General features: G+C 41.5%; 4 protein-coding genes across 5 annotated transcripts in view; 3 read left to right on the top strand and 1 right to left on the bottom strand.

Moving 5' to 3' along the window:
* Positions 1 to 4,380: 4,380 nt before the first annotated feature.
* RCOR3 (REST corepressor 3) lies at positions 4,381 to 42,892 on the top strand. 2 transcript variants are annotated; one of them, XM_054982111.1, is made up of 12 exons: positions 4,381 to 4,672; positions 5,599 to 5,655; positions 12,422 to 12,499; positions 17,320 to 17,372; positions 19,095 to 19,256; positions 22,144 to 22,268; positions 30,813 to 30,891; positions 33,024 to 33,242; positions 36,058 to 36,135; positions 36,796 to 36,853; positions 39,530 to 39,768; positions 40,247 to 42,892. In XM_054982111.1, the coding sequence occupies exons 1-12, from the start codon at positions 4,507 to 4,509 to the stop codon at positions 40,589 to 40,591; spliced, it is 1,659 nt and encodes a 552-aa protein (XP_054838086.1). In that variant the 5' UTR covers positions 4,381 to 4,506; the 3' UTR covers positions 40,592 to 42,892. The 2 variants fall into 2 exon arrangements, with proteins under 2 accessions (XP_054838086.1, XP_054838094.1); XM_054982119.1 differs by lacking the exon at positions 39,530 to 39,768 and having other exon boundaries at positions 40,247 to 40,632.
* Positions 42,893 to 48,721: 5,829 nt separating this feature from the next.
* TRAF5 (TNF receptor associated factor 5) lies at positions 48,722 to 99,580 on the top strand. Its single transcript, XM_054982079.1, has 11 exons — positions 48,722 to 48,881; positions 72,153 to 72,380; positions 74,077 to 74,134; positions 81,964 to 82,065; positions 83,919 to 84,083; positions 86,813 to 86,890; positions 87,749 to 87,823; positions 88,109 to 88,201; positions 94,228 to 94,368; positions 95,629 to 95,797; positions 97,026 to 99,580. Exons 2-11 carry the CDS (start codon positions 72,163 to 72,165, stop codon positions 97,601 to 97,603), a joined length of 1,677 nt encoding a protein of 558 aa, XP_054838054.1. The 5' UTR covers positions 48,722 to 48,881; positions 72,153 to 72,162; the 3' UTR covers positions 97,604 to 99,580.
* A 1,758-nt stretch (positions 99,581 to 101,338) lies between these two features.
* Positions 101,339 to 109,296, top strand: LOC129324954 (protein FAM133-like). Its single transcript, XM_054972431.1, has 7 exons — positions 101,339 to 101,621; positions 102,517 to 102,588; positions 103,134 to 103,274; positions 104,569 to 104,621; positions 106,055 to 106,135; positions 108,016 to 108,108; positions 108,737 to 109,296. The coding sequence occupies exons 1-7, from the start codon at positions 101,339 to 101,341 to the stop codon at positions 108,785 to 108,787; spliced, it is 774 nt and encodes a 257-aa protein (XP_054828406.1). The 3' UTR covers positions 108,788 to 109,296.
* A 3,527-nt stretch (positions 109,297 to 112,823) lies between these two features.
* RD3 (RD3 regulator of GUCY2D) overlaps positions 112,824 to 121,896 on the bottom strand; it is a 12,061-nt gene continuing 2,988 nt past the window's right edge. Inside the window, exons 2-4 of the mRNA XM_054993096.1 lie at positions 119,072 to 119,372; positions 115,261 to 115,576; positions 112,824 to 113,109 (exon numbers count right to left, since the gene is read on the bottom strand). Coding sequence (XP_054849071.1) covers positions 115,279 to 115,576; positions 119,072 to 119,367 — 594 coding nt within the window. The 5' untranslated portion in view covers positions 119,368 to 119,372 and the 3' untranslated portion in view covers positions 112,824 to 113,109; positions 115,261 to 115,278. The remainder of the gene's footprint in view (positions 113,110 to 115,260; positions 115,577 to 119,071; positions 119,373 to 121,896) is intronic.

The raw sequence follows: 121,896 nt of genomic DNA, 5'->3' as shown, positions 1-121,896 counted from the left end.
TGCCCTCAAAGTCAACTCAGAGACACCAGATGGCGCAGAACGCTACAACTATTTTATTATTTCCCGTATGTCCCCCTATGCGCCACTTCACTTAGCTGAACAGGGCCTTCTGCAGATATCAACCTGCAAAGAGGCAAAATTAACAGCTACCCATACACACTCATTCTCTCTGGTGGCCCCCACCTTATGGAATGACATGCCTGAAAAGGTCAGGAAAGCTCCCACTCTCTTGGTTTTCCACAAACTAAATAAAACTGAATTATTCAGGAAGGCCCTTTTACTCAGGAAAAAGGGCTGTGCTGTAATGAAATGGTTCAGAAATACTTTGGACACAGGAGCGTAGAATCTACTACTACTATTTGTTGATGCAGATAAGCTCTTACTGGGTAGTTTCTGTGTGGTTTGTCACATCAAATCACTTAGCCAGTTTGGTTTGGTGGTTAAGAGGGCAGGACTCTAATCTGGAGAGCCGGGTTTGATTCCCCACTCCTCTACTTGAAGCCAGCCGGGTGACCTTGGATTAGTCACAGCTTCTAGGAGCTCTCTCAGCCCCACCCACCTCACAGGGTGATTGTTGTGGGGATAATGACATACTTTGTAAACTGCTGTGAGTGGGCATTAAGTTGTCCTGAAGGGCGGTATATAAATCGAATGTTATTGTTTTGTTTCAGCAATGTTTCATCTCTGTATTCTTGTATTTGAATTTTATGCTTCTTTTTCAAGTTTCTACAATGCATACCCTGTTGTATTGTTTACTGAATGTCCCAGTTGTTGATTGAATTGTCTTACACTGTGTAATTGACCTTGACTTTCAGTGAGAAAGAATTATAAATAAATATCCTAAAAGAGCAATCCTAAGTACATCTACTCAGAATCCCGCTCAGGTCTATTCAATGGGGCTTACTCCCAGGAAAGTGTTCTTATGAGTGCACCGTAAGTATCCAATGCTTCCCCTCTCTTCCAAGGGATCCAGCTCAGGTGAATACTGGCCCTGGAACTTCTCACATCTGGTGGGGAAAGTAGAACAACATAGATTTCTCTACCTTGAATTGTAGCAGGTTCCAGAGGGTTCTTTCTTGTCGTTCTTTTCCCTCATCCCTTCATTGCTTAGTGTTCTATATACAAACCTGGTTGACACATGCAAGGAATGAGGTGGTAGAAACCTGAGATGGTAGAATGGACCACTTTATACTGCAAGTGTTCCATTTTTGGGACATTCTTATTAAAAACTTCCTACAGGTGGAGGAAACAAACTTTTCTGTCCATCTGTTCTAATTTTCTATTTGCATGGAGTTTTTATGCAAAGGAACAGTCAGTGCTGGAATCCACTCCCTGCATTCTGAAATGGTGCAGTCCATTCTACCATCTCATCACATCTCTCCGTTCTCCTATAGGTATGTGTGTCTTAATTCCTGAGAAGGCAAATCTAGCACTAGAGGAAATGCAGCCACTTATGGGCTCCCTTTGCTAAAGTTCCGGTTTTTGTTTCTATCATCACCTATAGTTTTCCTAAGGAAGAGAAGGAAGAGTTTTATTCAGAATCATTGCTCCCCCTGCCAAAAAATAGTGACTAAAGAGATACTTTCTGAAAAGGAGAAGTTAAAATGTGGGGGGGAAATCTTAAATATGTGCAACTCTGGGAAAATGGTGAATAAATGACTAAAAATACATTTTAGACAGAACGCTTCAGATCATAGGTAACACACACACACACACACACACACACAAAATGTCACAAGGTTGAATTTGTATAACAGTAAATCTGATTTCTGACAGGTCATCAGTTTAAATACCTCACACAGGAGGATTTCAAATTGCATTTCTATCTTTCACACGCATACACCAACAATAGCATTTTAAGTGATATATGGAAACAGGCCCTTCTTGTTGTGAGAACATTTCAAGTTTATTCATACAAAAGTAAACAGCATAGTACAGCAGTATCTTGGGAACACTTCTATCCAGTATATGGGTAGGGGGAAACTCAGCTGTCCTGTGTATATAATAGTGATTAAATAAAACCAAATCTCTACCAAAGATATTTTTAACGTTATGTTGTTGCTTATATATACTTAAATTCAGCTCTGCAACTTTTTTTGCATTTTATTCTGTATTTATGGTAATTCCTGTTGTCTAGGTTTTTCACTCTACCAAAGATGACCTTATGCTAACTTTCCCTTATGCTCACTTTCATGGCTAATATTTCTATTCTCTGTGAAGAGCTTTTGTTATCTGCAATGTAATTGTTATTGTTTTATTCTTTAAAACAATTGCAGGGCTCAGGAGTGGGTAAGTGATGAAGACTCAACCTGTTAAGCGAACCCATTAAATACTATATGTAAATGCAATGGGACACAGGAGCAAATCTCAGACTAGGATACATACACTATATAAACATTGTTTATTGCATCCATGTATAACCTTTGTGAACTTCTGGTCACCTGTTTTTGGGCAGCAGCAGGATATGTATATAGTGTGTGAGCAAGCCTTCCAGATCATTTGCACACAATGATCGTTTACATTCAACAGTCAATCAGAGGAAGGCTATTTGGTTTGGACCTCAAGCTCAAAGGTGACCTGTTTGAGACACTTAATGTTTTGGCATTCAATAAATGTAACAATTCATTTTTATGCACATCCCTATCAGATAAATATGTGACACGCGTTCTCAGCTTAGTCACAATCTTAAGCAAGATACGTGCTTTGGGTAAAAGTCACATTTTTTTGTTAACTGATATAGATTCTCTTTGATGCCTTTTTGTGTGATGTCATTTTTATTTGTATTATGGATGGGGGCCTCTAAAGCTGGAAATAGGTTGGGCCTTTCTGACCTCAGAAGGGGCCTATGTGGATGTGTGTGTGTAAAGTGCCATCAAGTCATAGCTGATTTATGGTGACCTTGCTGGTCTTTTCAAGCCAAAGATGTTCAGAAGTGATTTGCCATTGTTTGCTTCTGTTTAGTGGCCCTGGTATTCCTTAGTAGTTTCTAATCTAAGTACTACCAGTGCCAACCCTATTTAGCTTCCAAGATATGACAAGATCAGACTAGCCTGGGCCATCCAGGTCAAGGTGTGGGTGTGCATGCCAATCTGAAATTTGTTTATGGGCCGTGCATATGCAAGCCTTGTCCATGCCAGTCTGCTTCCATGCCTCTCTACATACATGTTGATAACAATGCTTTTTCTTCACACATATTGGAGCCACAGTACAATAATCGGGATGCAAGGCTTCTAGTCTATTAGGCATAGCTTCCAGAATCTCCTCATATGGATGCATACACAGAGGCAACCTATAGGACATATGCTGTGTGCAGGGGAAAGGAGGTGACTTGCTTTCATCCTCCACTATGTATAGAACTTAAGCGATAAGAGCACTGCATGTACAGGAACGGTATCTCAGCTAAATGAACTGGTCGCTTTTACTGAAAAGTATGCTTGAGACAACGTGCATTACGTTTCCTACGCAGGCGTATCTTGGTACCCAGGTCATCTTGTGGGCCTGTTGCCATCTAGGGGCTGAAGGTTTCCTGCTCATCATACAGTGAATTCCTCTGTGGGTTGCTCATAACTTAACCACTTCCCCAAACAGTGAAATATGGACAACAGCACATGCAGGTATGTCAGGAAAGGTGAAAACTGTTGTCACTTGTAGTTTGATCCGCAATGTCCATTTTACAAGTTTTCTAAAGATGTCAATGCTTGCATTTATTGGGCTATGAAAATGCATGCCTGAAAAGGCTGTTTCTTGTACGATGAATCACTCTACACTGCAGGGGCTTCCGTGTAATAATTAGAATGACCCCCTCCCCCGGACAGGTAATGAGAAACACTGCTATGTACGTCCTTTCAAGAGCTGAATATTCAACAAATATTATCGACGCACTCTTTTGAGACTTTTCTTTCGGAAAAGGAGCTCCGCTTCTTCCTCACAGAAATCCCCCGCGGGGGAGGGGACTACACTCTTTCCCATGGAATCCACGCCCCCGCCCCCACCCCAGAAAACAGCTATCAGCTTAAGCCTCAACTAATCTTAACATGCCTACGAGGAACGGCGGATTCTTTTCCTCCCTCCCTGAAAAAAAAAGGGTCCCGAAGCGAGGAATGAGGCCCCCACACAATTCTCAGCCATCCTTCCGCTACCACTAGCGGTGCAATAGTCCCCCTTCGACCCGCGACAACCGCGCGCGCTCTCGCCAGCAGCCAAAGACTGACCTAAGTCAGACAAGGCGCGGCACGAGAGAGAGAGAGCTCCACCACAGCGGCCCGCACGGGCCAACACGCGAGAGACTAGATCCGGCAAGGCAGCCGCGGAGGGATTCCTGGCCCGTGGGCGGAGGAGGGGAGCCGAGCGGGGTGGGGGAGACGGGAGGAGGCGCCGGCGCCGCGGCGGCCTGAGCCGCGGGGGGGCGGGGGAAAGGGGCACCAAACATGGCGGCTCCATATTAACTTCCCCCCCCGTTCGGCAGCCGCTGCCACCGCTCGCCGCCCCCTCGCCCTGGTTGCCGTCATGCCGGGCATGATGGAGAAGGGAGCCGAGCTCCTGGGGGGCGGCAAGAGCAGGGCGGCCCCCAACGGCACCAAGAACGGCAGCAGCCCCGGTTCCAACGGGCATTTTTCCGAGGCGGAGAGCAGCGGCGGCGGCGGCGGTGGCGGCGACAGCGGTGACGAGCACGGTGCGAGCTTTCTGTCGTCTCGCCGAAAGGGTGGCGTTGGGCCTAGCCTCGCCACTGCGCGCTGGCTGACTGGCTGCGACGGCATGGGGCGCGCGTGCAAAAACTGGCGAGAGGGAGCGCGCGAGAGAGACTGGGAGGAGGGCGGGGGCGTGTGAACGTGTATATGTGTGTATGTCTGAGTGTAATTGTATGTATGTGCGTGTGAGGGCGCGTGCGCGAGATTGTGTGCACGCCTGTCCGTCCCTCTGTCTGCCTGCCTGCCTGTCCCGAGGGAAGGGGGTGTGCGTTTTCACAATGGGCACGTGTGTAATGCAACCGCAGCCCCGGCAAGACATTGCTTTGCGTTCTAGGGTGTATGTAGGTGGAGGACGTACAGAGAAGCCTTGCAAATGATTACGTTGTGTGTATCTAAATATGCAGAGACTGCCACGAGCAGCTGTGTGCAGGTCTAGATCTTGCCTATGTTGAGTCTGTCTGAGTGTGAAAGTACGCTCCTGAGAGTTCACCCACGCAACACAGTGCAACATCCGCACAATAAAGCATAGGAAATCTTTTTGTGGAGCCGGGCGGATTTCTCCCATTTAATTTTCTTTTAAAATAATATGTCACTCCTTGGAAATTATTGCCTACCTAAATCTGTGAAGAGGAAGTCGATTTTTCTTTTCCGGTGTGTGTGGGGAGGGGGAGGTCATCTTTTTTTTCACATTTGTTTAAGGTGTGATGGTTTGAGACTATGGAAATGACCAGCCTGGCATGCGGTTTTTACATTGGTTGATCTTGTCTTGGATTTATTGTAGTGATCCAACCTAGATCACTGAATATACACTGTTATATTGTTTAAAGATCCCACTTCCATCATTGAAAAGAGAGGCGTCTTCTCCTCACCGCCCCTCTAAAAGATGCATTTCTTTTTTCTTCCATTGCAGATGTAGGAATGAGGGTCGGAGCAGACTATCAAGCACGCATTCCTGACTTTGATCCTGGTAAATACCTTGATTATTATTATAATAACCTCACCCCTTGTTCTTTTGAAAAGTGGTTTGTTGCATTTGGTGATTATGCTAGGGTGAATGAGCTTGCACTTAGTTAAGATAGTGTGTGACTTGCATTTGTGAAGGTTAAAAGTGTGGGATTTTCTTTCATTTCTTTCCCTTAAGGCTTTGTGCTTCATATTTGTGGTCACTGAAGCGCTGCACATCAGGTTTTGCTGTCTAAAAGCTGATGGGGAAAGGCCCCAGATATATGGGGAAGAGGGTGGGGAAGAAATGGGATCCTGCAAAGAATTTTTTAAAAACTTGTGCTGAATCTGCAGGACAGTGGGGAGGATATTTTATATTGGGCTATACTGTATTCTTTGACAGTTTATATAGGCTTCTGATTTTTCCTTGCATTCAGATGTGAGGCTCTGACGTTCTAGTGTATAGATAATGCTTTTATTAAGTATATAGTTTGTATACAGAGTGACTTGCACTCCTTAAGAATGACTTGTCAATCTTGATTTGAATTTTCACAGCAGAGCAGTATTTTCTGAACATCTTCACACTTATTACAGTGGCCACAAGGAAGCACTGTTGGCTCTCTTGTTCTGAGACCTGTTCCCCGTATGTCAGTTGATTCTTGCTGCTGTTGTGTGCCCTTCTGGCTCTCCTCAAGTTAGAGCATCTTGCAGCAGGGATCCTGTCCCTGTTATGATTTTCTTATATTGAACAGTGATTTGAAGAAACGCTTCTCTTGAAGGGGTTATCACATTTTAATAACACGAGTTTTAAGTTAGCAGTAGTATATTACTGTTTTTGGAAAGGATTTTATTCATATTACAGTCCTCTGTTGAGCATAAATGTGGTTTATACAAGACCATAAGGATCAGCCTGTACAACAAAACATGTTAATTCTAGGTTTGTTCCATTGCACATGTCATAAGTTAATACTCTGTTGTGGTTTTTATCTTTATGGACTGAATTTAAAACCATGTGATTAGATTGACATTGCCCATCTAAAACCCCCGATTAACTTCTAGGATTCCCCCCAAAATATTTTGAAACCTATTGTCAGGATTTTAACTCAGCCCATAGTTTCAGAGCTTTCTAGGATACAGTGACCCATGACCACTAGGAAAACATAGTCATCTCATAGTGCCTTATGTTAATAATCATGTGAATTGACCATGACATTGTTGTGGCGATATACAAAGGGCTTCTGTTTGAAAGTAGATTTGGCTAGCATTTGAAAAAAAAATGTGTTGGATAGCTTTTAGTGCTGAAATATAAGCCCCTTTGTTCTTTAAAAAAACGTACTGTTTTTCCTGTATTTAAACAGAGAACTTTAAGGAAAAAAATATATACTTCAACCACGGAATTGGACAGACTAAGGATCCAGCTGTGGTAGCACAGAGGTTTGTTCTACTGCAGCCAGAGCAGTACCCTACATTGGACAAGTAGACCAGAACCATCTATTAAAACACAGGCACAGTTAGTACTTGGGCCATGCACTTGGGGTTGCTCAAGGGTTGCCAGCACAAGACTGGCAAATGGCAGGAGAGTTTCCAGTGGGGAGGGGCCTTCTGGTGACATTGTGACATCACCAGTGATACGGTACAGTCAGTTCTAGTATAACTCAGAAGTGACATCATCACATGTGGGTGATGATGTGGCATTAACCCAAAATTATAGAGTTTGAGGTGAATGCTAGAGCACCATCTGTATGGGGTAATGTCATGTCCAGGTTACACCACTCCTACCCACTCCTACCCTCCTACCTTATACTGAATAAGACCATCATTCCTTTGGAGTCAGTACTCAGATTGGCAGCAGCTCTCCAATGTCTCAGGTAGTGGTCTATTGCCTTGTCCTTTTAACTGGAGATGCCAGAGAGAGAACCTGGGATCTTCTGCATGCCATGCAAAGTTTATTCCACTGAGTCATAGTCAAAGAGATGGCACCAGAAGTGATGGTACTGTGTAGCCAGCGATTCCCCCCCCCCCCGAGTGGTGGCTGGGGAAGAGAGCTGCTGTCTCTTTAATCCAGGAGAACTGGCAGGCCTAGGTTGCTCTAATGCTCTGTAAAATGCCACATAAAGATCTTACCCTACCAGATTTATGTAAACCAGCATGAAATAAGATTTATAGAGATAGTTGCCTAGTCCTTGATCTGATTACATGCCACTTCCGGCCAGTACCTCCTAGGCCATTTCCAAATAGAGGCAGAACTTAATTTACAATGCATGCTGATCCCTGCACAGAGAACAAAGTATAAAGAACAATATCCTGGTGTTACCACTTGGTATGAATCTGCTAGACTCTTGGATTTAAGGCAAGCAACACTGATAGGTCCACATGTATAGACTGTTCTCCACTTTTTTGCAGTAAGCTGAGCCAAGTGTCAAATTATGTACCACCAACACCATTTGTCTTAGACATAGAGGGAAGATTGGCTTTTTCTTTGGTTAATCCCAGCATTATTTTCCACTTGGGATCAGAGAAGGCTAGGCAGTCACTGCACTTCCAGCAAGCCGTCAGTTTCTTTCTTACATTGATAACTCTGGGGGTCCAGTTACTGATGACTGAACTTAAATTCTTTTTGATTATGCTAGGGAAGTGCATGTGGTGGAGAGTGCCACCAAGTCATAGCTGACTTACAGTGGCACTTGCTGGGCTTGTCAAGGCATGAGACTAACAAAGGTGATTTGCCATTGTCTGCCTCTACATAGAGGCCCTGGTCTTCTTTGAAGTTCTCCCATCTAGTTACTAACCAGGGCTTCTGAGATCTGGCTTGTCTGGGCTACCCAGATCAGGACTGGAGGCATAAGAGGCTCTATTTTAATTTCTCTTCTACTTGTTGAGTTATGACTTCTTTTAAAGTTGAAGTATTACCATTTCTACTTGTGTTTATGAGTGAGAGGTTATAGTCTACCAGGGAGACCCAGTTGTCACCTGGGCAGAATGGGTATTGAGCAAGAGCTCTGTCCCTTTGATAGCCATGTGCCATTTACTATTGTTACTCATTTGTCAAGCAGGAGTATGGTCTTTCACAGATCTTTCAAAAGTCTGAAATCCTTCTGGGCTCATTTGGAGGCACAAATACAGGGGAGGTATTACCCACTTTAATATGCAATTTGCTGGATAGAGGAAAGATGTCAAAGATGAATGGCTGCAGGGTTATCACCATCTCATAATTACCTAATTTTGATTTTTCATTTTGTGGAAACCCTTGAGAGGCAAATAATCTGAGAGAACTGTCTGTGTGTAAGGTAATAAGAGCAAATGCCAATAATCAGTCTAATAGCTGTTGCTTTGCTTTCAGTAGTTGACTATTTGGCTCAGGCCAAAAGCTTTGGCTGTTTACTCAGGAACATGGTGAGATATTCACTGTCTTGAAACTGCTGAAAGAGTCCTATTCTGATTCCTTCCAATCAGGCTCTGATTTTCAGTTACGTTAGGTACTAACTCAAACAGGGATATACGACACTACCACCAAAGGTTTCCTTCATCCTTCATAACCTGACTTACAGAATGCTATTTGAGTTGTCTACTCTAGAACACTTTTCCTGAGTAATACTATGAATGATATGGAAAGGTAGGTGAGGCATTGCTCCTGCTTTGAATGCCAATACTGTGCTAAATCATAAAAATTTACTTTCTGGATCAGCCCTAAATTAATTAAACCATTTTTAGAAGTGGCCAACCTGACCTCTAGTCAGCTCTAGATTTGATGCACCATACAAAATAAAGAAGATGCAGTCCGCAACCTGAAAATTCTCTGTCTGGCATCCCAAATCAAACTGAGCCATTTATGAACTGCCATACTTTTTCTTAGCATTGGGGATGTCCAAACGTTTGTATAATCTATTATTTCTGCCAAATTTGGCCTTCTAGCCCCTGACAGATTTTGGATATTTTTTTCTCTCTCTACCAACATTTCTTAAGATTGTATCTTAGTATAAGTAAAATTAAAACTTTAAACAACTGCAGCCTGAAGGGAATATATAAAGCAGCTCAGTTAGGTTTACTGATAACAAATAATACTGATAATTCATTAGCCAGCCTGGTGTATCTGTTGTGTAGTGGCACAGAATGAGGAGTGTTTAGATGCAAATTGCATTTTGAACAAGATAGGTAGAAAAAGAGCAAGAGTCCAGTAGCACCTATAAGAAAAACAAAATTTGTGTATGTATCTGAAGAAGTGAGCTGTGACTCAGGAAAGCTCAAACCCTACCGCAAATTTTGTTAGTGGTTTCCTAGCAATGGTCACTGATGGCATTTGTTTTTTAAAGATACAGGCACTGCTTCTATCATTTTGAATGGTTTTAACCCCTCAATTTTTTTTTAAGATTTCAGAGTTTTCTGCAAACCTGGGACTTTTCTCAGGCTTGTAGAAAGCTCGTTCTGTCCGGGACTCCATTTTCTGGATTTAAGTATCCACAGATGGAGCTATGTTGTAAATAAGATATATCGATGCTTATATTTTATTACGGATAGGGTTTTTAAGGATGTCCAATATTGAAGCTTCAGATTTGGAATCTCTCACATTCTGTATTATAGAAAGTAAAGTGTTTCTTCCTTGATAAACTCCAAAATTCATTCATTCATCAGAAATGCTTTAGCTCTTCTAACTTCGTTTGTTCCGAGCTTATGGAAAGTCATTTGAAAAGAAGCTCAGGATTGGCCTCTGATGTTCTGGTTGGGCTGACTGCAATGAATCCATGTCCTGTCTCAAGAAAGCCAAGGCTGCTTTCTCCTAATATTTACCTGCAATTGTAATGAAAGATCCTACCACTATATTTCTTTTGTAAGCAAGTCAGTTGTCAAGGTAGAACAAGATTTGGGTCCAGTAGCACCTTAAAGTACAAATAGATTTTCAGGGTATGAGTTTTTGAGAGTCAGAGCGCTTTTCGTCAGGTAGGAGGAGTAGAAAAAGGAAGTAGTCATTATAATCCAGGCAAAGGATGAGAGGGGTGTTGTAAAAGAGTGTCAGGAAGCTAGCTATAATACATATTGTGGCTAGCTTGATAGAACCTGGGTGCGAAGTGTGTAAAATTAGCATTTGTAATGTGAGAAAAATCCTGTGTCTCAATTCAACCCTGGGGGATCCATTGTTCTAAATTTGCAAATAGTTTCAGCGATCTCACATTGTAATTTTCCTTTGAAATTTCTCTACTTGAGAACTGTTACTCTTAAATCAACAATGGTATGCCCTGACAGATTGAAATATTCTCCCACTGGTTTTTGAATGTTATGATTTTTGATGTCTGATTTATGTCCATTTATTCTTTTGCGAAGGGACTGACCTGTTTGTCCAATATAGAGAGCTGAAGAGCATTGCTGACATTTGGTGGCATATATAATGTTGGAAGATGAACAGGTGAATGAGCCTGAGATGGTATAGCTGGTTCTGTTAGGTTCAGTGACATAATCACTTTTGTCACTGAAGTACTACATCTCATCTGCTTCTCTTCATTCAGCTCACTAACTTGACTTGCCACCCAGAAATAGAACTGGTGATGTGATGCAAATGATGCATCCTATTTAAATCTATCAGTTTGTCAGTGTGTTGCAGTATTACAGATCCCTGTCAAGTCCCCCATGGATGGGGGCTTGTTGCCTCTTTAGCATATTATTATCATTTACAGTGAAATTCTAAACAGCGTTACTCCAGTCTAAACCCATTTAGACTGGAGTAAGTCTGCTTAGAATTTAACTGTTAGAGTATTAATTGTGAACAAAATTGACCATCTGAAAAACAAGTATATTCCTGAAAAGATTATATATGTCTGCACTGCAGTATATGCAGGAATTATCATTGTCTAATGCTGTAGATCATCCTATTGGTGCCCAAAATTTCTGATTGCTGGAAAAATGGTATGGGGTGGGTGGGAGAGATCTGGGCCTTCACATACCTATATGTGCCTCATAAGCCGAGTCGGTTTGGCTTTCAAGGGAGTCTTCTCATAACATCTGACTGATTGTCTGTGATTCTCAGCCTTTCTTTCCGGACTTACTTTTCCTTACTTGTACCAGAAGCCCTCCCATACAGTAGATAGTGGTATGAAAACAATTTTTTTATTCATATAAGTTATCCGAGGTGTGACCAATTAACATCAAAAGAAGATATGTAAAGTGTGTAATAGTCTCCAAGATTCAAGACATTTCTGTTTCAGCATATTTGATTGTTACTTGCATTTGTGTGGATTGACTTGCAGTACATTCAGTAACAGAGCAACGCTTTTCTAAGAGCTTCACTGAGACTAGTAGGGTCAACTTAAGAATAAGCCAGTTGTAACATTTAACAGTATCCAGCATGTGCACAATTAATACTCTTTTTAATGTATAGTTAGCTGGCTTTCCCAAAAATGACAGAAGGATTTATCCCAAGTGGTTTCTTTCCTGGTGCGGGTGGAACTAACTGCACTTTCCATTTAAGTGGCATGTGGGATTGTTCTACTTGTACCAAAGCCTTCTCTTTGGAAAGCAAAACTGTTACTGTGACGATATTCGACAATTCTGTTTCAAACAGAATTTAGGATAAATCTGGGACTCTACTACATGAACCAAAGTTTAGCTAATGTTTTACTGTCTCATAATCCTCAATCTTCTGTTCCAACAAGAACAGAGGGATTTATGTTAATTTAATACTGTCAGAAAACTAGAGATTAGTGTGCAGTATGTTACCCAGTTATATGTAACTGAATTGCTTTTACTGTCTGTGGATTAAATGCTGTCTGCAATGTTGATCAGCTTGTTTTTTTTTCTTCCAGGAGCTACAAAATACACAGATAAAGACAATGGAGGGATGCTTGTGTGGTCTCCATATCATAGTATTTCAGATACCAAGTGTAAGTTCTATGCATTAATCAGTTTCTAGTAATTGTCAGGTATGAGTGTCACTTCATATGCTACAAAAATACTACACAGAAAGTACTTCCTGGTAAGAATTAATCTGAAACCGATATGATTATCATAAGATGCTTCTGTATGCAGCCTTTTTGCTCTGAGTATCTATAGTATAAGTGTTATGTGCAGAGATGTTAGTTGGAAAATTCTCTGAAAAATGTTGAAGTGCTTTATTTTTCCTTGGAAATTTTTCTATTGTTAAAGACTAATTGTTTCATGAATGTTTCCTTCCACATGGTGGAAGGGATACTGTAATCACCTCTCTGATGGCGAGCTAACAAGCAGTGCAAGTAATGCTGCAGAGAGTGGTAGAAACTGAGGTGCCTCATAGTGCAATCCTAAACAGAGTTAAGTCAATTGAAGTCCATTTAATGCTTTCCCAAGTTAGATGAGTTGCCACTGGATATTCCTAAAATTTTCTGAAGCACTCTTTACTAAAGCATTATAAAACTGAAGTGCTGAAGTGTTATTAATATTGTGAGTGCTTGATTTTTAACTGTTTTCTACTGCTTTGTTTTTAAATGAAGAAATATATATATATCTTAAGGATATAGTCAGCATTTAGCAGTGTATCATCAAGCCTGGCAAGATAATATGTGGATTCCTGCATTTTAACACGGGAATTCATTTTCCAGATCAGGGGCTTACTGTGGCATCTCCCATTAGCTTGAAGGGCCAACGGTGACATTGTGTTTATATGACATCTACAATGTTGGTAGAGAAGAGAACTATTTCTTTAGGATTCAAAAGAATGTAGAGCTAATTAACATACCCTGGGCTCTTCCACCTCACCAGCTCCTATCCTAAGTAAAATTTAGCTCTTACTGAGGCCAAGCAGATTCAGTGAATGTAGGAGGAGAGGGGCTTTGTGGATGCACTACACTCTTTGGCTTCAGTAAGTTAATCCTTGCTCAAAGTAAGGGCAGGCTGGGCAGAGGAATCACTGTGTGAGGATATTATAATCCTAAAATATTGTATAAATATATATTCATAAACTGTAGGGGGGGGAGTCAGTAATTCAGTTGGGAGCCCACTTCCTAACGTTTTCAGATCTCAGTTCCTGCATAATTTGCCATCACTCTCAAAATTCTGTGGAATGGTTGGGATTTTTTCCAGTCTGAAGACAAGCACAAATTCTTGAATTAATTCTTTATAATAATATTTTGTCTTTTAATATAAGGGCACTCATAAATTGGAAGAAAAATTAAATGAATGGTGGTGTACAGAAACAGAGATATGTGCCAAAAGCTATTGTTATTATTATTATTTATTACATTTCTAACCCGCCCTTCCCACAAGTGGGCTCAGGGCGAGGTACAACAGTTTAAAAATACAATAAAATATTAAACAACAATTCATAGAACAACAGTTCGTATTATAAAATCAACAAACAGATAATAACTGTCCCAAGACGGGGTCAATTCCAGATTCCTCCCCATCAACATACAGGGGGAGGGAAGTGGACAGATAACATACTGCAACTCATGCATGGGTCAGCTAACGAATGGGCACTACATAGTCCCATGCTGTACCCATACATCAGGCAGCCAGCCAGTGGACACTGTATAACCCCACACTTAGTGGGAGACCAGTGGGAGGCTCAGTAAGGATCTCATGCTGGCCTCAACCATACACTGGGCGGAACATCTCCGTCTTACAGGCCCACTGAAATGATAGAAGATCCTGACGGGCCCGGGTGTTCTCAGACAGAGAGTTCCACCAGGTTGGGGCCAGGACTGAAAAGGCCCTGGCCCTGGTCAAGGCCATCCAAGCCTTCCTGGGGCCAGGGGCCACCAGCAGATGTTTTCCAGCTGATCGGAGCATTCTCCGGGGCACATATGGGTAGAGGCGGTCCCCCAGGTATGCTGGTCCCAGTCCGTTTAGGGCTTTATAAGTCAAAACCAGCACCTTGAACTGAATCCAGAATTCCACAGGGAGCCTGTGGAGCTGCTACAGAATTGGTGTAATATGTGTTCTATAAGGAACACCCGTCAAAACACGTGCAGTAGCATTCTGGACCCACTGTAGTCTCCAGATCATACCCAAGGACAGCTCTGTGTAGAGCGAGTTACAGGAATCCAACCTGGAGGTGACCATTGTATGGATCGCTGTTGTTAGGTCCTGGGCTGAGAGATAGGGGGCTAGCTGCCTGGTCTGCCAAAGATGGAAAAAAGCAGCCTGGGCAACCGTCGCGATCTGGGTTTCCATAGATAAGGAGGAATCCAGGATCACGCCCAAACTCCTGACTGATGATATGGGCACAAGTGGTGCCCCCCCCCCCCCAAAGGCTGGGAGATGGATCCCCTCCTCCGACAGCCCACGGTCCAAGTACAGGACCTCCTCCTTCGCGGGATTTAACTTCTGCTACTAGCAAAGCTACTAGCAAATGAAGCTAACAAGTGCTATAAATGAATAGGCATGCTAAGTCAAAAAGCAGAATCGAATGACAGACAAAGATGAAGCTGTATATCCACTACATCATTTGATTTGGATAAAGAATCTGAATGAGATCAGACACCACAGTGTAGCAAACACACTCTTGTAGATGAGAGTCTTGTTTGCTTTCTTGTTTCAAACATTGGTATACCACCTCCCTACAAATACATGTCCAAGGCAACTTTGAATGATAACTACGTAGTAATGAACCAGTAAGCAGCAGCTCCGACCTTGCCTTAACTAAATACCATTTTAAAGCATCACATACAACCATAGATGAAAGGAAAAAGATTTCTGCAAATTGCAATATTCCAGTGTCCATGCAAGGTTTTTTGTTTTTTTTCCTCACACCAGCCACAAAACAACCAAATTTTAGTATTTCCTCTCTGTAAAACATATTTTAGAAAAGCTGGAGTGAAGAGATTTTGGTTACCATATTCCTGACGGTACATTGCTGTGTTCTGTGGTATATATGGGGATCAGAACACTATCTCTCTGTGTGCGGTCATCTATGAGTGGAAGGAGTGCTAGTGGTTTTGTGCATCTTTCTTGTATTCGGTATCAAATTAAGCATCTGCCTGATTTTTGCATTTTGAATATGTGTGGTTATGGCAGAGAGAATCTGATTGTGTAAGATTTTGCCTGTATTATGCTTGGTTTACCTCACTTCCTTCAGATACCCTGTTGGGTTTTTCCTGTGTCTTAAGTTGTAGTCTGGAGTGGAACAGGAGGTTAACCTCTCCTGTTCTGTTATCTGGAGAATATTCTCATACTGCCAGCAGGAGTTTAAGAATCAGTTGGAATTGTCATGTGCGTTTTATGCCACCATATAATATAGCTGCTTCTCCAAGTTCTTTCCTTATACCCACTCACAGTTCAGTTGAAGGAGAGTATTAAGTGTAATGTCACTAGAAAACCAAAGTAGTAGAAGGGAGTTTGTGAATGACAAATATTTTGTTAAATTCAGAGAGCCAAATGCCAGGAATCTTCTGGATTCAAGATTCCTGTTTTGTGGTACTTAGGAGTATTAGTGACAAGTATGGGAAGTGTTTGATTTGCTTGGGATTAAGTTACAACTCCTTGTAATTGAAATTGGTAGATTTATTCCAAGACAGATGATTTTGGCAAGAACAGTGTTTCCTACCCACCAATCTGTCACTTGTGTGCAATTCTTTACAAAATGTAGATTCGTGGCATTAAAAGGATTACAAAAAGGAGCAGGTGGGTTGGGGTTTTTTTCTGTAGGTAGATGGCACCAAAAGCCCCTAGCTGGCATTACTGTGACAACTGGGAGGAGGTTTTGAGAGTGTGGCTGCATGGGATTTGCTCAACTACAATTTCAAGTGAGCAGCATATTAAAACAAGTGCAACATTTAAGTGATCAGACATATATTGGGTGGGCTGAAAAGTGTTTTCTATTAGGCTTAAGTATCTGTCTCTTTTATCAATACCAGAATTGGTACTGATCTCATCTTCATGTTATATGTGTATACCTTCAAGTTGCAATCCCATCAAGGAGCTTTTAAGATGAGTGAAGAGAAGAGGTGGTTTGCCATTGCCTTCCTTCGGAGGGCAACCACAGTCTTTCTTGGCAGTCTCTCATCCAAGTACTGACCAGGGCCACAAAATGTGAATTAAATACATCCTCCTTATAAATGGTGTTAAGCTTGCTCTCTTCCAGATGCTTCTGAGTCAGTTGCCATCCCATAAACTTGCTTAGTGCTTGCTTCATGTCTTTTTCAGACTCTGTATGTGGTTCTGCTAGTCCTTCAGTTATTCCCCATCTTTATATGTGATCTGTGCTCTTTTTCTAATGCAGCAGAGGTAGTGCAAGGCTGTACAAGGCCCCGCAGTATCAGAATTGAATTTGCCTGGATAATTGGGAGAGAAGCAGGATATAAAAAAATTAATAAATTATTAGAGATGCAGCCCTGTTTCTTTTATTAAAAGTATTTGAGCTATAATCCTGTACATAGTTAGGCTGCTTCAAAAGAATTTAAGTAATTTACAATGCCATTCTAAACACTGTTATACTGTGCTAAGCCCCCTGAAGTGAATAGATTTAGAAGGGTAACTCCCTTTAGGATGACACTTAATTGGTGCAGATTGCAGACTTGTTCAGCAGCTCCCAGTTAAGAAACAGTAACTGTTTTAAGACGGGTACAGAATATATTTTAGTGGATGCATTTATGTGTTGGAGGCAATGAAGAGGATGAATTTTAGAAAGATGCTAGAAGTTTTTATCTGCTGCTGAATATCAGTTACCCTAAAATGTTCCTGTAGTCTACTATCTGGGAAAAATAATTCTGGCATTGCTTTGTTATAGTGGATGAATATATTGCAATAGCAAAGGAAAAACATGGCTACAATGTGGAACAGGTAAGATTAATGAATATATTGGTATAATATGGTTTGTTTATTTAAAATGTATATTCTACCGTTTCTGCCCAAAGTTGCTCAGAATACACATAAAACAGTTTTTAAAAACACAATAAAATACACAGTGGAAAAATGGGAGTGCAAAGTTGGCTTAGTTCCTCTCCCCCAAAAGCAGTTTTAACCTGTATGGAGCAAAAAGTGAGAGAGGGACAGTTGAGCCTCACTAAAGATAAAGTTAATAACCAGCTGCCACCAGTGAAAAGGCCCTTCTTTTGGTGGTTGCTAACTAGGTCTTCATCTGGGGTTTAGTAAGAAGCACAGCCTTAGATGGTGAACAAGCATGCAAGCTTGTTCATTTTGAAATTGGCAGTCTTTCAGTACCTTGGTCCCAGTCCATTTAAAAACTTAACAACACTTTCAATTTTTATTGTACAGTACTTTCGTATCTGTATGCTGCCTTCCTACATTCATTAAAAAGTAAATTACAGTAGTTACAACAATAAGTTAATGTACTCTGGAATACATGGCTTGTATGGCGATAGAGCACTTGCCCAAGTGTGGGATGGGGTGTTTGCATGTGTATATAAGACCAATTATCAAAAGTATGAATAGACAAGTTTTGTTCAGTACCTAAAGCAGATGTTTCTTGGGAAGGAATTCCATAAACCTGGCATAACCACAAAAAGCCCTTTCTCTGGCTCACCTCCAAAAGTGGGAGAATGTAGAGAAAGGGATCTGTTGATGTTGGGAGCAGCTGTGGGTCAGTGGTGGAGCAACTCCTTGGCATGCAGACGGTCCCAGCTTGAATCCCTGGCATCTCCAGTTAAGATGACAGGAAGGAGGTGATGTGAAAGACCTCTGCTTGTATCACTGGACAGTGGCTGCCAATCCAAATACATAAGAACATAAGAGAATCCATGTTGGATCAGGCCAGTGGCCCATCCAGTCCAACACTCTGTGTCACACAGTGGCCAATGTAAATTAATACAGTATTGAACCAGTCTAATACATAGTATTGAACCAGTCTAATTATGTCAACATAGGTAATATATGTGTTGTTTGCCAATTACTAGCTAGCAGTCTGACTGCCATATTCTGAACCACTTGCAGTTTCAGGAATCTAGTTGCTAAGTAAGAGCAAAATCACCACAGAACAATACCTGTAAATTCCAGTCTAGATGGGTGTCCAGAAGCTATTGATTGCTGCTGAGAGACCAAGGAGAATCATCAAGGTTGCACTGTACCTGTCTGACTTCTAGTGCAGATCGTTCCCCGGGTGATAAAGAATTTGAAACCCAGGGCTGAAATTGGACTGATAGAGATCCAGATTATCTGTTTCATTTGTGAGAGTCAGGAGCTGAATTGCTATAACACATCTTGAATCAGTGATGAAGGTGACAGCCTGATGCTTAGTAGAGTTACTTTTATACTCAACTTCTGCACAAGACCTATTGAAAACATTGAGTTGTTAAATAATTCAACATCTTTTGTTTTTTGTTTTTTTGCTCCTGATTATTATAATATACATATGATCATATTCTGAGATACTGAATTTTGAAATGTACTCTATAAATACAGTGGAAGAATAACTTAAAAAGATTATTCCATATCCCTCCAGAGACAGGTTAAAACTGCTATTACTTTAGAACATCAAGATGACAAATCTGTAAGAAATGAGTAAGGCATATCTGTTAACAATTAAGGGTCCCTTTTTTATTTAAGGCACTTGGCATGTTGTTCTGGCATAAACACAACATTGAGAAGTCCCTTGCAGATCTCCCGAATTTTACTCCTTTTCCTGATGAGTGGACAGTTGAAGATAAAGTCCTGTTTGAACAAGCTTTCAGTTTCCATGGGAAAAGCTTTCACAGAATCCAACAAATGGTAAGATAATCATTGGCTAGCTGAGACAAAGCAACAATGAACTATCAATATTGGCTGCTTTGTAAAACAAAAAAATATATAAGTTTCAAAATGTTCTTATATCAAAAGGGTTTAGCACAAAAGAGGTCCCATCTTTTGGGGCAGGAGTAATAACATCTGTTGTGGTCCTGAATTAGATCACTGGCTTCCTTCACTTCGTTCTGCCTCTGAAAACTAGAGCAGACGAAGACCAGGCAGCTGTTCAGTTTATTATTGGTGGTGTGCCAAATAATCCCAGCACAGAAGAGGAATTGCTTCACAGTCTACCTGTATGCAGAAGGAAGCCTCTGAGTTGTAGCATCTGTCCCATCATCTCCTTTGCTATCCTAGAGTGTTCTTCAGCCACTGAAGGACAGTTGCCAGGACCCTGGCTTCCTTCCACGCTTGTAGTGAGTATGTTGGATTCCAGTATACTGAATAGAGAAGGGGCTGTCTGATTGAGACCAAATGGTGACAGTCTTCTGTCAGAGCTAAAGAGCAGTGCACCATGATCTTATGTGGTTGCTCAAACATGTTCCTGTGTGTTTAATGGGGCTTATTTCCAAGTAAATGGACAGAGAATTGCAGCCTTAATTTTCCACTTGATAAAGAGGAAAATAGCTGGTGGGTTTTCCAAAGAGAACTTTTAAAGTGCACAGATCTGAAGGACTTTTACCAATTGGGTGGAAAAATAAAACTTCACCGAGTTATTTCTATAACTAAAACAGATACTTAAAACTAAAGCAAACAAGACTGAAAGGTTCACATATTTCTTAAAAAGTAGTAATTCATACAGTCCTGCCTCTTTAAGATATATGAATGTTTATGAAGTATCGGGCATATTTCATTGACTGTAAGCGATACAAATATTTTAAATAAGCAAAACATTTAAAAAATGTCCACAGTTCTATAAAACATCCACAACCCGAATTTTAAAATCCTACAATTAATGTGGCATTTAAAGAATTAAAAGCATACTTTTTTTGGTCTTTTTATAGCTGATATGCTTTACTTGCAAATATAGTAAAGTAATTGTATGTTTAGTGAGTCACAGTGAGTGAGCTCAGCACCATATATGAATAATTAATATTAATTATTATTATTATAATTCATATATGATAATATGTCAAAGTAAGGCACAAGGGATATATTATGTGACTAGCAACCAAGCCCGTTGTGTAAACAACAGGCTTGGTTTCTAGTCACATAATATATCCCTTGTGCCTTACTTTATGCACTTGTGAAGCACTGTGCAAAACAAAATATCTGTGTAAACAATAGGCTCTAGAAAATGGCTTGTGTAAACAACGGGCTCTAGAAAACGGCCTCCAGAGGGCCATGTAAATGGGCCCGTGTAAACAACAGGCTCTAGAAAACAGCTGCCATGCTTCCATGCAGGGCCTTCCCACGGCCACACCAGACCTTCCTGGGCCTCCAGAGGGCCATGCTACTGCACCAAGGCAGCCTCCTTGGGGCCTCCGAAGCAAGCCATGTTGCTGACAACTCACTTTTTATCCCTGCAGAGGGGCCTACTTCCGTGCATTCCTGTAACATCTCCAGGGCACAGGGGAGACATCATACCTTTGGTTCTCCATCCCAGGAAGCAGGCACAGCCAAACAAGATCGGGGCAAACTTCTCTTTATTTTGTACAGTCTCATGTATGCCCTTAGTTACAGAACTAGGTCCAGTGACGGTCTTCACCTTTGGTTGCCTTGCTGGCACCAGCATAGTGACTAAGAACTGCCAAGAGACACAGAGAGCTAGGACATTTGGGGATTTGGCCAGTCATTCTCCCTTTGCCCCTACCTTTGGTAATTTTGGGGGCTTTATATCCTGTGGACCTCCACCCCAGACTTTGTGGCCATTCAGGAGCCAGGATGAGGTAATAGCGGTTCAGTTTGTGCTGGAAGCAAAAGAGACATCTCCAAGGCCAGAAGGGATTGGGTCCAGGGGGCCAGTAGATGGACACAAACAGCCTTTAGCAGAAGACAAATTGGAATAGGACTTGAAGCCCCAACTTCAAGCCCACAGTTATCTTACTTTCTTTAAGCGAAGTTTAATGTCTCTACCTCATAACACTTCTCAGGATAACATGTATGACATTTGATTTCAGAATGTCAAGTTTTGTCAGCATTTCTACTTATAAAGCTGTTTTTAATATTAATGATTTATTTTACATACATGTGTATATGTTGTGAAGTCACAACCAAATTCTGGCAACCTCAGCAAGGGGCTTTCAAGGCAAGTAAGAAGCAGAGATGGTTTGCCATTGTCTTCCTATGCAGTCTTCCTTGGTGGTCTTTCATCCAAGTACCAATCCTGCTTAGCTTCCAAGATCTGACAAGATTGGGCTGTACAATACTGTCTTTCCTCCCAGTGTTGTATTTTACAACATTGTTATTGCTGTCAATCAAATGTTTCATAAATCTTAGAGGCTATATGAAATAGTACTCATTAAGTAGTACAGGAACATGTATGTATTACTTTTTATGTTTTGGAGCAGATATCCAACATTGCTTAATGTTTGTGCACATTGGACTATTTAAAGTTCATTGAAGTTGTTTTGCATCCGTGAACGGATTTTTTTTCCCTTGGGGTGGGGTGGGGGGTTTACTGGATGCTTCTGTGTGAATGATGTTCTTCATATATCTTTCCAATAATGAGAAAATGCTCTTACAACGAATTAAATGCTTTTTTGGGGGGGTAGCGTAAACTCTTATTCATGCTTAGCATACCCATTTATATTCAGTCAGTTTTTGCTTTATAACGTTTAAATTTATAAACATTGGAAGACCATGGGATTTTAATGTATAAAAAGTGCTACAGAGAATACCTGGTGTCTCGCTTCTTGTGTTGGCCTGTGTTTAGCTTCCAGATAAGACTATTGCAAGCCTTGTAAAATACTACTACTCCTGGAAGAAAACACGTTCTAGGACAAGTTTAATGGATCGTCAGGCTAGAAAGCTAGCAAACAGAAATAATCAAGGTGACAGGTAAGCAGTACAATAGATTTTTAAAATTACTTTTACATATAGAGTGAGAAAGAAACAGACTTCTTTGTGTTTTTGAATTATGCAAAGTACCTTGTTCTATATTACTGTTCCTCTGTTATAGTGTGGCACTCCTGCATAAATAATAAGCCTCTTTTACTGCATCATAGTCATATGTACCAAAGACATTTAAAAAGGAAGAATTGTAAAAGGGCCTTATAGGAAGCAGCATATAAGTCTAAAAATTAGATATCAGTACCCCCAACTCTACTATTAAAAATGGATAGATTTAAGATATTTAAATTATGCAAGAGCAAAAAAAAAACCCTTTAAATTGTAGTGACTGAAGACTGTTTCACGCACAGGAAGCACTTCTGTGTAAATATGTGTTTAGATCAGGGTCCTCAACATGGTGCCCACGGGCCCCATGGCACCTATGGACACTTTCTGGTGCCTGCCAAATATTTCTAGAAAATGGGTGAGGCCAGGTCAGGCTTTTTCCACAGTTGGGCTTCTGATTGGCTGTACAGATTTTTTAAAAATCTTGCTTCATCAGCAGCTGCAGGCACAGCAAAAGGGTTGCCTCTGTATGACTGCCATTTTGGAGTAGTGGTTAAGAGCGTGGGACGCTAATCTGGAGAGCTGGGTTTGATTCCCCATTCCTCCACTTGAAGCCAGCTGGGTGACCTTGGGCTAGTCACAGTTCTCTGGAGCTTTCTCAGCCCCATCCACCTCACAGGGTGTTTTGTTGAGGGGATAATAATGACATACTTTGTAAACCGCTCTGACTGAGCATTAAGTTGTTCTGAAGGGCAGTATATAAAACGAATGTTGTTGTTGTTGTTGTTGTTGTTGTTGTTGTTGTTGTTAAAGTAAACTGCTGCCCACCTGGGACATAAGCCCCATTCCTTGCCCATTCAGGCCTGGGGAAGGGGAGAGAAAAGCCCTTCACTGTACAAGTTAGAGGGGATGCTCTCGTCCCCAGTACTGCAGCAGCCCAGCACCAGCTCACTGCATGAACTGGAGATGGAGAGAAAAGTCCTTTTTCTGCCCAGGCCTGTGAGCTTTCTTGTCCCAAGTCCTGCTACCTCAGCCTGGTGTGAGAACACGGTAGGTTGTGTGAATGGAGAAGGGAAAAACTCTTCGCTTCCAGTGCAGCTGCTGGCTTGCTCTTGTACCAAGTGCTACTGCAGCCCAGGAAGGCAAGCTGGCTTGCCTGAATGAGAGGGGAGAGAAAAGCCTTCTTTCCCCACCCCAAGCAGTGCTTGGGACTAGAAGAAGAAAATAATGGAAGGAAAGAAAAACCTTTCCAAACAAATCTGCTGGCTTTCTCTTGTCTGCTTCAGCCCCAGTTCAAAGCAAGCTGGCTGGTTTGAACAGGCAAAGAGAAAAACGCCCTTCTTTCCCCACATCTGCCTGCTTCTCCCCCTGGATGCTGTTGTCACAGCACAAGACCAAAGCAAACTGGCTGTCCTGAGGTGGGGGAGAGAAAAGGAAGGTGGAGGAGAGCACTTGAGAGCACTAAGGTGACTATAGAATGCTGCTTGTGGCTGAACAGTCTCGTTTTTTCTTCTCTTCTTCATGCCTTGAAATCACCTTTCTTCTCCCCTCACTACTCAGGCTTCCTATTTTGTGTTTGGTTTTATTCTCTCTTTCACCTCCTCTTTTTCTGTGTAATTCCTCCTCTTCTCCCTACTCTTTTTGTGTGTGTGGGGTGTGTGTGTGTGTGTGTGTGAGAGAGAGAGAGAGAGAGTTCATTTCTTTCCCCACCATTTTGGCTTCTTCTGTATGTGTTTTAAACACACCCCACACGCACGCACACAGGTTTCTTGTATTTTTTTAAATCCCCTTTTTATCCCCCACTATATACTATTGTTCCCCATTACATGCCAGTATCAACTACATTTGTGGGGTTTTATTGTATTCTCTTGTACTATATCATGGTGCAGATTTGGCTTTTTAATATTTATCAGTGCTTAACAGTGGCTTACGTAGTTTACCTGTGCAAGTAGTAGAGTAAAATACTGAAACATACTGAAAATACTGACTAAACATGATTGGAGAGCATGGCCAATTTAGTGGAATTTTATAATTCAGTTGAAAGTAGACTTTATTATCAAATGTTGTTCACTTTTATAAAATAATTTATGTTCCTAGAAAAATCTGGCCAGGATCTCTTTCTTATTGCAAGGACTTCTCACTCGCCAGCCCCTTATCACCAGCTGTCATGGTTGCAAGTAATAGTGTAGGATAAAAATGGCTAGACTCATGAGAGAAGGGCTCATGTAAAGGATAATAAGTGTTATATAAGTAATTCTTGTGTCTATTCAAGAAAATATTTTCGAACAAACAATATTCACTTTAAAATAATGCATATATAAACAACAATCCTAACAAAATAATTGGCTATGCCTCCTGTGGCAGCCATTTTGCAGTTGCACACAACAGACAACACTTTGTATCAGAATTCCAAAAGTGCTGGCAGGCTCAGAAAGATTGGAGTCTCTAGTTTAGATAACCTTTTGTGTTTAAATGAATACCTGTATACATGTATACATGGAAAAAGCTGTGTGTGATCGTGATATATAATATACACCTGTTGCTATACTTCAGTGTTTTATTTGAACAAGGGTTCAACTAAGCAATGGCTGCAAGTATATCCATAGCACATTCTTAGTGCTGGTTGGACATGATTTTAGTATAGCTGCAAATCAAGGAAAACCAGAGAGAAGAATCTTGTTTTCCTTTCCCATAATGTCTGTTCTCCCTCTGAGGCGGAGGACATCTTGGGTGATTCCCACCATCCAATCAGGGAGGCAGGAACTAACTTTCTTCCTCTTCCTGTCTAGCCTGTGGGACCACCCTCTCTTCAGTTCTGTTCTGTTCCTGCCTCCAGGGAGAGCAGTTCTGCAGCAGACGAGCTCTGCTGCCTTTTTTCTCTCTATCTCTTATTTATCTTTCTTCTTCCTCAAATCATTCTTTACCTTATTCCTTAACTTACTTCATTACCTTACTCTCCTCCCATTTCCTCTTCTTTTACTCCTCTTGCCAAAGAAGAGGACAAGATGGTCTCTAGAGAGTCATCGGACTCTGAGGAAAGCTTCATGGAGAAGAATTTGGGCTGTTCCCACAGAGCCGTCCTACCGGCGGTGGGAACAGGCCCAGCCAGCACCAGCATGCCTCTGAGGCTGTATGGGTTCCCTGGCAAGGAGAATATGGGCTGTTCCCATGGAGTGCCATCCTACCGATGGCGGGAACAGGCCCAGCCGGCACCAGCGTGCCTCTGAGGCTGTATGGGTTCCCCGGCAAGAAAATGGCCTTGGAAGAGACGCAGGCCTCTCAACAGCTCCATCTTCCACAGAGGGAGCTTGTTAAAACAGCGTGCCTCAGCCAGCCAGCTGAGAACAGCACCACCCGCTGGAGCTCAATTTTGGCGGGAAACAACGCAATGCACTTGCCAATCTACTGGCAGGAGAAACATGGCTGAAACATAATCCAGACACCCAGAGCTCCAGCCGACAAGCCCAGGAGGGCCACGTAAGTGTTCCCCTGAGTGTGTTATACCTTCAGAATTCCTGTCAGCAATTAGACTGACTGTGAGGGAGGAAATCCTGTTACTTTACCAGTCAGAAGCACCTTGGCCCTATAAAGATTCCAGGAATCTCCTCAGCCCTGGCACCATGTGAATGTGCCCATGCCAATCTCCTGGCTGGAGATTTTACAGCAGGCCTTTCCCCTTTGGATTTAGCCCTCCTTGTACAACAGGATCTAGCCCTGCCTTTCCCTGTCAGATGGGTAATGTATAAAGGGCGCAATTTTGCCTGTGTCTTTGAACCTTTTAACTCTTAAGACTAACCAGGAGAGAAGAAATAGTGGTGTGGTGTCTACCTCCTCCTCCCTCCATGAGTAAGGCTGTAGCTCTGTGGAAGAGCTTCTGCTTTGTATGCCAAAGATCCAGGCTTGTTCCCCATTAACTCGTTTAAGAGATTAGGTAGATGAGGAGAAAAACCTCTTCCTGAGACCCTGGTGACCTGCTGCCAGTCTGAGGAGATAACACTGACCGATGGTCTGAGTCAGAATAAGGCAGTTTGTAACGTTTATCAGTCAGGGATCCCCACGGAGCAGGGGGATTGCCCTCAGATAGAGTTTGTAATGACAGGGAGAAGGATGAATTCCTTCAGATGTGGAAAAGGAAGAAATATCCCTACCAGAACAGTCAGTCCAGCTGTCAGAATCTGAGGTCTACCAGTATTTACACCTAAGACATTCTCAGCCTTAGAGCTGTAAAAATTAGCCTTGGGGGAGTAGGACCCTTAGACTGGGAATACCAAATCCAACCCAGGGAAACGAGTCGCTTCCTAGTGAAGGTTCCTCAGAAAAGGTCCTCCCATTTCCAGAATATTTGTGGAGAAGGTTCAAGGCTGAGTGTTCTAAACCATAAGCCAATTAATAATCCCCAAACATGGCCCCCCCCCCCAAAAAACCCCCTATACTCACTACCTTTCTTTGTTATGAGTTGTTGCAGGTACCTGCGATGGAACCTCCAGTGGCTACTCTTCAGTCATCTGGGCTCTGGTCAGAAGATGGGTAAGGATCAGTCAGAGACCACTTAGACAAGAGGAGAAAGGCCATGCTAACAAGAGCTCACGAGGCCATGACCATGGCTATTAAGGCTACAGCTATTGTCTCTATTGCCTCAAGAGTGTCAGGAGTATGGATCTGGAAGCTGATCCAACTCCTCCTGTACAACAATAGCTGCCCCCATTGAAGGGGCAAACAGAAATGTAAGGGCCAATATCTTCAAGACAGACATCATCCTGGATACATTTACCTTTTTCTTCTAGGATTATGGTCTTGACAGCAGTGACAAGCTGGCACGCTTGAGTAAGAGCATGGCCAGCAGATTCAAACTCTAAAAATATCATCCTGGCTTACCTCTTTCAGAGAGACAAGCTATTTGGGGGTGCCCTGGGAAAGATCTAGATTGAGACCTAGGACAGAAGAATGTGTTGCCAAAAACACTCAAACAATCTGAGAGGAGATCCATTGGCCCTCAGCCTTTTATTCACAACACACACTACTAAGGTCCAGACAAGATTCCAAATGGCCATCCTGAGGTTAATCTAGGCAGCCCTTTAATAAGGGGGGTCTTTTCAAGACCGCACTTGTAGTATAGTGGTTAAATAACTGAACAGTGATGCAGTACTCTGCAGGTTCAATTCTCACTGCTGCCATGAACTTGCCACATGGCCTTGGGTAAACCAGTCCTCTCAGTCCCAGCTCTCCAGCTGTATTATGGGGCTAATGCTTACCTTTTCCCAAGATCAAACAGACAGTTCTTCACACGGGGAAAGAGATCAACCTTAATACCCAGATCTCTAAGACAGAACTTGCTAGCTGTCCCGTGAGAGGCCAACTACTCTTTAACATCAAGCTTAGGTTGACAAGCAGGCAGGCCTTACACATAGTCTCACAAGGCTATTCCATACAATTTGAAAGCTGCCCTCCAGAAAGGGGTCTACTCAATCTTCTCAGTCCCTAAAAAGAATAGGGACTGAAGGGTGTTATTAGACCTCAAGTTTTTTGAACAAGTTTATCAAATTATATCACTTCTGAATGGAGACTCTGTGCTCAGTCGCAGTGACTAATCAATCAGAAGAACACATGACATCTACAGATCTCACAGAGACATACCTCCATGTACCAATTCTGACAGCCCATCAAAATTATCTAAGATTTTATGTTTAAAAAAAAAATTAAAAAATTAAAAATTGCCAGTTCTGAGCCATCCTGTTTTGGCCTGTCTATCACATCAAGAGTATTCACAAAATTCATGATCAACCCCATCATACGTTTCAGAGACGGGGTATTCATGTTCACTTGTACCCAGATGATCTCCTGATTGGTTCAAGAGAAAATCTCACCACAACACTCAATTCACCATTCAGTTCCTACAAGCTTGAACACCTGGGTTAGATCACAGTCACCAAAAGGTTTTTTTTCCTATCCCTCACCAAAGAAAAGGTCAGGAAGACCAAACCGCTGACTGAGACTGTCATCAGAGTGCAAAATCACTTCTCACAACACTACTGAAACTGATGGGTTTGCTAGTTGCTACCTACAATGCAATACCTTTGGGGTCGTCTATAGGCAAGACCACTTCAGACCTTTCTTAGATCTCATTAACAACAGATCATGGAGAAGACAGATCTTCCCATTCAGATACCACTTCAGATCAAAACCCATCTGAGCTAAGGTCACCAACCCAATGCAAAGCAAAAGATTCATGATCCCTCGAGAACAACAAATATTTACAGGTGTAAGAATCAGGTTAGGCATGTCTTCCTATCAATGACGTAGAAAGGGGAGCAATTTGTCTGGCCCTGTTCCAGTTCAGAGCTCTGTATGGACAAGGTTGCAGACAAAATATATATAAACAAGCAGGGGGGATTCAAGACCTTGAAGTGACACAGGTGGCAGCAAGGATACTTACCTGGGAGGATGGTCACCTAGCTTCAATCAGAACTGTACACGTCAAAGGCATATCCAATGCCCAGGCAGACTGGCTGAGGGGACAACGGGATTAGTCCCTTAAGAAACATCTCATAATACTGCACTTCACAACACCTCATGAACCTGTGTGCGCCCCAACACAGCCATCAACTACCAGGGTACATGACAAGATTTGTTCTACTCACAAGCAGATGCCCTGACATTGCAGTGGCCATTAGGCCTCCTCTATGTATTACTACCCTTACCAGTAACAGACCATGCCTTTCCATCCTCCAACAGATGGTGATATTTCCACCTTTCACCCTACTGACCTCTCCGGTCAAGTAACAGCAGGGACCAATTTGGCTCCCTCATTTAGACTTACTCTGCTTAACTGTGTTGAAATAGAAAGGAACACCTCCCTAAGATGGGGATATTTCTGAGAGGTGGCCAACACTCTCCTAGCATTCAGAAAACAGTTTATGCTCAGAATTTACAACTCTTATTGGGAAGCCCTCACTCAGTAGACATTTTACACAGCCCTGACCCAAGCATCCATTTGAACCAGCCAAGGATGTTCCCCTGAGAAGGCCGAGAATGAAGACTATCTTCCTTATTACGTTCGCGTCTGCCAGAAGATTTAGTCAGACCTGAACTCTGTATCTTTCCCAATAGTAAGGTGATGCCTCGTACTGTCTTCCAAAACTGTATTCCAGACTGCATAGTTTGCAAGAGAGAAGGCTACCGTATTTATACCTGTACCCTAAATAGACGAGGGAGAGGCTCTGACACAACCTAGATGTCAGAAGGAGGCTTAAGGCCTCTGCTCCGAATAGTGCAAATTAGAAAGTCAGTCTTACTGTTCTTAAATATATCTCATCTCAGTTTAGGGAAGAAAATGTCTTCAGCAGCAGTAGGTGCCAATAGCAAAACATACACTATCGAAACTCCTAAAAACTCTCCTTGCAGAGGTTCCTTGTGGAATACCAGCTCACTCTGAGGAATGCTACTACCAGTGCAGCGTTACACAGGAACACTTTTGAAGAAGAAGGCTGCAAGTTTGTCAGTCTTGACCTTATTAAGATGCTACAAATCGAATCTATATGATTCAGCAGACACTGACTGTAGTAGAAAAGTACTGCAGTGCATGATCATGGACGAAGACCACATCCCACCCAGAAACTGGAAACTGCTTTGGGAGCACCCAAGATGTCCTCCGCCTCAGAGGGAGAACGGACCTTTGGACACTTACCGTGAAGGGTCCTTCTCCTCTGAGGAAAGGAGGACATCTTGCCCTCCCCGGGTCTCCGTCCTTCTCTACCCTGCTGCCTCATTCTTCTACCTCCTCCGGCTTATGCTTTATTTACAGTACATGTTAATGCAACAGGTGTTTTTTCTCTCAGTATTAACAGTTGCTGAATGATAAATTCAATGTTACTGCTTTGTGGAGTCACCTGAACTGAAGAGAGGGTGGTCCCACAGGCTAGACAGGAAGAGGAAGAAAGTTAGTTCCTGCCTCCTTGATTGGATGGTGGGAATCACCCAAGATGTCCTCCTTTCCTCAGAGGAGAAGGACCCTTCACGGTAAGTGTCCAAAGGTCCGTTTTCTGTGCAGTAGTGGCAGAGGCAAGCATCCCAACCCTATCAGAGTTTTTGGTTGTATCTTTTCTTGTAGAAATAGTATATTCATTTGTATAGAATAAGGAGAGTTTGCCATGATCTTCCCCACCCCCACAAGCCCTTTTATTCTCTTGAGCTGACTCTGGTTTCATACAAGACTATGTATTCCATTGAGTGGGACAATAGGAAAGGGCTAGGTGCCCACCTAAAGTTCATGATTACAGAACAGACATTTTAATTACAAATCTCTGTAAAGACATAAAATACCTGATTAGTTTAGATTGAGCAGTTCTGTTTAATAAAGCTATTACGTTGTAGCTATGTGACTTTTAAGTATGTAAAATACAAATATCTACAAAAAACAACCTTTGCATATAGTGCAAAATAGAAGAGAGAGACAAGGAAGGAAGTTTACTAATGTATTTCTGTTCTCAGTGATGATGATGTGGAAGAAACTCACCCAATGGATGGGAATGATAGTGATTATGATCCCAAAAAAGAAACTAAAAAAGAGGTAATAAACTTTTATTTTTTATATTTTTAAAATATTAACTATACTACTTACATAAAGCATAATCATGGTTATGCAACTTGGTACTGGTCAACACTAAACCAGCACTGGTGATACCTTTTACTTTTATCTAGGGTTGCCAGCCTCCTGGAGGTGGCTGGAGATCTGGAATTACAACTGATCTCCAGATGAGAGATCAGTTATCCTGGAGAAAATGGCTGCTTTGGAGGGTGAACTTTATGGTGATATATGGTGTCATATCCCATTAAGGTCGCCCCAAACCCTGCTCTCTCCATGCTCCATTCCCAGAATCTCCAGGAATATCTCAACCCAGAGCTGGCAACCCTACTTTTATCATTTGCTAGCAAGTAATTGGAATTTTTCTACCACTAATGTACAGTTGCTTTGGCTGAAGGTACTTGCATCAATTGGAAATTTTAGCATTGCCTGTAAAATTAGGGAGAAAGTTAGGCCACAGTCTTACTTTCCCTCATGGAACAAGGTGCACACTAGGACAGTTGCACCCTGTGCCTGGAGATGTCTTACAGTAATTCAAAGGTGTTGTAGGGAAGGCCCTTCAGTCATCCTAAGGTGTGAATGGGGATGAAACACCATGAAATGATTATTGTGATCCACAGAGCAAGCTACAGTAGCTTCAGCAGTCATTGTGGCCATAAACTATCAAGCCATAATGATTCTGGGACCACTGCAGGGTTCCCAGCTGCTGCTGTGTAGTTCCCCGTAAGTGAATGACCTTCTTTGGACTTAATTAGCTACCATGGTTTTTACAGGTGTACCATATTAGCTAGGTTTCAATGTGTAGACTTGGGTTGGATCCAACAGCATTTCCACAAAGAAGCATTTGGGGTGGAGGTTATTTGGGGCTGCAGCAGGAAGTGAGAAAGGATGAAAATCTTTCTTTCTGTGACAGTGCTCTGTTGGATCCAAGTGCATGTGTGGAAGAGGAGTAGGGCCTGGCTTCTAGGTGCCCTGCTGGGTGGCAAGGGGTCCTTGAGTTGTCATTCCCTTCTGGAAGCTGCATGGGGCTACCAGAGATAGCCTGTCTACCTGCTCACTGTATAGTTGTGCCTCTGCACCTTGTTTTCACCTATATTGTGGTGCAGACAGGTCTTATTCATTCTCTCCCTCCCAATTAACTTATTGATAGATTAAGGAGGTGTTTGCTTATTTATGTAATTATTTGTATCTCACTTTTCTCTCCAGCAGGAATGCAAAGTGACACAAAATTCAAAAGAGAAAATACAGTAGAAGTAAAAGAAAGGTGTAAAGAGCAGGTCTCTGACAGACCTTCCTGCTAGCTTAAGGCTGAAAACCTCAGGCTAAGAGCCAAAGGACAAAATTCCCTTTGTCTCAGCCTCTGGCAGCTTAACTACCTGTAGAGCAAGAGGAGAACTGAGTCAGCTGTATGTTAGGCAGCTGCTGCTAGGCATCTAGCAGGCTCTTCCCCATTTCCTCTTCTTCCTAAGTAAAATGTAGAAATTGTTGGCTGGCAAGTAAATGAAAAAGGAGAAAAAACTTGAGAGAATTGAGACAGTACTGTATAGTGTGCAGACTAGACAGTTGAGCAGCTTTTTGTTGCATTTCTGAATTAATAAAATCCTTTACAATTTAGATTAGCTAAGCAACTCCCCCCCCAAGCATTGTGGCTACAAAGGAATTTGAACCCAGGTATCCCATATCCGTGCACAGTGGTTACTGCTGCATCCAGGATAAACCACTAAGTAAGAAAGTATGGGTTTGGCTACATACCATTTAGGCCACTAAAAGTGCGATCCTATGTAGTTATTCCAGGCTAAGCTAACCAAAGTCATTGTACTTAAATTGCAATAATTCTGCAAAGGATTGCACTGTAAATTCAGTGTCAAACCACATGCATTCTTTGAGCCTAATAAAATGCAAAAAATGTATTTGGATGTACTTGTCTTGCATGTGAGGTTTTGACAAGTGTTGTCGTAGTGGAGAATAAATCAGGAGGAACTTTGAGGCAACTATATGTTGCATGAAATTTTGTCCTGCCACTTTTCTGGCTTTAGAACCTATTCAAGAAGGTAGAAAAACGGAAAGTGAATAAAGTCTGTGTGGCATTTAATTTTTTAACTTTTTGAATATTAAAGGGAAATAATGAGCAGCCTGTTCAGTCCAGCAAAATAGGATTGGGTAGAAGAGAATATCAAAGTTTACAACATCGTCACCACTCCCAGCGTTCCAAATGCCGTCCTCCTAAAGGCATGTACTTAACTCAAGAAGATGTAGTAGCGGTTTCCTGTAGCCCCAATGCAGCCAATACACTTCTTAGGCAGTTGGATATGGAGCTGATCTCGCTGAAGCGACAGGTAATCTGCAGCACATTTTACTTATTTTTTTATTATTTGAATCGCTTTTGCCATTTTTTTAGTGTTTGACAAACCAGCAATAAGGAGCCACAATGAAATGTATAACAAAGTACAAATCAATTTAGTCGTGTATACTATGTACAATAATAAAGTATGTTCATACAAAAATGACAGTACAATCAAACATTCTTAACAATGTGACTAATTGCTTCACAATAGACCATAAACCCTCAATGAGTTCCACCAGTGAACAGCACTTGTAAATGATTTTTCATGCAGTACATTCCAGGTGCATTCCCCTAGTTCACTGGAGTATCTAGCCACAGATGGCAAAGCATTGAGGGTCCCCAAGAAAAACTCCGAGTTGGGGTGGGTCGCACTGTAGATGTGAAGTACCCTATGGGGAATCCAGTCACATTGGGTTGATGGCTGCACCGCCCTACAAGCGTCCAGATTAAACAGCTTGTTTCAAGATGACCGCTTCCTCAGGGACGGTGTGGAAACGACCCTGGTGTGTAGTCCCAACTGTCGACGGAGAACCACTCTTTAATGCATAGATTCAGCGCACCAGAAAAGGACAGTCGCATTTTGAGTGTTTGGGCAGATAATGCTGTTTAACAAAGAGATTCCCATTAAAGTGAGATTTTAGATTATATTTATTATTTACGGACTTAATCCTGGCTGTGAGCTATGCCTTCTGGAAAGTCCAGAGTTTGTGTTCTGACAGATTGGTTAGTTTTCCAGGTAGCGTATCAGCTGTACTTGTTCACATGATAGGCTAATTGATGTTTGATAGGATAATTTCTGGCTCATTTAAACTATGGAAAAAGTGTCCTATATAAAGACAACATTGGAGTCAAAGTTTTGTGAACAGGAGTTTGCAGAAGCAGCTGTTTCTGTCCCTACAGCGGTCCCCTGCAAACCACTGCTAAGAGTTGAAGGCCCCTCTTGAACAAAATACCATGCAGCATCCTGGGGGGGAGGAGCTGCAGAAAGTGGTAATCTAATGGAATCATCTATTAGACACAAGTTACACAAGCTTGCTTTGCTTGTACAAGAAGGAGGATGGGTAATTTCAGTGAATTCCCTTTCTTCCTGCAAATTCTACCCCTTCCATGCTATTTTTATAGTATTTTGCTCAGAGGAGCCCTTGACCCTCAGAAGATGGATTTGGGGTGGGGTTCAGTGGTCTGCTGGAAGGTGAAGAAAATCCACTTCCACAAACTGATTTAGATTGCAGAAGTTTAGATCCAACCGTTAATGTATTTATTTTGGGCTTGAATGGCACTAACTGTAAACTACTCTTATTTCTATATTTCTACCACTTTCTGTGTGGAAAGTTAAGGATATAAATGCAGCCATGCTGTGTCAGATCAATTGTTCATCTAATTTAGAATTGTGATTCATACAACAGCCAACCAGGTGTCCTTGGAAAGCCTACAAGCCTCCTCTTTTTGCTATCTCCCTCTAGCTCTGGTATTCAGAGGATCTTGCTTCAGAACATTGAATCAGTGTGGCTATTAACCATTGATAAAGCTATCCACCATGATGCCCTACTGTCAATGTACATTTGTTTTCCCAGAATCTATACTGCTTCTTGTTCATGTTTTTTTGGGCAAGACATCCACTTTTTAAAGGAAGGCTTTTTGCCTTTTAGAGTGTCTGTGAGATTGCTTGTTAACTATACTGGCATCCTCTTAGGTTTAGTGGTTACTTTCACATAAATGCTAAACCTAATAATACTGTGATAACTGTTCCTGGTCAGTGCATTAAAACTGAAATCTTGCAGCAGATCCTCAACATCACTCATAACCAAGTCCCAGGTTGCCTCCCCTCAATGACCAATTGCTCAAAAGCACAGTAATTTGTGGTATCTAGAAATGTTTCTTTTTCATGAGCTCAGCACACATCTGCCTAATCATTGTGAATGTAGCTGAATTCACTTATTGCATAGCTTTCACCTCTGATTGTCTTCCATATTCCTTTGTTTATCTCAAGATCTTTCTCAGAGTTTGAGTCAGGTGGGCTGTCATGTGTCTCTAATATTAAGCTTTCTTTCAGGGTTGGTATTTCTACCCCAGAGATTCTGTGCTGGAGTCTCTTCCTGTCTTAGTGTATTGGACTGTATGCCTTCTCTGACATAAAGAGCAATTCTACTGTGTATTTTTCAATTCAGGCCATGTTTCAGAATTTTTATTAACTGTTAACATTGTAGGTTGGTCAAGATGGCAGAGGCATGCCAAAAGAGGCAGTGTGTTGTAGAGGCTAGGGTGACAGACTAGGATCTTGGCAACCCAGGATTGATTACCAGCCTGCCATGGAAGCTAGCTGGGTGAACTTGGGCCGGTCACATACTCTCAGCCTAACCTAACTCAAGGGGTTGTTACAAGGGGGGAAAATGGAGAAAAATAATGATGTAAGCTGCTTTGGGTCCCATTGGGGAGAAAGGCAAGATGTAAATAAAGTAAAATAAATATAAATTAAATAAATCATCGCAAAGCAATGGAGGAAGGAGATCCTGTTTTCCTGGCTCTTACGCAGCCTTACCAGTCTAGGCAGGTTGCTCAGGGTCTCAGCTGCATATGAGCAGAATGAGGTGCTGCTTTCAGTTCCTGATCCAGAGTCAAAGTCACCTGTCACCAACTATGATTGTGCCTGCCTGTGGGAACATAAGAGAGTTCAGTGCTCACAAATAGGTCTCTTGTCTGCTCAGTGAGCTTGACGACCCCAGCTGTCCTTGTCACTTAGCAACAAGTATGCATCTCATTTTGTGTAAACTAATTTCCATTCCTGGTTTTGTTCTTTGTTGGAAAAGGTTCAGAATGCCAAGCAAGTAAACAGTGCACTTAAGCAGAAAATTGAAGGTGGAATAGAAGAATTCAAACCTCCTGAGGTGAGTCATTATGAAATGCAGATGAATGTTCAATGCTGCATCGTTGCTTTGTTAACTGAATAACTTGTGGCTTATACCATTTGCATACATTTCAAGAATATTTTCACGTGATATTTAGATCAGTTTTTGTTTAAATGGTCAGTTAGGTTAATGTGGAACCTTTGTGGACTCGAAGGCATTTTTTACTGATACATTGCTCTTGCAGACATTCTTTCACACATGGCTCCAGGTAGTGAGAGAAACTCAAAAGCACGTCTTGGTGTCACACAAGCTAACATTACAGTAGAGGGATGCTTCAGGACTATTTCAAAGGGATTTGCTCCAAATTATTCTGCTTTGGATTACAGGAACTAGCTGCGAGTCAGAGTTCCATGGTCTCCAGTACACGTGCAGATCTCTGTGATAAAGGAGCTGTCTTATTTGCCTCAGATGTGGGATGCATCAAACTTGAATCTGAAATGTACATATAGAGCTGTACTCCTGTATTTGAAAAGGACTGCATGTATTGGACTCTGAGAACTCTTATAGAGCCTCTGTCAACTGGAGTGACTAAACAATGGTTTATTGTGTGAAGAAGGGTGTTTGTAGCTGCTGTTAGTTTTATGCTTTTTGAATGTGCTGTAGCTGTTTTGACTTGTATAATTTCTCTCTCTGTAACAGTCAAATCAAAAAATTAATGCCCGTTGGACAACAGAAGAGCAACTCCTTGCAGTACAAGGTATGTTAGTGTTACTGCTGTCTTTTCTTTACTGATTTTTCTTTTGTCCTGGAAAAGGCCTCTCTAATATGTAGCTTCTCTCCCTTTGGAAGAATATATGTGCAGTGAGTGGTATGAAAGCTTTACAGTGTGATAAAAGAGGTTTTGTCCTGTTAATTAGCAGAAATGATTTTAAAAATAAGTTGGCACGCATAGAAGAAAAACAATGGCATTAACGGTCACTGCACATATAATTTCTTACAGAAAACAGGTCATATTTTTACCCTATAGGCTTGCAGAGCAATCCTATGCCTATTTACTCAGAAATAAGTACTGCTTTATTCAGTAGGGCTTACTCCCAAGTAAATGCATAGTATTGCAACCTGTATCTAGCAAACTATTCTACTGAGATTTGTTCCTTCAATCCTAATTTTTTTCACATCGGTAAAGAAGCTTACTATCATACCTCTTTTGTGGTGTGCACTGTGCCCACAATTTTTTTTTTTGCCCAGCTGTTGGGTGCAAGTGTACCACCATCAAGACTATCAGCATGTCCCCCCCCCCCCCCCGAACAGCTAAAATTTACAATAATTTTGGCAGCATATTCAGACTAAATCTATGGTTGCACTACAGTCTTTTATTTTAAGATGAGCTAGGATGTAGCAATTAAATAAAATAGTATTTTGTGAAATTAAAAGCTACAGTTTATATGTCCTGCATTTGAACTAAAGCGTCCTTCTTTAGATCCTTACATTTAATAATTTGATGCTGCTATAGAATTTAGTACATCTTCAGTGCAAACAAGAGCAAAAGCATTATCTTGGTCTGACTAGTATAAGGCATTGTCATGTGGACATAATACTCTCTGAAAATGTATTAGTAAACCACAACACAGATTCATTTGTATTTCTGAAAATGAGCATTGTCCTATTAGGGGTAAAAAAGGAAGAATTTTATAGGGTACTTTAAAGATGAGTTTAGAGACTCCCATTCTCTTGAAAATGAGCTAGCCATTGCATTTTCTATCACATACAGATCCAAGTCTGCCACTTGGAGATTCTGATTCAAGCTTCTATTGTGTATACACACTTAACTGAGACTAACCCCAATTGAAGCCTTGTAGATAATTTCATGGGGAAAGTGGCATATATATATATTTTAATCAGTAAATATTAGGAATTTACTTCTAAGTAAGCAGAGAAATTGCTGGATATTTAAATGTTATGAATTTCCTGTTTAAGCTGTTTCTGGGCACTTTGGAAATGTTCATATATTCTGTACCCAAAGAAACGGCTTAATTCTAATATTTCTGGTTTGTATAATAATTTCTAATTAATGAATACATTATCATTTTCTAAGTGAACTAGAATTGAAAATTTGGAGCTCAGGAACAGTATTTTGAGTGCACCTCAAATAAAACAAATTATTGACAATCTGAAATTAGAGGCTAAAGTGTGCATCCAGCCAACATTCCTTGAAAGTCTAATTTTCCCTGGCTTCTTTCTTCATCACTGAAGATGGAGGAGGGGAGGATTTCACCCCTTTTCTCCTGCTCTGCACACTCATATCCTGTAGCTATTTGTCAGCAGGGGTCTGGCAATCCCAGGAATAATTTTTTCAGAGATCAGAAGAGCCTGAAGGGGTGGGTAACAGAATGTGGGGGAAAGCCAAGTACCTTCCATCTACAGTTGGTTGAATACAATCCAAAGAAAATAGATTCAGAAGCTGCATAATAATATTTAAACAATTAACAAACTGGTTTCTGCAACAATAGAGTCCTTTCATGCTTCATTGTTTTGCCTTTCAGAGAGCTCAGATTTTTAAAGTTATTGTTACCCCCAACTATCATACCTGAAATTCCAATTCACAGTCATATTGGCTGGCCTGTTACCCAAATAATGTGCCAAATTCTTGGCTGTTCTGTAAATTGTTAGTTGAGAAGTTGCTTACAGATGCTAAAATTGGTAGGTGTTGCCAGTCACAAAACCTACTCTCTGTTTAAATCAGTGAAGATAGACTATGGAGTCATGGTGTTTCAGGCCTAGTAGTAGTAGCAGCAGCAGCAGCAGCAGCAGCAGCAGCAGTAGTAGTAGTAGTAAAATATAGAAAAATAGAAAAATATTAAATAGAAACATTTATTTTACTTATATTTGTTTGCTTAATGTAGCTGTCAACTAGAAAAACAGAGGCCTGTATCTTACCTTAGGCTGAATGAGTGGTAGGATACACTCCAATGTTAATATATAAAAATATATATCAGGATCCAGCTTGTTACTTTAGGAACAAGTGTTGAATGCTCACAGTAGAATGTTTGACATTTTTTTTAACAGCAGACATTCCTCGCCATATCACAAACATGTCATATTTGTTAGTTCCCTCTGTTTCAAAGGTTGTTTGCCTTGTGACATGGAATGCTGTTCAATATACTAAAGCTCTGTTGAGCATATCAAACTAGTTACATGGTTCTCTCACTCTGGGCCATAGTTAATAAATTACTAATAACCATGATATTGAAACACCAACCAGTAACAGTTGCTAACCATGCAGTGGTCTTCTTATTAGCTTACTTAATCACTACTTGGTATTTTTCAGAATTAGTCTGTGTAATCCGAAGGGGACTTTTCTGCATATATACATCATACAGGCTTTGCTTATCACCTTGAACCATCTTAGGTGTATTTACTTTGCCTTTTTTAGGTGTCCGCAAGTATGGTAAAGATTTTCAAGCTATTGCTGATGTAATTGGCAACAAGACTGTTGGTCAAGTGAAGAACTTCTTTGTAAACTACAGGCGTCGGTTTAACTTAGAGGAGGTATTGCAGGAGTGGGAAGCAGAACAAGGAACCCTGGCTTCTAATGGTGATGCTTCTGCTTTAGGGGAGGACACAAAAAATACTAATGTGCCGTCAGGAAAGAGCACTGATGAAGAAGATGAGGTGTGTTTTTGTGTACCGGATCTTAAATAAGCATGAGTATAGGAATAGCATTAAACTTCATGTTATAAAATGTAATATTTAGCTTGAAGTGGAATGCTGAACCACCATTTGTGAAAGCCATCACATCCTGATAGTTAGAGCAGTCTATAGGTCAGACCCCATTCAATTCAGTGGGACTTTTGTTAACAGAACAATTAACGAACTAGGCTACCTGTCTCTCTTCCCAACCTTTTTGTAATTGTGCTATTATGGAAAGATGTATAGCCGACTAATCTTGAATTTTAAGAGGTTTTTTCCCTTAAAATTTGGTCTCTTTTACTGTTAAATTGCTTAGAAATCGTTAAGTTCAAAGCAAGGTTCCATAGTTACCAGAATGAATAAACTAATTGTGTTACCCATATTCTGGAGACAGTGGCAACCTAAACTGCATGTATAACAGAATGGCTGCTTTTACTTATCTCTATCACTTTGTTCATAGGCCCAGATCCCACAGACCACTCAATGTGTAGGGTCTTCTCCACCTGCCCAGGCATCTACTCCAGCACCAGCAACCCCCATAACAACTCTGAACCAGCCTCCTCCATTACTTCGTCCAACCCTTCCGGCTGCTCCTGCTCTCCATCGTCAGCCTCCACCACTTCAGCAGCAGGCTCGATTTATTCAGCCAAGGCCAACCTTGAACCAGCCCCCTCCACCACTCATCCGCCCAGCTAATTCAATGCCTCCTCGTCTAAACCCGAGACCAGCATTATCCTCAACTGGCGGCCCACAGCCACCATCACTTATTGGAATCCAGACAGAATCACAGTCCCCACTGCATTAAAATAGGGCCGAACTATGGTAACTAACAAATAAAATTGTATCAGTGTCTATTTTTCTCAGATAGAGAAGGGGGAAGAGAACTTTCCACAATATTGAAGCAGTCTTATGCAAAAAGGCAAGCAGCAGAAATATGTGAGTATCCATCTGTATAAGAGAAACTTCATTGCAGTAGATTGTTACAGCAAGACAGTGTCTATGAAATCAGTCTTCTTACACAGCTAACTTCTTTAAAAGAAGAAGTTCAAAGCACTAGGACCTCAACTGGTTTTTACTCTATTTATTTTATGAAAATCTTTATATTCAACCGCATTAGTACATGGAAACAAAGTATCTGACTAGTGTAGGAGTTTCAACTACTGCTGTGAAGCTGGTGGTAAACCTGATGTATTTGGGGAATTCCTTTTTACATTTTCCTATGTTAGGAGCACAAGCATTAAGAAAAAGCCTACCATTTAGACTTTGACAGATACACAGCCACCATATGTTTTTAGTCTTTTCTAGATTTCTTTAAAAATGCTTTTCTGCAGAAAAAGTTTACAGTGTGCCTGTTGGAAAAGTTGTCTTGAAGGTTTGCAAAGCTTAAGGTACAAAATAAGTTAAACCTAACTGTGTGGTCTTTTGATACTGAAGTATGACTTGCTAGTTCAAATTCTGTGGTAGGCAGTGGATGAGCCAGCTTTTTTGCTTTACATTAAAAATAGAAAATTAACACAATTAACAGCTGCTGTTGCCATGTGGCTACTAAAGTTGTTGTCTTTTTAAAATTATCTTTGTAGTACTGCTTTTTACCTGAGATTTTATCCCATTGTCTACGCTTTGGCAGTAAGTTAATAAAGAGTGCCCTCCCGAAATGCATAGGTACTGGGGCAGTATGAAACAATTAAACATTAAAAATATCTGTACCTACCACTGCTTCCTTCTCAGACTACCCATGTCTGTTTTTTGTAGTTCTTGCCAATGCATTTTTTTTCATTTTAACTTGATATTAAAGCAGATACTAAATCATGCTTTACTAATTCATTGGGTAAGGATAGTGCAGCTCTGTGTTGATTTGCTTCTAATATTTTTAGGCAAGAAACATTGAGCAAGTGAAGTCTTCTGGTTTGCATTTTTTCTTAACTGTCCCACCTGACTTTCCCCACTTCTCACTGAAACAATGGTATTTAATGTTCCAAGTTTAAGAAGGTTTAAGATAATATCTGTGCAGAAAAGTTGTACCAGCCTCTTACATACAGCATATTACAGCTCGTGTCAAAACTTTTAGATGTATTCATTCGCTTTGTTTTCTCAGTTTTTCTAAGACTTATTTAAATATATTTTCCTTTTATTTGTAGTATATTAAGTCCATCCTATATATCTGTACTCCCAGCCACACTGCTGGGTTTTAAATACCAGCTTTCCAATTTCCAGAATTCTTGGTACTTTGTGATATTGGAATGTTAACCCTCAATCTGAGGTTCTTCCAACTATCAAACCCTTGTGTGTACATTTGGGCATAAATACCAAAACAATGATTTTTCAGTATTTAAATATTTATATCAGGTCTCCCAGTGACTTTCTTGTTCTTTTTTGCTGATTTTTTGTGTTGTCGATTGTTGCTAGAACGTCAGTATACTGAAGGTCAGGTTGTGCCATGCAGATGGCAGTTTAGACTATCGAAGCTGTAACTGGGCACTTGTGCATTTTGAGTGAAATAGGTATGTAGTGTAATACTGCTTTACACACACTATACCACACAGTAATGAAATGTCTAGCATTTGTAGTACTGAACATGTACATAGCAAAATGTTGTCCTTTTTAAAATTGTGTGCTTTCCAGATTATGTGCATACAGCTTGCACGTCCTGTTTTGGGTAGGGGGTTGTGTTAAGCAGTGTTTTTGCCTGGAAGAGTGATATGCTTGCTGCTTAATCAAAAAATTAAAGTTTCCAAGGAATCTGTGTCTATTTTTATGTACCTTGTAATGGTTTAAAATGTTTAGGGCCCTTATACTGTGATTCTCTTCTAAATTCATTTATATTTTTTTAAAAATTAGAAATAAAACTATATGATTTTTCATTTGAAAGGGGTTTTCTTTGTTGCCATATTTTAAAAAAACCCAGCTTGACTATGTACTGTTGCTACAAAACAAAAACTATTCATTTTAGGTTTACTTTTTGTCACTTTATGAAATGTAAAATGTTTGCACTCCCTTTAAGTTGGGCAGATAAAATATTTCTTACATTGGTTTTGACAAATGTAACTTCACACCTCCTTTTTATGTACAGTTTTTCAGTTACAATAAAAAATATAAAAATTTTAAATGGATAGATATTTTAAAGGCCTAGGTGTATATTTGCACAAAGTATTTAACAGGCAGGAAGAATTGACTCAAGGTGGAAAGGTGGTTATGACCAAGGCTTGTTAATTTATTCGTTTGATTATATTTATATTCTGCCTTTATCGCATTTGTGAAATCTACGTTTACATTAAAATTTCCAAAGGTCCTGCACAGATCGCAGCCACACCTACTTAGCTTCAGCAGTGATACTAGATTAATACAACTTCAGTAATTCTGGACATACTAACCTTCTTTTTTACTTTATGTATTACACAAACCAGTGGCATCTTGCCCCTTGCTTGTTTGATTAAAACAAACAGAAAAAGATAATAGGCTGGATCCATTGAAAATATTTTTGTCCAGTGAGCATGTCTTCCTTACCTCACACTGCATCCCTAAATGCTCCTTGAAATGCTTTTCCAGGAGGATGGGACAGTATTGGGAAAGGAGCATTTTGGAATGCAGCTATAGTTGCTCGTGATCTAGAGAAAATGTCCTGTCCATTTCATAGAAGCTCAGTGTGTGGAAATGGGCAGCTGACACTTTTTCTTGGCTTGGAGGAAAATTATATCTCTTGGTAAATAACCTATTAAGCTTCCTTTTTTTCCTTCAAGTAGTTGGCAACCTAACAGGAGGGTCAGGCAAGAAAGTCTCACTCTATGGAGAGAAATCTATTTGTAGAATCCTCCAGGGGATTTAAGCCCATGTGCTACATGAGTACACAGTAGTTGATAATAAACTTTAGCAGCTACCTGGGTCTTGTGTTTTGCAAGGAGGACTTGTTTATCTTTTTAAAAACAATTTGATGCTGGAGAAAGGAGAATCCTCATGTAAGTAATCTGACACATGCAATAGCAATCTAGGCAAACAGCCACTTTAAACATTCCCACCAAAAACAGCACTGCAAAGAAGGTAAGGATCTGATTTTGCCACCCACAGTCATGTCATTTTAACTGTGAAGCAGCACACGTCTGTTTACCTGATTAGTTAGTGTATTGGCTGGCTGGCTGCCTTGTGGAATCTTCAGTAGACACAAGAAGCTGCCCTGTACCAAATCAAACCATTGTTCTATCAAGTCAAAAGTATTTCTATCCTGCCTTTGTTCTTGGGCTTTACAAGGAAATGCTGAAAATAATTTAGACAAGCCAACCAAAAAAGGTACCAATTTCTCAACTGGTTCTGGATCCACTGGTATGGATTACGGTCGGGGCTCTTGCCGAAAGGCTTGTGCTTCTAGTCTCACCCAGGTTTAAATATCTGTTACGAAAGGGGTAGATGGCAGGCTCAGCCTAGCTCTTATTCAGCTGGTTGGTGTGTTCCCAAGATCCTCCTGTGCCTCTCCCTGGAATTATGTAAGGAACTCCTCCATATCCAGCTATACTCTACAGATCAAAGTGAAGAGTGGACCGCTCCTCAGTTGCTCTGCCACCTTGCTATAGGTAAAAAGAGGACTGCCTTGTCCTCTTGGCCCTAGCAAAAGTTACTTTATACCGTAATGGTTAATCAGTGGGCAGCTACTACTTTACATGTAATCAGGTGACAGTGACGGTCCTTCACTCTCCCCTTAAAAGCAGTGCAAGAGAAAAGAGAAGGCTGGCAAGAACTTAAAGCTTTTCCCAGTCTCCTCCAGGATGCAAGGTGTGTGAGAAGCTTAGATGTGCTTATCTGTTAAAGGCATAATATGCAAACCAGCCCAAAGCCCCAGACTGAAGTCAAGGCCATGTGCATCTCCTACAGCCAAATGGTACAATATTTTGTCAAAGGCTTAGTTAACTTGACTAAATTTTGGACAGCAAATTTATTTTTCCCAAAACTTATGTCTGGGACTTGATACTGCTTTCACTCTTAATCAGTCTGCTACTGACAGGAGGGACCAGAAAGGGATTTTCCCCTAGATCAGGTTCTTTCTCACTTCCTAAGCCCTTTTAGTTTTTGACATTGTTATCTGAATTAGTCTTCTGGTTATATTTCCCTGAGCTTATTCCCTGCACCTCTGAAACCTTACATTGTGAATTATCCAGAGGAGCCGTGTTAGTCTGTAGTAGCAAAATCAAAAAGAGTCCAGTAGCACCTTTAAGACTAACCAATTTTATTGTAGCATAAGCTTTCGAGAATCAAGTTCTCTTCATCAGATGCATGGTACAGAAACTGGTTAAATATAGAAGAGGAGGGGAGGAGAGAGAAGATGCAGTTAGGGGGGGAGAGAGGGAGGGTGCAATCAAAACATTCCTTTGCTAGTAAATGTAAACATCTCCTTTTGGTGTCCTTTTGGGGTCAGTTGGCTTGAGTGAGGCTTCAAGGGAGTTTGCCCTGTTAGTTTGCAGCAGTAAAACAGCTAGACCATCCAATTCCTATGTAGTTTAAGCCTTCGATAACCACAGCTCTCCCCGCCAGATGCATCTGACAAAGAGAACTGTGGTCCCCAAAAGCCCACGCCAGGCGCCACTGGGCTCCCCCAGACCCCGCCTCTATAAAGGAAATCTGTTACCTGTGATAATGTGATAACCATTCATAGTCCCTATTCAGTCCTAGCTTGACGGAGTCAAATTTGCATATGAATTCCAATTCAGCAGCCTCCCGTTGGATTTTGTTTTTGAAAGGTTTCTGTTGAACTACAGCGACCTTTAAGTCTTTGATGGAATGTCCTGGTAGATTGAAGTGTTCTCCCACTGGTTTTTGGATGTTTCCATTTCTAATGTCAGATTTGTGTCCATTTATTCTTTTGCGTAGAGGTTGGCTGGTTTGTCCAATGTACAGAGCAGAAGGACATTGTTGGCACATGAGGGCATATATCAGATTGGAGGATGAGCAGCTGTAAGAGCCAGAGACAGTGTAGTTGATGCCATTGGGTCCTGTAATTGTATTCCCTGGGTACATAGAGGGGCAGAGCTGGCATCTGGGTCTGTTGCAGGGCCTGGTATCTGTGCTGGTGACTCTGCTGGCCGATTCATGATTGTGGGTGAGAAGTCGTTTAAGGTTGGGGGGCTGTTTGTAGGCAAGGAAAGGTCTTCCACCCAGGGCTTCGAGAGAGGTATCATTTTCCAGGATGGGTTGTAGCTCACTGATGATACATTGGATGGGTTTAAGCTGGGAGCTATAGGCGACAACCAGTGGTGTTCTGTTGTTAGTTCCTTTAGGTTTGTCCTGGAGCAGACTGTTTCTGGGTACTAGTCTGGCCCTGTTGATTTGTTTCTTCACTTCATTTGGTGGGTACTGTAGTCTCAAAAATGCTTGTTGTAAATCTCTTAAGTGTGAGTCTTGGTCGAGAGCATTGGAGCAGATACGGTTGTAACGTAAGGCTTGGCTGTAGACAATAGACCGAGTGGTATGTTTAGGGTGGTAGCTGGAGGCATGTAGATATGAGTATCGGTGGTTGAAATGAGTAGGGGGGAAAATAGAGAAGGGGTTGGAAAACTGTTGGAAGTCAACAAAAGGGGGGGAAAGGGAGGGGGTTAGAACTGGAATATTTAAAGGAAATTGATTGTAATGAGTATAATATTGATTTCTAATCCAATAAAAAATTTTATAAAAAAAAATAGATATGAGTATCGGTCTGTTGGTTTCTGGTATAAGGTGGTATTTATTCGTCCATTATGTAGTTGTACAGTGGTGTCCAGGAAGTGAATTGTCACTCAGTTGATTGAGACAAGCTGCAGTAGCAGGTGTGGTTCTAGTTTCTATCTTTGCAGTGCCATCATTTAAGAGCATTCATGGGCTGATTCTGCACACGTTGGATAATGCACTTCCAATCCTCTTTAGAGATAATTTGGAACTGAATTTTTCATGTGTGAAACAAAAAATCCACTTCCAAACGATTGCTAAAGTGCATTGAAAGTGCATTATCTAACGTGTGCGGAATCAGCCACGTTCATTTGAAAACTTTGAGTTAACTTACCTTGCTTTTCCTCTGATTTAATGGATACAGCGTAGTGTACTCACTACGTATTCCACTATCACCTACCAAATTTTCATTATCACAGAAAGAAGCGTAGTTCAGTAGCGGGTGTATTTTAAGCCAATGTGTTTAAAGATGGGCATCTGTTGTTCTCTGCTGTAGGAAGCTGATATAGGCTGATTCCGCACACGTTGGATAATGCACTTTCAATGCACTTTATCAATCGTTTGAGGTGGATTTTTTGTTCCGCACACAAAAAAATCCGTTCCAAATGATCTATAAAGAGGATTGGAAATGCATTATCCAACGTATGCGGAATCACTCATATTCTCAGTCATTGTTCACCATATACAGGTGCAGCAGCCTTCCTAGCCCAATGTTTAGGTAACTTCTAAATATTCTGAAAGGAAAAGCTACAATTTATACATGTATGGGTCCTTCATAACTTATTTATGCACGCATGTATTGTGCTTTTGATGTGGCTCCTGAATACACTTAGAAAGAGGTCCCATGCTCTATTTTCTATATGAATGCTATATAGAAGTGCCTTGGTGGAGGGTTTTTTAATATGTAGAGGGCCATATTCGCGCTGTCAAAGTATAAGTGAGCATCCTACTATATAAAAGGCTAAGCGTACTCAAGGTAACTCACTTATTACCCTGGTGTGCCTCCAGAGGGTGCTGCTGTGGAGGGAAGCCCAGATGAGACAGCCATACCTCCAGAGAGCAAGCCATGGTGGGAAGCCCAGGCCAGGATCAGGAGTGGAGCAGGTGGCAATGCCCATCCCTTGCTTTCACCCAGCAGGAATCGGGAGCGGAGCAGGTGGTAATGCCTGACCCCCCCCCCAATCACCAAGCTGAGTGGCGGGAAGCAGGTGGCAATGCCCACTCCCCACATTCACCCAGCTGGGATCAGGAGTGGAGCAGGTAGCAATGCCCACCCCCTTCCTCACCAAGCTGGGATCAGGTGTGAAGCAGGAGGCAATGCCCTCCCCCATTCACCCAGCCGGGATCAGGTGCAAAGGAGGTGGCCATGTCTGCCCCCCTGCCTTCATCCAGCTGGGATCAGTGAGGAGGAAGAGGGAATGCCTGCCTGCCTGCCCTCCCCTTTCTAGAGCCCCCACAACTGGCTTTGTTGCTAGTCCTCTATAAATAACAGTTTAAATCGTCACAGGAGAGCGCTTACATTCACCTAAGTCTTGTTTTCTCCTTTCATAGCCACAGCCTTTAAATCTTGGCAGTCTTAAATCCCAACACTGAAGACTTTGTTTATATTTAATTTAAAACATGCATAGGCCTGGCTTTCTGCTTAGATTAGCAGCTCAAGTCCTAGTAAAATACTTTGCTAACAAACTCAGGGGGCAACGGGCTACATTCCAGAGAGAAGGCGCAGAGGACTGGTCTGCAAGAAGACGCCTGACGGATGAAGACAAGCCAGGCTGCCCTCGGGGTCCACTGGGACGCGCCTTGGTTTCCCCGGAGGCAGCGTGACTCTCAGTTGCCACGAAACTGAAGGCGAGAAGGGGGTGGCTGGTTGAGAAAGCCGGTTCCCTCCAGAAGCCAAAGCCGCCCGCAGAAAAAGCGGCTCCTCGTGGCACCTCAGCGCTCCATCCAGCTTAGAACCGGAGGCAGGCTCTGCGTGTTTACCGGAGAGTAAGTTACGCACTTCTGGGTAAACACGCCTGAGACTGAGCGACGGGCCAGCCCAGAGCGCGCTGTGCCGCCGCGCGAGCGCCCACGCTTGTAAGGAAGCAGCGCCCAGAACAAAGAGCCTGACGCCAACCCGTCTGTCGGATGCCCGGTCGGGGAAAAGCCGCCTCGCACGCCCACCCGTCGGTTGGTGGCAACGGCAGGCGACGTCATTCCTCGGCCCCGCCCGATGGCCCTCCCAGCAGTTCCCCACGTGTGCCTCGGTCTTCCACGGTTGCCGGTGGCTTTTTTCCGCGCTCGGGGTGCGGGGGAAGAACTTCTGCCTCGGCCGCCTCAGAAGAAGCCCGGCTGCTGCTGTCGAGCGCCTGACGGGAGGCAGCGCAGGGTTTGAATGTCGGAAGGAGGACTTGCGGAGCATCACAAGTTAGGTAGGTTGGGACGCGGCTAGGGTTGTCGACTCCAGGTCGGGAAATTCCTGGAGCTGTGGGGGTGGGGCCTGAGGAGGGCAGAGTTTTTGAGGGAGGTCATCTTACGAGCGCAGCAGGAGTGTGATGCCGTCGAGTCAGTCCTCTAGAGTTGCCATTTTCTCCAGGGAAATGGTTCTCGGTGCTCTGGAGAGGAACTGTGATTCCAGGAGAATCCAGGCCCCATCTGGAGGTTGGCAACCTATGTCCCGCCTTGTTGCTGTGTCTGGGCGTAGCACTTTTGTCTGGTGATGGGTAGGTGCTGAAGGACTAGCAGAAATCCTGGAGGCAATTTGCAGGATGCTTGGAAGAAATAGACTAGGGGTACAAGGGTCATTAATGCTGTTGATCTGACAGAAATTGTTGGGTTAAGAGAGTGTCCTTCATGCTCCTCCCTCCAGTGCAAGTGCTCAATGCCCAGCCAATATTCCCCTTTCCCCCTTGCACTGTGAGCAACAGCATAGAATTGAAGAGGTCTGTTGCTGAAGTGAGTGAGAGTAAACTACTACTCTTTTGATGAAGAGTGTGCCCTGTTCTGGGTTCATATGCTTCCGAGGGACTCTTGTAAAATAAACAGGGTGGGGGGAATGCATCACTTCAGCTGTCATATTTGTGTGGAGGAAAGTAAGAAATGCAGTAAAAGACTAATCCTCAACTGGGTGTGTGGGTGATATCCCCCCCCCCCCAACAGATTCTGTATAAACCACATAAATTCTGTGTGGGTCACTTGTGAAGTTTGATCATTAGACCTATCACTTTTTTTTTACCCTATGCTGAGCAGACACAACCAATTGCTATTTTGCAAATGTGAGGTTAATATTATTGGATCCTCAGGCTTGGATGGAAGTTTTATTGTTGCATTTCTCACTATATCAAAAGTTGAAATACCATGTGCAGCATTTAGTTGAGCAGGCTTGTACTTGTAGAAATTGAGAATTATCTCCAGGTGACCTTGCATGCAACTTTGCAAAACTGGTGATATGACTATGACAAACATAGGTATGTGTAAGCAGATAGAGTATCACTATTTTTAAAGGATTTTCTTCCACGCACTTTTGTATGTATTAGCACTGTGGAAAATGCTCATAAACAAAGCAAAACAAAAAAGTAAATTCAACAGTAACAAGAAAAATACATGCTCTAGATTCATATTATATGCAGAGCTGAACATCCAAATTAGGTGTGGGCTTCCAGCTAATGCTATGCTTCCATTTTTAAAAATTTGCATCTTGGCTTTCTCCTGCTCCAAAAAACTCAACTATGCTATCCTGTGTATGTTAAGTAGGTGTTTCTGACATATTATTTTGACAATTATCTGCAATTAAAGCTACCAGAAAGAACTCTAATGGAATCAAGGCCAAGCTTCCATGGGACTTTGTGAGGCTATACTAGAATAGGACCAATGGCATCCTCTTTATATTTTTTGCAGCTCTGAGGTGCTCAGTATGGCATACATGATTCCCCCCCACCCTTACCTCAGACAACCTTATGAGGTTAGTGGGTCTTGCTGTTTCCCAAATGTTAATGAGGGAAATGAGACAAATCAACAAGTAGGAGGAAAATTCATTTGTTTTCTTAATAACAAATGAAACTCATGGTGTAAGCAAGACAAAATCTGGAACTGTTATGTTGCAGGGGGTTTGTACTTTTAAAAATGAGAAATCTGCCAGGGATTTGATTATGGATATATTCAGAAAGTATTAAAATATATATTGGTCATCATTCCATGTCTTTGTTGTATCTTTCTGCCAGAAGATCAAAACTGATATTTATTAACTAGCAGCCGTTACATTATAGAGACAGAGAGCACAAGAAGGAATGCAGTTGCTCTGGAAATGCACGAGCCATAAATAATACATGCCCAAAATAGATTATGATGTAAGGGAAACTATGTAATTTTATTTGTACATCTTGACTTATGTACTGAAGCAGTGTACACAAGGCGCTTCATATGCATATGAGTTTTTCCAGGCCACACAGAGGAGGAAAAATAAATTATTAAATATTAGCACCCATTATTAATCCCAGGAGAGCAATGTTACTTCCTACAGGAAACAGATGCATTCAGCACTTTTTGGAGCATGTTAATGGGGCTTATGAATCAACTTAGCATTTTTCTGGTAGTGCTGTTTTAGCTCAGAGTGTTTTCAGATTTGTTGAATGGTAGTGTAATAAAAGTATATCCTGCGCTTGTTTGAGTCCCTTTTTTTTTGCTGCATTTGTAGGAGAAGCTCTCTAATCCTCACTCCTCCGCTTGAAGCCAGCTAGGTGACCTTGGGTCAGTCACAGCTTCTAGCTCTCTCAGCCCCACCCACCTCACAGGGTGTTTTGTTGTAGGGATAATGATAACATACTTTGTAAACCACTCTGAGTGGGTGTTAAGTCATCCTGAAGGGAAGTATATAAATCAAATGTTATTGTTATTAAATGTTATTACTAATAGGCAGTTGTTCATGCCGATTGTAGTGCTGCAAGTTAGTTATAGACTGTTACAATGAAATTGTGCTCATGTGAATAATCTATGATAACGTTTCAGTCCACAGCAGTCATGATTTACAGATAAAACTGCAGAGTTTCCTGTATCAGTATAATCTGTTTTTGAAAACAGTTTTAAAATCTTTGCTTGGTATTATTCAAAATTATTTTAATATTTGTATGTAAACCATCTTGAAGTCCAATAGACAGGGTAGAAATCTTCTAAATACAATAATCCAGTATTGAGCATCAGCATCCACCTTTAATCCTGGTGTGTAATACTTTTGATTTTGCAATACACTCGGGCTGTCAGCAATTTGATTATGTGAACAGGCTTTGGAAACTGAGGAAAGAGCATCTCATTGAATGTTGACTCTTCTAAGTAGAATATTTTAAAATTACTTAAGCCAATGGAAGCATCATTTGGGTAATGGTGACATTTGAAGTGTTGCAAGAATTGCCTTCATCCACAATTCTGCTGTGCATTGGCTGCCTTTTGCATCTGAGTATTTTATTAGATCTTTATCAGTTCATTACTATTATCAACGTTCTGCATATTTAAACCTACCGTTTTATAATTTTTCATTATACTCTCTTTATAATGTGTACTGATTGTTCTAGCCAGAATTCCTGTAAAGAATGAGCATTGAAAAATAAAACCCTCACAATTTCTGTGCCAAATACTCAAGATGAAACTATGGACCTGCAGGAAAGTGCTCTAAAATTAGTAATGGAGAGTGATGAAAATCTTCTTGGAAGATGCGTTGTGCTCCTGCCTGATAGTTTCAAGCAAAACCAACAGAAAATTTGTAAACAGTTGCATACTGAAGTTAAATTGTGACATGCCACAGAGGGAGGTTCTTTTTTAAAAAGAGTAAATGGGAGTTGTGCAACACTTTAAAAACAACACTTTATTCTAGCATAGCCTTTCATGAACTGGAGACCACTTCTTCACATGCAATGCTGTGATTCCTTATTAGGCAGACTATTTTCAGTAGGAGATACTGAACTCTGAGAGGCCCAGGGGCTAAATTTTCCATTGAGGCACCCCTTCTCACTGTACCCTGTGTCAGTGGCATGAATCAAGACTAGCGTTCCCAAAAGATGCAAAGATATCCTCATATGGAGTGCTCCTCCTCCTGTGGTACCTTGAAATGCCCCCTGCCGCTCACAAGAGTTCTAGATTGAATCCAAGCCAATGTTAGTTTTTCTCAGTTGTATATATTTTCTTTAAAAACTTATGTTTGACTTCTTGATTTAATACAATAGAACATTAAATGTTAATGTCTCAGAAACAGAAAAGCAAAAAAAAACCCTATTGGATTCTGTAACCAAGTACTGCACTAGTGCAGATAAGATCCTGCCATGTTTAGTGGGTTTTTTTACATAAAGTTAGTGGACTTGTGGGTGGAGATGGGGCGGGGGGGATTGCCCATCAGGAACCTGAACTGAACCACTAAATATTCCATGCTGCTAACTCCAGCCTCAACATCCAAGCCAGGCTATCAACCAAGCTATTGGTATTCCTCCAATTTTGAAACACAATGTTAGGAGTTTATTTAAAATATACTATGGAGAAACACCCTCCACCCAAGAATTCTCCCCAATGTTTCACTTACTGCTCTCTGTCTGTGGACAAGAGCCCTGCTGAATAACGATAGCTGACATGGGAGGGGGGTTAGAGATAGGAGCAGTGACGCTTCCAGCACAAAGCACTCGTGATCTTAGTTATGCTAATGGCTTACTACTCCATCTCCTGCTAGTAAATTGCACTTAGAGCCATAAAGCCAGGAAGACTAAAGTCTTACACACAAGCCATGAAGGACAGAGCTTTCACCTAGGGGCTCCACCTAGACCAGGCAAAGGACATTGGAGAGAAATCCCAACCTGGGGATCTAACTTACTGCAACTTCAACTGTAGCTCACCTGTCCTAAGTCAAACATCTTTTAAGAGAAGTACTTAGAGAAAGGACAGAAGTCTGCATCTTTTCATCTTTTGTTTGTTCCCTTGTTAAGTCCAAAAGTTTGAACAGAAGATGTGTATTGTTCTATTCATTTATTTAACTTTCTTATATTTTGAACTCTCCGAGTCTGATCTCTGGATACTTACCACACCTATTCAGTCTAGCGATCTGAAGTGTGCTACTGGGGAAGGGAAACAGACAAGATCTCCATCCCTGGAGTATGATAGCTCTAAAGTGTGAGGTTGCAATAGAATGCCCCTGCCTTTGCTTTTAGAAAGATAGTGGGAGATGCACAAACTAGGAAGAGACTCTATTTTTTTTAGATCCTTTAAGACTAACCAATTTTATTGTAGCATAAGCTTTCGAGAATCACAGTTCTCTTCATCAGATGCATGGAGGGCCAAAAGAAACTGGTCAGATATAGAGGAGGAGAGGGGAGGGCGGGTTAGATGCAAACAGCTCCTTCTGATATGGAGATCAGTTTGCTGCTTCTGTAAAGGTTCAGAGGAGTTAGAAGTGTTAGTCTGTAGTAGCAAAATCAAAAAGAGTCCAGTAGCACCTCTCACAGATCTGGTGGGGAGAGCTGTGATTCTCGAAGGCTTGTGCTGCAGTGGAATTGGTTGGTCTTGGAGGTGCTACTGGACTCTTTTTGCCACTACAGACTAACGTGGCTAACTCCTCTGGATCTATTTTTTTAGATGGTTCCTGTCAGGGCTTGTCGCTGCCGCCGCTGGGCAGAGCCCCAGCTGGGCCAGCCCTGACATCAGAGGGGCACCAGGGATACTGCAGGACCCTGCTCTGTGGAAGGAGGGGCGGTATACATCACCCAGACTCCCTCTCAGTCCACTTGCTGGCCTGCTCAACCTGGCCTGCTTACCCTCCGCGTCCTCCATCATCTCCTCCTCCCAGAACTCTCCTCCAAGCCTCCACTCTCACACTGCTCTGCTCTCACTCCACACCATCACTCCTTACTCACACCCACCACCTCAGAGCTCTTCCTAGCCACCTTATATAGGGTTTCCTTTATCCGCCCCGCCCTCCTTCTAGGCTTGTTCCCTCTCCTGACTTGGCCCAGCTGTGCCTTCCCTCAGGTGTTTCCCTCCTACCACTAATCCCTTCTTGGCTTCCTTGCCTTGCTTAACAAAAATCAGGGAGACAGCCCGGTTAGTAAGATAAACAACCAACACCTTGCCGGGAATATAGTAATATATATCTATTGTATTAAAGTGCAAATAGCAAGTGCAAATACAGCGTAAACAGTGTATGTAACATTTACAATACAATACAAATCCGTCAATGTCCGTATATGTTCCACAATGGGAGATCCAAGGATGGGGAGGTAGAGATCCAAAATGGAGAATAAATATCCGGGGTAGTACGTAAATAATTTAACTTAAAAGTCATAGTCCATGCATGATGAAACCATTATTGGCAATATTTATTCTCCATTTTGGATCTCCACCTCCCCATCCTTGGATCTCCCATTGTGGAACATATACGGACATTGACGGATTTCCTTGCCTTGCTGGCAGGGTGGGGTTGAATGCGAGCCATCCCCAGCTGAGGTCTCCTTGGCCTTGCTCATGAGGAGCTGCCCCAGCCGGCTTCTGTGCTGCTGAGCATGCCTGGCCTTGCTCGCAAGGAGCTGCCCCAGCCAGCTTCTGTGCTGCTGAGCATGCCTGGCCTTGCTTGCGAGGAGCTGCCCTGGCCAGCTTCTGGGCTGTCTGCTCATTGATGCCGGGCGGGGCTACCCATCCCCTCCCCCAGAATGCCTGTGGCAGCTCCACCTGGAGGGGCTTGGCTCCTATCACCTCCTGAGCCAGGCTGCTGTCCTCTAGCCAGGGTGTGGCTCTGGGCTGTAGTGGCTGTTTCTCCTCCTTGGCAGGTAAGGGCTCTGTTTGGGCTGTTGCTGGGTCCCTGTTCCCCCTGCCTTGGCCCTTTGCCTCTGTCCTGCTTAGCCCCCTTTCTTCCCCCTGGAGGATGGGACTGGCTGGTCTCCCCCTGCTCCCCCCAGCCCTCTGAGGCTTGGGCCTTTTGCCTCTTCCCCCTGGAGTGGGCAGGTTCTGGACCTGGTTGCTGGCTGGGGTGGTAGGGCCACTGCCTCCCGGTTGCCTCCCACTGCTTCCTCCTGGCAAGTCTGGGGCCTGGGACCCAGACCCCGGACAGTTCCAAATCATTTATTCTATTTTTTAAGGGGAAGAAACACCACTTGTGGTTTTTAAACATACTATTAGTGGCTGTGTATTTCTTTTTTGTTTGTTTGTTTTAAGGTACACAAGGCTCTCAATGCCTTATGTTTCTTTTTTTATAATTTATTAGAGAATTTGTATTCTGCCTCCATCAAGTAGCAAGTAAGAAGATCAATAAATACAATGGGGTGACATTACGTAGTTAATGCAATTACTTGATTAAAACATCAATAATTACAACAGTAAAATAATTACCCTTCAGAAGCACCTTCATCCCATTTCATTTCCTAGTTAAAATCTCATTTTAAAAGGGAAGTTGTGTGGTTTCTTTGGAAAATGAACAAGACTATCTTCCTTGCCTCTGTAACTGATTTCATTACATAGGTATAACTGGTAGAAATTCTTAATTTCTCAGAGTCATGGTTCTAACCCTTCATTGAATGGAAACTGCCACTACTGATGGCTTTCAAAAGGGGTGTGGACTCATAGAGACTACATATTGTCCACCCTGTATCCTGCAACAAGTGTGCAGCTACAAGCCCCCTGATGGCCCCTGCATGATCCATCTATCTGGTCCATTTCTGAAATTAAACCTAGTCTGTTAACATATTAACAAATGTTCCACTAGTATGATTCCCTTCCGCGAAGTATTGGCTGGGCTTCAGCTGGTTCTTATGCATAATGCACAAGGATTATATAAGTGATCCATCCTGGCCTAGCCTGTGGATTCCTTGCAGGAAGGAACAAAAGATTTCCAGTTGGAGTACAGTAGGCAGCTGTATAGCTGTGCAATTGGAACAGCTGAACTTTATGCCTGCCCAACTATCAGACTCAAGATTTGGCTGCGGATATCACTGTGTGCCTAAGTTTTAAAGTGCTGCTGTTTGGGTTAGAGTCACTGCTTGCAGGGTAGGAATATTTATAGTGATTTCTTCCGATGATGTAATACATTGACCGTAACATCTTGAGGAAAGCAAATCCTTGTGCTAAAATATCAGTTATTGGACATAATTCATCTCCTGAGAAGATGAGCTAGTCTGTAGGCAGATAAACTAAACCCACTGGAAGCCCTCCCAAATCAACATAATCTTGCCCTCAAATCTTTAACATAATAGAAAAAAAATGGCCCTCTAGGTGTTCCTCATGATGCTGGGAAATGGAAGTGGACCATGCAAGTATGGGAACTCTAAACAGCAGTGCATATGACTCTGTCTGACAGGAGATACTTCTCAGAGGCATAGTGGCAGTTGGTAGTTATCCAGGTTGTTATTGGCATCCTTGGGGAGCAAGGCGAAGAGGGAGTGACTTGGGCCAGCCACAAGATTATTCTTGCCTCCCAGGGGTCCAGTGAGAAGGAACAAGGACAGGTTTGCGAGCCTGTTTATCCACATAAATGTTTATTCAGGATTAAGACATTCAAGGAGCTTGTGTTTGTGATTTTGACTTTATCAAACGAACAGTTATGACACATTTCATATTGCCATTTGAAAGAACGGGTGCTACAGTGAATTACTTTGAACTTTTGTAGCAAAGCATTTGTTTCATAAGACGGATAACAAATGTGTTGGATATGTACGCACATGGAGAGAATACAGAAATTATTTTTAAAGGTCAAGCAAAGATTTGCGGCCCAGTCAACAGTTCATATTGATATCAGTGGGATGCAGATTGGTACAGTAAATACCCACATGGTGGATCATTGGTTTTTGGAACTGAAAAGCACAATTTGGACCAAGAAATACAGTGCTAGGTTTATGAATGGACTGTTCCACTTTCATATTTCCCATCTTGTGAAAAGCAGCTTAGTAAAACTGCTGTTTGGTTCCTCCAAACTAGGGTATATTTAATGAATATGTGATTTAACGTTGTTGCTTACATGGACTCTACCTTTCCTTTATCATACTACATCTAACACTATTTTAATATCATGATTTTGAAAAGATAAATGGAAGCTCCAATCTGACTGTGGAAAACATTAGAAAATATTGTTTGATATGTCCATAACTGTATCCAGAGGAATAGCCATGCTAGTCAAAATATGTGACACCTTAAAATTCTGTTGAGCTACAAAAAGTAATTGTTCCTCCTTTATAGATTTAGATGTGCTGTTGAGAATCATTCTACTTTGCAAACTTATCAAGGGTGGGAGAGATTCATACCCTCTTGAATGAGTCTTTACTCTTAGAGCTTGTTTTATCTGTGGTTTGCAATGTAGCATAATAAGTTGTGCCTTGGGGAAACTCACAGTGCAATCCTAAACAGAGTTACTCCAATCCAAGCCCATGGAAATCGCTGGTCTTAGCCTGCAGTAACTTTATTTAGGATTGGACTGTCTGTCTTCTAGAGTCTTTTTGTAGTTAACACGCCCTCCATACTTTCTGCTCTTTGAAGCTTTCTCTATATATCTCTGCCTACTGAATGCAACTTCTGGTGGGGTGGTCTGTGACCCACAATTTTATGCTGCAATAAATTTGTCTTCAAGGTGCCATGAGAATCTTAGTTATGTTCACACTATATGAGATTTTCTTAGCCGCTTATGGCAGTAATTTTTGTCCATTTTCATCCACATTGACACAGTCTGTTCCCTCTCTGATACAAACCAAATTTTATCTAGTTTCCTTCCTGTTTCCTTTCTGCAAGACGCTGATAGCAAGTGAGCAATTCATTTACGCATCGGCTATTTTTTAGTTGTCCGGATCCCCCCCCCACCCTAAATTTTCTTGAACAAGAAGCATTTTTTCATGCGCTTTTTGAAATATCCTTCCAGAAGTAAAATCGACTAGGATAATGACTCTGGTCATAGGAGCCAGAGTTTAGTGCAATGTATAGTAAAGATAATTATTCTAACTGTCACAACTGCAAAAAAATACAAATGTGTATATAATTTACTATCTGAAGAAGTATAAATGCCAAGAAGTATTATCTGGATAGAAACAGTCTCCTACAGTCACAGGATTAGAGGTGTATTTGGATATAGAGTTAAACACCATACATATAAAACCGTTAATTCTTCAATAGTATAGTATCATCATACACTTTATAGCAAAGTGATTGTCAACAAAATTAGTCATATTTTAACCTGTAAAAATATCCTCCAATATGCTGTATATGTCTACAATATTTACAGGAATTACTATTTTTGAATGCTGTAGATTATTTTATATATTATTGTTTTACATATTGAGAGAGTAAAATTTTGTCTCAAAAAACATTTTCACTCATTCCAAAGGAGAAAATATTTCACATGAGATTTTTTGTTCCCTACTTCCTAAAACGTCCCATCTGAAAGTTCAGGGGACAGATGACCCCCCTGAATTTTTCTGGGTCTTTACATCTTTAGGTGATCAGATGGGATTTCATCTTTTATCGACCTATGTGAACAAGTGCCATTTTTGTAGAAGATAACACATTGCCACAAGAAGAGTTGTCCTTTAAAGAGAGGTATGTTTATATCTAATAACCAAGGGCTGGTTCTCAAACAGATCAAAATCTCAGTACAACAGAGCCAGCCCTGGCTACAGTTTAGAGTTCTACAGAAAAAACTGATTTGTTAAATAAAATTGGAGGTTAACAGCCCCTTTAAAATGTTGAATAATATATGTACATGTTCAGACATCATATTTAAAAAAAATCTTGTGGAGTTTACACAGTTTTCTGAGTTGTCATGACAACTCAAATGCTGTGCTAAAAGGTGGTGACTGTTACCCAGAGAAGGCAGATCTGGAGCTGGCTGTGTCTTGCCTCCCCCTCTCATCTGCTTTTGGGGAGAGAATACTGTTTGGATGAGCAGAAGCTTGGGTGGGGGTGTCTGTGTGAAGGGCATTTTCCCTATCCCATGGGTCCTAGACTAGAGCTTATCATAAATTTCAGCACTTTTAACCACATATTTTCTCATTGTTCCAGTCATATATCCAAAGTTTTTAGCACATTTACTGTGCAATCCTAAGAGGAGGTGTGGAAAGTGCATAGGGACAGAACTAAGGCTTGTGCAGGCATAAATGGCACTTACATGGACATAACCCCTTCTTTGCTGGTGGCCGCCCAAGGTGCACTACCGCAGACAGGTTGCCACCAGCGGGCACGCTTGGCGGCTGGGTGGAGGCGTAAGTGCAGCGCAAGGTCTAGATGAATACAAATCCGCTGGGCCAGATGGTGTGCACCCAAGAGTGCTCAAAGAACTTTCTAGAGAACTTGTAGAGCCTCTGTCCATCATCTTCAAGGCCTCCTGGAGGACTGGGAATGTGCCACAAGATTGGAGAAGAGTGAATGTTATCCCAGTCTTTAAGAAAACGAAGAAGGATGACCCAGGAAACTACAGGCCGATCAATCTGACTTCTGTTGTTGGGAAGATATTAGAGCTGATTTTAAAGGGATCGATCTGTGAGCATCTGAAGGACTGCTTAGTGATCCAGGGAAGTCAACATGGTTTTGTCCCCAACAGATCTTCAGACCAACCTGGTTTCCTTCTTTGATCAAGTGACAAGCTTACTGGATCGTGGGAACTCTGTCAATGTGATTTACCTGGATTTCAGTAAAGCTTTTGATAAGGTTCCCCATGACATTCTAATGGGTAAACTGGAAGACTGTGGAGTAGACTATAGGACAGTTCGGTGGATAGGGAACTGGTTGGAGGACCGCACTCAAAGAGTGGTGGTCAACAGCGTTTCATCAGATTGGAGGGAGGTGTCCAGTGGGGTGCCGCAGGGCTCAGTTTTGGGCCCGGTACTTTTCAATATTTTTATCAATGATCTGGATGAAGGAGTGGAAGGGCTGCTCATTAAATTTGCTGATGATACCAAATTGGGAGGGGTAGCAAACACCCAAGAAGATAGAATTAAAATTCAACAAGACCTGAATACTCTGGAAAAGTGGGCAGCTGTGAATAGGATGCAATTCAACAAAGACAAGTGCACAGTATTACATCTGGGCCACAAAAATGAGAAGCGCAAATACTGGATGGGGGATACACTTCTGGGCAGTAGTATATGTGAAAGGGATCTTGGGGTAAGAGTGGACTGTAAACTGAATATGAGCAGTCAGTGTGATGCAGTGGCAAAAAAGGCTAATTCAGTCCTGGGTTGTATCAAAGGGGCCATAGCATCGAAATCGCAGGAGGTCATAGCCCCTCTCTATACTGCCTTGGTCAGGCCACACCTGGAGTATTGTGTGCAGTTCTGGAGGCCTCACTTCAAAAAGGATGTGGACAAAATCGAGAGGGTGCAGAGGAGAGCGACGAGGATGATCAGGTGTCTGGAGACTGAGCCCTACGAGGAAAGGCTGAGGGCCTTGGGAATGTTTAGTTTGGAGAAGAGGAGGTTGAGGGGGGACATGATTGCTCTCTTTAAATATTTGAAAGGCTGTCATTTGGAGGAGGGCAAAGAGCTGTTCCAGTTGGCAGCAGAGGGTAGGACGTGAAGCAATGGGCTAAAACTACATGCACAAAGGTACCGACTGGATATTAGGAAAAACTTTTTTACGGTCAGAGTAGTTCAAAAGTGGAATCAGCTGCCTAGGGAGGTGGTGAGCTCCCCCTCACTAGCAGTTTTCAAGAAGAGGCTGGATGAATACTTGTCAGAGATGCTTTAGGCTGATCCTGCACTGGGCAGGGGGTTGGATTAGATGGTCTGTATGGCCCCTTCCAACTCTATGATTCTATTCTATGATTCTATGAACGGGCTACTCATTAAATTTGCTGATGATACCAAATTGGGAGGAGTGGCAAACACCCAAGTAGATAAAATTAGTTAAAGTTGAAGTTAAAATTCAACAAGACCTGAATACTAGAGAAGTGGACGGCTGTGAAGAGGATGCAATTCAACGCAGATAAGTGCACAGTATTACATCTAGGTCACAAAAATGGGAAGCACAAATACAGGATAGGGGATACACTTCTGGGTAGCAGTGTATGCGAAAGAGATCTTGGAGTAAGAGTGGACTGTAAACTATATATGAGCAGTCAGTGTGGTGTGGTGGCAAAAAAGGCAAACTCGATCTTGGGTTGTATCAAAAGGGCCATTGAACTGAAATTGCAGGAGGTCATAGCCCCTCTCTATACTGCCTTGGTCAGGCTACACCTGGAGTACTGAGTACAGTTCTGAAGTCCTCACTTCAAAAAAGACGTGGACAAAATTGAGAGGGTGCAGAAGAGAGCGACGAGAATGATCAGGGGTCTGGAGACAGAGCCCTATGAGGAAAGGCTGAAGGCCTTGGGAATGTTTAGTTTGGAGAAGAGGAGATTGAAGGGGGACATGGTTGCTCTTTTTAAATATTTGAAAGGCTGTCATTTGGAGGAGGGCAAGGAGCTGTTCCAGTTGGCAACAGAGGATAGGACTCGAATCAACGGGCTTAAATTACACGCAGAAAGGTACTGGCTGGATCTTAGGAAAAACTTTTCCACAGTCAGAGTAGTTCAAAGGTAGAATCAGCGGCCTAGGGAGGTGGTGAGCTCCCCTTCACTGGCAGTTTTCAAGAAGAGGCTGAATATTTGTCAGGGATGCTTTAGGCTCATCCTGCATTGGACAGAGAGTTGGACTAGAAGGTCTGTATGGCCCCTTCCAACTCTGATTCTGTGAAAGTCCTGCGCCGGTGGTGGAGGGGGCTGGGAGGGGGCGAGCCTCAAGTTAGTTGGCTTCCAAAGCCTCTCCAGGCCCAGGAACGCCCCCTACAGCGGCGGAAAGTTACACCACAAAAAATGGAGGCGTAGCCCATAGACACTCATTGAACGGGAAAACTCGGGCCATCCTCCTGGCACCGAGCCCTGCCCACATGGCCCGAACAGGGCACAGGATGGCAACTACTATGAGGACCAATCAGTGTGTGCTTCTGGGGTGAGCAACTCCCCATTGGGATGTCTTTTCTCACATCCCCACAAATGTTTCCTGGCTCAGGGCTGGGATGGATGGGGTGGGCTCTGCTGCCAGAAGGAGCAGGTGTCAAGTGGTACCTTGGGGCCTCATCCAGCTTCCCTGCCCCCTCCCCCCCAATGTAATTTCAGGCAGTGGGGTGGGAATTGAAGTGTGGCCCATGAATGTCTGGCTGGGGGTGAGGCACCGCAGAGGACTTTCATTCTCTGACAGGCACAGCTGCTGGCATCTGGTAAGCCAGGCAGATGACCGCTGCATGTGGGGGAAGCGGAATGGTAGCTGCCGGGAGGTGGAGGATGTGGAGTAAAATCTTGGAATCTCCAGGACTCCTCTTCCGAGAGTATGAACCACGCTCCTTTTCACTGTTTGCAGAGGCAGGGATGGGCTTGGGAAATCTGGCACGGGGAGGGGGTGGACGATAGCCCACAGAGCAGTTTAGCCCACAAGCTGTCAGTCCACTCTGGGAGGCTGTCACCCCAGGACTGGAGAATGGCTCTCGTGGTCCAACTCGCGTTCTCGCATCTTGATGCGGTGATATGTTCAAGTGGCACTGCCACAAGTCTGTGGGCACTTTTCACTCCCATCACCTCCAATGGGCCTTCTGGCCTCTCGCATGGTTTCCAATAGTTATTCCTGCCACTCATTGAAGAGCACACACACACCCCCCCCCGCCTCTTCGGAACCTGGGGGCTGATCCCAAGTGCTGCAGGCTGCAAATGCGACCCTCGCCAGTTCCTGCCGCCTTTCTGGTCCCACTTTTCAGGGATCGGGAACCTGTTTCTCATGGTGGCAGCAGGGAGATTTGCATGTGCACAGAGTTGCAGCCACCGGCCTAGCCCTCATCGAAAATGGGGGTTGAACGGGTGAGAGGCTGGGTGCCCGATCTGCAACTTCAGTGTTACTTCTGCCTCCCCGCCCCTGCAAGGATGCCTGCTCCCTGATGGGAGGGTGTTGGTGGGCAGCAGGGATCATGGCCACCCCATTGGCTATGCCTCTTATCCGCCTGTCAGGGGAACAGTGCGGCCATTCACTGGTGTGGGCGGGGTTGTCAGGGGAACAGCGAGTGGGTGCTCTTGGCGGCAGCCGTGCCTCACCTTGCTCTCGTGCCTGAATGGTTCTCCTGCAAAAGTCCATAGGGAGCAGCACCACTTTTATATCAACATGCAGGCAGGGGCTCTGACTCAGGGCTTAGGATTGCGCTGCCCATCACTGATTCTTTCACTTGCTCTTCCTCTGGCTCAAATTTCAGCAAGTTTATACATTCAAGCAATAACATATTAATCATTTTTATATAGTTTTATCTCAAATTTTGATCTTTTCTTTCTTATCTTTTGATGCAATTCCAGGTGTTCCATAATTGGCTGTAATACAAATGTCAAATGTCCCAAGAAACTATTAATTATTTTTTTAAAAAAGTTTCATTCTGCAACAGGTTATTGCCGCTCAGTGATGAAGGTGCTGAAAAATGTTAGCTTCTTGCTCTACATGGAGAATCTGCAAAGGGGAGTCCCATCTCGCTCATCTTGGAGTTACTTAGAAGAAGTGTTAACAAACACATTGTTAAGGGAGAGACAGCAGACTTCTGAAGATACTTGACACAGTCATGGGATAAAATGACAGCTCCTCTCATGGGATAGTAACTGGTTAAATGACAGAAAGTAGAAGGCAGGAGTAAGTGGGCAGTTTTTATAGTGAAGAGAAGTAAGCAGTGGATTTTCTCATGGATCTGTGTTGGGATCAGTGCTTTTCAGTTAATTCATAAATAAACTGGAATTGCTGGTGAGCTATGAAGTGGCCACATTTGTGCATGACATCTAATTGTTCAGGGTGGTGAAAAATAAAATATATTGTGAAAACCTCAAGAGGATCTCTCCAAATTGGGTAGGTGGCAGTGACTGACCAAGAAAGTGATATTTAATTATTTACCTTTTTATAATCCTCCTTTCTCACTGAGACTCAAGATGGATTACATAGTGTGAGTCAATACGATCAATGGCTTGGACATTCGATAACTATGCGATAAGATACAGATTGCAGAAATTTGAATACCAATAGAAATCCTATACAGAGGTGAAACACTGATAAAACAAGACATAAGCAATTAGACAAGACTTATTAGATTATGCAGAAGCTACATAGTAGTATGTACATAGCCCCTGTCCCTTAAGCACAGTAGTATAGTACAGCCTCTGAACCATTTCCTTACAGTACAGCCTTCCTCTCTGTGTAAAAAAGCCCTTCTGAATAATTCAGTTTTGCACAGTTTGCAGAAAACCAGGCAAGTGGGAGCCCACCTAACCTAATGGGGCAGTCCATTTCACAAGGGGGGTTCCAGAATGCAAATAATCCGGCAGTTGTTGATTTTGCCCATTTGCAGGGTGACACCTGCAGGTGGTCCTGCTCAGATGAGTAAAGCTGCTGTGGTGGAGTATAGGGAGAGAGGTGCTCCTGTAGATATGAGGGACCACGACCATGAAGGGCTTTGTATGTGAGTTAATTGAGTGCGATTACTGATAGGTAGCCAATGGAGTGACTGAAAAAAGGGAGTAATATGCATGCTCCACCTGTGTGACTCTGTGCGGTCAAATAGCCACTGATTTATGGTGGTGTTTCCGAAGCAAGTGATGTTCAGAGGTTTTTATATTTTTAATTTGTTTTTATTATCTTGTTTTTTATTTTGTTTATTTTTTTACTTAAGTAATTTATAGTCCCTCTTTCTCACTGAAATTCAAAGTAGATTACACAGTATTGGCCAATATGGTCAACATCTTGGACATTCCATAAACGATACAATAAGGTATGGTTTACAGCAATTTAAAAGCAGGCATACATCCAAAAACAGAGATTAAACAATTCCCGAAACAAAACACAATAATTTGTTATGACACATTAAACATTGCAGAAACTCCTAGTGGGAGAATATCTACCACAATAGACAGTACCTAATAGTATAGTCTACAGTCCCTATCCATTTACCAGTGCATTTCTTGGAGCCATTTCTTCATACAGCACAGCCTTATTACCTGAGTAAAAAAAACCCAAACAACCCTGAATAATTCTGTTTTGCATAATCTGTGGAAAGCCAAGAGAGTGCGGGCTTTCCTGACCTCTTCAGGCAGGCCATGCCATAATGTGGGGGCCACCACAGAGAATGTGCATGTATAGCAAGCTTTATCTTCAGATAAGCAAAGCAGCTGTGGTGAAACAGAGAGAGAGAGAAGTGGCCCTGCAGATATAAGTGGCCAAGACCATGAAGGGCTTTGTATGGAAAAGATAAAATGTTGAATTGAGCCCAATAACTGATGGGCAACTAATGGAGTGATTGCAGAATGGGAGTAATATGAATGCTTTGCCTCGCTCCTGATAATAATCAAGTTTGAGCGTTCTGCGCCAACTGGAATCTCCGAGTTTGTGGTGGATAAGTCAAAGAGAATGTTGACTCATGGTGCAGTGGTGGTAAAAAGGCTTTTCTATGCTAGGGGAAGGGACTGAAAATAAAACCACCAGTAATGTAATAGATCTAGTGTGGCCATATTTGGAATACTGTATCCCCTTCTGGATGTTCTGCCTCAAAAAGACTATAGCACTGGAAAATATGTGGCAGAGAACAACTAAAATAATCAAGGGATTGGTGCACCTTCACTACAGGGAAAGTCTATGGCATTTGGAGCTTTTTTAGTTTATAGAAAAGCTTATGAAGGAGGAAAACAATAGAGATTTATTAAAGTATGTATGGTCTGGAGACAATGGACAGAGAGAACTCCAAGACAGTATGTAGGCACCACAAACATTAATTTTTTATGACACTTGTGGACTATTGTCATTTTCATGTGTTCCCTTCTCTGTTGCATGTGGAGTGCAACTGAAGACTTCCTCATTTCAGAAATTTTCAGTCAAACATTATTACAGTTTGTTTAATCCTGGTTTAGAATCCTGGCTTGTAGGGAAGAAATAAACTACATTTGTTCATGCTAAGTGGACATCACAGCAAAATAGTATTCAAAGAGTAATCAGGAAATCTTCCATCAAACCGTTTGTGCAAGAAGGAGCAAGCAAGACTACAAACTAGATTTGTGCCCTTTAGAACAAACTTTGACATCTGAATAGCACCTTGATAGTCAGGAAGGATATCTTGTCCTTTAATAAAAGTATTGCAACATTTTCAATACTCTTAAAAGTGCATTATTCCTAAGTGTCTTTATATTGTAAGTGTGTTCATCTGCTAATGTAAGCTTTGGAGTTTTAATGCTACATGTTTTCATTCCCCAGAAAACAAGTATAAGCAATAGATGATCTTTAAATTTCTTTAAAAGGTTTTATATTAAATTATGTTTAACAAAAAAGAAACAAATTTCCATATACAGCTTCAGTAATTGAAAAGTCTGCATAAAAGCAATGATTACTAATAACTTGAGGAAGAAAATGTTTTTACATTAGTGTGTTCTTTGAATTTAAATAAATGCTGAACACAGCACAAACTACCGTGGGAAAGCTTTAATGAGGAGCTGTTATTAAATTTAAAAATGTAGTTCCAGCATTAAGTGTTTCATTGGGAGCTGTGGCAGCTTCATTGCTATGTCTGTAAATACACATAAGTCAGTGTGTTAGAATTTTATCTTTGGCGGACTTTCAAGTAATATGAGTCTTATTTTCTAATGATGCAGAAATGATCACAGGTGTAAACATGAAATGTAATAGGGAAAATGCACTAATTAGTATTAATAATTCAGAAAGCAGTGCAAATGAATAAGTATATTAAGCAGGAAAAGGTCACAAGAGTGCAGCTCAAAACATACTTTGTTCCTTTTTAATATGTTTAAATGGTATTTTAAATCAAGCTATTATATTAAAACAGATTATACTGTGAAGAAAGTCTGAAGCATTAGTTATTGTGCATCTTCACTGTAGTACATGATTTTAATTTATGTTGGGAAATACAATTAGTCTGAAGTTTTAATGAGATCTAGCTTTCAAAGTGATGATTATCAATACTATTTTTTCCTGTAAAATAGTAAAAACATTTGAATTCACCCTAGGAAATTCACTAATTGTACTCTTAAATTTTTATGACTTCTTATTACTGCTCATCTGGATCCCTAGGTAGATTGCTGATCAAAACCAACTGTGTATTGTCGAAGGCTTTCACGGCCGGAGAACGATGGTTGTTGTGGGTTTTCCGGGCTGTATTGCCGTGGTCTTGGCATTGTAGTTCCTGACGTTTCGCCAGCAGCTGTGGCTGGCATCTTCAGAGGTGTAGCACCAAAAGACAGAGATCTCTCAGTGTCACAGTGTGGAAAAGATGTTGGCAGATCATTTGTATCTACTCAGGAGGGGTAGGGTTGAGCTGAGTCATCCTGTAAGAGTTTCCCAGGGTGTGGAATGCTAATGGCGGGAGGCTTCACTGTATCCTGAGGAGGTTCTTTTGCATATGGATTGGTGCTTGATGTGCTAATCTTCTCTGCAGGGCTATTGTCGAGTATAGAGTGTTTTGTTAGCCTGGTGTTTTTCAGAACTGGAAACCATGCTCTGTTCATTCTTAAGGTTTCTTCTTTCCTGTTGAAGTTTTGCTTATGCTTGTGAATTTCAATGGCTTCCCTGTGCAGTCTGACAAAGTAGTTGGAAGTGTTGTCCAGTATTTTGGTGTCCTGGAATAAGATACTGTGCCCTGTTTGAGTTAGGCTATGTTCAGCCACTGCTGATTTTTCAGGTTGTCCAAGTCTGCAGTGTCTTTCATGTTCTTTTATTCTTGTCTGGATGCTACGCTTTGTGGTCCCGATGTAAACTTGTCCACAGCTGCAGGGTATACAGTATACTCCTACAGAGGTGAGGGGGTCTCTACTGTCTTTTGCTGATCGTAGCATCTGTTGTATTTTTCGGGTGGGTCTGAATACTGCTTGAAGGTTATGCTTTTTCATAAGCTTTCCCATCTGATCAGTAATTCCTTTGATATATGGCAAAAACACTTTTCCTGTGGGAGACTGTTTTTCCTTGGTTGTTTTGATTCATCCTGGGTTTGATTGCTCTTCGGATTTCATTCCTGTGGAATCGTTTCCTGTGGGTACAATCTTTTCAAAAGCAGGTTTGATATAATCTTTTTGGAAAGATTTCACTCAAAATGCCTTTGAGCATTATATGAAGAAGAAAGTCCCTCCCATATGGTGCCATGTTCCTTACCCTAAAAAAGTCACCCAAACTTTCTTCACAAGACAGAAGTTTGCAGAGGAAAGGCTCACTTTCTCAGATAAGCCACAGCATTTTTAGAACCAAGGAGGAATATTCTTTGAATAAGCTTGATGGGCTACTGGAAAGGTTACTGACAGCTAGTATAGATGTTAACTTTTCTGTGCTCCAGGTCCTTCTTTGTAACAAGATACCATCTCTTTGACATTATGTCTACAAATAGGCACCATGTGACATGACATGGTATGACACCCCCCCCCCGTTTTGACTGAAAAAAATTAAATTGGCACTAGAAGCATTTTAAGATCTTTTTAAAAAACCCAAAATATTTTATTTAACATAGATGGTGAATTCAGGGGTTGAAAATTTTTGAGGTTTTTTCCAATCACTCTAGTACACTTTCTTTGAATATTCTTTTACACTTTTGGTTTTAAGAAGGTTGATACCCTTTTTCCAATACCCAAACCCCTTCTCTTGGAACACCAGTACTTGTCTTCAGTTTTTAACTGACTTTTAAGGTCTCCAAAGGCAGTTTCTAATCACACCACACCAGGGATCTCCTCACGCCTCAGAACTAACTCCCTGTTTGACTGGGTAGGGAAATTCTTCTCTTACTAGAAGATCTATTCTCTTTCTTTGGCCGAAATGGGAGTCTGAGCCTACTTCCCAAACTTCCTTGCCAGCTTTCCCCCAGTTCTCCAGTTTGTGTTAAAGTGCTCTCTGAGCTAAGCTACAAGTCATGCCAGATATGTGTTTTGTAACATGTCAGAGACTTTAGTTGAAAACAGCGGGGAGGCAGGGGAGGGGAAGAGCATTTCAAAGATAGCCGCGCAAACTGCCAGCAACAAACTGCCTCACTGAGAGCTGAGTGACTTGAACTTGCTCAGCCCCGCTTCTTGCCTCTGTAACTGAAAGGCAGTGAGGAAAAAATTATGCCAAAGGATATTGACAAGAGAAGACAAATGCTCTACCAAGGAAGCTAAGTGATTGGCAGCACATTTATGTTTGTTTATGTTTATATTTATACCCTGCTTTTCTCCCCAAAGAGGATCCGAAGTGTCTTACTACATTTTCCTATTCTCTATTTTCTCCATGTTTTCTCCTTTTGATGTTGAAGCCCTTGCTCCACACATGCGTCCCTCACTTATCATAGTGAGGGATAGTAAAAAGTCTGCTAAGGTTAAGGAAACTATATCAGAGGTGTAGATGTGTTCGTCTGTCACAGCAAAATAAAACATGTCAAATGGTACCTTAAAGACTAACAAAGCTTGTTCAAGCATAAGCTTTTATGAATTAGACCTCTCTTCATCAGATTCCTTTATTAGACTTTGTCTATCCCACTCTGTCCCTCTTCTTTCTTTCTGTATCTGTACCCCATGAAAGGCTGGATCCTCTCACCAATCATCATCATCATCATCATCATCATCATCATCATTTATATTTGTAAGACTGCTCACCACGCAAGCAGGCTCAGAGTCCTGTCTCTTACACAGGGACCAACACCTGATTTCTAATCTCAGTCACAGGTCTCTTTCTGCCCCAGCTCCCCCACCACTTCTGTGATAAATTTTACAGACATTATAAATGTCTGTAAAATTATTTTTTCACTCCATATGCATCTAATGTAGTAAGGCCTAATTCATGACAGCTTATGCAGGAATAAAACTGATATTTAATGTGCTGCTTGTCTGCTGTTACTGTTTTGCGAAGGAAGCAGTAACAGTCATCCAGGAATAAAATCATCTTTTTTGGTCTGAGGTGTGCCATCCCTGCCCAACTAAATAGTGTCTGAGTTCTCAATGTCAACCTTGACATTTTACCAAGACAGTGAAAAGTACTGTAAAAAAGGTGCATTGTTACTGTACAAAAGTAAATGTCACATGGTATGGCTTGGGTTTGAAGCAGGAAACATAGTGGTACAAAAGAACAGTGTGCACTTCCTGTGTCATGTATTTCAACTCTACGTCCTTCAAATGATAACCAAAGGAAATTAACAAGGAAATATGTATTAATTTTAAGATATATGCAGCTGTAGCAGTTAACAAGGCAATTTGTTGCTCATAACTAATATTTGATTGATACACTTATATAGTTACATTGTACCTGTACTTATTTTGGAAAGTTTTAGGGCAATATAGTAATTTAACTAAATTCAGTGAGCTAGTGTCCTACAAGAACTGTTTTCCAAAGGAAGAATTTTCAGCTTGTTAGAATACAGAGGGCTTGATATGAAATGCTGAATAATTATTGTGTGGGAAAGAAATACTTGGAACTTGGGTCACCGAGTCATGGCTGTTTGAGAAACGTGGTCACCCTGAACTATACCAAGATACTTAGGATTAGTGGAAATGGGTGTATAGCAGAAATTTTGGTCTAGGAACCCAGCTCCCTACTGGACCAATACAAACTAAAGGGAGTGAGTTGAAAGAGAAGTAACGGGAAGGTGGTGCAAAGGACAGGGCTGTTTTCAGCTCAGCCTCTCCTGAGGAACAGCCAATGAGAGTTGGCAGAATGGTGGGGGTAGGGACAGTTGGAATCCATTAAGGCAGTTAGTGAGGGGGAGAAAAGGTTTTGGGGCTGCTGAGGAGTAGCAGAGATAATAGCTAGTTGTTGACACACCAGTGGCAGCCAGAGAAAGCTAAGTGGACTATTCTCCAGCCCTCAGTCTTAGGGAGGTGGCAGAACGTGCGCAGAGTTCATCTCAGCCTCAACACACATGCCTCTAAATGCACTCCATGTTCTGCAAGGAGGGAATGCGCTGCCACTGGCCAGAGAGAGCAGTGCACGGCAGCCAGAGGGTGCTGAGCAGACTATGCTTCAGCCCTTAGTCCTAGGGAGGCAGCAGAGCACGCGCAGCATTCACTTGGTCCCTGAGCAGGATCTGGTGGCAGGGGCTGCTGCAAGCACTCCTGGCTGGGAGGGGGAAGGAGGGAGTGCTGGGCACCACCGCTGCATGGCAAAGCAGGCATGTGGAGGGCTGGCTGTTGGCTTCCTGGGCTGCCCTCCTCAATATAGTCCTTGACTTCAATAGCACCAGCAAAGCAGTGGGAGGGATTCTCTCTCTCTTCTCCCTTGTGGAGAATCGCATTGAGTGGCTATTCTTTCTGACTACACTCCCCATGGAAACTTGTGGGAAATTGACACATGAAGAACACGTGTTGGGCATCTTGTGTAGTTTCTCCTGAGGTAAAAGTTTAAGGTAATGTAGAGGAGCTAAATTAAACATCCAAGACAGGTTTAAAAAACATAGACACATTACAGTATTGAAGGATATTGCTTTAGAAACTACGATGAATTCTTTCTACTGGGGAAATTGTCTTTTATTATAGAATCAGCAGAGCTGAAAGTGTGTTTTTAAGTGTTCTGCTAATTAAACATTCATCATAGTCCCTTGATGATAACTTTGCTGTTCTTCAATCACTGAAACTGTATTTGCATAAGAAATCTGTGCTGAAGCTTTCGGTGAAAAAATTCAAATGTATCTCAGCATTTTAAATTATACTGAATATGGTACTTGGATGCATTTGTACCCAATGAGTATCTCCCTGTGCTTTTATTTTATAGCTGAGTGTCCATGGCCTCTGAAGACCTTGCTGGCCACTTACTGAACCAATACACCCGCCAGAATTCTTACAGTGCTATTTCTCTGGACTTTGAGCCTGATGTAGACTATCAGTTCGTAGAAAACCTAGAGGAAAGATATAAATGTGGCCACTGCCATCTAGTCCTTCATAATCCTCACCAGACAGGATGTGGGCACAGATTTTGCCAGCACTGCATTATCTCTTTGAAGTAAGAATTCTTTTTCTAAACTTACATTTGTTCATCTCTATTCTTTCTTTATGCGCCCCCCCCCCCCGAGGTGTGGCATTGATTTGTGAAGGGGCATTAAGGTAAACGTAGCACTGGTTCCATTCAGCTTTGTATTCTCCAGAGGCTATTGCATAGTACTAAAGTCCTGGGGACACCTTTACAAGTAATGGGAAGAACACACTTCTGTGGGTTGAGTCCTCCTAGCTTTTCCTCTTGATTTCACCTGATTCCCTTCCTCACTACAGTCCTGATATCACAGGGCTTTTGTTCATGCAATCTCCACATTCCCAAGCATAGCCTTTTTTATGCTTGCTAGGGAGCCTGTCCTCTCTTTCCCCAGCATAAAATAACAACAACAATAATAACTGAGCTTCTATACTACTCTTCTAGACAGATAAGTACCCCACTAGAGTGGAGAACAAAGTCAGTGTTGTTATTATCCCCACAATACAGCTGGGGCTGAGAGGAGTGGCTTAGCCAAGGTCAACTAATGGGCTCATGGCAGTAGTGGAACCAGCAGAATGCTGATTTGCAGTCCAACCAGTTAACCACTATGCTACAGCAGCTGGTGGGACCCATTCCTACATTCCTAATTTGGATTTCTTTTAATCCTCCATTTAAATAAATGGGAGTTGGATATGTTTAACTGTAACAGGATTGTGTTCATTTTTTGAGGTTATTTTGCCTGCTAATGTGAACATATTGCAAGTAGTTCTTTTACATTAACAGTTGCAAGTAGTTCTTTTGCTGGAGAGAAATGTAGATCAGTAGTGCAATCTTAAACAGAGTTACTCTATTCTAAGCCTATTGATTTCAATGGGCTTAGACTGAAGTAACTGCTTAGGATTTCACTGTTAGGGTATGATTGCTTGAAATGACAGTGGTGAGATTTTGAGGATTAAAAAAATAATTGAATGTGCATAATTGTGACTTCATTGTACATATAAAAATGAAACTCGGTTCTCTCCTGAAAGCACCCTATGACTTATGACTCATGTGAGTTTCATGTAGATTTGATTAGATGCATCTTTGTTTCCTTCCTAAAATGCCAGTTGAGGGAGTTTCACTTGAGTCTCCAGAATGAACCTGACATGTAGGTGCCCTTCCAAAGTGACATTAAGTTGATTTTACTATTCATATTGATTAGAAAGGAACATAAGAAGCAGCCGTGGATTAATTACTTTACTTGCCTCCTTTATTTTATTCTGTGATTAGCATGATTTAGAAGTAATATTTCACACGATTTCAGGTTTGGCTTTTCCCCCTGATGCCACTGTTCATAGTGTTTGTAGTTGGCCTTCTAAATGGTGAAAGTTAATACTTAAAAACAATTAAACTGCTTGCTAGGTTGTTAGCCTTTTCTCTGAGTTTTACTAATTTTATTCCCTTTGACAGTTTCCCTTTAGCTACCTCTGTTGGTTTGGCAACATGACAGCTGAGTTCCTATTTAAAGAGATGCTGCAAGTATAAATAGCAGTATCTGGAGATTGTACTTGATTCTAAAGTTTAATAGTCATGGATATCCTTAAAAATGCTTCTCCATAAATAAATTTGGGAGTTAAAAGAATATTACATTGGTCTAAATCAGCAAATAATTTCAACTTTTCCCTGTAGGAATTATGACATTTTACCAAATATAATGTGAAATAACCTTTGTGCCTGTATATCTCTTTAGAGAATTGAACACAGTACCCACTTGTCCTGTAGATAAAGAAATAATAAAGCTTGAGGAGGTAAGAAAAAATTTCAGTTTATATGATGACTTGCTGGGTTGTAGAGCAAGGTAAAGAATCTATGAAAGTGTGATGCCATCTGGGCACTTCTGCTGTGGTTCTATCTCTCTGGAATGGCCTCCAGGAAGAGGCGAGGCAAGTGTTGTGAGACAATTTTCAAAAGGCACCATGAGACAATTTTGTTCTAGAGAATGTTTTTGTTGATTGTAGTGGGCATTCATTGTAGAAGATTTGGGGATTATGCAATTGTAAATATATTTATATTTATATATAACTTTAAATTTTTTAAAAAATATATTCATACTAGTTGTAAGCAGGGAGGAAAGGCGAGTTATATTTATTTAAATTAAGAATCAAATTATCCATCATAGAACCGTGTTCACTATACATGTACAGTTTTCTGGTTATTTGCTCCTCCTAGTCTGTGCACAGCATACCAGGAGCGTGTAGAAGAATGACCAGTTAGATAACAAAAAGCCTTTTATCAGGTATGGCTGATTGCTAGCTACAGCTGTTCCTCAAAAGCATGATCTGGAAAAAATGTATATGATCTGAAGAAAAACCAGAGTATCTGAAGAAAAAACAGATCTGGGATATGAATTTTATTATCAGATCTGGAAGTATGTTTTTATGGGTCATGTTTCAAGTTATGTCTTGCTTTCAGAAAGAACTTGGCCATATGATACATCAGCTTTACATTACTCCAAAAATCACTGCAAAAATTTCTAAATCTTGTTCAAGTACCTGTTTGTTTGGTGACACATTAGAGGCGAACTTCATTCATACATGTTGGCGGTATATGTCAAAAAACTGGCCTTTGTTAGTCCATTTCTTAGCTTTTTAAAACTTTGGTTAAGGCTTTTGGGCCTAGTCAGGCCACAGAAGAGAAACCTTTGGAAACTTACTAAAGCTTTAAGTTAACATTTCCCAGAAAAATAAGGAGATGAAACTGAGGCACACAGGTGCAGATGAGATCATGAGAGATCAGAAGAGTCAAGAAGAGGGGCTCTCCATTTGTATTCCATCTCACTAGTGCAAGGAACCCTGGTAAGGACAAGTTGTTCTGATTGCAAACACTTTTCACCTGCAGAAAAAAGTGGGCACAGGTCTTAGTAACACCACTGATTGGCCAGGCAGGATCAGGCCATGCTGTGGGCAGCCTGGCAACAAGCAAAGAACTTCACTTTGTTCAGTACTGCTTACAAGCCATCTTGAGCTTTGGAGCTGGCCACCGGTTTAGGTGTCAGCTCTAAGCCCTTTTGTACCTTGACTTTGGAGTTCTGTTGGACATTTGTGGCTTGACCTGACAAGATAATATTGTAAGGATCAGGTCTTGTACTACGTAATACAGAATGCTAAGTTTGAAACTTTGGATCGTCGTCGTCCTTCTGTGCAGCCCCACATTGGGACTGCGCAGGCGCAGGCCAGCCGCGGAGAAGATTCTTTTAGCTTCTAGAAATGTGACGGGGACGTTCGGGCCCACCGCGCATGCGCGCCGGTGTTCCCGCCAATTTTGAAGTACAAGTACCCGAACGTCCCCGGCATTCCCTCAGTTCCTTTTTCGCCGCCGTTCGAAAAGGTTCTTCAGCTGTCGCTTGTGTCTTCCGACTTTCTTCTAGCTGTGAGTTGCCGTTTCCTTCTGACTGGGAAACGCCTCCACTATGTCCCATTCCGCTTTATTTAAAAAATGCCAACAGTGTGGCACTAAAATGACCCACTCTGATGGTCATGACCTCTGCCTCATCTGTTTGGGCGAGGGGCACGTCGTGGAGCGCTGTAAGTTTTGCATGGCCTTCACTCCGAAAGCGCGGAACGACCGCAAGGCCAGGCTCCGGGCCTTTCTTTGGGACGCCAACCTTCTACCGCCCAAAGCCTCTGGGTCGTCCGGGAGCAAGCCCAGCTCTGTCGCCCCCTCGCCGGCTCCTCATCACTCGTCGGAACCGCTCGTCTCGGCTCCGACGGAGGCGTCCGCTCCGGACGGTTCGATCGCCTCCGGTTCCGTGAGTGCTCCGTCCAGTCGAAAGGCGAAGAAACGTGCTTCTTCGAAGCCTTCTTCGAAACCTGTGGCCACCGAGGCTTCTTCGGAGCCCCCGCCGAAGAAGGCAAAGGCCAAGTCAAAGGCCAAGCGCCGTGCTCTGTCGCCGGCCCCGGCCTCGTTGGCTGGTTCCTCTCCTGGACCGGCCCCTCCTCCTGAGGACGTCCGGAGTCTCCTCCATACCCCGTCGCCTCCTCACACACCTCCTCCGGTGATTCCCGACGACTGTGAGTCGATCCGTGGATTTTCGGACGCGTTCCAGGAGTTTGAGCGCTCTCTGCCGTGTGCTCCGGTTCCGGCGGAGGTCTCCGTTCCATCGCAGCCAGTTTTCTCGGTTCCAGCGCCGTTTCACCGGTCCGTTCCGTTGCCTGCTGCTCTGCCTCCTTGGCAGCCTGTCCCGGGCCTAGGGAACGTGGCCTCCTGGCAGGATTTTGTGGCTTGGATTCAGCAGTCCGCTCCCTTTCTGCCTGGTCCTTCGGTGCCCCTGGCCACGGTTCCGGCGCCCTCCACTCTGCCTCCAGCTCCGCCTGCCACTCAGCCGCGTCGCCATCTTTCGGCACCCCAGCCTTCTACCTCGGTTCCGGCTGACCGCCCGTCGGTTCCGACGCAGACCCCAGCAGCTTTCTCCGACTCCGAGGATGATGAGGGCTTGGCGTCTCCGTCTGAGTACTCGTCGGACGCGGCCTCTGACCCTTCCCCTGATGATGCTGTTGGGGAGCTCCGCTCATCGTCCCCTAATGACGATTACAGGGTGTTTGCAGAGCAGATGGTCCGAATGGCCGCAGCACTGGAGCTCGACGTCGCCTCCACGACCTCCAAGCCCAAGAGTAAGCTGTTGGAGCCGTTGTATTCGGGCTCTCCTGCCTCGGTGGCGTTTCCTCCTGTCGAGGATCTCGTCGACAATGCCCTGGCACTCTGGCAGACCCCTGCTTCTGTACCGCCTACGGCCAAGAAGGTTGAGAAATATTATCGCCTCAAACAGGAAGATTGCCCTTACCTCTTTGCCCATCCGAAGCCCTCTTCCATCGTGGCCGAGGAGGGTCAGGCTCGGTTCCGACGGGGCTCCTCTTCGGCTCCATCGGATCGGGAGGGGAGAAAGCTGGATGGAATTGGTCGGAAGGTGTATTCTTCGGCTTCCCTGGGGTTCCGGATCGCCCATTTCCAAGTAATAATGGGCTCTTACAATCTTTTCTTGTGGAAGCGTCTGTCGTCCTACCTCTCTGACCTCCCCGACGATCGCCGTCACTTGGTCAAGGCTCTCCAGGCTGAGGCTTTCCGTTTGTCGAAGCAACAGATGACGGCTGGCAAGGACGCTGCCGACTCCGCGGCGCGTGCGATGGCATCCTCAGTGCTCCTGCGTCGGCACGCCTGGCTTCGATCTACTGCCCTGCCCCCCGAGAAGAAGGCCAAGGTCGAGGATTTTCCGTTTGAAGGTCCTCAGCTCTTCTCAGAGAAAACGGATGAGTCCCTTTCTCTTATGAAGAAGAACCAGCAGACGGCCAAGTCGCTCGGGGTTGCGCCTTCGGTTCCGCAGACGGGTCCGAGATATCGGTACGGCAGGTTCCGGTCCTATCAGTCCCCCTACCAGCAGTTCCACCAGCGCCAAGGACGGTTCCCCTCCGGTCAATCCTATGGCCACCGTTCCTACTCTGGCCAGCAGCGCCACTCTTCGAGACGCTCCGGCCGGTCCAAGGGACGACAGCAGCCTCCTTCGCCCAAGCCCTCGACTTCAGCGCAGAAGCCCACGGTCTTCTGACTAGACCAGGACGCTTCCCAGTTGGTCTCCAAGGACGCTGTTAATGTCCTGTTCTTGGACAGGCTACGGCCTTTCTTGCCCCGTTGGCAACTCATTACTACGGATACCTGGGTCCTCTCTGTTGTGGCCCGTGGTTATAAGTTGTCGTTTACCACTGCACCCCCTCTTTCGCACCCACCCCGTTGTGCTTCTTGTTGTAATGTTGTGTTACAAAATAATGTTTTGGAGTTGGTTGCCAAAGGTGCTGTCCGGGTGGTCAATGTCTCTACTTCCCCTTGGGGGTTTTACTCAAGATACTTTCTTGTGGATAAGAAAGATGGGGGGTCTCGTCCCATTTTGGACCTTCGGGCCCTTAATACCTACTTGAAGGTGGAGAAGTTTAGGATGCTTACCCTGTCCCGGGTGTTGGAACTCTTAGAGTCAGGCGTCTGGATGGCCATTTTGGATCTCAAAGACGCCTACTTCCACATTTCCATCTTTGAGGGCCACAGGAAATATCTCCGTTTTACCTGTGGAGGCGCTGTCTATGAGTACACGGCCTTGCCCTTTGGCCTGGCCTCGGCGCCCAGGGTGTTCACTAAATGTATGGCCACCGTGGTGGCACATCTACGGTCTAGTGGCTGTTTTGTTTATCCCTATTTGGATGATTGGCTCCTGGTGGGTCCCTCCTCTGACTCCCTCCGGGCTTCTATCGCCCTCACCTTGTCCGTCCTAGACTGTCTGGGGCTAGTGGTCAATTTGGGGAAGTCGGTCCTGTCCCCTGGTACGAGCATTAGATTCATTGGGGTCCACTTTGACTCTCTGCTGGGCCGGGCTTATCTACCCCCGGACCGCTTGAGCAGGCTGTCCTGCCTGGCCCGCCACTTCGTGCATAACCGGTTCCAAACTGCCCTCCTGATTCAAACGTTGTTAGGTCTTATGGCCTCCTCCACAGGGGTGGTGTGTTTTGCACGCCTGCGCATGAGGCCTCTGCAAAATTGGTTTGTTCGGGTTTTCAACCCCCTCACTATGAGTCAACACCGTGGGTTTTCCGTCCCGAGGGTGATACAGCGGACATTGGTGTGGTGGACTGACCCTGAGAATTTGTCCAAGGGTTGTCCTTTTGGTCCCTTCCTGCCGGAGGTCACCGTCTTCACGGACGCTTCCAATCTAGGCTGGGGAGGGCGTTGTGGACACCTGTCTGCTCAAGGTGTTTGGTCCTCCCTTGAAATGGGCATGCACATTAACCTGTTAGAGCTTAGAGCGATCCGTTACTCCCTTGCTTCTTTTGCAGATGTCATTCGGAACAGGAGGGTTCAGGTCCTGTCGGACAATACCACAGCCTGCTATTACCTCAACAAGCAGGGAGGAACGGTCTCGCTCAAGCTCTGCAAGGAGGCGACTGCACTCTGGACTTGGGCCATTGCCAACAACGTCCTGCCCAGGGCCATTCATATTGCGGGGGAGAACAACACAGCAGCAGACACGCTGAGCAGGGTGTTTTTGCCCCAGCACGAGTGGTCCCTCAACACGGTTTATCTCCACAAGGTTTTTCGCACATGGGGCACGCCTTTGGTCGACCTCTTTGCCACAGCCCACAACAGACAAGCCCCGCTGTTTTGCTCCCGGGCCGGGATTGGCCATCGTTCACTGGGGGATGCCTTCCAGATACCCTGGTCTCCAGGGCTCTTTTACGCCTTCCCGCCCTTCCCGCTCCTTCACAAGGTCCTCTCCAGGATCAGGGCCTTCCGAACCCACTGTATCCTGATTGCCCCTCGGTGGCCTCGCCAGGATTGGTTCCCCCTTTTACTTTCCCTGTCACAGGGGCGGTGTCTCCCGCTGCCACACGCCCCAGACCTGCTACTCAGGGACGGAGTGTGGCATCACGATGTGGCAGTGCTAAATCTGACTGCCTGGCTCCTCTGCGCCCCAGACTAGGCCTCTCTACTAGGGTGCTTAATGTGATTCTGAATGCCCGAAAACCGTCTACCAGGTTGTCCTACCAGAGGAAGTGGTCACGTTTCTCTAGGTGGTTAGCCCCCAAAGGGGTTTCCCCTTTCACTTGCCCGCTGCCTGTCATTCTGGACTACCTCCTGGACCTGTGCTCCCAAGGCCTGGCATTCTCCAGTGTTAAGGTGCACATGGCTGCTATCTCTGCCTTCCATGAGCAGATTGATGGGAGGACTGTGTTTGCACATTGGCTGTCCAAACAGTTCCTGAAGGGCCTACTAAGGTCCTTTCCTCCTAGGGCCCATCCTATTCCTCAGTGGAGCCTGACCCTGGTGCTCTCCCGTCTGATGCTCTCCCCTTTTGAGCCCCTGTCTACCTGTCCCTTGCCTCTGCTCACACAGAAGGTGGCCTTTTTGGTTGCAGTCACTTCCTCCAGGCGGGTTGGGGAGTTGTCTGCTCTGAGGTGTGACCCCCCCCTTCCTGCAATTTTTCCCCGGTACGGTCATGCTCCACACTAGTATGCAGTTCCTGCCCAAGGTGGTTTCAAAATTTCACCTGCGCCAAAAGGTGGTCCTTCCTTCCTTTTTTCCTACACCCTCTTCCCCAGAGGAACGTACTCTACACACATTGGATGTGAAACGTGCTTTATTGTTTTATTTACATCGCACCAAGTGTTTCAGGAAGTCTCCTGCCTTGTTTTTATGTTACTCTGGCCCTCGCAAGGGCTCGCCAGCTTCTGCCCAGTCCATTTCTCGCTGGATTGTGTCTGCAATTAAACTTTGTTATCAGCAAGCTGGAGTTCGGTGCCCGTTGTCGATTACTGCTCATTCTACTCGAGCACAAGCTGCCTCTGCTGCCTTCCTGCGAGGAGTGCCACTCCAAGACGTCTGCCAAGCTGCAACGTGGTCTACCGCTGACACTTTCATTAAACATTATTCCATAGACGTGAATGCACGCCGTGAATCCGCTGTTGGCACGGCTGTTCTGCACTCTCTGTTCTCATAGACACTCACACCCGCCCCCATTGGTGAGATGCTAGCTATTCTCCCAATGTGGGGCTGCACAGAAGGACGACGACGATAAACAGGGTTTCTCACCTGTAACTGTTGATCGTCGAGTCTCTTCTGTGCAGACACACATTCCCTCCCACCTGCCCCGCTGTGAGTGCTTGGTTTCTCCATTGTTTCTCAGGCGGCTCAGGTGAACTGAGGGAATGCCGGGGACGTTCGGGTACTTGTACTTCAAAATTGGCGGGAACACCGGCGCGCATGCGCGGTGGGCCCGAACGTCCCCGTCACATTTCTAGAAGCTAAAAGAATCTTCTCCGCGGCTGGCCTGCGCCTGCGCAGTCCCAATGTGTGTCTGCACAGAAGAGACTCGACGATCAACAGTTACAGGTGAGAAACCCTGTTTTTCAGGCCTCATGTCCTGCAGATTTCTACTAGGCCTGTTTACTGGGAAAGTCCAAGCTCTGTTAATTAACTGCACCTGGGCTGCTTTCTTCCCGTGAGAGAATGGCCTTGGAGAAGGCGAGAGCCTGGTGCTGATCAGCTATAACTGTACTCCCTAAACTTTCACAGTGCTGTAATGTTCAATTAAGTAACCGAGCCCTGATTGGTTCCTGAGAGTGGGCAGTTGCCCCCTAGATTTCAAGAAGCCTTTTTGTCTCGAGGCAGTTTATCAGTCTTGCTACTTTGCAGCCATTGCCAACCACCTGCAATGTGTGAGAGAGAGAGCTTCTCAGCTCTATGACACCTCCAGGATGCCTAGAAAAAGCTGGCATGGATGGACTTCGGTAAGATCAATCAGCTTTGGAACCAACTCAGAGAATGCTTAGTCAGATAGCCAGTAGTATTTTAGCTAGTTAGAATATATTTAGATCAGCAAGCTGTTATTTGTTTTCCGTCTTGCCTAAATGCTTAAGAGCGGTTTCTGCCTTGCACACAGTCCTGTGATCTTTCTTTAATAAACTCCAATAATATATTTTGCCTGCCTTTGTCCAGTGTTGTTTGCCAAGGTGGTACACACACTCAAAAGAAATCATCAAACTATTAAAAAACTGTGATCGAACTATTCTCCTTCACCCAAGCTTTTGTACTGTTTATTTAGGTCTTCAAAGACAATTGCTGTAAAAGAGAAGTTCTCAATTTGCAAGTATTTTGCAGAAATTCTCCAGCCTGTGATGCAAAAACATCTCTGGGTCGATATCAAGTATGCATTCCCATATTCTAGTGTCGGTCAAATGTTACATTTCTGGTGTTTTCTGGTCAAAGCAGCAAACTGACTAACATTAAAGCTTCTCCTTTTTTCATTATGAGTAGGAGGTTGGCAATCTGTGTAGTGAGCATGCACTGTAAATAAAAGAATTGATATTCCAGTGAAGACCCTGTTTGTTTTAGTACTTGAAACCTTTATTTTAGCCCCTGTATCTGTCAGGAAGCTGACCTGCGGAGCCCAGACTAGCCCAATCTTGTCAGATCTAGGAAGCTAAGCAGGGTGAGCCCTGGTTAGTACTTGGCTGGGAGACCACCAAGGAAGTCTGGAGTTACTACACTAAGGCAGGCAATGGCAAACCTTCTCTGAGTGTCTGTTGTCTTGAAAACCCTATGGGGTTGCCACAAGTCAGCAGCAGCTTGATGGTGGGAAAGAGTTGTGGGAAGACACTTACAAACACAGTCAGTTGGCCCTTTTCTCTTCCAAATAGTATTGGGGGGCAGAGAACAAGGCAAGAGTATTCACAGTCTTCATGTACTCTGCAGATAGTAAGGGAGGATAAAGACTCGACAGAATAGTTTTATGCCATGCACCTTGAATCCTGGGTCAGGTATCTGACCAGAAAGGTTGCATGTGAGTAGGGCTTTTTTTCAGGGGGATCGCGGGGGAATGGAGTTCCAGCACCTCTTGAAAATATTCAGCAATAGTGCTTGAAAATAATATGATTTCAAAGAATTCCATGTGTTTCTTCCTCATTTCCCTCTTGAGAGTTCCGCCACCTCTTTTCCCAGAAAAAAAATTGTGCATGTGAGTAATTGTTCCCTGTGCCCAGAAGCATGTTTCATTAGAAAAATGGCCTGTGTATGGAAACCTGTTTCTGTTCATGGATCCTGAATCGAAGCCAACATCTTTCAAAACCCAAACACAAAGGGTCTGTGAGGTTTCCTGTGTTCCTGAGGGACAAAACACACATTATCTTCAGAGTTCCTTCTTCTCAATATATATGGAAAAACTGGGAGTGATGAAAGGATGAGGCTATTTAGAAAACCAGCACAGTTGTGAAAAATCTCTATAAAAGCCCTCTAGTCTGTAGTAAGAAAAGTATGTTTAAATATTGTTAGTTCTGTGTATTACACTGTTGGTAATACATTGTTTTCAGTTATAATCTACCTTTTATTTATTTATTTATTTATGTCATTTAGCCTGCCTTTCTCACTGAAACTTAAGGCAGATTACACAGTCTGAGTCAGTACTGTCAATTTCAAAGACTTTTTCAATAAACAATATGATAGAGTATTGTTTCCCAGAATGTCCTGTTGTTCATTATTGTACTTTGCTCAGTGAATGTCCTTTGTTTACATTGTATTTTCACTTGCACTGTGTAATCTGTCTTGAATGTCAGTGAGAAAGGCAGACAATAACTAAATAATTTAAAAATGCAAATTTGCAAGGATTTAAAACCAGCAGAAATCCAACACAGAGTTTAAGAAATGCTGAAACAGAGAATAGGCAATTCTAACACTGGCATATTAACATAGAAACTACCCGCCCCCCCCGCCCAGTAGGACCATACATACAGCAACAGAGTACATAGTAGTAAAGTTTATAGACCCTCCCTATCTCTTTGCTGAGGTAGCTCTTTGACACCCTTACAGTATAGCCCTCCTATCTGAGTAAAAAGACCTCTTGAAGAATTCAGTTTTGCATAGCTTCTGGAAAGACTTGAGTCTCAAACAAGATTGGCAGACTATAAATAAATTCTCCAAATAACTGTTTCCTGTATCTATGCATATTTCAGCAAGCTTTACAATATGAATATTATATTGATAGCATATTATCATGTTTTATAGGATCACCTACAACAGTGTTTGTTTGAAAGTATACAGTGTATTAATGAGGGGTGCTGTGAAAACGTTCTTCAAAAGGACTTGAAAGAACACCTAGACTTGCAGTGCAACTATCGAAAGAAACTGTGTCAATATTGTAATCAGCCTATAATTTTAATTAATTTAAAGGTAAGATTGCAATAAAGCATCTTTGATCAGTTCGAAAAATTTTGCCTGCAAATTGCTGTAGAAAATGCAAAGTGGCTTGGGCTATACATAGTCGAGCGATCATTTCCTCTCTTGTATTCTATTATGAAGATAATCAAGAGTGCCCTGTTGGTAATGTTGTCCACATTCTAAAGTTTGGGCCTGTAATTCTGAGAAGTCATTTATATATTGAAATTTTCCAGTAGTTGATTTGAATGAAGTACAGGAAGCATTAACAATCAACAAAGTTTGAGGTCCAAAGGTTACAAATGGCCACCAAACCAAGAGTGCTGTTGTTCTATAATTAGAGAGAGCCAGAAGTAGTATAAATGAAAACTTCATAGCAGGCTCATAAGATGTTAGCTCCCAGTCTCTTCTCTGTTCACTCACCCCAAATGCACTGTAATGGATAAAAGATTTAGGCTGGGAGGGAACCACTCTCATTAAAGACCCAGAAAGGTTAGATGTGGTGAAAGTGAATTCTTCACTGTTTTTCTGAAATAATTATAGCAAATGAAAATGTGTGCCATTTGTGCAGTTGAAACTCTTTTCTACTGTTTGCCAAATAAATCTAAAGGAACTATTTCCCTGGAAAACAAAGTCGAAAGAAGTCCAGAGCTGGGAAATATGGTATACATAAGACAAGAGGAATGAATCCATTTATACCTACCATAGCGTTGTGCTGAATATTTATCCTTTTCAAGGGTGTATTATTAACTGGGACAATAAACAGACAGTGAAGAAACGTCTAGGAGTACTGCTAAATAGGCATCCTACGACAATTGATCTGTGTTATATCAATAGAATTTCAAGCCCTGCCAAAATGACTAAATTAGTTCTCTTTTTCCATAGCACTAGATTTCCATTCTTAATATTGGCAATGCAAGGATGATTAAAGAAATATGTATTGTTGCATGAAGATCTTTTAAAAGTACTAAGCGAACTTCATTATTACCCATTAAGAATACTTTAAGGTACCCTCAAAACTTTAAAGCTGAAGAACAAAATTTCAACAAGCCAGACGAAGACTTAATTGACTTTACAGCATCTCCTAAGAAAATTGCAAGGAAAAATATTAATACAGATCTAACATCTTTAGCCAAACCTTTTATGGAGCAGGGTCTCCATACTCCAATGGAAACAGATGAAGTGGAAGAAAGACTTCTAACTTCCTTCAAAACATTGCCACAATTAGATCAAAATAATATTCTTAATAGGATTCAAGAATTACAGCTTACTCTTGTTGATATTTCAAAAGGCCATTTAAGAACTCTTAATTGATTGTGAAACAATGAGCCAATCTTCCTTTGGTCAAATAAATTTTAACTTTAAGTCCCATGAGCTCATTCCTGCTGAAAAATCTAAGAGGATGATTATGGTGAACCATAGTAATAGAGGTGGGATTATTCCCTATCTAGTTAGAAAATCTGACTGTGAAGACCCACAACAGAATGATTTACCAATTAAAGTGGATACTCTAAAATTATGGTTTTTAATAAGCATTCTGTCATGGAATATGGCTGATGGGTACTCTAAAATTTCAACTCATGAGATACAGAAATTTCTATCTACTTTTGATATTATATTGTTACAGGAGACATGGACATCTGATACCATATTTATTCAAGGATTTAAGATATTTATATTACCAGCATCCAGGGGAGATAAAGGAGAAAGATGGAGTTTAGGGGTCGCATGCTTGGTATCTGCTAGGCTTGATGTTATCTCAGCTAGAAATTCTAAAATGCAGTTCATTTGCTATTGCCATGTTGTTACATTTTTAAAAGTTTGCATGTATTGTGGTCTCGGTGTATCCCCCTCCTACTGCTTTATCTTCTGTAATTGATGAGAACTGGAAGAAGTTTAATATTTTTTTATATTGTTGATATTTTCTGTCCAGATTTCCAAATGTAGATCACTTTCTTTCTTCTGCAGAAGATGAAGGGATAAGAAGTCAGAGATATCAGGGACTCCCTGAAAAGAACTCTTATTGGCCCTTCCTCCATGGTTTTGATTGTATTGTTTAAAATTGTGTATGTGTGTGTGTGTGTGTTTTAATGTTTTTAATGCCTTAAGTCTGCTGCCTTGAGGATCCTTTTTGGGTGGAAAGATGGCATATAAAAGTTTTAAATAAATAAATAAATTGTAATATACAGCAAATTATAAATTACAAATTGGAACTTGTTGAGGAAAGAAATCCCCCCAACTTCCCCCCTTCCTTCCCAGTCCTTTCCCCACTTCTTTCTCCTCCTTGCCATGCCTCCGCTGCCACACTCCTACATTCCTGCTGGAGTTCCCTGTTTTGGGATCATTCTGCACATCTGAGAATCCCCCCAGCTGCGTAGAAAAATCCTTTGTATCTATGCATGGTCCCATTGTCTGGATTTTTTGATTCACACTCTAGAACCATTGTTCAAAATTCAACATAAAGATACATCTACATTATATAAACGGTGCACAGTTCCCTTGGGGAGGGGGGTTGCTTTCATTAGTCCCATTGGCTTGATAGGAATGGTACAGGAGCACAGACCATGCAAAAGAATTATTGACCTCTTGTGCTGCTCCTGTTAAAATTTCATTGTGGCACAGGAGATCCCAAGTAGATTGAGCCGTGTTCTCTTCTACTGTTTGAGTTAATAGAATAGAATTAAAGATATATGGCAATGTTTTTTTATTTCTTTGAATAACAAATCTTCCGCTATTATTTTCAGGTCCATGAGAAAACTGATTGTCCTTATTATCCCTTAATTTGTCCTCATGGCTGCAAACAGATAATTCTGACAAAAGAGGTACAGGAGTGTTTTTGGTTTATTAAGAGCTCGCACAGTTTTGTGAAGAGAACAGTATATTGTTATCCTGCATCCAGGGCCAGCTCCAGCGTCGCTGGCACCTGAGGCAGTTTAAAGGCTGCCTCAGCATGCATGCGCACCGGACTGCGTGATGACATCACTGCGTGTGATGTCATCACGCGGGGCTGGGTGCGCGCACGGAGGGCCTTCCAGCCCTCCTGTTCAGTTGCTCTGCGGGCCAGGTGCAGCCGGCTGTTCTGGCCGCCGGCTGTGCCTGGCCCGCAGAGCAACTGAATGAGAGGCTGCCTGCTCAGCTGCCCCACGCTGCCGCCGCCAGCACACACTCCTGGCTGGAGGTGGTGGCAGCAGCTGCCGGGCCAGCCCTGCCTGCATTTAGCATTAGAAGTTTGTTTTTCTTTACTTTGTTCATAATAGCAATGATATCAACTTGCCATCCAGACCTATTGTAAAAGCACAACCAATAACAGCGAACCCATTGTAATTGTTTACAATGAGCAGACATTCTCCTATTGATCCTTGCATCACCTTGTTTCTTTTCATATAACTTTTATAGGTTTATTTATTATATTAACAAAATTTTTATTCTGCCTTTCTGCCCTCATATGGTGACCAAGGCAGGTAACAACTTAAAAACATACAAATTAAAATCTCATCTTTAAAAGCTATGAAAAGCCAACATACCTGCCAATATCTTAAAGCAATTTAAGAAATTGAAAATAAATATAAAATATAAAAACTGCAGTTAAAAACATTGGGGAGGGAGGAGGGATTATCAAGCAATCTCTCCCTGCCACCTGCTTAATTAATGTTTGACTTCCAATGTGTTAATATTTGCAGGTAGAAAGTCATGTTTCAGTATGTCCTGAGATGGAAATCGATTGCCCATATAAACTGTATGGCTGTCCAACAAAGGTATAGTATTACTATGCAAACTTATCCCTAGATAGAGGCTGACACTCCAATCTTATTCCTAGCTAGAAGCTGACTCTCCAAAACACTGCTAACCAGAAACTTCTCTGTTCTCTTCTGGCTTATTTTTGTATTAGATTAGAATAAACCTTTGAAGATCCATCCCCCAACCAGCTTCAGCTATGTTATTATAAAACTTTGGGAAAAGAGACATTTTTATTAACAAATTTGGGTTAAAAAGCTTTGTGCTTGTTTTGTTTTTACTTCTTGCCTATATTCCGTTTCTAGATTAAAAGAGGAAAACTTTCAGAACATGAGAATATTTCTTTGAGAGAACATATGCTATGGATCCTGGACAAGAATTCAAAGCTGGAAGATCAGGTTTAGCACAATATTCATGATACTTTCTTCCAAAATCTTTTAACACAGATGTCAATCAATCATTATTAAAACAGTCCTAGATCAGCATAAAACATAGCAACAGTCCTAAAATTCAGGAGCTCAAAAGTAAAAATTATTATAATTTACCAGGCTAAAAAATACATGTCAGCATTTCATCAGTTATTTTTATACTTTCCTTAACTGGTGAATTTTATGGGGTGCTGCAAAAAACTTCATACTGCATGCTGTAACCACTGAGTTCACCCAGTAATAATATTCTAGTATACACTAATTCCGAGCCACCAGGGTACCTTGTAATTATAGAGAAGATAAACTTGTGGCAGATTTCTTGGTAAAAGGGGCAATGTAATAAAACATGTTCTATAGATTCCATCTCCCCTGTACCACAAGAAGAGAGCTTATCTTCTACCCGAATCTTTTTATAACACTCCTCTAAAACTGCTGAGGGGAGGGCTTGATTTCTTGCCAATGAAAATGCCTTCCTATGCCTGGGTATTTCCAGTTGAAATAAATAGGCAGCCGGGGAAACTACATATCTAGAGCTATCTAGATCTACATCTACATATCTAGAGCTATCTGCAGATAAGAAGGTCGGTGACCTTTCTAAGTCCATCTGCCGCTCAATATCCAACATCCTTAGTTTTAGGGTTTGTTTTTCCTGTTCATATCCCAATTCCAACAAAGAATGAGGAGAAAAACCCAAATTCTGCAACTTATTTTTGACTGCCTTTAGCCATACAGACTCATAGCTGTCTTTAAGGATCAAAGGAGTTAAACTCCAAGGATTTAAATTTAACTTTAGCCAAAGACTGAATGAGGCTAGGCGCACCCAATCCTCTACTTTTACCATGCCAATTTCCAGATGTAGGTTGGCATTTGGGACACAACAGGGCAATTGAAGGGCAGCTCTCAAAAATTTAGTTTGCACCCGCGCCAGAGGTACATAGTACAAAGAGGGTGGCCCTAACTCAGTCCCATATAATAGCTGTGCCAGAGTTTTAACCTGAAACAGTTTGAAGGCTGCTAGAATATAATGGCCTCCCCTGATACGCAAAAATTTAATTAATAGTGTGGGCTGACTTTTGTCCGTCATCAGCTACATAATTGTAGTATGCCTTCCTCAAACCAGAGGCTTGGAATACTAACCCTAGATACTTAAAACTGACCATCTGTTCTATCCTGTGGCCGTTTATATTCTATGCCTGAGTTTTGGGTCTCCTCCCAAATGCCATAATTTTGGTTTTTTGATAATTTATTATCAAATGATCTCTGCTGCAGCAGTATTGGGCATAAGCTTCCAGTGCCCTTTTCAAACCTGTTGGGGTCCTTGATAAAATTACTGCATTATCTCCATATAATAGAACCGGGATTTCACGATCCAATAATTTAGAGGGATGGAAATCTGGATCACTTAGCTGACCATGTTATTAATATAAAAGATTAAAAGTAAAGGGGCCAAATTACAGCATTGTTTAACTCCCTTAGTGGTATCTATTAAATTTGAAAGATGCCCATTCCTGTTGCAACTGACTTCAAGGGTGATATTATTTATATAAAGCACGGAGTAGGTATAAAAGCCTATGATCAACTGAAGTCCTCTTAAATTTTTCCCACAATTTGGTTCTTGAAATCGAATCAAAAGCCGCCTTCAGATCTATGAAGGCAGCATCAAGTGAGGTCAGACTTTTTGTTGAATATTTTTCAATTAGATGTTGTAGAATCAAACAATGGTCTGTGGTGGCTCTACCCTCCCTAAAACCAGCTTGCTCTTCTGCTGTTTGATCTTCCTGCTCTAGCCAGGTTTTAAATTTTTCTGAGAGGTGACTAGTATAAAATTTGCCAATAACACTGAGTAAATTAATTGGCTTGTAGTTTGCTGGGTCCACCCTCCATCCTTTCTTAAAGAATGGAACTATAATTGCCAACCCCCAATCTTTGGGAATATGACCAGATGAATCAATAAAGGGTAAAGAGTGATGCCAAAGGTGGAGCCCACCACTCTATATTGTTCTTTATAAACTCAGGGAGAATACAGTCTATGCCTGGTGCTTTTCCTCTTCTCGGATGATTTATAAGTGATTCTACTTCCTTTTTAGGGACCAGAGGTCAGGTAAGTAAATCCTTTAGAATTTGTGGAGGCAGATCATATGAGGGATCTTCATGTATCTTCTGAAAGTATGCTTCTCAGATGTCAGACGAAATATGTGTCCGTAAGAGGTGAATCCTTAGTTATGTGGTTTTAGATCATCCTTCAGAAAAGTGTGGAGTTTTTTCCATTGCCTGCTTGGATAAGGAGCTTCCATGTGGCTCTTATCTCCTCTTTCTTCGTTTGTGCGATCAGTCGTTTATAGAATTTCTTTTGGGTAGGAAGATTTTGATGTGCTACTTGACTGTCCTTTTCAGATGCATTTTTATAGGTATAATAAGCTGAGCTTAGGTCCTTTTTGGCATCAATACATTCTTTATCAAACTATGGCTTTTAGTGTCTTACTGCTTTCTTGGTACATGAACCAGCCTCATAGACCAGTAGGAAGTTCGAACTCTGGACAAGATTTTCATAAATAATCAAGGGATCTTGATATAAATATAACACAGATGTTGATATATGTCTTATAGCAGGGGTGGCCAAACTTGGTTAATGTAAGAGCCACATAGAATAAATGTCAGCTGTTTGAGAGCAAACAAGGAATTCAAGACCACCTAACAACAAGCACGTAAATTGTAAACATTCATATAATCAATACAGTAATGACAAATTGCCAATATATGTGCAGTTCATACAATATTCAATATCCATTCATAATTCAATGTATCAATACATTTATACAGTCTTCATTGCAAGACCCATAAAGTGCTCAGTGCTAGTGAAACAACTAGTTAATTGTCCACAGCCATATAGCTTCCAATCATAAGTCCGTAAACAGGATGATTCAATCTGATACAATTCAATACATCAGTATGAATGGACAGGGAAGCACTATAGGTCATGAATAATGTAGAAAACAATATCCATCTGATGGGAAAACCGGTGAAGAATCCTGTTTCTGGAATCCCTTTCTGGAATCCCTTTCTCAAAGATGGTATATATACACTCCGACGTTTCCTTCATCCACTTTAGACTTGCACTTAAATCATCATTTGCAGCCTTCACTCGATTCAGCATCTGACATTATGCAATTGATGGTTTAAGTGCAAGTCTAAAGTGGATGAAGGAAATGTCGCAGTGTATATATACCATCTTTGATACTCTGGTTTCTCTTCAGATCGCATAAATCTTTCGCCTTTTTATACCATTATATGAATGTTTATAATTGAAGTGGTTGTCATTAGGTGGTCTTGAATTCCTTGTTTGCTAACCTTCGTCAGGACTTTCTTGCTTCTGTTACCTAGATGTTTGAGAGCTGCAAGATATGATGCGTTGAAGTTACTGTAGAGAAAGGCGGGTTTGGGGGAGTGTCCTGAAAGTGACATCACAGGAAGGGGTGGGGTTTGGATGCAGTATGTGAGAAGTGACATCATTGGAAGGGGTGGGGCTTGGGAAGAGCCATCACCTGACCTTTGACCTGAAAGTGCCAGCACAAAAGTGATGTCACATCCTTGTTACACACCACCCCCAATGTCTCCAGGCTCCACCCTCAAAGTCTACAGATATTTTTCAAGTCGGACCAGACACCCCCATTGTTTTTATTGAAAATATAAAAGGCATGGAAAGGGAGGGAGGGAGGGGAAAGAAAGAAAGAAAGAAAGAAAGAAAGAAAGAAAGAAAGAAAGAAAGAAAGAAAGAAAGAAAGAAAGAAAGAAAGAAAGAAAGAAAGAAAGAAAGAAAGAAAGAAAGAAAGAAAGAAAGAAAGAAAGAAAGGGGAAATAAACTGCTCAGAGAACTCCGAGAGCCGCGTGATAGGTATAGAAGAGCCTCATGCAGCTCCCGAGCCACAGTTTGGCCACCCCTGACTTATAGTATCTTATGTGATCTGAACCATCCTAGTGAAATCAGTAAACTGGTCTGGCATCCACTGCCTCATTTTTTGGTGGTGGCTTCCAACCTTTGGAACTCCGGGAGATGCACATGGCTCCTGCATTACTTACCTTATGGCATTGTTGTTAGGCATTACCTATTACTGTTTACTGGTTGCCAGGGTTTTGGTTTGCATCTGTTTGCACCCATCTATACAGTTTTATAAATGCAGGTTCATTCACTTATGTTTTCCAGGATGAGGCTAAAAATAGTCTTGTTAGGTGAGGATATGTTCAGAAGACTGCTGTACCACTGGGAAGTTAACTGCAAGAAAATGATAGAAAGCTGACTTGCACAAAGTATGACCTCCCAAGCTGAATGCAGCCCATTTACTATTTCCATAGATCACTATTAAGAGGCATGGGGCCCTGTTAAACCTCCACTCTGTTACTAGAGAAGCAGTCTTCTGTGGTAGCTAAGAGTGCCTTTAACTTACTGCATTTAGCCCAGCAGCTTTCCCCATATAGAGAGACTATTGACCTGGTCACACTGATCTATTCTAGCATAACCTTGTAAGGTGGTCTATGTGGAGCTGCCCTTGAAGACTACTTGGAGACTACAGTTGGCACAGAATGCAGCAGCATGATTGTTATCAGAGGGCTGATGCCTTTGAGCATGGTACTCTCATTTTGCAAACTATTTGTTGGCTGCCAGTTTGTTTTGGGGATCAGTTCAAGGTACTGGTGCTTACCTTTAAAACTCTTCATGACCTGCAGCTCATGTACCCAGAGGAACGTCCCTCTTGATAAGAATCGATGCATCAGCTACATTTGGCTTAGGAATATCATGGAAATATGGATTAGAGCACATTATACTTAGTGATACATATGTATTCTAGGGAATTCTGTATGAACTTTACTGTCGTTTTTTTCTAGCATATTGTATAACTATACAGATTCCCCTTCATCTTTGACAGCCAATTAAAAACAGTGGACGGTATCAGATAAATGTTTTCTAATTTTAGAATGGACCAAGGATGATCTGCTCACTTAACTTTTCCTGTCATCTTTACTGATTTATATATCTTATCCTGCATCTGGACAAAAGTGTCACTTTTGGGCTAGGTAGAATGTCATGTGATTGAAAATATGAATAATTAATTCTTCATACCAGTCATAATCTGTTACCGGGACCTCCTGGTAACAGTGTTATCACATAAAAAAGATCTTAGATTTCTGCATAAGATAATATGTAAAAAGTGTTAATCCGGATATCAAATCAGGGTTTTGACTGAAAGAAATCTCATGATGAAGATCAAGTTGAGAAAGTTGCCCTTATAATGTGTGCTATGGGAACTTCACTGCATTTCATATTAAATCTGATTGATTTAAACTTAGATTTAATTGAGAAATGTTAGGAGAGTTAATTCTTGTTGCCTTTATCTGTTCCATCTTTGTAGGTTTCATCTTAATAACCATTTATATTCTGATATCTTGCTTTATTAAAAAGACTAGAGTTTATTTTAATTAAATAAATCGTTAAACTCTTAAGAAGAGTGTCTGTGTCTTAGTGTGGGGAGTATTGCCAGAAGACCCCTATAAATTATTTTGTACTGACAGTTTCTCTAAAAGGAGCGAAAGTTGTTTTCAGGTCTCACTTCAAGGTCTGGATGCTGCTCAGAATTTAAGATAAAATCTTTAATCTGAACAGTTGAAAACCTTAATGAGACAAGCATTCCATTACCGCAACATCTTTTTGTTGTGTCCTCCACACATTCAGCTGCAACCTGTTCACAGACATTTTTAGTTGCTGACCCTGTTTTATGGAATGGCCTCCCAGAAGAGAACACAAAAGCTCTCATCCTGATAGCATTCCAGAGTGGCTGCACTACTGAAGTCTCAGGGATGGCTTTGGAGCTTTTTCATTTTAGTTGTTTAGTTATTGTTAATTTTCTTTATTATTAATTTTGAGTGTATTAACTTTGTTGGGAGAAAGGTGGGTTTAGTAACACTTCTAATAAAAATAAATAAATAGATCTCTTGTCTTGCAGATCTCTGACCTTTATAAAAACCTTGAATATAAAGAGTTGAAAATCCAGCAACTAGCTGACACAGTTAAAAAGTGTGAAAAAGAATTCAGGCAGTTCACACAGCTGTATGGTAAAAATAGTAACTTGCTGGCAAGCACTCAGGTAAGACAACTCATTCTTCCTTAACTCCTTCACCACCTCATCTTCCTTAACTCCTTCACTGCCTCAGTAAAATGGAAGGATGGCTATATACTAGCCATATATTTAGATACTAGCCATCTAAAGACAACCATAGTTTCTGGTTAACTGGGATTTTCTAGTTTTATTTAGGCTGGATTTAATTTCTCTTTTTTCATAATCCTTTTGTTTACTGTAAAAAGGTGAGGAGTTGAATTTTAGTCAATAGTAATTTTATCACCTGAGTCTTCCTGAACATCTGTATTTCATGTGTGTTTATATTTTTGCTATACCCACATATACTAAGTCATAATCAAGTAAGTGGAATACCTCCTTGGGATAGAAAATTGGGTTTAGCATGTCCAGGATAAAAATCTATCTACATAGACTTACCTTTCATTAAAAAAAGAACACCCTCCTTCCCCCAAGGAGTTTATAATTTCGATTTTAATTGTGGAGAATATTGATGGGGGGGGGTTAGATATCAACTGTTTTCTTCAGTCTCTAGAAAGAGTTATGCCAAGATGCAACTCTGTGGCCCTGCATAGTGCTATCAAACCATTGCAGGCTTCAAAAATCCTAAGAATACTTTGCTGGAAATAAGCCCCTCTGCATAACATGGAACTTACTTCTGAACAGATTTGTATAGGATTGTTCCCCTATCCTAAACAGAATTGCACCCTTGCAAGCCTGTTCACTTCAGTAGACTTAGAAGAATATTATTCTGCTTAGGATTTCACTGCCTATCTTGCTACAGGTAGAAATTGCTGCAGCTACTATGCAGAGTGCATCCAGCAAAGTGGTTTTTCCATTTTTTTCCTGAAAGTGCATATATGTAATTTCCTTGAGCACTTTTTGTGTTCTTGTTTAGCAGAGAGAGGATCCATAGATCTACAATAACTTCCTTGTTCATGAAGGCAGCCTAGAAGCAGTGGACCTGTAGCATAGTCCAGAGACCAATACACAGTATTTTTGGTGTTGAACTGTTATTACTTTGCTAATTTTTATAATACTGAATTACCTCTACATTAAAACTAATGTTTCCAGGATGTGATAAATTATGAATTGCAAAATCCATAGAAGTAATTGGAGATCATTGAGACTGATGATTAAACTAGAAACTTGACATGAATGATTAGCATGCTAATTGAAATAAAATATGTGGTTTGAAGGTTTAATAAATGTATTTTAATATTAAGCACTTTGAGGGTTTTTTAATGCCTTCTCTCCTCCTTCTACTTGAAGACTCTGGCTATTCATGTTGATAAATCTGCCTGCCTGGAAACACAAGTGAAACAGCTGGTACAAATGTCAAACCAACAGCAAAGTAAATTTGATCTGAGATCACTATTGGAGACAATTGAAAACATAAAGCAAAAAGTTGCTTTTTTGGAGTCATTTGAACAACGTTTAGGTATTTTGGTTCTTACTAAAATGTTCTTGTCTTTCAGGATTTGTCAGAAGCCATCTTAAAGTTTCAAAACAAATTTAGGGCCTAAGTACACATCTTGTGTTTCCTTGAGTCTACCCAATCCATATTTATTTTGTGAGTTCCCCACTGAGCAGTTGCTTAAAAGATACAAAATAGTTCACCCTGAAGGCTAGTTTCTTAGGTTTACAAAAAGAGGAATTTCCAGAATATTTAGGTTTCCAAGATTCCAGGTCTGTATTTTTACATTTAGATATAAGAGAACTTACATTTTTAGTTAAAAGGAAATACAACTGTATTTCTGGGAGTTTCCACTCCTATTCATGTCCCTGTAGAAGAAAAAAAAGGGGGGTTGAGGTTCTGATGCTGTATGTGGCTCTTTTGGAAGTCAGGGTGTTCCATGGCAAAAGCACCTCCTTGGCAAAACTGTGTTCCAGTTTTCCCCCAGTAATCAAATGTTTAATATTAATTTTGAAGTTGGAGAGGTGGTTGTTCTTTGGCTTGTGCAAGATGAAATTTCCTTGGCCAGCTTCTTTTTCCAATCCATTATTATCTCAGAGAAGACTCTTCTCAGAGATGCATATTAAAAATAATTTACATGTATTATAAATGCGGTGGTCCCACCACTCTTTAAGCAACTGTGCACAGTCAGGATTCTCTGTAGAGTCATTTTGTTTGACTGTGTGGCATATTTCAAAGAGAAATCCTGAGTTGCGGTTAGAAGAAGAACTTAAATTTGCCAGACATATGCAACTGGAACTCTGTGTGTGTGTGTGTGCGTGCGTGCGTGCGCACACATTAGGAAGCAGAAACAGCAATGCTTTGGCTGTTCTGTACAAATATTTAACAGTCAAAGGGAAATTCATAATATATTGAGAAAATAAAATTGAGGGTTGAAAGAAGGGAAGAAAGGTGAGAGGTCATTTTAAAGTCACATTCCTAAGTACATTTCGATGAAGGTTATGCCATAGTATAAGTACATTTCATTATTTTAAATCGAGGCATTCAGTATCTATACAACCCATTGTATTGTGCAGTCTCCTGTTGGAAATCAGGAAAGAATGGAACAGTCCTTTACAAAAAGGTCATCAAGGTCAGAACAATCAGTTTAGACACTAGTTATGTGTGTTGTGCCTATGCAATGCATTTTTACAAGTCCGTATTTAACTTCCCACGCCCTCTCCCTGAATTTGTTGTGTCCTTTTTTATCCAGTTTTTCTGGAAGACTTGTCCAACCAACATGATGTCCATCTTGGTATGCACAGAGCACAACTTAACAAAAATGAAGAACGGTTTAAGCTTTTGGAAGGGACAAGCTATAATGGAAAACTGATTTGGAAAATTGTAGACTACAAAATAAAGAAAAAAGAGGCTATGGAAGGCCACACTGTCTCTATATTCAGTCAACCTTTTTACACCAGTCGCTGTGGGTACAGATTATGTGCCAGAGCGTATCTCAATGGTGATGGTTCAGGAAAGGGAACACACGTTTCCCTGTACTTCGTAGTGATGAGAGGGGAGTTTGACTCACTGTTACTGTGGCCTTTCAAGCAAAAGGTTACACTTATGCTTTTGGACCAAAGTGGGAAGAAAAATCACATTGTTGAAACCTTTAAGGCTATCCCCAACAGCAATAGCTTCAAAAGGCCAGAAGGAGAGATGAACATTGCCTCTGGGTGCCCTCGGTTTGTGGCACACACTGTGCTGGAAAATGCAAGAAATGCTTACATCAAAGATGACACTTTCTTCCTAAAAGTAGTGGTGGATTTGACTGACCTTGAGGAATTATGATATGTACATCAAAAGAATCACTTGAAAATTCAAGTGTAGTTTGGTGTTCACTGGATTCTTTCAGTCATCAGAGAAAAGGTACTCTCAGTCTACTGACCAATTTTTACGTTTTGATAGCTTAATGACTACTTTCTGTACTTTTTCAAAATTGCATTAACTAGTTAAGTATAATGAGATGGATTTTAAGCATGTAGCAAATCTAAGTACTATGAGAAGGTTTTAACATGTTTGAAAATTCTTAACTGGTTCACTGTCTCAGGAGTGTGTGTAAGATTGCAACTGGAATGAAATACTATTGCAGAATAGAACAGAATTGCAGAATATAACAAAACATAAGGTCTCAAAATCTTTTGAATACAAAGATACAAGAAAGATTGTAGAATACAAAGATGGTAGGAAAATCACTAGAAAATGATTCTGGAGTAATTAGTTTCTTGAAAGTGATAGTATTGTGACTCTGTAAGTAAGTGGGTGTATTTTATAGTTTGATCAGTCGAAGTTTTAGATTACTTCTTTAATTCCCATTGTGGGGTGGGCATGAGTTGAATATTATAGAATTTAGCATCCACAACTGATCATATTATCTGTGGAATGAATGTGAACATTTTTCATGTCATAAAGGGAGGTTGATCAGTTTATCAAAACTCTTTGGTCTTACTGTTATACAGTATAAGCATGAGAAGGTCTTGAGAAGCTGTTTCTGGCTTAGTCCTGTATAGAATACACAGGACATACTTCAGTATTAATGATACATAAGCAATAGTTATTGCCTTACGGTATTAGCGATAAGCTTGTATAGATTTGTTTTACTTTCTGTATTGCATCCTTCTGAAGCATTAAAACCTACCTAAGTAGGTTGTCTGCAATGTTCTGCTTTAGTGAGTATTAGTTCTATACACACAGGGAATTACTAACCCATATGATTTTTCAGGACAAGTCAGCAGGCATTACATCTCATATAAAAACTAAAGAAAATGAACTTTTGTAATAATAATATTAGATTTATATACCGCTATTCAGTACGACTTAACACCCACTTAGAGCGGTTTACAAAGTATGTTATTATTATGTATGTTGTAGTAGGGGAAGGATTGGGAAATGTAAGAAAACTGACATCCTGGAAAGGGCTCATTGGAATTTATATTGCTTAATTTTCTCTACCCCCTTTTTCCAGCTGATGGATGACATTTCCTTTACTGTAAAGTTTGTTGTTGTGTTGCTTCAATGGACCATTTTTAACATGAAAGACTGTTATTTTAATAATGTTTCTTCTATGTATTTTTGTATCAGTTTTGAAAGTATGATAATTTTTTCTTAGACTGAACTGCCATCTGCACTGATTACTTTTTTTACAAGAGTAAATAAATAGTTAAGGCATGTTAAAGAATAAAGAAAACTTTGAAAACTATTTTTTTCAGGGATGCAAGATCCCAATCCAGAAACTCTGCCAACCTCTGAGAGCTTGGAACATGGAAGAGAGTATGCTGTGTGTCTTCTCTCTCGGTACTTCAGTAGACCTTACTCCCATTCTCTTTTGCTGACTACAGGAGAGAATGGTAGGCAAGGAGGCCGTTGGAGCACCAAGATAGGAGGTGCAGCTGTACATTCCTGATGACCTCCCACAACCAAAAGTGACTGGCAGTTTTTAGGTTGTGGTGTGCCAACCTTTTAACTTTTATACCATTGCCTGGTTTCTAAGGAGTCGACCTAGTTTTTGTAAAGATGACCACGTTTTATTTATTTCAAAAATGTCTTACCTATTTGGAGCTTGGAATTGCCTCCTATCACAGAATGAAAATTACCTGTATTTGCAGTACAGAGAATGGCGTGCTATTGATAGCTTCATCTAATTCTGTCTTCTAAAGTGTGCATGAATTTGTGAGATGAGCTTTACACAGAAGTTTGTGTTTATTGCTGTAGTTTTTAACACTTTGTTATCAGTGCTTTTAAGTTTTCAATAAAGAATATTAAAAATAATACAGAATTTGCAATAATTCCGTGCAGTAGTGATCTTGAACTACTGAACTGTCTTAAACCACTGATTTCTGCTACCCTTCTTGCTTTCCATAGATGTATTTCCTTGCTTTCTTTAGATGTAGCAGAGCAGGTGAGCAGGGTGAAAAGTTAAGGTTCATACACAAACACTCCAAAGATTCCTGGGTTGATGTTTCTTTTATAACCGGAAAGTTGCTGTGCCAGATGTTGTATCTGCACTAAAATAAGCATCTGTGCTCTGAGATCTTGGAACCAAGAGTGGGGTCTCTCGAAGGATAGAAAGAAAATCTAGCTACCATTCTGATTCTGACATCCAGAAATGGACTCTCCTTAAACAAAAACTACCTATCCAAAATACACTTTTCATATAGTATGTGCTACAAAAAGATGTGCAAGCTCTAGTTGGTTAAACAAACCTGATTTACTGACTTGTTCACCTTCATTTATTTGATAGCTTCATTTATTTATCAAAATACTTCCACCATCCTTTTTAGCACATGGTTGCCCCCAACCAATACAACAGACAAACATAGAATTAAAATCTACAAACAACAGATTCCCTTGAAGCATCTAAAATGATTATAAAAAACTAATCAGTCTCTAGATAAAGATTTGAATTATCCAACAGTCAATCAAAATCAACAGAAAACCTTGATAGATGTTTTTAGTGCTTTCTTATGCTGCCAAGGTGTTAGTTGTGCCTCATAGTGGGGAGGGTTTGTCATAATCTCTCTGCTGCCACTGAAAACTTCAGATTTTGCCACCTGTCGAACCTTTGACAGCACACAGCAAAATATCTATCAACAGATGACCTCAGTTGTCAGATAGATTCATACTGGAGAAAGCAGCCTGTATTTTGTGTGCCCGTCCCCAATGTGAGCAACAAAAGACTTTTCCGTTTATGCACTTCAGTTGCTTTCTTCCTATGCCTTTGCATCGAGAAGCAGGGAGAAAACAGTGGCCAGCTGAGGAAACCCCCTGAGGACGAAAGGGTTAAAGAACCCTATCTAGAGAGATGATGATTGACTTGTGGCTGCCGCGCAGGTCGGAGCTCTGTTTGGGAGATCATATAGGAAACAGGCTTTTGATCTCTACACTAGATAGCATTACTATGTCGGTAGTCCTCAATCTTTTGGAAGTAGTAACCCCATTTCTAAACACTGTAATTTGGAGGATTCACTTATAATCTCCCCACTTTGGGCTCTGAAGTGCTTATGCAGCAATTCGTTAATCTTCAAACTATTAATCCTAGACTTTGGGCTACCAAAAGTCACACCATCGTTTACATGAAGACTGGCAGAAACACATAAACGAGCAAAAAAGGCGGAGGAAGGTACTGAGGCTGGAAGTTCAAGAAACGGACCGGTGGGTTATGTTGCGGTGCCCCAACAAGTACGATAGCCATGCGGGGTGGGTGGGGTATTACCATTTTGGTTAATAGTATTTTTAAAATTTTTACAATAGAACCGTGATGAAAACAAAAACGGTATTCATTATTAAATTAATTCTATCTTAAATGAGGCCAAAAATTCAAACAATGCATTGCTGATGCTCACAGCAGGTGGCCGCCCGCTGGAAGGTCAGCCAAAAGGCTTCCAAGCTGCGGGCCATCCTAAACAGATTGGTCGAACGGGGCTTTCCCGCAGGAAAGCGGCGCCGCTGGCCGTGGCGGCGCCTCAGAGGACGCCCTGAAGCGAGAGGCGGCGGCCCTCTGGAGGGCAGCCTCCCGCCGTTTCCCGGATGTCGGCTCCGGCCCTCTCCCGGCAGGCGGCGCCTCTCGGCGTTGTGTTTCCGGGTTCCCAGGGAGCCTCGGCGGCGGCTGCTCGCTGGTCTGGGTCGCGGCCGTTAAGCGCGGTGCCGGGGCCGATTGGCGCCCCCTCCGCTGATCCCGCCGGCCTTGCCGGGCAAGCCCATGTCCCTCCGGACCTGCTTCTTCGGGCGCGTCAGAAACAGCCCTCACAAAACGTCGCCTTCTTGGCGGAAACAAGCGAGGAGAGTCGCGGCGCAGGAGAGGCTGTGAGAGGTGCTTGAGCCTCGGGAACCGGGCGGGAGGGAAGCCTGGATTTCACGTTACGGTTTTGCGCCAACAGGGAATTTCCGTGACCTGACTCGGGGCGCAAACAAGGGGGCTGCCCCGTAGGTTTATGCTTTGCAGTCAGGAGCCTCGTACAGAAGGGCACGTTAATCCGGAGTAGCAGCCACCCTGCTTTGCCCCGTTGCGAAGATTGCAGTACATAACATTAAGCGTGTAAGGGAAAGGGGGTGGGAGTCCCTTTTAATTTTCCTGCAAGAGTGGTGAAAGCCGGCAGCTATTTCATGTCACATCTCCACATAATGATATAGTGGGGGGTATAACGTATAGTACGGATACTCAAAGAAATTAATTTTTGTTTCTGAAGGAAAACTTTCAGATGTCCATGAAGAAAAATGGGAGAGGGGGTTGCAGTGACTATTCTGGCTTGTTAGCTAGTGCTTATGTAGTGGAGAATTTAAAGGTTCAGTGAACAAACTTGCATTTCTTAAATGCTGTGATAAAGTGTTCCTTTGGTTTAGGAGGGTTGTTGCTTGGGTAGATTTGCACACAGACAGAAGCACGGTTAAGGTACTAGAGAGTTGGGCCTAGTAGCTATGAACAAGCTACCTGGATTGACCTGTTAGAAGAGTTCTGATATACTTAAGGCCTTGGAAATGCGTCTGAAATTATTCTGTAGCTACAAAATGTTATTTTAGAAACTGTATTTAGTAACTATTTACATTTGTTGGTGTTGCTGAGTACAATTTTTTGTCATTATCAGGTTTAGATTATACTCTCATTTCAACTGCTTGTAACTGAAAAGTACTGGTGGTATCCAGGTAATTTCCTTGTCTTCCATGGAAAATGTTTTTGACAGTGTTGTTGGTCTTCATGTGTTTCATAGATATGGATGACAGGCATGAAGAGAAATGTGGAACGCTATGTGCAACCTCACAAGAGAAGACAAAAGTCAGAGGTAAGATCAACCACCAAAGTTGTAATAGCTTCTAGAGAGCATACTGCAGTTTGATGGTTCTGCTCTGTAAGTAGCATTTTGATTTGGCTACAGTTCAGGCTAAGGCTCATTAATATGAAATGAATGAATTTGTGTGGGTGAAATTACTCTTTAAGATAGTTCTGAATGTTTAGAATACACATTCTCATAGAGTCCTTGTAAAGATTTTTGAGAGCATTTTGAGTTGCAATTTACCTTGAAAGTGCTCACGAGTGGTTTGACATGATCTGATCATTGAAATGTCAACTTGCATTGTTTCCAGCATATAACAAACTGTCACATGAATTGAGCTCATTGTTTGGAATTTCGTTAGCAACAGAGAAATGATGAAGAAACAGCAGAAATTATTTAATATTTTTAATTGAATATTTAGTTAATTAATAACTCCACTTTCTCAGAGTAGTTAGCCATCATAAAAATTGCAACAAAACAGTTTTAAAGGAAACAGCTGAAACTAAAAAACATGATCCAAATCCTAATCCTTCATCCCTTATTTATTTTTTCAGAGAGAGAGAAAAGGAAACGAAAACGCAGCAGAAGTAGGTCATCATCCATTTCTTCCACAACGTCGTCCAGTTCTACATCTTCCTCTTCAGGTTCTTCAAGATCCTCTGCTTCACATAGCAGAAGCAGTTCTAGTAGTAGAGGTAAGCCTGTGCTGTGTTGAACTACTCTTTTTTGTAAGTGTATTACACATACAGTACTTTAGCAAATACCCTGTACCTGGATAGCCCAGGCAAGCTCTTGGAAGCTAAACAGGGTCGGTCTTGGTTAGTAATTGGATGGGGGACCTCAAAGGAAGTCCAGGGTTGCAGAGGCAGGCAATGGTAAGCCACTTCTATTAGTCTCTTGCCATGAAAACCCCACCAGGAGTCGCTATAAATCAGCTATGATTTGATGGCAATCTCCACCACCACTTTAGCAAATACAATGTCCAAACTGAGTATAAACAGTTACTTGGATTGCTAGCAAGTTGTGTGCTCGTCCTGTTCAGTGTTTCAAGATGTTCCACATGTACAATGCAGCTGCTTGCATGGAGCTAACTTGTTGAAATGTGTGCTGGAGCTTTATCTTATGCAAGGTCTTCAGTGAACATGTAGAGTTTTCACATGCTCAAGGAACAGCTGGATTGGGCTAAACAGACATATGTTCCAGTTCTGAAGTTATGTGAGGTTATTATTTATGTCTATCCAAATTTATATACTGTGGAATCTTTTGTTTAAAGCTGCCTATTGTCTTGGAGCCACAGTCTCCATCTTCCTGATTCAATATCCTAAATATCTTTAATCACAGACTAATCAGTCCTGTGAATAACAAGAGGGCTATGATTGGTTTTTACAGAGCTTTAGGCTTGGGCCTGGCCCTTAACCCGGTGGTGACACTCTTGTGAAGTACCTGGTGTGCAGCCCAACCCTCCTTCATGCACATAATGTAGCATGAGCCTTTGCACAGAGCTTCATATATGTCATGATCTGGTTTACAGAATTGTTTTTCCTTTAAGAAGTAGCAGAAAAATTGGGCACAGAATGCATACATCATACATTATGATATGGCCTTGTGTTTGAGGGTAAAGATATACATTCACCACCATCCCACACAGACTGTCAGTGCCTGAAGTTTATCTCCAGTTGGCTGGCTGGCAGGCAGGCGCAGGCAGGCAAGCACATAGTATATAGGGGAGGGTAGGTAAACTGTGAAACCGAAAGGTTATGATCACACGAGGTAGGTTTTGTGACATTTCTTTGTGATGCGCAAATGTATATAGGATAAGCACAATGACTATTCACAACTGCAATTAAGTGGATGCTGATATTTAAAATACTACAAGTGTGTGTGTTCGCTTTATAACATGGTCCTTCCTTGGATCTGATTGTGAACTTTGGCCTTTGTAAACAAATTCTTATTGGGAACACCCTAACATATACTTTTTCAAAACTTTAGATTCTCCTAAATCAAAATCAAAGAAGAGAAAAAAGGAAAAACATAACAAAAAGGTAAATCTAAAGGAACCAAGTGAAAATCAATGTGTGTATATATACTATATTGTTTATAAATAAAAGACAATTATGTATCTTTTACTGCATACTATGAGACCAAGAGGGATATTTTGGTCTTTTTATTCATGGTTTCCGTCACAATATGAGAGCAAGACAGTTATAGTGGCACCCAGACAAACTTCCTCTTAGCAACTTCACTCTGTTGTAGTCATATGACAGTCTCCCATGGGATAGTTTCTGTTTTTTAAAACTTTCCCAATGATTCTTATGAGCTAGAGTGTCATGTGAGAGCTGCTGATTTGCTGATGACCTGAAATGTATGACTCGTTATTCATTCAGCCCATTAGAGATAGAGTTAAAGAGCTACTCAACTATGGAAATGTGAGTGGGTCACAAGATTGTTTACAGTGGGTTTGGGAAACAATACAGAATAAGAGGTAAAGTTCTGCAAGCATCCTGGTTCTTGGGGACACCAAAGACTGTGAAGCAGTTGGGACAACAGCTAGACCAGTGGTGGAAGAAGACTCGAGCCAGTCCCAACCGAACACATTCTAAGGCCTGTTCTGTGATGCTGATGTAACCTGTCTTTCCTTGGATGCCAAGATATATCTGTGCAGTGTTCAGTGGCAATATTGTTCAAAGTTGTTGCATCTAGGACTCCAGAACCGAACAGTGAATGTTTCCAAATCTGACTGATCTGTTTACTAAACGCTTCGACAAAATCATTTGCATGCAGTCCAATTTACTGCATTATCTACAGAACTTCTGAATGTTTCTGAGGCTTCTGTTAGTCAGATTTCAGTGGATCCTTTTCAGCTGCCTTTGAAGATTGCTTGAAAACCTCATCTGATTGAGTGAGAATGTTACATCCCAAATGCTGCAGCCTGGATTTTTATAGGGGCTCGCCAAAGTAAAGTCCTCACTCCTATCTTGTGCAAATTATATTGGCTGTGAGTGTACTTCCCAATCCTATACAAAATGCTAGTGATAACCTTTAAAGCCCTAAATGGCCTGAATTCAGGGTGCCTGACAGACCGTCACCCCGTGTACATATGACTTTGAACTCTGAAGTCAGCCAAGGAAACTTTATTGTAGGAACCTGGTTGTGGAAATCCTATAGGTAAGAACCTGTATGAGGAATTTCTCAGCAGCCACTCCTGTATTGTGCAGCACTGTCTCCCCTTTGCTGTGGATGGATCCTTCCTCAAAGGCCTTTTGTCATCAGTTGAAAACTTATTCCAAAAATTCTTTTTGGCTAAATATTATTTTGTACCTTTAAATGTTTTAGTGGTTGCTGATTGTTGTTTGCTTATATTGATTTTGTGTAGCTTTTTAAATGATTTCCAAGCTACCGTATTTATCTTAAAATAGAAAAGTATATAAATATTCTTTTAAAGAACTTATCTTTGTTACCTTTAATATGTTTTTAGAAGAGAAAAAAAGATAAGTTGAAGAAAAAGAAGGAAAAGAAAAAAAAGAAAGAAAAGTCAGGCCCCGTACAGCTTTCTAAGGTGGGTCTGTTGAAACAGATAGCAATGCTTTCAGCCCTCTCCTTCACAGAACTGGACAAGTCCTTGTAAGTTGTGTATGACATGAAATGCATGTATGGCTAAAGAGGCGTGGGATGGCTTTGTTTTCTTACACAAACAGGAGTTGTCTGGCATGTTAAAGGCTAATGCAAATGTCTGCAACATCAAGTGCTTCTGTACTGTTCAGTGGGCTGTTACTAAAAACCTTAGCAAGTTCAGTATCTTCTAAAATGTGACTGTAGTTCTGAAGCATTTCGAACACAAAGTAGGAAAGGAACATTCGTTCTCAATTACATTTGCCTTTTAATTTTTCTCTGAAATTTGCTTAGCGAGAGGAAGCTATCACAGTGTTTATATAAGGTAATATATAAACTTTTGTGGACTATGTTCCACTTCTTCAGAGGTTATGAGTGGCTCCTCGCTTTGCATTCATTTAATCTAGGAGGCTATCATACAGTACATTGTGCAGTTGGGTAATCACTCAGAATGAGCTTCAAGAGGGAGAAACTCTCTTGCAAAATCAGTTTGTGCTTTCAGTATGATCTTGCTGAGATTGATGATATTTATAGTCATTGACACTTAAAATTCTTAAGTCCTTTATGGAATTGAAGATTGCAAGAATTTACATGTCCTTGCAGTGTAAAGCTTCAGAGCATCACATGTCTGCAGTTGTTACCAAAGTACTTGCCGTGATCCTTGATTTTTTATTATATTGAGATGAAATATAATCCTGTTGTATAGATTTTGTTTTTAATTATACCATTTTATGATATAAAACCATTAAGAGTTGTCAATATTACTAAATTGTTGACTCTTCTGCTTAGGCTGCTCACTTTTTTCTTTTTAAAATATACACACACTGTATTATGCTTATTCAACTCTTAACACAGAGGTTCCCATAAAAATGTAAGAGCAGCAGTGATTAAGTATACCAATACTCCCATCTAGTCCATTGTCCTGTCTCACCCAGCAGCCAAACAGATCTCCCCAAAAGGCCTGCAAGCAGGGCACAGAGATCAGAACCTCTCCCTTCTGCCACCTGGTCACTGGTATTTAGAGGGTTGTTGTCTCTGAATGTAGAGGTTCTGTTTAGCCATTGTGGTTAATAGCTATTGATAACCCTGTCCTCCATTGATTTGTCTAACAGTGCAATCTTGCGCAAAGTTACTGCAGTCTAAACCCAAAGGTGTTAGATACTGATCGTTATGTTTTCAAAATGGAGCTTAAGATTGAGTTGTTAATGTTATAGAAGACATCCGCATAGGTGAATGTATAATTAATGAAACTGAGTCGAAAAGAACAGAAAATCAGAAACTATGCTGATTTAAGTTGGCCATAGAAATACTGTTTCCATGGAAACAGCTTGACAAAAAAGGGAAGATTTTTAAGTACTACCCTGTAAAAACATTGTGATAGCTTCCTCTCACTAAGCAAATTTCAGAGAAGAAAAAATTAAACAGCCAATGTAACTAAGAATGAACACTCCTTTTTTACTGTGTGTTTGAAATGCTCTGAAACTACAGTCGTATTTTAGAAAATATTAAACTTGCTAGAGTTTTTAACAGGAGCCCGCTGAACAATCCAGGAACGCTTGATGCTGTAAAACAGCTAAAGGTAAGCAAACATGAACCTGATTGTGAACCTGGAATGGAGATGACCAGGGCAGATGCCTGTTTCTTGCCTGTAACCTGCACAGACTCAGCATGGCTCTCCTCCACCATAACTCTGTATTATGCTGCCATAGGGCTCGTTTGTCATTCTAAGCAATTTACAGATACAACTGCAGTATAAATAGAAGCGTTTTTGGAAAGCAGAGTAATTATATTGCAATTTACAATGATGCACTCTTACTATTTTTCTAGTACTTGAGAGATAAAAAGAAGAATCAAAACTACAGTATGATCACAGGAAAGAAAATTAAGATGAAAATAAAGAAGAGTAAAAAGGATAAAGAGGTAATATTTTAAAAAGAGTTTTATGTTACTGATAAGAAATAATATCTGTATTTATTGATGTGTAGATCTTTTGGTTCCAGTGTTAAAGATACTAAATTTACTTAACACTGTGTACAGTGTTACAGTCGAAATCTGTGCATGTTTACTCAGAAATCTTTATGAATTCAGCAGGGTTTGAGATAATTGCACACAGGACTGCAGCCTTAGCTCTTGAATATTATGTAAGCATCGCATGAATATCTAAACCCAAATTTACAGGTATAAATACATATTATCTGCAGAAATCAATAGAAATACTTCCAAGATCTTAAAAGCACAAGTTTTTAAAAGAAGATAACGATCACTGTTAAGAAATTATTCTGGGGGGTTTCTCTCCATTGCTTATGTAGGTTTTTATGGCATTCTGTGTACACTTTGGATTAACTCTCACTGCATTTAGTGGGAATAATAGGGCCAAGCTGCATGATTGCTGTCTTATATAACACTTGTTTGGAAGTAAGTCTGAAAATCACTAGGGCACTCTGAATGTAGAACCAAGCTGCAAACTGGGTTTTGAATCCTGTATATATCATTTTTTAATGTACGTTTTGTATTTAAGCCTTTTAATGAGTGGCTTTCTGATTTGTAGCGTGACCGAAACCGTGCTGAACTCCTTGATTTCTTGAACTCTGCTTTGTAGTGAATATGCTACTAAGCAAGGACCAGTAAGTCTCTCAACTCATTTGGTGATCTGCTTTCCAAAGCACCAAATACAAGCTCAGAGTGCGGAGTGGAAGAACCCCAATATGTGACAAGCTGAAACTGTCTTGCTGGGAAGATAATTGCTACATCCTTTACAACAGGTGAAGTAAAGAATTTGACAAGAGCCATATTGCTACTTGTGAGGCCCTAAAGAACAGTCTCTCTGGAGACTGCTTAAAAATTGTATGATATTGAAAATTCTCTGAAGTGAGAGGACATGGTTGTATTTTGGCATGCTGTGCTTATCCCAAACAGCATATACAATTTTACCATCAGTTGTCCTTTGTTATTTTTCAAGTTAAAGCTGAGATGTTGCAAATAAGCTGTTTAAAAAGAAGGCTATCTGTGTATAGAAGTGTTAGTATTAAGTATATTTGTTGTAAACAACAAAGCATCTTTCTGTGTATCTGCTCTAGAGAAATTAATACAACAGTACTTCTTAAATCATTGTTTTGCAGGGCTGTGTGTGTTCCTTCACTGCTGGTATCAACCTTGTGGCTGATCTTTAACTACATGCTAGGGTTTCAGATTATGTGAATCTTTGGGGGGAGGGGTTTATACCGACAGCTGTGATTGTGTTTTGGTCTGATTGTCATAGACTGTGTTGTAGCCTCTCTTAAGCAGAGTTGTCTGTATAGATACATAGTACAAAAATCCCAGTGGGCCTTCAAATTCAGCAGAGTTGCACTGTGTGACAGACTTGAGCAGTGGACTGGACGTGTGACATGACCTCATGTCTTCTGTTTTAGAAAAAAATACAGATAAAACCCATTGCTCCTGAATTTACTGGAAATTCACTGTTATTTTTAAAGTTTCTCTGTACTAAGCACAAGTAACCTGAAAGAAAAATTCTAATGTACCTGAGATTAATAGAAGTCTAGAGTAGAACTAAATGCGATCTTGGTCACTGGTTTGCCACCCAGAACAGCTCCCATGTAAGTAAGGAAAATATGTAATGTCACCTCTCCTCTCCCCCTCCCCCACTTTAGTCTTGCCTTGTTTGTGATCTTGAAGACCTGAAGCAGATAAATGTTGGAGTACTACGTAGTATGAAGCAGAAGGGGCTGAGGGTATTCAGATGAGACCTATCCCGAAATCATTGCTGTTTCCCAACTCCACGTAGGTTTAATGAGCCATATGGATAGTATATTTTAAAATGCTATACTGTACATTTTCATAACTTTCATTTGGTGAAAAAGTTAAAGTTTTGACAGAAGAGGGCACCCGCTACCTGTAAATGTAAATAAAATATAGGTGCACTGTTCATTTTTCTTTGTCACTGAAGTTGCCGTTATAGCGAGTTAAACCACTAATCCAGCTGGCTTAGTATTTCTCTATTGTGAGGGGCAGTAGTTTTACAGGTTAAGATGTTCTCCTCATTTGCTACTGGAGATGCCAGAAACTGGACATTTTGCATATAAAGTATATGTTTACGTCTGAGCCACAGTCCATCCCGTCCAAGAGAAATTATGGAAATCTTTCATAAATGGAATTTCCTTTAGAGGGGAGCACACTTATGTGCTGTCTTCTATATTGTTATCACAACCTGAGATTAATTTTATTCCTACCCAAGTATAATTTTGATGAATCCCAACTCTTACTGCTTGCTACACAAATATGAAGACATACTCTTTGCTTATTTGGCCAAATTCTTCACATACTGAGCTAGGTAACAACTACTATCACAAAATGGAGACTGAAACTGCTTTTTGTCATGTAGGGTCTCTTTGTCTTCTGGGGAATAAAGAGGTTAGACCACTCTATCATTTTCTTCACATTTCTTTCTTTATGTCTCTTGGGTCTAAGTTGTGTACCAGCTGTCAATTTCACTAGCAAGTTTGGCACCAAAAGAAGTTACAGTTAGCAAACGTAACATTGCTATAAGAAGTTTGGTTCTATATACTTAGAACCAAACTTCTTAAAAGTCATCTGCAGGGTTTGTTACAGGTTTGATACAGAAACTTAAGATGTTGGATTGTGATTTTTTTAAAAGTCACGGTTTCTTGCTTGGTCACTTATTTAATCTAAGAACATGGCCTTTCGAGAATGAATTGATCAAAAATAGCAGCAATTAAACTTATTATAGCAAAATGATCAATGACTGCAATTGACTTGAAATTACTTTGTTCAAAATTGCTGGTGACAACAAATGACCTGCATGACAGAATTTGATTTTTTTTGATGCAAGTGCCTATTGCATGTTTCAGAGGGGTGTGTGTGGCAGTCAATCACAGGCTTTACTGCTCAAGGGCTTGTATAGTTTGATGCGCTGGTTCTATGGTCTCCTTTTGTCTTATACTAGCTGGCAAATTTGGTTCTTGTTTTACATTTGATAGACTGCAGTAATGCATCCAGTTCTGAAAACCAGCAGTAGTTAAAACTACCTGTCCCCAATATGGATTTACCTATCCCCTAAATGAATCTATGTGGAAATATTATAATGGCAATAACTTTTAAAAAAAAAATAATAATTTTATTAGTGCAAAACAGAAAACAGTAGAAACGGCAATAATTCCCATTTGCAAAGGAGGGAAAGTTTTTGATAGCCAAGTCAAGTAACTCAATGCTACTCTTATAGCTTGCTTTGGTCTGTCAAATTTCTAATCTCCCACAGCTGGTTCAAATATATTAAGGGGAGATGGTTTCAGTGGCCTCCATAGCTGTACTGGCCTCTACTACTTCATGTTCTAATACCCTATCTTCAGGTATCTGAGTATTTTGAACTATGAGAGTATCAAACCTTGCTGTTCTATCTGGTGTGTAGTATTGTTTATATAGCGCCTTCCCCTACTATAACAACATAATAACAACATTCGATTTATATACCACCCTTCAGGGCGGTTTACAAAGTATGTTGTTGTTATCCCCACAACAAAACACCGTGTGAGGTGGATGGGGCTGAGAGAGCTCCAGAAAGCTGTGACTAGCCCAAGGTCACCCAGCTGACTTCAAGTGGAGGAATGGGGAATCAAACCTGGCTCTTCAGATTGGAGTCCCGCGCTCTTAACCACTACACCAAACTGGCTCTATAAGGCCCAAATAGATTTATGTAAACAGAAGAGTGAATCTTTCCATTCCACTGAGCAAAGCTGAAACTTTCCTCCAACCTGAAGAGCTTTCCTCAAGCTAAAGTGGCTCTTCCTCCAATGTAACAGCTGCTTAGGAAGCCTTCCTCCAAATTAAGTAGCTGACATGGGCTGTAATAAGGAGATGAATTGGGTAATCTGAGCAAACTTCCATGACAGAGTAGGTATTTGAACCTTGGTCTCCCAGATCCTTGTCCAACACAATTTAAAATTGCTGATGGTTTAAGACGGTGTTACTGCATCTCCTAAGCACTTTGCATGTCTTTTTAATATGTTGCAATGTGAGATTGTGTTAAGAAGCCTCCCTTGTTTTAATTAGTTCTCAGAGTTTCAATAAATTATGGCAACATCAGAAGCAATATTGAATTCATCTGTTGGGATGAATTTATAAAATATTATTGCAATTTGATACAGAAGAAGAACAAGTAAAACCATATATGATCAAGTGGATGCAGAATTTTGGGGAAACTTTATAGACAAATCCCATTAAATTTACAAACTAACAATAAAAAACCCGTATCAGAATTTCAAGAAAGGGGAAAGTATTATGCATAATACATGCATAAGATAAGCTGTGGAAGAAGTTTAAAAGAATTACAGCAGAAGTTGTGTAACTTAATGTAAATGGAGCAATAATAAGACTAATTGAAATTTTTATTTAGAAGTATTGGTTGAATTTTGAGAGCTATAGAATTAGGATTGTGAAATAATGTATTTTTTTAGCTTTTGTTTTTAGTTGTATATTCCTTTTTTCTTTTATTTGTTTGGTAATTTGCAATATATGCTTTTTATATTTTATATTGTTTAATAGTAAAAATTATTCTGCGAAGAAGAAATATTGAAGGTGCTGACAAACAGAGTAGTGTATATAAATCAATGCCAAGGCCATTCAAAATTAAAAGATTGTTTCAGAATTTAATACAATACACTTCACATATAGATACAAAAGTTGGTCATGTGTCTTGTTAGAAAATGGCTTTTCATGCTTGTCTCAGTTTCTTTGTGATATAGCCTCTAAACACAACGGGGGACACAACAAAGTGCACAAACACTAGACAGTAAAGATGCCGGTTCTACCACAAGAATCGTGTCCTTTCAAGGATAGGCCATGAATAGCCTAAAAGATTCAGCTGAGGCAGCCCTCTCCCACCTTCTCAGTGTCCACTTCTGTGTCCTGTTGGTGAAAGGTAAGAGAGGAGAATCCTAAGCCATGCAGCCATCAGCTCCTAATTATAGTTGTACAGATCTGTATGTAAACCACTGAGCTTAGGAAAAGCTTTATAGAAGTGCTTCGAAGAAATACTCAGAGGCATAGAAAACAGCATAGCAATTGTATGATTGTCAGTATATTTGAATCTCTTTCTGTTCACCTGAGTTTAAACTGTCTGGGTCAGATGGGATGTAACACATGGAAGCCCTGAGCTGGGTTTTTTTTTTAAAAAAATAATGCAGTTTGCTAGTGTTTTGAAAGAAAGCCTTTTGTGTGTAACAAGATTTTTTTTTTAAAAAAAAGTGCAGTGCATCCACACTGTCCTGTTTTGCCTATAGAGGTACAACCTATATCTAGCAAAATTATTCTAAAAAAAATTTTAGCAGCTGCCTAACCATTCAGCCTAGCCTGATCTCATCAGTGCTTGGAAGCTAAGCAGGGCCAGCCCTGGTTAGTACTTGGATGAGAGATCACCAGGAAGACTGGGGTGATTATGCAGAGGAAAGCAATGACAAACCACCTCTGTTTATCTCTTGCCTTAAAAACCCCATGGTCTTGGGGTTGCCATGGGTGGTTGCAGCTCGATGGCACACAATTGTTACTGTTTGAAGCACTTTAACCTTCAAGGGTCAGCTGCAGGCCTAAGAGATCTGATCACCCCTACATTGGCCTGGATTGTGCCCTCTATGTGCAAATGCAGGCAATGCAAATAACCTGCTATAAAGAGCCTGTTCTAAAGTAAAGCCCAGGCTTTACTTAAGGTTTTCCTTCCAACAAGTGTAACTAAATTAAAATAAACTCCTGTTCAGATATCCATTTGAACTAGGGTTACATTTTGTGTACCATCAATGCACACGAATGAGCAGCTTCCATGCATATCACTGGTGTTCAGAAACAGCTTTATTTCTTCTAGAAGAAAAGTATAGGAAGTCCTCATGTATCTCAAGGAAGGGATGCAAGTGCCACTGCAACTTCCTTAGAGCCGCACCACAGAAACCGTGCACTACTCTTCCTCCCTCTTGTCAAGAACCAGAAACAGGACAGAGAGGGCCTTCTGAAGGCCTCCACAGCACAGCCATGTGTTTCACAGAACTGCGTATCGGGGAGGGGGGGGCATATGTTCCTCAGGACTCATCTTTACCAGAAGACATTCCACACAGGAAAGAGGCTGATTAAAAGCCAGAGCATGTTGGGTTGGGATAATGTAACTTGGTTTCTAAAAAAGGAAAAATACCCAAAACAAAACAAATATTAGAAATAGACTGACAAATAGTATGCTTAAAGGGTCCACAAATTTTAACTGGCCATGGTCTCCAATCACTTTTTTTTAAATAACCAGTGAAATGTATGCTTCCTTTTTCACAGGGGCAAAGTAAGCATGTAACTCTCTTGTTCCTGCCATCCAGAAAGGGGATTTTATAGGGGACAACCAGCAGCTGGCATGTGCGGTATAGTCCCTCCAATCCAGTCCCTAATATTGATGTTGATAATATTCTAACAGAAGACACAGACTGGCACTGTTTAGAAAGAGGCACACATTGCCTCTCCCAGCTTTATAAAAAAAAAATTGCTTATGGGAGTGGAGTTTATTAGAAGACTTCTCTACTGGTCACCAGAAATCAATTCTGGATCACTGTGCAACTGTTATTTATTGGCCCCTGGATGTGCTAATTAATTACTGGCAGGGAAGAAGTGATCTATAAACGTGCATCAGCTCCAGTTTCTATGGTCACAACAAGAGAGGGACACATCCGTACAAAAGATAGATAGACATATGGGGCGGATTCTCATAACCACTTCTCAAGACTTCTTTTTCAATCATTGGAAAACAAGACCATTAAGCTAAACTCTACAGAATTCTTTACCCACACCACAGCACACAAAGCTGTCGATCTGTATTTGAGGAGGCCAATCCATATGCATGATTCACTCGTGCACATTCAGTGGCAACACAATGAAACCCCAGCTGCATGGATTAAAAGAAGCCCCAAAAGCGTTCATGCGAATTCAGCCACAGGAAAGGGCAAAAAGGATCAACTGGGTAAAAGACAAATGACACACCCCAAAATTGGGTAATAAATAAATAAATACAATGGTCTGTCTCTAAAATCTTACTGTTTTAAACAAATAAAGTCAATAATCCCTGGTACTTCTGAACTCTGGCATGCTCCATACTCTCCTGGTTGGATCAGTGCCTCTCTCAACATCTTCTGAAATGGTCTTGATGTCACTGCTGAATGGTGAAATCCTGGAACGGGATTTGAATGTTGTGAGGGAGAGGCTGGTTTTGTGCTTTGTGTTCCACTGCCTAGCAAGCTTCTTTGCCTCTTCTTCCTCTTTCATCTTCTCAAGAGCATCATGTAGAGCAGAACGAAAGAGCCGAGATACTTCTGGTGCTTCTGGTTCATATTCAGCAATGAGTTGCCGGAATCTGAGAGAGGATAAAAGGCAGCTAGTTTATGGTGTCGGGATGGACGGAAGGTACTGATGTATGTGCTTTTAAACCACAGCTTATAACAAATTTAGATTCCTCTTAAGAAGGACGTGGAGGGTAGTTCTTTTTATAATATGGGAATACATTAGCTTCCTTCCAAGGATAGCAGAGAACTACTAAGCCAATCCACATTTTGCCAGCCTTTATCTTGCAGTAAGTGTAATGTGATGCACACGGGAACAAAAAATCTGAATTTCACATATATGCTAATGGTGTCTGAATTCACTGAGACTGAGAGGGGAAGAAACCCTGGGGCCATAGGGTTCAATGAAAATGTTGATCCAGTGTGTTGCAATAGTGAAAAAGGCAAACTCTATGCTGGGAATAATTAGGAAAGGGACTGAAAATAAAACACACAATACTATAATGCCTCTGTATATATCTGTGGTGTGGCCCCATCTGGAATACTATGTGCAGTTCTGCAGCTGAAAATACTACAGAAGAGGGCAACCAAAATGATTACAAGGTAGGGGCACTTATTCTATGAGGAAATCTGAAGTGTCTGGAACTTTTTAGTATAGAGAAGAGATTACTGAGGGAGGACATGACAGAGGTTTATAAATTATGCAAGGTGTAGAAAGTGGACATAGAACCTTTTCTCCCTTTCCCAAAATACTGGAACTTGAGGGCATCCAATGAAGTTAATGGGCAGTAAGTTCAAGATGGACAAAAGGAAATACTTCTTTATGCAAGTGATTAAGATGTAGAATTCACTGCTAGAGGATGTAATGATGGCCACAGGCATAGACAGCTTTAAAAGGGGCTTAAACAGATTCATTGAGGATAGATCTATCTGTGGCTACTAAGGGGAACCTCCATATTCAGAGGCAGTAAACCTTTGAATACCAGTATCAGGAAGCAACACCAAGGAAAAGCCTGGAAACTGCTTTGTTGGACCTCCAGGCTAGCTAGCTGGCCACTGTGTGAGACACAAATGCTGGACTAGATGGACCACTGGCCTGATCCCACAGAGCTCTTATGTTTTTATGTGATAGTCACAAACTTTTGTATGAAAAGCATACAACAAAGAAGATTTTGCTATGCACTTCTGTATGAAACTCCCACAGTAGCTCACAGATGCTAAGACTGCATTCAACATTCGATTTATATACCGCCCTTCAGGATAACTTAACACCCACTCAGAGCGGTTTAAAAAGTGTGTTATTATCCCCACAACAATCACCCTGTAAGGTGGGTGGGGCTGAGAGAGCTCGAGGGCTGTGCCTGATCCAAGGTCATCCAGCTGGCTACAAGTGGAGGAGTGGGGAATCGAACCCGGTTCTCCAGATTAGAGTCCCGCTGCTCATAACCACTACACCAAACCGCCTCTCTAATGAACATAATGTCAGATAATTCTTCATGGGTAATTTGGGAGGGGTTAATTTGGAATGGCACCCTGACTTGAATGGCCCAGCCTAGCCCAATCTTACCTGATCACAAAAATTAAGCAGAGTGAGCCCTGGTTCATATCCGGATGAGAGACCACCAAGAAGATCCAGGGATGCTATGCAGAGCCAGGCAATGGCACCTATTTCTCTCCTGCCTTGAAAACCCTAGAGGGTCACCATAAATTGGCTGTGACTTGACAGCAATTTACACACAGCTTGGGATGGTGGTGCCATCTGCTCAAACTTGTTTTAAAGGAGGGTATATAACGGTATCCCCCTTCAGTCCAGAAAAAAATGCTTATTTTGCATTAGTTATTCCAATTCTTCTAGTTAAGGATAGAAGTACCTACCTAAACAGGATATTTAAACCCCTTCCCCAACCACTGGAAACTCTACCAAGGTCCTCCATCTGGCTTCTGAGATTTCATCAAGAATTGTTCACACTATCAAGCCTAAGGGCCATAACTGGATTAAAAAAGAAATATCCTTGGGGCAAGGGAAAGGAATAGAACCAGTTGCTTGGAGACCCAGGTACTATATGTGCTTGCAAGACCCTGCATTTTCATATCTATGATTTTGTGGTTTTGTTTCTATGCTAGCTCCAGTGCTCCAAAACTTTCAGTAAACCTGCAAGATTAGTCTTTCAGAACCTCTTCACTGACAGAATACTTCCTCTTTTCTCATCCTTTCTTAAGAAATACTAGATAATAGAAATTAGAACAAAATTGATAAATAGATAACAGACTGATGCTACTTAAAACTTGACAAAAGAAAATATTGGAGGGTCTCTTCTAGCTCTATTAGCAATCATATGGCATCTAGAAAAGATAGTTACTACTTACGTTCAGGAATTCTAAACACTGAGCTGCCAGAAGATGGGGGTAGTGGGACAACAGAAGGAGTATGCTAGCAGTGATGGCTAAATCATGAATGGTGCTAAAAATTTCACAGAAGTAGATGGAAGCTACAAACACTCCTCAGTATTTAGGACAAAGACTTTGAAGAAGTCCAATGAATTAAACTGATTCTAGCATTGCATTCTAAATCAATAAATCAATGCCAAGAACAGCTTCTTCAGAACTGCAGATCAATTCTGCTGAACATGCAAAAGAATGAATGAATGCTCCAGGTTAATTTTAAACTGATTTTGTTATCTCCTCCTGGTAATAAATGAATCTAATTCTCAGCATGGCAAAATCTGTGAATACTTCAATCCAGAGACTGGAGCCAAGAAAGATCTTTCTACAAACTGAGGGGGGAAGCCCAAATAATAGAAGAATGTGTAGCTTTAAAAAACAAACACTTTCAGTAGCCATTGCTAGGCAACCACAACAATATGCCAACCCTCCAGCCTTGTTTTCTGTCAGTAAAAGGCAAGGAGCAGGACCTAGGAGACCCGGGTCTGAATCACCACACTGCCATGGAAGCTCACTGGGTGACTTTTGGCCTAACCTACCTCACAGGGTTGTTGTAATGATAAAATGCAGGAGAGAACTGGATGACCTGCTTTGTATCCCCATTGTGGAGAAAGGTGGGACATAAATGAAGTAAATAATAAGATGGGGAGGTAGATAAATGTTGGTAGGTGCGAAGGAGAAAAGGATGCAGAGGAGGGGAGGATATGGGAGTGCCAGGAGGAGGGAAAGAGGAAATAGTGTGGGGAAAGGGATACAGGGGGTAATGAGGTACCACCCACAAGTCCTTGTGTGTGCAACTAAGTCCAGCCTGGCACCAGTACTGCACAGTTTTTCCAGGGAGAGGCTGCCGGGGGAGAGAAAGGGAAGGCTGAAGGGAGGGGCAGATAAAGGTTGGTTGGCTGGTGGGTAGATAGGAAAAAAGGAGACAAGAAAGGGCTATGGGGGCTCTCGGGGAAGAGAAAGAATATTGCAGAAATGAGATTCCCCCCCCAAGTCCTTGCATGTCCCCCACTTGTAACATTTTAACAGCCAGCTATTAGATCTTGGTTTCTCTCTTAGGGTGTCATGGTCCTGAATTTTCAGGGCATACACAGAGAAGTTCTTAATCATCAAAGTGTTCACCATACCTGATTACGACAGGTCCACAGTAAGAGGGGTGTATTTTAGAACACAAGTCCTCCAGTTGAAGACGCTCCCCTGGAGTGATATCATAGCTGTGCTTTTGGTAGCTAATCAGCCAGCTATAGTCCACACCTGTCTTTATCTTGCGGTACTCATTCTCTCTCTCCCGCTGCTGTTTCTCAGCTTCCTTGATTTGCCAGCCCAGCTCCATCATAAGGGTTTCTATCACCATTTCTGTGGGGCTCCTTTGGGACATTCGTCTCGGGGGCTCATTCCACCTGAACCAAGAAGCCAGTGACATGGTCTCTGTAAAAAAGCAAACTGAAAGTTACAACTTGTTCATATTTTCAGTTAGAAAAGTGAATCAGATTATTATTGTTGTTTATTTATAGTCCACCTTTCTTGCTGAGATCCAAGGTGAATTACAGTATTGGAAGTGAATACAATATAATCAATAGCTAGGACATTCACAGAGCAAAATACAACAGGACTTTGAATGAAAACAGTACAGTAGCTGCAAAAATGAAAATCTAGCAGAAAGCCAAACACAAACTTTCTGAATTTAAGTGTAATTAACATGACCTATTTAGCAATGTCAAATTACCCAGAAGGAAAGTATCTACATCAGTTGACAGTACCCAATAGCCTAGTCTACAGTCCATGTCCCTTACCAAAGTATCTCTCTGAGCTATTACTTATGACATGGCCCTATAATCTGAGCAGAAAGCCCTCCAGAATTGTTTACTCTTGCAATGTTTGTGGAAAGCCAGGAGATATGCATGCTCCATCTAGCTCCTGAAAGTAAATGGGCTGCAGTGTTTTTGCATCAGCTGGAGTTTGAGTTGATTTTAAGGGGAGGCCTATGTACAGTAAATTACAGTAGTCTAGTCTCATTGCTACAACGGGATGAATACAGGTGGCCAAATCAGCCGTGTCGAGGTAAGGGGACATCTTCCAGATTAGATTCTGGGCTTGCATAGATTTGAGGCCAAATACTGTTTCCACCAAGAATATGGAGCGAAGTCCATACTCTGAAAAAAGTGAATGATCAGAAGAAATGAGGAGTGCTGCTCCTCCCCACCATTTCATCCCTCCTGACCCAGGAAGGCCAACATGTTGTAGAGGCAGGTGTCTAGCATCACTGGAGGGGAAGGGTCTTCAGAGACAGAAATTTCAATATTTGTTTCTTGTTATTTTTAACTTTCAGTATTTTATTAACTTGTTGGGATATATATAAAGCAGATTATCACTTAACATATCACTTTTTTCATCAGCAGTTAGAGAGCTGCATAAGCTTCAGACTTGCCAGCTAAGTTCTCTTTCTAATTGGGAAACATTAGGTCAGGACACTTACAGATTTTTACTTAATGGTAATAATGGGATATCATTTGATCAGGTCTGGGAAGAAAGTAATGGTCAGGTTGGTGCCTTTGAGTATTTGCAGATTACGAACTTTTTGTTAAATAAATTACATGGTGGTTTAGATTTAAGAGAACTCGCTGAGTTTGAGCAGTTCAAGTTTAAAGGTGGTAAACACCTTTTTCTCATTTATATGATATTATGTTAAAATAAATTTGTAAATCAACACCTTTTCAGGTAAAGTGGAATGCAGCATTAGGAGGTGAGCTGCACAATGAAGTATGGAATTATATTTTGTCTTGTGGTTTATCTTTTTTCTATTTGTGTACAACTAAAAGAAAATATGTTCAAAATGATACATCAATGATATTTAACTCCTAAAAAGTTGGCAAAAAGTTATTGTTAGCATTGTAAGCACCCAGAGGGGGACCCTTACGTGGTGGAACTGTCCTCAGGTTTCCGAATACTGGCAGAACATAGTTTGAAAGTTGAACTTAGCTCTTTTTGAACATCCCAGTAATACCTGACATAATCCTGCTAAATAACCTTATGACCATCCCAAGGAAATACCATGACATTCTCCTATGTTCTATAACAACAGCCAGAATAAACTGCAAGATACTGGAAGAAGGTTATCCCACCTATTTATTTACAGCTGGAAAAGATTAAAGAAACTTATACTATGATAAAATTAACTTATTTACAGAGAGGAATAAAATATCACAATGTGAATTATTGCAGTCAACCTTTATTAACCATATTCAAAGAAATTAAGTAGAAGGTTCCTGGTCTAAGTATATGCTGAAACTACAGTTTAATAAACACTTTAGTGGCTTTGCAATTTTATCCATGTAAGTCAGACTTGTGATGGCTACTTGTGGTTATTTTATACATAGATTTGGGGGTGTTGGGTCCCCCCCTCTTTTTTGTGTCTATGTTAAGCAATATCAAAAAAGAAATGGTTAAAAAAAGAAATACATTAAACAAACACCTTAATAATATTTGACCATAAATCTCTATTAGGACACAGAGAAAGCCTTACCATACAGCAGCTGCATATGGGGATTCTTGTTTAATCCTAGTATCTAATCATCCTAACAGCAGGGCATGTGATTCAAATCTATTGCACTTAGAATAATTCTATACACAGCAGAGGCCAAAATATGCTGAAAAAGCAGGAGTGCAACTGTTTTTTGCTACCTTTGTCATAGAATTCCTCACATGACACATTTCCCTTCAGAAATTCATATAGGGAGTTTTATATACATGTCTAAAGTTGGAACGGATACATCTGACGAAGAGAGTTGTGGTTCTCAAAAGCTTATGCTACAATAAAGTTGGTTAGTCTTAATGGTGCTACTGGACTCTACTATTTTGCTACTACAGTCTAACACAGCTAACTCCTCTGGATCTAAGAATATCTGAGACTCAAGTCTATCAAGGCTCCAGTATCTTCCTTGGAAGACTGATC

Source organism: Eublepharis macularius, chromosome 1 (genome assembly GCF_028583425.1).
Source record: "Eublepharis macularius isolate TG4126 chromosome 1, MPM_Emac_v1.0, whole genome shotgun sequence".
Lineage (NCBI taxonomy): Eukaryota > Metazoa > Chordata > Lepidosauria > Squamata > Eublepharidae > Eublepharis > Eublepharis macularius.
This window is presented reverse-complemented; position numbering and strand designations above follow the sequence as displayed.

Bases quoted from the DNA above. Each gene is read 5' to 3' on its own strand.
- TRAF5 (XM_054982079.1), top strand. From the start codon at position 72,163: ATGGCCTCTGAAGACCTTGCTGGCCACTTACTGAACCAATACACCCGC. The intron at 84,084-86,812 runs GTAAGATTGCAA...TATTATTTTCAG, and splicing joins TAATTTTAATTAATTTAAAG to GTCCATGAGAAAACTGATTG. The intron at 94,369-95,628 runs GTAAGACAACTC...TTCTACTTGAAG, and splicing joins ACTTGCTGGCAAGCACTCAG to ACTCTGGCTATTCATGTTGA.
- RCOR3 (XM_054982111.1), top strand. From the start codon at position 4,507: ATGCCGGGCATGATGGAGAAGGGAGCCGAGCTCCTGGGGGGCGGCAAG. The intron at 19,257-22,143 runs GTAAGATAATCA...GCCTGTGTTTAG, and splicing joins TTCACAGAATCCAACAAATG to CTTCCAGATAAGACTATTGC. The intron at 36,854-39,529 runs GTATGTTAGTGT...TGCCTTTTTTAG, and splicing joins GCAACTCCTTGCAGTACAAG to GTGTCCGCAAGTATGGTAAA.
- LOC129324954 (XM_054972431.1), top strand. From the start codon at position 101,339: ATGTCGGCTCCGGCCCTCTCCCGGCAGGCGGCGCCTCTCGGCGTTGTG. The intron at 102,589-103,133 runs GTAAGATCAACC...TTATTTTTTCAG, and splicing joins AGAGAAGACAAAAGTCAGAG to AGAGAGAGAAAAGGAAACGA. The intron at 104,622-106,054 runs GTAAATCTAAAG...ATATGTTTTTAG, and splicing joins AGGAAAAACATAACAAAAAG to AAGAGAAAAAAAGATAAGTT.